Here is a 116,720-nt window from a genome sequence, read left to right as displayed (position 1 = left end):
AACTGGGCACTCTGCACAGGACAAGCATCTGAAGCCATGGGTCGCCAGCACCTTTGGTTCCAGGCTACCCAAGGAGAATAAAATTGCCTGTGGTGCTGCCTCCCACCTGTTGGCCTGCTACGATGATATCTTGTAGAGACTGGCACCTGTACTAAGAGTGCGTGCCTGGACTGGGACCTCATAGGGCGTGGCTATGTGTGGCATATTTTTTAACTTTGCTTGCTAAATAAAGCTTATCAGGTAACTAATACTTTCTCATTGAGGCTTATGGGGACTTGTTGAGACAAGGCCTCACTATGTAGACCAGGCTGACTGAACTCACAGACATGCTACCATGCCCACCCTGATAAGAGTTTTGGGATTTGTTTCCACAATTTTTAATGTAAAGTAATGCATTTTGGACTCGGGCTGGTGTGCAGTCTTGCAAATCAAAACATGGGATTTACTGAGAGTTTCAGTTCTGCTCAGTTCTATAGAGATAATCCATCTGCAGGATTTCAGAGGTTTAAATGATCCCCTGGGCCCAGCAAGATGCGGGGGGGGGGGGGGGGGGTCAGATAAAAGTCCCTGCAGCCAATCCTGATGCCCTGAGCTCAATCTCTGGACCCTACCACATAGTGAAGAGAGCTTAACTCTGGCTTCCACACATGTGCCATGGTGTGTGCATGCCCTTACACCTCCCAAAAAACGTTCAAGGGACCCCCTGTTGCTGTAGCTTCTGATGCAGAGCTTGGTATTCTGAAGAAATGGCTTGATGGCTCGGAGTTTAAAAAGCACTGTCTGCTCTTCCAAAAGGTTCTGGCTCGGAGTTTAAAAAGCACTGTCTGCTCTTCCAAAAGGTTCTGAATTCAATTCCAATGGCTCACAACCATCTATACTGAGATCTGGTGCCCTCATCCGGCAGGCAGACACACATACAGGCAGAACATTGTATACATAATATATAAATAAATTGTTAAAAAAGGAAAGAAGTGGCTTGCTAGACTCCTCCCTTGCTGGGCGTGGTGGCGCACACCTTTAATCCCAGCACATGGGAGGCAGAGGCAAGTGGATCACTGTGAGTTCGAGGCCAGCCTGGTCTACAAAGCAAGTTCAGGACAGCCAAGGCTACACAGAGAAACCCTGTCTTAAAAAAAAAAAAAAAAAAAAAAAAAAAAAGACCCCTGCCTTTCCTCTTCATTCTGTAGAGACAGCTGCCCCAAAAGCTTCTTGGGAATTGTTATCGCTAGGAGTCTCTCTAGCACAGGTGATGTTAGTTTAGTTTTGCTAAAAGTTTCAGAATCCTTGTTAGAAACAGGTGTGTAGAGCCCGTGAGACGGCTCAGTGGGTAGAGGTGCTTGCTGCATAAGCCTGCTGGCTTGAGTTGAATACCCAGGACCCATGTAAAGGTGGAAGGAAGAACTAACTCCACAGATTGTTCTCCACCCTCCATGTACGTGCCGCGACATGTGCCCACAGACACTATGCCCTAACACACAATAATAATTACAAGAAAACTTAAATTCACATGTCTAGGTGTGTGGGTCTCTGCCGAGGCCAGAGGCATCAAAGCCTTTTGGAGCTGGAGTTTCAGGGGGTTGTGAGTTGACTGGTTGTGGATGTTGGGAATTTGAACTCAGGTCCTCTTCAGGATCATAGCGCTCCCAATTGCTGAGCCATCTCTCCATCCCCATATAAATAAAGTTGGGGTTTTTTGTTGTTGTTGTTGGTTTTGGTTTTTTTCCGAGACAGGGTTTTCTGTGTAGCCTTGGCTATCCGGGAGTCGCTTTGTAGACCAGGCTGGCGTCAAACCCACAGCGATCCGCCTGCCTCTGCCTCCCCAGTACTGGGATTAAAAGCGTGTGTCACCTCTCCCGGCTATAAATAAAGTTTTTAAATGGAAGAGATATGTAGAAATTGACTCTGAAGAACCTTTCACAACCATCTCTTAGGTTTGGGCAGTAATGGAACATCATTTTTATTTCTGTCGTCCCCTAGTGTTCAGTTTTGGTATTCCTGTGTAAGCCTAAACTCTGAACCGTCCTTTGTGTGGAATCTTGTGCAGCTGTTTCTCTTGTATAATCTCCCCCTTTTTGTTTCGAGACAGGATCTCTATGTATTCTTAGATGGCCTGGGACTTCCAATGTAGATCAAACTGGCCTGGAATTCATAGTGATCTTCCTGTCTCTTTCTCCGGAGTGCTGGGATTGAAGGTCCTGTTTATAATTCCCATTTTTTTTTTCCTTTTTTTTTTTTTCTTTTTTTTGGGGGGGGGGGTGGTTTTTGGAGACAGGGATTTTCTTTGTAGCCTTGGTTGTCCTGGACTCCCTTTGTAGACCAGGCTGGCCTCGAACTCACAGCGATCTGCCTGCCTCTGCCTCCCGAGTGCTTGGATTACAGGGGTGCACCACAACGCCTGGCTTCTATAATTCCCATTTCTTATCACTGTAATTGAAAAGCCGGGTGAATCTGGGTATGGTGGTACAGGATGTCATCCTAGTTACTCCAGAGGCTGAGGCAGAAGGAGCATAAATTCAAACTAGTCTTGGAAACCTACTGAGATCCTATCTTTAAAAGTAAAGTGTGGCCAGGCATGGTGGTGCACGCCTTTAATCCCAGCACTCAGGAGGCAGAGGCAGGTGGACTGCTGTGAGTTCAAGGCCAGCCTGGTCTACAAAGCGAGCCTAGGACAGCCAAGGCTACACAGAGAAACCCTGTCTTGAAAAACCAAAAAATAAAAATAAAAAATAAAATAAAAGTAAAGTAAAATGTGTGTGTTGGGGGTGGGTGGGTTGAGAGATGGCTCAGTGGTTAAGAGTACTGACTACTTTTCCAGAGGACCTGGCTTCAATTCCCAGCATCAACATGGCAGCTTACAATTGTCTGTAACTCTAAGATCTGACACCCTCGTACAGACATACACGCAGCCAAAATAGCAATGCACATAAAAATAAAAGTAAATAACTTATTAAAAATAAAATGTGGGGGGACTGGAGAGATGGCTCAGTGGTTAAGAGCACTGCCTGCTCTTCCAAAGGACCGGCGTTCAATTCCCAGCAACCACATGGCAGCTCAGAACTGTCTTTAACTCCAAGATCTGACACCCCTACACCAATGCACATAAATTAAAAGAAAAAAAAAAGAAAAATTAAGGGCCCAGTAGTGAGAGACCATGTCTTAAGAAATAAGGTGGTAGGAGAGTGTGCTGGAGAGATGGCTCAGTGGTTAAGAACATGTCTCTCTTCCAGAAGGGCCCAGGTTCAATTCCTAGCACCCATGTGGGAGCTCACAACCATCTCTAACGCCAATCCTAAGAGAAATCCAACACTTTGTTCTGGCCTCTGAAGGCACAAAGCCCACATGTAGTACACAGACACGTATGCAGACGAAACACCAGTGTACATGAACTAAATCATTTTAAGCTGGGCACCACCTGTAATCTCAACACTCTGGGAAGCAGAGGCAGGTGGATCTCCTGTGAGTTCGAGGCCAGTCTGGTTTACAGAGTTCAGAATAGCCAAGGTTACACAGAGAAACTGTGTCTCAAAAAAAAACAAAGGTTTTTTTGGGTTTTTTTTGGGGGGTTTTTTTGTTCTGGTTTTTTTAAATTAAAGTGGCCAGGTATGGTGGCTCACGCCCAGCACTCAGAAAACAGAGGCACTCTGAATTCTAGGCCAGGCTGGCCTACAGAGTGAGTTCCAGGACAGTCAGGGCTATACAGAGAAACCCTGTATCACACACACACACACACACACACACACACACACACACACACACACACACCAGTAAATAAATAAATAAGTAAGGGGGAGCGTGATAGAGACCCCAAATTGACCTGTAGATTCAGCACACACCGACTAGGATTGTAGCTCAATGGTGGATCGCTTGGATCACTTGCCTAGTGTAAGCAAGGCCCTGGGTTCTAGCACTAGTATTGGGAGTGGAAGGGAAAGGACCAGAGGCACAAACCGGGAGTAAATGAAGGAGAAAAGCAAGTTGCAGCATAAAACAGCACTAATCCTTTAAAACGCACATGTGCAACACATGCCCGTGTGATACTGAACTACGGCACTCAAATCTCCATCAGTTTCACCTGAGACACTGAGCTTCATTCTAGGCAAATACCCCAGCCCGTGTCAGTACACTTGAACTAAAAGGAAAACCCTAACCTGAACTAAAAGGAAAACCCTAACCTGTTTACTTATTAACTGTCTGCGTCAACAGTGTCTCTGCAACAAGGAAACCAGCAAAACCCCCAAACCAAAGGAGTAATTATCTCCTTTAAAGTGCGAAAACTGAGGCTCTCAGGGCTTTAAAGACTGCTTAAGGCCGGGCGTGGTGCTGCACGCCTTTAATTCCAGCACTCGGGAGGCAGAGGCAGGTGGATCACTGTGAGTTCGAGGCCAGCCTGGTCTACAAAGTGAGTCCAGGACAGCCAAGGCTACACAGAGAAACCCTGCCTCGAAAAAAACAACAAAACAAGAATGCTTAAGCTGGGTGGACTGGCACAGCATTATAAGGCAGGCACAGGTGGGTCCCTGAATTGGAGGCTAGCCTGGTCTACATAATGAATTCCAGGCCAGCCAGGTTGACATAATGAGACCCTGTCTCAAACAAAACAAAACAGGAAAAAACCAACTATTTGTGGTGGCAAGACACAACTAAATAAATGTAAACAAATGAAACTCACCAATTAAAAACACGCCTCATAAAAAAAATAAGTAAAGAGGAAAAGGATCTCAGTTTGGACCCCCAGGACCCACGTAAAGGTCGTGTGTGGTAGTTTGTTCCTACAACCCCAGCACTGTAGGGGCAGAGACATATGGACTCTGGGGACTCACTGCCTGGGCAGTGTCTGTCTCAGACAGTGATGTCAGCCTGTGGCTTCCACACGTGTGTACATAGCCAAGTGCATATGTACGCATGCATGTTCAGGGAGTGAGCACATGTGCACACACAGTGCGTGCGTGCGTGTGTGTGTGTGTGTGTGTGTGTATGTGTGTGTGTGTATAGATCAGACTGGCCTGTAACTCACAGAGACCCTCCGGCCTTTGTGTTGTTTTTAAAAACAAAATCCCAGTCATTGAATTTTACCAATGAAGACTCAGGAGCCAGATGGTGGGGTGAAAGTCTACTAGCTCAGAGAGGCAGAGAAAGCACCCAGCTGACCTTCCTACTCAGCTCATGTCCCAGAAGGAAAAGCCCTGTCTGCTTCTCCATGTCATCTTTAAAAACCTTCAAACTGAATGTTCCTCCTTTTTACTTCCCTGTCTCTCTATCTGTCCTCTGGACTTCCTCTCACTCTCTGTGTTTTTTCCCATGTTCACTGTCTGTCAACTGGTTGCTTGCTCAATTTCTTGACCTTTATTTCATCCTGTTTCCAGAAAACTGAGCCACACCACAATTACCTATCTACAATGAACCAGAAGTTCTTGTGTTAAAGGTGTGTGCTAGGGCTGAGCCACACCACAACAAGAAACCGGGGGGGGGGGGGTGTGGTTTCCCAGTTTCCAGTCTCGGGGTTCACAATGGAATCAAATATCCTGCAACACCGCTGCTTCCCAAGCGCTGGGATTAAAGGTGTGAGCCACCACACCTGACCCACTTCAAACTACACTTGACCTTTGCTTAACGGTTGTTCACTCATTACATACTTAGGAACGGCCTGCAAAGTGCTCTGTCGTTTATAGGGCTGAAGAATGTGGATAGGGCATGAAGAGATAGCTCAGCGCTTACAAGCATGTGGTGTTCTTGCAGAGGACCTCAGTTCTGTTCTCAGCACCTTCATCTGGTGGCTCACAACTACCTGTAACTCCAGCTTTGGACGATCTAATGACCTCTCCTCTCCTGGCCTCTGCAGGCAGAGACACAGTTGCATATCCCCCCAACATGATGAGAAACAAAAATAAATCTATTTTTCAAAAAGTAGTTGGACATGAGCCAGGTGGCGGTGGCACACGCCTTTAATCCCAGCACTCAGGAGGCAGAGGTAGGTGGATCGCTGTGAGTTCGAGGCCAGCCTGGTCTACAGAGCAAGTCCAGGACAGCCAAAGCTACACAGAGAAACCCTGTCTCAAAGAAGAAAAAAAAAAAAACAATAAAAAATAGTAGTTGGACAACCGGGCAGTGATGGCACGCACCTTTAATCCCAGCATTGGAGAAGCAGAGATGGCCTGATCTTCGGCCTGGTGTTCAGAACAGGTTCCAGGGCAGCCAAGACTACAAAGAAGACACCTTGTGTCAAAAAAATGTAGACAGACAGACACTTCCCCCTACCCTTGTTGTCCAGATAATCAGGTGAAGCTCTTTTCTTTGTCTATCAGCAAGAGGGCTTAGAAACTGCTATCCCCTCCGGCCTCCCCACTGTATAATAGTGTTTAACAGGAGCATTGTATAGCAGTGTTTAACAGGAACAGAAACTCATGCAGGCAAACTCCAGCACCGAGAACAGCATGAAGAAATAATGTGTGCTCTTTCTGAGATTTGTTGAAGTGAAAAGCATCTTGACTGTGCTAGATTTCAAGAGAAGCCGATGAGATAAGCCTGTGTTGCAAAAACCCGTGGGCCCAGTGGGAAGTGACACGAGTGTGTGAAGTCAGCCCCTGGCATGCCTAGAGTGAAGAGTGTTGTTCTCAGGAAAAGCCTTCTCAAGGGGAGCAAAGGGATGGGTTCACAAATGCTATTGGAGGCTTCCTAGGAAGGTGCTATTTGTCACGGCCAGGTTTTCTGAGATTCACTGTCTTCTCACTAGCCTGGGAACACCCATCCCTGTCTACATAAGCACCCCTCCATTTGTTTCTCAAAAAAACAGACTTTGTTTTCAGCTTTCTGAGACAGTCTGGGGGGTAGCCCAGGCTAGCCTTGAATGCACTAGGTAGCTGAGAATGGCCCTACGTGTCTGCACCTTATGTCGCTACTTCCCAAGGGACTGGGATCACAGGAATGTCCCACCACATCTGGTTTACACAGTAGCTAGGGTCGGAAACCAAGGCTTTGTGCATGCCAGGCTCTGTCAACTGGGTTACATCCCCTTCCCCGCCCCCGACCCCGCAGCCTCAAGATGGGCATTTTCACAACTCTCCCCCAATTCACCTGAAGCCTAGATCTTAACATGAAACCCGCTTGTCCCAACACCATCTCTCAGCTTATCAGCCTGTCAGGCAGCAGTCAGACGTGAGCCAGGGGGACAGTCAGCATAATAGGAACCCAGAGTTAGGAAATGGGGCCCAAGTTGTGCTGTCCGATAAGAGGGTCACAGAGGGCTTCTTTGAAAGAGTGCCACTGCATTTGCGACCTGAATGAAGAGACATAGACATGTCTGGAGATCGTGGGAGATGTAGCCAGTGGTAAAGTGCTGGCCTAGCAAATGGGCCCTAAATTTAATCCCCAGAACCAAAATGTTAAAAGGGGGAACGGGGGTGGGAAGGCAGGCCAGGGGAGAAACAGAAAAAAACAAATCTGGAAGAGTACAATCTCCATTAGAGAAAATAGAAAATGTTAAAAATCTGGGGCGAGGAGCTAAGGAGATTGCTCGGGACTTAAAGCACTTGCTTTATTGGTTTGAGGACTAAAGTTCAGGGTCCCAGCAACTCAGGCAAATGCGTGATGGGCGAGGCAGCACACCTGTCATTCCAGTCTGGGAAGGGGAAAGCAGAAGATCCCCCACACCAAGCTGCCTAGCCAAGACTAGATGCATCTGCGAGCTCTGGGTTTGATTGAGAGAACCTGCCTCAGTGAATAAAGCAGGAAAAACAGCTGGGTATGATTCCTGCTATCAACCTCCGACCTCCGCATGCATGAGCACATGTGCGCACGCGCATCTACACACATGCAAAAAAACAGCACACGCACGCCACCCATGCCCTCACACCCACACACAAAAATTGGGGAACTAAAGTGGACCTAATGTGGGGGTGGGGGAACAACAGGTAGAGGACGTGGGAACAAAGACCCGAACTGCAAGCTTTTGACGGTAAGGCTGCGAGAAAGGTCTCTGAGTAGAGTTAACATACACTTTATTACCAAGATAGCCTTGCAAACCTTAATTGTAATTTGGACCCCATCTGCCGTTAACCTAGGTCACCTAGGAGGCTGTAGAGGAAAATAGTAGTGAGACCAGGCAGGGAAAGGGACGAAGGTGGCTAAACCACAGTATATGTTTAGAAGGGACGCACTAAAAGAACTCAAATCTTATCTCGCCAGCTGTTGGGTGGCGTTTTAGACTTGAACTCAGTAAGACTTGAGTCCTAAGGGACCACAAATGACAGCAAAGCCATCCCAAGCCTGGAAGACTCAGACATCCTAGCATTAGTCCCTAGCGTCATCATTAGTAGGCGCGCCTCTCTGGGGAGAGCATTTTCTCCCAGTGTATTGAATCCTTGTCTTTTTTTTTTTTTTTTAATATTTATTTATTTAATGTATATGAGTGCTCTACCTGCGTGTATACCTGCAGTCCGAAGAGGGCCTCAGATCCCTACATAGATGGTTGTGAGCCACCATGTGATTGCTGGGAATTGAACTCAGAACCTTTGGAAGAGCAGCCAGTGCTCTTAACCCCTGAGCCATCTCTCCACCAGAATCCTTATCTATTAAACAGAAATGAGCACATTGGAATTGACTTCACACCTCTGACTTCCAGCTCAGCGGACCGGGAAGAACCCACCTCCACCCCCACCCCAAAGACAGAGGCACCCAGGTCAATGCGCGTGCTCCGGACTCGGGACGGTGGGCGCATGCGCAAGCCTTTTTACTTAGGCGTGCGCCTGCGCGCAGCTGGGGTCCAGTCCGCCCGCGGAGTCAGGAGGGCACGCGGGGCTTAGGGCGGCGCGGTAGGCGGCGCACCATGCCGGGGATGGTGCTGTTTGGCCGGCGCTGGGCCCTAGCCAGCGACGACCTAGTGTTCCCCGGGTTCTTTGAGCTGTTCCTACGTGTGTTGTGGTAAGTGAGGCCGCCGCGCAGACGAGGAGGGCGCGCTGTCGCTGAAGAAGGCGACCAAAGTCGCGTCTCCTGGGTGCTTTACCCAGCAGCCTCGCCCCCCAGCACCGCTCAGCCTGCACCTTAGCACTTTAGAAGGTGCAGTCTCTGTGTGTGCATTTGACAGGTGTCCCGGACCTTCCGTGCCACAGGGCACGAGCGCTAGGGCGCGGCGCCGATGCCCTGGAGCATCAGAAAGCCGTAGCCTCCAGGTCTCTCCTTCTTAGAGAACTTTGGAATCACTGGCTTCCCGTCTTTTTGCTGGGCAGGTAGCAAAGTACCTGTCTCTGCAGAACAAAAATGTGGGAAGTTACAAGTACGGAGCAGTTCACAAAAAAACAAAAAACAGTATAATAGGGTGGTTTTGAAAAACGGAGCTACGCTCAGAGGGAAACGCCGCTTGTGCGTGACAGCTCCTGGCCTGCCTGGCAACGAGGTATAGCGTTCTTAGGGAAAACATTCTCAAGAGGGCAAGGAATTGGAGCACCAAAAAACTCTTTCTAGAAACTCTCCTTCTCGGGGCAGGGTTTTGCCTTTATCTCCTGACACGGGGCCCTGGCGTTTGCAGGCCTGACAGAAGTTGTTATATCTAAGTTGGGACGGAGGGTGTAACTCATTTTGACAGAGTGCTCACCTAGCATGCAGAAGGCCTCTAGTGACACGTTTGAGAATTCTGGGATTTGGGTTTCTTTTTAAATACACAGATATAGTATAGGAACGTGCTTTTGTTTTTAATCCCACATGTAGGGATATGCTTACTTGGTTTGAATTACAGTTGGCTACAATATGTGTTAATCGAATGTTGCTGGACCACACAATACAAATCCTATAAATAATTCAGCAGTTACTTTGTTTGTTGCTGACATGATTGTAAGGAGTGATGGATACTTTCCCCAAAGACTAGCTCACTTATGCTTTGGTTTTCAACAGTCTGCTACATCTCTTGCTTGCCTCAAACTCCACTCTGCAGTGTGGGGATAACCTTGAACTTCTCAGCCTCCTGCCTCTACCTCCCCAGGGCTGGGATTACGGCTGTGCACGCTTAGTTTATATAGCATTGGGGATCGAACCTAAGGGCTCCTGTGTGCCAGGTGAGCATTCTGCTGACCCAGCTTCCTCTCCAGCCCCGTTTAGTTTTGAAGTGGGGGCTCCTCATGCATCTTAGGGTGGCCTCGAACTCATATATAGCCCAGGCTCGGGCTGGCCTCTAATAGATGCTCTTTCTGCCTCTCGTGTGCAGGGATTACAGGCAAGCCCGGGTACATGGCTTCCACCAGATATAGAATAAAGACAGAAAGCCACCCCTGTGTCAACCATCTGGCTCCGGGTAGCCTTTTTAGTGACAAAGTTATATTCCACGTCGGACCTTAACCTTGTTCTGGGGAACAGAACTCCCCTTTCGTCTTCATAGCAAGTTTTATGAAGCCACTTTCCCTCCTTGTCTGCAGGTGGTTTGCCAGCCTGATCCTGTACCTCATGCACAGAAGGAAGCTGGACTGTCCTGGAGGAGTCCTGCTCAGCACTTACTTGATCGTGCTCCTCGTTCTCCTGGCAGTTATTGTGTGTACCGTGCTGGCCATCGTGTATGTCAGCATGAGAGGTAAAGAGAGCCGTGTTTGCTGTGGGAACCCAGCTTTGATCTTAACAGCCGTCCTGCAACACCATTTGCGTACTGTACAGCTCGCCCACTTAGAGTGTATTCAGTGGTGGTTTTTTTTCCTTCTAAAACGTGTGTGTGTGTGTGTGTGTGTGTGTCAGTAGGGATTGAATCCAAGGCCTCATGCATATGAGGCAGATTTCTTCCAACAGAGCCAGAGCCCCAGGTCTCTTCTTTGTGAGTGAAGCCTTGCACTATTGCTTGTGACTGGCATAGGGATACGTGCAGGGATTTCAGGCATGCACCGTCAGATCCAGCATGGGGCCTTGGCAAGAAATAAAGGAAGAACCCTGGATCGGTAGAAAAATAGACAAAGAGCCTAAACAGTAAAGGAAGAGGTTTTTTTGTTTGTTTTGTTTTGTTTTGTTTTGTTTTTTGGTAAAAATTTCAGCCTCAACCATGCACAGAAAATATTAAAATATGCATTTCATTGCATTGTGAAGGTGGAATGAATGAACAGCCTGGTCTGTAGGTGGGGATCAGGCAAACCTTTGGAGAGGCCAGTGTGATAACCTGCATGCATTAATCGGTGTATATTTGCGCACACACACAGGAGGGCTTGTGATCTTCCCTGTAGTATGGTTTGTGGCAAGAAAAACCAAATGATTCTTTTTCAGAGTCATAGGTATTTGTGGTGTAGTTGGGAACAGTTTTGCTTTTGTTGTAGTGTTTTCTTTGCTTTTTCAGGATATTACTGTGTAGCCCAGGCTGGCCCAAAATGCACAGGGATTTTTTTTTTTTTCCTCTCTCAGCTTCCCCAGCTAGGGCTAGGATCACAGGTTTGTACCCCACATTCATCCCTGTAGTTGATTTAAGAACTCCCCCATGAAACCCTACTTTTGCTGCTATATGGGGTGGGGGTCAGAGTGGGTGGTCTGCATTCAAGGCCACTGTGTTTTAGCAGAACTTTTTCCATATGAGGCCTGTTATCTGCCATATCTGGGTAGGGCCCTTTATCTCTCAGTTTGTGGGTTAAGGGCTCATAGCTCAACAACTTCTTCTTTTTCTCCTTTTCCTCCTCCTCCTTCTATTTTGAGACAGGGTTTCTCTGTGTAGCCTTGGCTGTCCTGGATTCACTTTGTAGACCAGGCTGGCCTCGAACTCACAGGATCCACCTGCCTCTGCCTCCCAAGTGCTGAGATTAAAGGCGTGCGCCACCACGCACGGCGTCATAGCTTAACTTCTGTGTCAGGGAAGATGGCTGCAGTGGCTAAGGTGTCTGTCATTCATAAATCTGTGGCATAGACTTTCTCTTGCTTGCTCTTATGAATGTCGTACCTGATGAGGGACCTTAGGTCACTTTAGGAAGTCTTTGTTGATGACAGCCCAATGCAGCGGTGTCTCTGAAGGTTAGGGTCATCAAATTAGGATTGAGGAAAAAAATAAATATGGAAATAAGTGGGTTTTTTTTTTTTTAAGCCAGGCATGGTGGTGCATACCTTTAGTCCCAGCACTCCAGAGGTAGAGGCAGGCAGACCTCTGTGAGTTCAAACTCAGCATGGTCTACATAGTGAAACCGTGTCTTTAAAAAAAAAAAAAATGTTTTTCTAAGGTCTGAACCAGATGAGGCCTCAAGGAGAGGGACTCATGAGGTCCCCTCCTCTAGCTCAGGGACAGTTCATGGGTGCTGAGGGGAGGGGGAGGGTCATTTTTCTTCAGTGATGTAGCCACTGGTCAGTTGCCCATGTTCCAGGGAATAACTCCCTACCCATACTCAGGCACCCTGAATTACAAACAAGCAAAATAAAAGAAAGGATATGAAAGTAGGAGGGGACTTCTCAGGAAGAGGGGGTTCCTGAGGGAGTGGGAGGGCCAGGGAGGGGTCACAGCCAAAATGTACCGTGTACATTACATGAAATTACCAAGGAATTTAAAACAGTGTTTTTTTTCTAGGTAGATGCAGCTTTTTTCAGTATCTCATTGATTCTCTGAAACTTAATTAGACATACCCCATCTGCATTCCTTGTCAAAGCTTCTGGGTGCAGAGTTGCAATCACAGATGCTGCCAGTGTGTTAGAATGTGTCCTGTTACATAGAACCCTACCTGCAGTGGAGGTCTGTCGCTGGTTTGCTCGGTCTTGGCCACTGTTACAGAGTAACAGGCTCCTCTTGTTCCTCAGTCTGAGGGTACTGTATTATCAGTTAGGCAGGGGAGAGGCACTCACTGCCTGCCAAGCCTGGTGACCCAGGTTTGGTCCCACATGGTGAAGGAGGGGACTAGCTCCTGCAAGTCTCCCCTGACCTCTTGTTTTGTGCCATGTCACACATGTGCTCATACACAATAAATAAATGTAAAAAAAAAAATTTTTTTTTTTTTTTTTTTTTTTTTTTGGTTTTTCGAGACAGGGTTTCTCTGTATAGCCTTGGCTCTCCTGGACTTGCTTTGTAGGCCAGGCTGGCCTCAAATTTACAGAGATCCACCTGCCTCCGCCTCCTGAGTGCTGGGATTACAGGTATGCGCCACCACACCAAGCTCTGTAAATAAATTAAAAATTAATTACCATATAAATGCCTTCCAGGAGGCTTGATAGTGCCTAATTAAAAAAAAAATTTTTTTTTTAATCCTTTTTGTTCATTTGAAGTAGGGTCTCTCCACGGAACCCCAGTTGGCATGAGACTTGCTAGGTAGTCCATGGCACCCTTGAATTTACAGAGATCTTCCAAGTGCTGGGATTCCCACACAGCAGACACATACACACAGTTAAAAATTAAAAATGAATTTTTAGTGCTGGATACGTGGAGGGCAGAGGTCAAGATCAACTATCTTCAATCCCTCCCCACCTTATGTTTTGAGACCCTGTCTCAGTGAACCTACCCCTCATTAATTCAGCCAGGCTGGTTGACCAGTTGGCTCCATCGATCCACCCAGCAGCTACTCCCATCACAGTTGCAGACACACCCCAGCCCTCTCTCTCAGCCTCCTTGTGGGTGCTAGGCATCTGAACTCAGGTCCTCATCCTTTTACGACAGGCACATCATCAGCTGAGCCATCTCTCTAGCCCCTCCCGGTAGCCAGAGAACAGCTCCGCATCTTACAACATGCTTCCCCCTCCCCCACCCCTCCTCCCCCCAGGCCCCCCCCCGCAAGACATGGTCTCTCTGTGTGTAGCCTTGGTTGGTCTGGACTCTCTTTGTAGACCAGGCCGGCCTTGAACTCACAGAGATCCTCCTGCCTCTGCCTCCCGAGTGCTGGGATTAAAGGCGTGCGCCACCACGCCCGGCTCAGCTCCACATCTTAGGAGACTCGTGAGCAGTTGGTTCTTTTCTGTGTTTCAGGAACCATTTGTAACCCTGGACCTCGGAAGTCTATGCCTAAGCTGCTTTATATCCGCCTGGCGCTCTTCGTGCCAGAGATGGTCTGGGCTTCTCTGGGGGCCGCCTGGGTGGCAAAAGGAATCCAATGTGACAAGACAGTTGTGATTGGCATCATGGCTACCGTCATTGTCAGGTGAGGTGCTCCTCCTCCTCCTAGCTTCTCCCCAGGTACGTTTGTGGGCAGTACAGCACCATGATGTCGTGTGAACGTTTCTGACCTAGAGTAACTCATGAAGACTTAGATGGGTTTTGGTCTGTCAGAAACAACTCATCTTCCAGCTTCTGTCTGTGAGTGTTGACTTTCTCCTCAGTCCTCATTTTCTGCAAGTTCCCTCTTTCATAAGAGGGGCTAGAGAGACGGCTCAGCACTTAAGAGCTCTTATCAACTACTGTGAGAATGGAGTTCAGTTCCTAGCACCCATGTGAAAAACTAGGCCTCCCATGTACACCTTTAACCCCAGCTCCAAGGATGGTGGTGACAGGAGCATCACTGAGGTATACTGCCTCCCAGCCTAGCCTGGAAAACATGAGCTCCAGATTCAGTGAGAGAGAGAGACCTGCCTTAGAGGAAGACTTGGAAATTGATCAAGGAGAACACCTTCTGTCATGTACTTATATACTCAACAGCAACTCATGGAGACATAAAATAAGTAGATTGATTAATTCTTTAACAACAGTGCTTAAGAGCACTTGCTGCTCTTATGAAGAACCTGACTTTGGAGGCCAGGTGTGGTGGTGCATGCCTTTAATCCCAGCACTGGGGAGGCAGAGGCCGGTGGATTGCTGTGAGTTCAAGGCCAGCCTGGTCTACAGAGTGAGTCTAGGACAGTCAAGGCTACACAGAGAAACCCTGTCTCGAAAAATCAAAACAAACAAACAAAACACCTGACTTTGGTTTCCAGCACCCACATCAGAAGGCTGCAACTCCAGCTCCAGGGGATCTGGTGCCCTCTTCTGGTTTTCAAAAGCACCTACACTCATGGGCACATACACACACACATATACACACACACACTATAAAATAAATCTTACCAAAAAGAGAGAGAGAGAAAAACCAATGGCCAAAGGAAGGGTGGAGGCTGAAGGTGAGGTTAGAACTGGTGCCAGGGATTGAGACAGTGTATAATAGTCTAATAAGGCTTATAATAAGGTTTTTATATCTTTTGTAGTAAAGATTTTTGATATTTTTTAAACATTCATTTGCTCATTTGTGTGAGGAGGTGTGTTTATACACTGTGGCACATGTGGAGGTCAAAGGACAACTTGTGGGAGTCCGTTCTCCCCTTCAACCATGTGGGTCCCAGGTATTGAGGTTGGGTTACTGAGCTTGCACAGTAGATGCCCTTACCCACCAAGCCATCCCACTTCCCAAGATCTTAACACCAGTCTAGTTTTGTCCCTTTGTGTCACGAGTAAAGAAACGGAAGCTGGTGCTGGAGTTGCCATCCCTGAGGCCCACAGGCAGGGACAGCAGAATTTGCATCTTACCAGCAGGATTGTAGTGGAGAACACGCAGGGCCTTGTGCACCACGGGCAGTGTAGAAACAGTGAAGGCTGAGAGTGTGGTGCACAGCAGCATCAGGACCTCAGTTCAGATCCCCTCACTTTGGGTGCTGGATGTCAAGAGCCTGGCCAATCACTGGACTCTACGCTCAGTAAGAGCCCTGTCTTAGTAAGGTGGAGAGCAATCAAAGAACACCCCCTGATGTTGACCTCTGGCCTCTACACACACGTGCACGTTACGTACCCGCATGCGCACATATGTACACCGCACACTAATAGAAACAGTTAGATGGCGGAGCACCTCCCGGAGTGTTCCATAAAGTGGACATTCTTATTGTTTTACTACGAAGAACCCCAGAGCGCTGAGGAGTAGCTAGGTCATAGTCAGGGGGTCCTGGAGAACTAGTTCCAGTGACTTCTATGTCCAGGCTACAATGCTGCCTACCGCGCAAGTCCTCGGTTCCTTTGTGGGCTTTAATCTCTGGTCTTCGTGGGACTTGGGTTAGCTATAGATTCATGATGAAACTTTTTTCCTTATATTGTGTGTGTGTGTGTGTGTGTGTGTATGACATGGCACACGTTAGAAGTCAGAGGATAACTTGGAGATCAAATTCAGGTCCTCAGGCTTGGTCAAAAGCACTTTAACTCCTGAGCCATCTCACTGACCCTCATAAAGAACTTTCTAGAAGAAAATCGCTTGCCACAGTATGACCTCCCCTTCAGGAGTACAGAACCTGGGCTTAGCCTGTGTGTTCGTAGTGGGCTCAGGCCAGCAGCCCTTCTCGGTCAGCAAAGCTTTCCCATGCTTTACTTTTTGCAGTTGGATTGTCATTGCTGCCACCATGGTCACCATCCTCGTTGTCTTTGACCCGCTGGGTGGGAGAATGGCTCTGCGTCCCCAAGGCTTCCCCGATCACCTGGATGTTCCCAGCTCGAGCCAGTTATTGACCGGCTTGAAGACGGCTGCGAAGAGCTTGTGGGAGACTAGGGTGAGGTTGTGCTGCTGCTGCATGGGCCCGGATGACAACGCCAGAACCGCCTTCTCCAGCGCAGCCGACCTTTTCTCCACCTGCTTCTCCGTAAGCTGAAGGGCTCTGCCCTGGTCTCCTTCTGCTTCTGTAAATGTTCCTGTGGGGGGAGGAGGAGCACAGAGCCACTGTAAAATGGCCTTACGACCTGGACCCCCTTGGGTGCGGGGTTCGGGGGACGAGGGACAGCTCCTGGGAGGGGCTTGGCAGACCGACGTTGACTGCAAGGATGGCCAGGTTGTTTGTTTTGCTTTATTGAGACAGGGTCTCCTGTAACCCAGGCTGGCCTGAGACAGACTTGATAGCCAAGGGTGACCTTTAGTTTCTGATCCCCTTCATATGCCCCCTCAGTGCTGGGGTTACAGGTGTGCCCACCATGCCCAGTTTACTTGGTGCTAATGACAGAACCTGAGGCTTCGTGCATCTAGGCACGAGCTGTACTAGCTGAGCCTCATCCCGGTCCTCAGCTCCCTTCTCAAAGGCTAGTGTGTCCTTTTCACTAACGCTGGTCCATTACAGTCCAGCCAGCACATCGTTTTTTAAGGAACTAAAATCGCCTTAGGAAAGAGTCTGCCAGTTGTCTTTTTATATCTCCTGTCTGGCTCAGTCAGCAGAGAGACATGTATAAACAATGCCCTGCATCCAGGCACGCATCAGAAACGGAGTTCTCAGGCCAGCAAAATGTCCAGCAGGTAAAGGCACTTGATTGATGACCTGAGTTCAAGTCCCCAGGACCCACGTAAGTGAAAGGAGAGGACCAACCCCTGTAAGTTGTCCTCTGACTCTACATACACACATAAACATACCAAGACACGTAAAGAATAACGTAAAGAAATATTTCTCGCTACTCACCATGACTAGTGACTCAAGTACAAAGCGTGTCATGGTTGTAGGCGGAGCTGCTCCAGGACTTGGACACAACTCTTCTTTCCCCGCTGTCTGTCTGTCTGTCTGTGTCTATGTGTCTGTCTGTGTAATGATGTGTGGGAACTACTCTTATTCTTGGTATGGAAACCAAGTAAAAGAGAAGAGTCCTTTCGACGCCCTCGGTACTTTCTGCCTCTCTCTCTTGCATTTCTGGTTGTGAGCCTAGCTGTTAACGGCTGAGCCATCTCTCTAGCCCTCTCTCTTGCTTCTCTGTAGTGTCTGACTGACTTTGAACTGTTGAGAGCTAGTGTCAGTACGGTATACTGCAGTGGCCTTTATGTGGGGATCTAAGAAGTGTGCCTGTGTCCCCGACCCGCGGGTTCAGTTATTCGTGGAGTGGCGAGGAGGGTCGCGACCTGTGAATAAAGAATGGGCGAAAGAAAGTCACGAGCCCACGAAAACGTTGCTTATCGAGGGCCGTTTATTGTAAGGGGGTATCCAGATTTATAGTAAGCTTCTGAGAGGGCAGGGGTGGGAAGGAATGCAGTGGAAAGTTACAAAATCTTCTGGGCCAGGCCCAAGGACAGCAGGTGTGGAGTGGGGCGATTATACAGAAGTCTCAATACACCAAATGTTCTCTTTCTCAAGGTCAGGCTGGATCTTTGTGGTAGCCAGGCAGAATAATTATCTCAAGTATGCAGACAGCTGTGGCTTTCAGCCAGCAGGGCCTCTCAGCCACTGGGGCAGGTCAGGCAAGGTCCTATGGCTCCTGACATGCCTGAAAATCTTTCTTTCATTTTTACTTACTTATTTACTTGTTTATTTTGTTTATTTGTTTTTTTTGAGACAGGGTTTCTCTGTGTAGCCTTGGCTGTCCTGGACTCACTTTGTAGACCAGGCTGGCCTCGAACTCACAGCAATCTGCCTGTCTCTGCCTCCCGAGTGCTGGGATTAAAGGCGTGTGCCACCACGCCCGGATTACTTATTTATTTATAGTTTTTTTGAGACAGAGTTTCTCTGTGCAGCCCTGGCTGTCTTGGAACACTCCCTGTAGACCAGGCTGGCCTCGAACTCAGGGATCCACCTGCCTCTGCCTCCCGAGTGCTGGGAGTAAAGGTGTGTGGCACCACTGCCGGCCTTAAACTTCTTTTTACTTTTATTACTTGCATCTGTGTGAGTGTATGCTTAACAGGCACACAGGCTTAACAGGCACACAGGTGCCCGAGGAGGCAGAAAGGGATGTCAGGTCCCTTGGAGCTGAAGTTACAAGGAGCTGTGAGACTGCCTGATAGAGGCACTAGGAACTGAACCCCAATCCTCTGCAAGAGAAACAAGCACTCTTAACCACTGAGCCATCTTTCCAGGCATCCTCCTAAATCTTACAGAGCATTTCAACCCAGTCTCCCGGTATCTAGGAGAAGAGGTACCCAGTCACTACCATGTTTACTTGGGGGGGGGGTGCGGGGTCTCATTAGCTGGGAATGACCTGAATTCCTGGTCCTCCTGCTGTCGTGTCCTGAGTGCAGAGATTACAGGTGTGCTGTACAGGCAGGTTTTGTGCAGGGCGGGAGACAGAACCCAAGGGGCCATGCATCAAACACCCTCTTTGTCCGCCAGAGGCCCAGTGGACCATCTGTGATTTTTCCTGTGGGATAGAAGTGCCTGCTACTACTGGTGGGGAATTCTGCTTGGTTTCTTTTCTTCCCAATTACATCGGTTTTGTGTATGTGGATGGGTACATGGCATGTGTGGAGGTGAATGTTGGTTCTCTCCTTCACCCCAGGGTGTTCTGGGCATAAAACTTAGGTCCTCAGGCTTGGCAGCAAGTGCCTTTGACTGAGTCATTCATCTGTGGCCTCCTGACTCATCCTTCCTTCCTTTTTCTAAAAAAAAAAAAAAAAAAAAAAAAAAAAAAGATTTAATTTATTTATTATGTATAAAGCACTCTGCAGGCCAGAAGAGGGCATCAGATCACATTACAGATGGTTGTGAGCCGCCATGTGGTTGCTAGGACTTGAACTCAGGACCTCTGGAAGAGCAGCTAGTGCTCTTAACCTCTGAGCCATCTCTCCAGCCCCCTTCCTTCTTTTTTTTTTTTTTTTTTGACACAAAGACTCATTGTATAGCTCAGGCTGGCCCTGAACTTGCAATCCCCATGCCTCTGGGTCTTACAATTCTGGGCATTTGCCACCAGGCCCAGCTGGTGGAGGATTTCTGGCTTCCGTACTTGTCCACACGAGAAGTCTCACTAGTGTTTTACTGGTTTCTGATTTCTTTGCTGGCACAGTGTACCCCATAGTGTTCAACCTTGTGAATCCGCCACTGAGTATGGAGCAATGCAAGCATCACATCGGCCTAAGAAATGAGAATGCTGGGCATGGGGCACACCCAGACCTTTAATCTTTAATCCCAGCACTCCTATGGCACGATGGTCGCTCCCAGGCTAGCCAGCCTGGAGAACATAGTTCAGCAGCTGTAAAAAGAGAGGCCCTCTTCAAAGCAAGTTGGGAGGAGAGTGCCAACCCATAAGGGTTGTCCTTTTGCACACACACAATTTCTTTTTTCTTTTTTTCTTTTTCTTTCGTTCTTTTTTTTTTTTTTTTTTTGTTTTTCAAGACAAGGTTTCTCTGTGTAGCCTTGACTGTCCTGGATTCGCTTTGTAGACCAGACCGGCCTCGAACCCACAGCGATCCACCTGCCTTTGCCTCCCGAGTGCTGGGATTAAAGGCGTGCACCACGATGCTATTTATTTATTTTTCACACACAGTTTCTTTAAACAGAAATAGGTAAGTCACTTAAAATGAAATTTCAATAAAATGATCAAGTTAGTAGATTTGTCTGAGGACAAGGTACGCGAAAATACTAACATCTAGAAGAAATCCTACGAAGGAAAACGCTCTTTAAGGTATGTGGTTAAAAGTACTTCCTGTTCTTCCAGAGGACGTGCATTCAGTTACCACCATCCACACGTGCCTGTAACAAGCTAGGCAGTTGTGATGCACACCTTTAATCCCAGCATTTGGGAGGCAGAGGCAGAGGCAGGCAGAACTCTATGAGTTCGAGGCCAGCCTGGTCTACAGAGTGAGTTCCAGGACAGCCAGGGCTACACAGAGAGACCCTGTCTCAGAAAAAAGAAACAAGAAAAAAAAACATGTCTGGATTCCAGCTCCAGAGGCTCCACCACCACCTTCTAGCCTCTGAGGGCTCCCACACTTGTACACACGCATGCCATATACTTACACTTCTAGCCTCTGAGGGCTCCCACGCTTGCACACATGCATGCCGTATATTTACACTTCTAGTCTCTGAGGGCTCCCACGCTTGCACACACGCATGCCTTATACTTACAATTCTAGCCTCTGAGGGCTCCCACACTTGCACACATGCATGGCATATACTTACGCTTGGGAGGCGGAGGCAGGAGGATCTGGAATACTAGGTCATCTTTAACTACATAGTGAGCTGAAGGCCACCTAACCTGTGCGAGACTGCCTCACACAAACAAAAGGTCACAAACACCTCTTTCCGTGTAATGTGCCTCTGTACTTGCACATCTGCCTTTGAACTCTAGTCAACTGAATGCTGAGGGGTTTCCCCAGGCAGCGTGATGGGTTTTACAGCAAGCCATTGTGCTTTTCCTCCCAGGACACAGACCTGGTGCCCAGTGATATTGCAGCCGGCTTCACCCTTCTCTACCAGCAACAGGACAGCATCAGCAGCAGCCTGGAGCCACAGGAGGTCGTCACCCAACTTCCAGGGCGGCCTCAGGTAATGACAGAACCCACCTCTGCCGCCCATGCTTCTGTGTAGGTCTTCAGAGTCCTACGGCTAAAGGGCTAAGCTGGACACAGGGCACGCAGGAGGGTGAAGCAGAGAGCCGTAGCCCAGGATGATCTCGCTAGCCTTTGGGCTGAAGGCCAGCGTCCTCGCCCACTTCTATCTTGTTGTCCAGGTTGCACTGTAGGAAAGTCAGTGTTAGGTTCTGCCCTGGGGGTGGGGGGAGGCGAGTCACCCCAGAGTGTGTTTTCAATGTCGACTAGGAAGCGAAGCACTTCAAGCTTTGCCTGAGGGAGAATTTTGTGCCATAGGTCTTTATGCTTCCCAAAGAGAAAGTGGTGCCAGGCTTGGCAGTGCACACCTGCTGATCCAGCAGCAGTGGGGGTAGGGTGGGGGTGGGGGCAGTGGCAGGAGGATTGTGAGTCCCAGGCCACCCCAGGCTGCACAGTAGAGGGGACAAAACTAACACTTTTCTCTCTTTCTTCTTCCTTCCCTCTTTTCTGTCATCCCTTTTTGCATTGCTAGAGACCAGAGTCCTGTACATAACTAGGTAGACTGTACTACCACTGCCCCGTGGCCCCTGGCCCTCAAGAAAAATAACACAGGGAGAAAGCCATAGACTGTGTGCATCCGTCTGCATGGCGGCTGGCATTGACTGCACCCGTGTTGCTGGGGTAGAAAAGCTATGCAGTCCTCCAGGGATTATTACTGTGAGAAGATATGAGGTCAAAGGTAGCTGATGAGAAAAAGCATTTGTTTGGGACTTAAAAGTTCTGGCAGGCTAGAACCCATGACAGTCAGCAGCGGGCAGGCGGGCAGGCAGGCATTGTGGACCAGTGGGCAGGCAGGTAGCCATGGCAGGCAGGCAGACAGGCAGGTAGGTAGGCATAGTGGGCGGTGAGCAGGCAGGCATGGCAGGCATAGCGGGAGGGTAGGCAGGCAGGTAGGTAGGCATGGTGGGCTGGCAAGCAGGCAGACATGGCGCTGGAGTAGTAGCTGAGAGCTCGCATCTTAAGACACACCTATGAGGAAGAGCAAGCTCCTGGGAATAGTGTGAGCTTTTGAAACTTCAAAGCGCTGACCCAGTGACATAACCTCCAGGTGCTCACAGCACCCTGGTAGGAAGCCATGAAAGCCTCTAGGCAGGAAGTTCCTGCAGGAGTGAAAAAAACCCACCAGGCATCCCTCACACTGCTGGTGGAATCCATTGCTGACTGCTTAAAAACCAGCTTTTTGGAAGCTAGTGGACCTAAGAGTTTAAGGCCAGCTTGGTGTATATAGGATGTTCCAAGCCAGGTAGAGATAAGTACTGAGACTTTGTCTCAAAAAAATGAAAGTCCTAGGTATGGTAGCATATGCCTTTGGTCCCAGCACTCAGGAGGTAGAGGTGGTAGACTGAGTTCGAGACCAGCCTAGTCTACATAGCAAGTTCCAGAACAGGACAGCCAGAGGTACACAGACCCATTAAAACACACACACACACACACACACACAGAGTTTTTTTCCTACAAGAGGCTGGAAAGATGGCTTAGCTGTTTAAAAACTTGCCACACAGGTGGGAGGGCCAGAGTATGGGTCCCTGGGACCCATGGAAATGCTGGATGGGAGTACTGGCCTGTCTGAATTTCTAGCCTTGGAAGGTGAGGACAGGGGTGGGGTATCCTTGAGGCAAGCTGCCCAAGCCACTGAGCTCTGGGTTTGAGTCAAAGATCCTGCCACAGTGAAGAAGGCGGAACAGTGAAGATTCTGTGTGAACCGTGGCCTCCACATGCACATGGATGCACACACCAGGGCCTACACCCGTGTGAACACGCATGTGCCCAGGCACACCGCAATGCACATGGAGAGAAAAGGAGTCTTGAGATTCCAGGAGGAACGAAAAATCAGGAGGAGGCAGAAGCTGGAGCCCAGGTGTAAGGTCTTAGGGTGGCAGCGGGTAAAGTGCACACTTCTTTAGCATGGGGACCTGAGTTCAGAGTCCCAGAACTCAGTCAAAGCAGGACGTGCTGTCGAGCGCATCTGTAATCCCAAGGTCCTAGAGCAGGATGGAAGCTGGAGACAGGGCAGACACTTCTAGAGGCTGGAAGACCAGCTAGCTGGGGTATCCAGCAAACACTGTTTTTCCAACAAGGTAGAAGGCGGGGACAGGCCCCTGAGGCTCCCCCTGGAGTGCATGCACACAGCTCTTTGTTTTGTTGTCACAAAAGGGCTCTTTCCCTTCTCTCTCCCAGGAAGCGGACTTGGATGCGGAAGTTGAAAACTGCCAACACTTCATGAGGTTCGCAGCAGCTGCCTATGGATGGCCCCTCTACATCTACAGAAACCCATTCACAGGGCTGTGCAGTATTGGCGGCGACTGGTAGGTCAGCACGGTGTGGTCCTTTCATGGGACTTGTTTTTTCTCTAAAAGGAAAAAAATACTATACTTGAAAGCATACAGGAGTAGAACAGGCTAGGCGTGGTGGCGCACGCCTTTAATCCCAGCACTCGGGAGGCAGAGGCAGGTGGATCACTGTGAGTTCGAGGCCAGCCTGGTCTACAAAGTGAGTTCAGGACAGCCAGGGCTACATAGAGAAACCCTGTCTCGAAAAACCAAAAAATAAAAAAATAAAAAATAAAAAGAATAGAACAAAGAAATTATAAGTCATTTATCTAGAATCTATCTAGAGCTGTGACTCAATGTATCCTGAGTCCTCTAGTGTCTGTGCTTTACCTCTGATTATTTTTTCCTGAGACAAACTTACTACTTAGCCTTTGGCTGGCCTGAAAGAAACTTAATATGTAGTCCAGGCTGGCCTCGAACTTACCAAGATGACTGCTTCTGCCTCTCAAGTTCTGGCATTAAAGGTGTAGGCTGCCACACCTGGCACTTGCAACTTTTAAAAGAGCTATTTGTAATTGTATTTATTTATTTATTTATTTATTTTATGTGTATGTGTATGTGTGGGTGTGGATATGGAAAATAGAAGAGAGCATTTTCTCAAAACAAGGTTAGTTACATCTATGTCACATTAAAGAATGAAAAGAAAGGGTTGGGGATTTAGCTCAGTGGTAGAGCGCTTGCTCAGCAAGCACAAGGCCCTAGGTTCAGTCCTCAGCTCTGAGGGGAAAAAAAAAGACAAAAGTTTTGAGCCAGGCATGGTGGCACATGCCTTTAATCCCAGCACTCAGGAGGCAGAGGCAGGTGGATGGCTGTGAGTTTGAGGCCAGCCTGGTCTACAAGTGAGTCTAGGACAGCCAAGACTACACAGAGAAACCCTGTCTTGAAAAACCAAAAAAAAAAAAGAAAAGAAAACATTTCCCTTTGAATAGTTTGCCAGGAGTTAACCCAAATTTGAATTGTCCTCTCGCCTCCCTGTGTCTTCTCTCTGTCTGTAGCTGTAGTCTGTGGCCACTCTGTTGTGTGTCTGCTCTTTGTCTGTCTGTCCCTAACAAGGAGCTCTGCTTTATTTATTGAACAGCACAGAAAACATGGTGTAGGGAAGGAACAAGGCATACTTTTCTACAGAAATCTTAAGCTGAGCTTGTCAAGGGAAGAAGTCACTGACCCAGGACAGCACTCAAAACCACACACAGATGTTCCATCAACCTGTGCATGCGTGTCATTTCCAGCATTCACGTGAGAGTCATCGCTTAAGGTCACGCTCAGCCTGTTGGCTGTCTCAGCAGATGATTACCACAGCACACACACATACATACATACGTCATTCTGGGCCAGGGCATGGAAGTGTAAATAGTTTAAGAATGGAGTTGTGCAGGCTGGGTGGTGGTGGCACACGCCTTTAATTCCGGCACCCAGGAGACAGAGGCAAATAGATCGCTATGAGTTCAAGCCCAGCCCGGTCTACAAAGCGATTCCAGGACAGCTAAGGCTAACACAGAGAGACACTAGAGAGACCCTGTCTCGAAAAACCAAAACCAAACCAAAACCAAAACAAAAAAACAAAAGAGAACAGGCAGGTTAAATGTAAGCAGGCCAAGTACACATTAGGACAGCAGGTTGAGGGCATGGTTTTAAATGATCTCAGGACATATTAACTTGATTGCAAGGTCTGAAAAATGTTCAATGTCTAAAGATGAGGGATTTTCAGGAAAGTTATTATCACACACCATGTGGGTCCTGGGACTCAAACTCAGACCATCAGGCTTGGTGGTAGGTGTCTTCCCTGCTCCGCCATCTTGCCAGCACGTGCTTGCTTCTTTATCTGTTAACAGCCTGCCTGAAATTTCCTCATGACATTCATTGTAGTAAGATTATAAAAATTAGGAATTTTATCATTGATTATTAACTTGTAACTTGTGTTTGAATTCTTTCTGTTGTCCCAATCATATATAGATGAGAGTGGTGTATGTCACCAGAGGAGGAAGTCACTGTCCTGCTGTACGTCTCTCCACTTTATTGTCGTGGGATAGGGTCTCTCATTGAACCTGGAGCTAAGCTGGTGGTCAATAGCCCCAACCATCCTCCTGTGTCCACCCCATCACCTCACAGTGCAGGGTTACAGGCACACTCATGGCCACGCCTGGCATATTACATGCTTCCTGTGGATTTGAACTCTGGTCCTCTGCTTGTCCAGCAAGGGCTCTTTACCCACTAAACCACCTACCAGCCCCCCCTTTTTCCTGATAGAACTCAGGGCCTGGTGCATGCTAGGAAAGCTCCTAGCCTTAAACTGAGTCCTCGGCCACCAGGTCCAGCCGTGGCCTCCCTCTGTTCTTGCATAAGTCAATCATGACTCGAGTGGGTGGAAACTTGCTGTTTTCTCAAGTCACCGTTTCTTCCTCTGCACAGAACGTTTTTGTCTGCCCGCTCCTCGGTATCGGTTCCAACATGCGCTTCTTGCTTCATTCACAGCTGCCGTTCATTGCTGTTGTTTCTATAATTAGTATTTGGTGTCCACATGCCCCCACCTCACTGTGTGGGCTGCTTCCTGTGTCCTTCTGATAGGTCCCTGTCACTCTCTGAGCACGTCCCTAGTTACTTGGCACTTCTGAGACGGGCTCTCGTGCAGCCAAGGATAACCTTAAACTCCTAATCCTTCTGCCTCCACCCCCCAAGCGCTAGGATTACAGGGATGTGCCTCCACACATGGCCACATCTCTAATGGAAATTTTCTGAATTTCATTTATCATTAACATGTGCCTATGATGCGTGTGGGTGTATGCATGGCACAGCACACGCGTGTGGAGGTCAGATGACAGTGTTTGGGAGTTGGTTCTCCCTCTCACCACGGGTTCTAGGGATGTCCTCACACAGTCTCTCAGCAGGAGCCTTTACCCACTGAACCATCTTGGCTTTGATGGATGGGGTTGCAGCCTCAGCCTATGCTTGCCCTGGAGAGGCCTCTGCTGTTCACCCTGCAAGGTGAAAATGCTAATTAGACACCAGGGTCTAAGAGTTAGGTTCATCTGACCCTTCTGGGGTGCTGCAGCCTGCAGGACATTCTGATGGACAGAGTTTTACAATTCAAGGGGGGGGACCCCAAATTACATTTTTATTTATTTGTTCATTTGTTTGTGTGCATGTGTGAGTATGTGTGCATGGATGATGTCGAAGCAGAAGACAACTTTCAGGGATTTGTTCTCTCCTACCATGTAGAGCCGGTGCCAGAGATCACACTCTCTGGTCAGTAGGCTTGACACAGCAGGTCCTTTACCTGCTCAGCCAGTTCCAGGCCCCAGCCACAGAAGTTTTACATGACCTCTTCCATGTGGTGTTTCTGTCAATTTTCACCCTCCGCAAGCTCTCGAACCCAGCCGCAGGGTGGCTTCTCGTGTTTGTTCCCCACTGCTTCCCCTTCCGGCATCCCCATAGCTACCTCATTCCGGTAATGGGGCTGGAGAGATGGCTCAGTTGGTAAGGTGCTTCCTATTCAAGCATGAGGACTTGAGTTGAGCATCCACAAAGAAAAGCTTGTTCAGACTCCATCTGCTGCCCCACGGATTCCTGTCTCAAAGGAATTAGCACATAGCATCAGAGTTGGAAATCCCATGCCGTGCATGTGTGAGTACACACACACAGACACAATGAATGAGTGAGTGAGTGAATGGATGAATGAATGAGCGAATGAATGAATGAGTGAGTGAATGAATGTCCAGAATGCAGTAGCTTAATGAAAAAACATTTGCCCCGATTTTGTCTTAGATGAAAAACGGTTTTGTCTTAGGCAGCCCTCTCCTCCTGAGTTTTCTAGATAAATCCTCCAGTGGGGATGACTGTGCCCCGGTGAGAGCCTCAGACTGCCACGGTCACCTCCTTGCCTTTCCTTTAGTTGCAGAGTCACAGAGACAGAGTTGGATGCAGTTGAAGGTGACCAGCACAACTGCCACTTTGCCTCCATCCTGAAGACGACAGGGCTGCAGTACAGGGACTTCATTCACATAAGCTTTCACGACAAGGTATGGTCTCAAACAGGGTGCCTGTAGATGTCCTGCGAGGGCTAGTGGCCGTGCGTGTGTGCATACATGCCTGTGCGTGTGCGTGTGTGTGTACACATGCATCTGTACACGTGGGGCCTGGGGATTGAACTCAAGTTATCAGGCTTAGCAGTGAGTGTCTTGACTTACTGAGTCATCGGCCTAATTCCCAGCCTTCTTTTTACTTTTTATTTTCAAGATAATCTCACTAAGTTGCCCATGAGGTCCCGGAGCTTAGTCTGTGACCCAGGCTTGAAATCATTGTCCTTGGGCCTCAGCCTCAGCTTCTTAAATAGCTGGAATCAAACCACAGGGCCCGGAATGGATTATTCTTCATAGAACGCATGCATGCATGCAAGCATGCGCTCACGCACTCGCCCACCCTCTCACCCACCCACCAGCTTTAAGGTCTGGTCGGTCTTGCTCAGTGGCCCTCTAACCTTCTGTGATCTGCGGCCCTCAGAATCTCTTGGCAAAACTTTTAAGAAGACTTCCGCAGTTGGGTTGGTGAGATGGCTCAGTGGGTAAAGGTGTCTGCCTCCAAGCCTGAGGACCAGAGTTCAATCCCGGGGACCCACACAATAGGAGAGAACGTGCTCCCTCAAGTTGTCTTCTAATTTTTTCACACATGCCATGGCACACACACATACACATGCCCTCTGCACCTCACTCCTGAAGTTGTCAAGTGTGGTGGTGTACACCTGCAATCCCAGCACGTCGGAGGCTGAGGCAGGAGGCTAGACAGCCTGGGTCAGAGAAACCCGGGTTTCTGTGTAGTTGACGGTGTTCTGGGTCCCTGTAACAGGCCCTGTGCTGGTTTCTCTTCCAGGTGTATGAGCTGCCCTTCATAGTGGTTCTGGATCACAGGAAGGAGGCTGTTGTGGTCGCCGTGAGAGGGACCATGTCTCTCCAGGTACTGCTGGTGCGCTTGACAGGCTCAGACCTGGGTGCTGGGTGGGAGCAGAGAGTAAGGCACAGATGGGGTGCTCGGAGCAGGGGAAAGCCTCCATTAGGAGCAGGGAAGCCCCGTGTGAGGAAACCGAGGGGGACGCATTGGAGCCAGGAAGCAAGCGTGGGTCGTGAAACTGCCTTGATGAAAGATGGGGAGGTGGTTCCCACTGAACTAGCAGCTGTTGGCAGCAGCGAGGGATGCCTGCTTGGTTTGCCCCCTTCTGACCCTCGGATATGCCCGCCCTCTAAGTCCTGCACCCAGAGCCGGACCGGACAGCAAGAGCAGTCTTCTATCAGAAGACACACTGAGCCATGTATGGTGGTACACTCCTGTAATCCCAGCACTCCAGAGTCCGAGGCAGGAGGATTGCAAGTTTGAGTCCTCCTTGGGGTGCATAGTAAGACTGAGTTTTAAAAAGGGGGTGGGGGCAGCTGGGGAGATGACTCCGGCAAACCAGTTTGAGGGCAAGGCTAGGGACCTGCATACAATCCCCAGAACCCTCATAAAAGCCAGAGGCTGTAGTACGTCTGTGGTCCCAGCTGTCCTGCAGTAAAATGAGAGATGAAAATGGGGGTCCCTCTGGAATCCCAGGGCCAGATAGCCCGGAAGTACATCGACCAGCAAGAGACCTTGCCTCAAACAAGGTGGAGACGGAGGCTGACCCAACCGCTATACCTGGGCCATGGCATACGCACATCCATACACATGATCGTGCACACGCACAATGCACCAAATTTATTAAAAAGGACAGTCACATATTATAAGTTACTTTTGGGGTTCTCTCTGGGCCCTCCCTCCCTCCAGTCCCCATGTGCTGGCTCTTTTCAGGGTGCAGTGAACCCCCTAGTTCCCCTCCAGTCCACTCCCGCCTCCACATATTCAGCTCTTCCCTCTTGTGCATCTGCTTTCTGGTTTCTTCCTTGCCGCCACCCCCCACGCCCCCACCCCCACCCGACCCCCTACCCCGACTCTCACTCTCACTTCCTGGTTCTTCTTTGCTTACTCAGAAAGGGCCAGAGTTACTGCTGAGCAGGCAGAACAGGCCTATCCTCACTGATACTTTGAAGACTGAAACAGAAACTTTCAAGTTCAGGGCTAGCCTGAGCAGCTTAGACCCTATATCGAAATAAAACAGGGCTGGGGACATGGCTCAGCCTTAGGTGAGCACTGGCTCTTGTAGATATGAGTTCGATTCCCAGTACCTACACAGCCGCTCATAGCCATCCACATCCAGGGGTTTAGCACTCTTTTCTGGTCTCTATGGGTATTGGGCTTGCATGTGTTGCACAGACATAACATGTCAACAAAGCACCCATACACATAAAATAATAATATAAAAAAGGGGCTGGAGAGGTCAGACATCATGGTGTCACAACTTTAATTCCAGCCCTTGGGAGTCAGAGGCAGGCAGGTCTCTGAGAGTTAGGGGCTAGCCTAGTCTATACTTCCAAGACTACGTAGTGAGGCCTGGTGTAAGAAGAGAGGCCTGGGCGTATAGCAGAGGGCACCATCCTACACCGAGCCGACCGTGAGGAAGGGCCTGGGTTCAGTCTGGCGTCTAAGCCATCTTAGATCTCCCAGCCTCGGGCCCTCTGGCTCTGTCCTCCCCTCCCAGTCTTTGTTTGACCATTAGTCCCCTGCAGCGAGAGAAGGGTTTCCTGTCATCTCTGCCCCATCTAGGCTCTCATCATCCTAGGCAACCCGTTTTCTGTCCAGACAGGCCCTTCCTTTGTAGCTCCCACGTGTCCCCAGATGCTGGAATTACAAGCATGTTCCCAACACAACCTGCCCCCATCTGATTGGTATGCTGTGCCCTTACCTTCTCCCCCCTAGAAACCTCCAGTACCCACGGCTTTCCACACAGTGATTATTTCTTGTCAGCCTGGCGGATGCTCCGTGACCTGCCTGGCCACCTTTTCCTACTTCCACTCTGAACACAGCACTAAGTGTGTCGGGTGTCCTCAGTGGGTGGCCTGGGGGGCTTCTTGTGTAAGGGTGAGCAGGACATGGCGGCATATGCCAGGATGGGAGGCAGAGGCAGGAGGAATTCAAAGCTAGCCTGGGCTACGTGGTGAGACGCCCCCCATCACAAACAAAAACCAAAATGTCATGGAGCCCAGCCCCAGGTGCTCACTCTGCATTCCTTCAGGTCCTCTCCTGTCAGCGTCTTTGTTATTGTTGAGTGAGCCACACTGAGTGTGAGCTTCTGAGGGCAGGAACAGGGCTTTGTTCAGAGCCCCAAAACACACATGCCCCAGACAGGGAAGATCGCAGTGCTGCAGGAGAGTGGTGTTTCTAGATGCCCCAGGTCCCTCCCACCACCACCACTCCTGCCTGGCACCCAGCCAGCCTCCCGCCTGTCCTGTGTTCTCTGCAGGAGGCTGGTGACATTTTCCCTCAGCAGTCTGCACTGTCTACTAGCCTCTAGACCAGTGGCTCTCAGCCTTCCGGATGCTGTGACCCCTGAGTACAGTTCCTCATGTGCTGACCCTCACCTACAAAGTCCTTTTCCTTGCTGCTTCCTAACTGTCACTTTGCCACTGTTGAGTTGTAATGTAGATATCTGTGTTTTCTGCTGGTCTTAGGCCACCTCTGTGAAAGGGCTGTTTGAACCCCCCGGGGGTCATCACTCACAGGTTGAGAACAACTTCTCTAGGTATCCTGGGAGCAAGAGGCCAGGCCCTCAGCCCCCGCGCATGTGGCCTGCGCCTGCTCTGCAGCTCCACAGGCTGGCTGACCTCGCTGTGTCCACACTCACAGGACATCCTAACAGACCTGTCCGCAGAGAGTGAGAACCTGGAGCTGGACGTTGAGATGCAGGGCTGTGTGGCCCACAAGGTGCGTTGGCTTTGAGAAGGGCCATTTCTAAGAGGGGGAGTGTGGCTGAAGCCAGGAAGGGCTGACTCTCAGAGGCAGCATGCGAAGTGGCTGTTGTTCTCTCTCTCTCTCTCTCTCTCTCACATACACACACTCTTTCTCTCTCACACACACACACACTCTCTCTCACACACACTCTCACACTCTCTCGCACACACACACACACTCTCTCACACACACACTCACACTCTCACACATACACACTCACACACACACTCACACACTCTCTCTCATACACACACACACACTCACACTCTCTCTCTCTTCTCCACCCCCCCAACCCCCCATCGTTTGTAACCCAGGCTGGCCTAAAACTCAATTTTTAGCTAAAGATCACTTAGAGCTTTCTGATCCTCCTGCCTCTACTGTCTGAATGCTGGGATTACAAGTTAGGGATCAAACCTAGGGCTTCGTGCATGCCGAGGTCCTGTCAGCTGAGCTATAGCGCCAGGCATTTTCCCCTCTAGTTAAAGTTTGATATCTTAGCAGAAAAATGCTCAGAGCAGCTCAGAGTGGAGGCCCCAGCCTCGTGGGCGGCATGGGCTGGACAGATACTCCCCACAAGTTCTCTGTGGATGTGGCCACCACAGCCTAGTTCTCTGTTTCTCTCTTCCTGTTCTTGGGTGGGATGGGGGTGGGGCAGAGTTCCTCCTGGGAGGAGGAAAACCCCACCTCAAATAGATGTGTGTGTGTGAAATGACTTTTAAATGTTGGTAAAAATAAGTATAATAACTCCAGACCATTATGAGATTTTCTTTCAACGATGAGGAGATAGATGTGTGGATGGGTGGATGGATGATGGATGGATGGATGGGTGCATGGATGGATGGATGGGTGCATGGATGGGTGATGGATGGATGTATGGGTGCATGGATGGGTGATGGATGGATGGATGGGTGCATGGATGGGTGATGGATGGATGTATGGGTGCATGGATGGGTGATGGATGGATGGATGGGTGCATGGATGGGTGATGGATGGATGGATGGGTGCATGGATGGGTGATGGATGGATGGATGGGTGCATGGATGGGTGATGGATGGATGGATGGGTGCATGGATGGGTGATGGATGGATGGATGGGTGCATGGATGGGTGATGGATGGATGGATGGGTGCATGGATGGGTGATGGATGGATGGATGGGTGATGGATGGATGGATGGGTGATGGATGGATGGATGGGTGCATGGATGGGTGATGGATGGATGGATGGGTGCATGGATGGGTGATGGATGGATGGGTGCATGGATGGGTGATGGATGGATGGGTGCATGGATGGGTGATGGATGGATGGGTGCATGGATGGGTGATGGATGGATGTATGGGTGCATGGATGGGTGATGGATGGATGGATGGGTGCATGGATGGGTGATGGATGGATGGATGGGTGCATGGATGGGTGATGGATGGATGGATGGGTGCATGGATGGGTGATGGATGGATGGGTGCATGGATGGGTGATGGATGGATGGATGGGTGCATGGATGGGTGATGGATGGATGGATGGGTGCATGGATGGGTGATGGATGGATGGATGGGTGCATGGATGGGTGATGGATGGATGTATGGGTGCATGGATGGGTGATGGATGGATGGATGGGTGCATGGATGGGTGATGGATGGATGGATGGGTGCATGGATGGGTGATGGATGGATGGATGGGTGCATGGATGGGTGATGGATGGATGGGTGCATGGATGGGTGATGGATGGATGGATGGGTGATGGATGGATGGATGGGTGCATGGATGGGTGATGGATGGATGGGTGATGGATGGATGGGTGCATGGATGGGTGATGGATGGATGGGTGCATGGATGGGTGATGGATGGATGGGTGATGGATGGATGTATGGGTGCATGGATGGGTGATGGATGGATGGATGGGTGCATGGATGGGTGATGGATGGATGGATGGGTGATGGATGGATGGGTGCATGGATGGGTGATGGATGGATGGATGGGTGCATGGATGGGTGATGGATGGATGGATGGGTGATGGATGGATGGGTGCATGGATGGGTGATGGATGGATGGATGGGTGCATGGATGGGTGATGGTTGGATGGGTGATGGATGAATGAGTGATGGATGGATGGGTGGGTGATGGATGGGTAGATAGATGATGGATGGATGGATGGTGGATGGATGGATAACATTTATCATTTTAACCATTTGTGAGGGTTCAGTTCAGTGGCATCATGTGTTTGTACAATGTTGTGTGCCCATCTATTACCTCATATTGGCTCTGCACTTATTAAACACTAATGCCTGACCCCCAGCTCTGGTCACCTTTTTCTACTCTCTCTCCTTATGAGGTTGCTTCTTCTAGTATTTGTCTGTGTGTGTGTGTGTGTGTGTCTGTGTGTCTGTGTGTGTGTTCCTTTGTATGTGCAGGTTCGTGTGTGTGTGTGTGTGTGTGTGTGTGTGTGTGTGTGTGTGCTTCCAAAGGTCAGAGGTTGAAGTTGGATGTCTATTTCAATTGCTTTCCACATTATTTTTTGAGATAGGGTGTCTAACTAAACTAGATTGGGCATTTAAATCAGTTTGTTTGAATGGGGCCAGGGAAATGGCTCTGTGGGGAAGCTTGACAGGCAAGCTGAACAGCTCTGTTAGCAATTGTTTCTGATCACCGAGAATTACTAAAGCAGGCCTAGGGGTGTGGTTCACTCAGGAGAGTGTTTGCTTTGCTTGCATGAAGCTCTGGGTTCAGTGCCTAGCACCTGGGTGTGGTCACACCTGTAATCCCAATGCTGAGGAGGCGGAGGCAGGAGGATCAGACACTCAGCGTCATCCTCAGCTACATGTAGTGAGTTGGAGGCTGCCTTGGGCTATATAAGCAGGTCTCCCACTAATTAGTAACTAAATGAGAAATGAGAAAATCCTCTTTTTCTCACTCTGCCTGTCTTTTATAACTCATTCCAAACTTGCTGTGGTTCTCAAAATAGTATCTTTTAAAAAATATTTTTGCTTTTGCTTACACACATGTGCCTGCTAGTTTATATGGATACTGTGTGTTTGCAATGGCCATAGAGGCCACAGAGGGCGTCAGATCCCTTGGAATTGGAGCTACAGGCAGTTGTGACCCACCTGTTGCCAGAGTTGGGAATCGAACCTGGTTTCTCTACAAGAGCAACAAATGCTTTTAACCACTGAGCCACCTCTCCAGCCCTCAAAGACGTTTCTTACATTCTTCCCTCTCTGTTGAAACTGCCAACAAAGTATTGAATGGACACAACCAGGCTTTAACACAGTGTGTCTCAGCCTTCCTCACACTGCAACCCTTCAATACAATTCCTCGTGTTGTGGTGACCCCCAACCAGAAAATCTGACTGTCCTGGACTCGCTTTGTAGACCAGGCTGGCCTTGAACTCACAGTGATCCGCCTGCCCCTGCCTCCCAAGTGCTGGGATTAAAGGCGTGCGGCCACCATGCCCGGCTCAGAAAATCCTTTTCATATGCTATTTCCCAACTGTAATTGTGCTGCTGTTAATGAGCCGTAATGTGAATGTGTGGTGTGCAAGCTGGACAGTGGTAGCACACCCATTTAATCATAGCACTCGGGCAGAGGCGTGCGGGTCTCTGAATTCAAGGCCAGCCTGATCTACATAGCAAGCTCCAGGACAGCTAAGGCTACACAGAGAACACCTTGTCTCAAAAGCTCCTCTGAAAAATAAGATTTTGGTGTCTTGATGCTTGTTTTTGAGACAGGATTTCTCTGTGTAGTCCTGGCTATTCTAGACTCACTTTGTAGACCAGGCTGGCCTCGAACTCACAGCAATCCGCCTGCCTCTGCCTCCCTGAGTGTTGGGATTGCAGGCATGCCCTGGCACAGAAAATCTGATATGTAGTCCCAAAAAGGAGCTGTGAGCCACAGGTTGAGAACTGCTGCAAAGTTGAGCCGTGTGATCCTCTGGGACAGCTCTCACGTTCTGCTGCACACCCATCAACCTGGGTGGTGGAGCATGCATCGCAGCATTTACTTTTCCAACACAAGAGTAAGCGGCCAAGCCAGAGCCCCTGGATTACTGTTTGGGGGTCTTTCATCGCGACACAGCCTGTGTGTCCCATGCTTGAAGTATTCTCTTCCTCTGTCAGCTGTAGCTGGAAAGCGCAAAGCACCAATATACAGCTGTCTCAACTTTCTCTGCTTTCCTTGGTGTGAAAGTGGGTTTACCTCTACAACTCAAAACTGTGTGTTTTTAATGTGTGTGTGTGTGTGTGTGTGTGTGTGTGTGTGTGTGTGTGTGTGTGTGTAGGGTTGAGGGTGCATGCATGGCACAACATGCACTTCAGAGAGTAACTTACAGACTCGGTTCTCTCCTTCCACCATTTGGGTCCCAAGAATAGAATTCACTTTGTCCGTGGTGGCGCACTCCTTCAATCCCAGCACTCAGGAGGCAGAGGCAGGTGGATCACTGTGAGTTCGAGGCCAGCCTGGTCTGGTCTACAAAGCGAGTCCAGGACAGCCAAGGCTACACAGAGAAACTGTCTCGAAAAACAAAAACAAAACAAAACAAAAAAGAAAAAAATTCACCTTGTCAGGCTCAGCAGCAGGAACTTTGATCCACTGTCCTAGGGTGGCCGACCTTAAATGGTGTGTTTGAATATCTTTATAAGAAGATCATCCAGGTGTGGCGGCACAGGCACTTGGGAGGCTGAGGCAGGAGGATCAAAAGTGCAAGGCCTGGGGCTGGGAGGCTGGCTCAGTGTGAAGAGTTTGCCACGCAAGCATCAGGACCTGAGTTTGGATTCCCAGCACCCATGTGAGAAGCTGGGCATGTCACCCCAGGCGTGGTGGGGGTTGCTGGAGAGTGGAGCCGGGCAGATCCCAGAGGCTCGCCAGCCAGCCAGTGCCGCAGAACCAGCAGGTTGGCAGATCCCAGGGGCTCACCGGCTGCCCCTGTCTCAGAATCTAAGGCGGGGAGCACTAGAGGAAGTTACCCAGAGTTGATCTCTAGCCACCACACATGCTCACACAAGCGACTGAACCCACACATCTGCATGCACACCACACATGCACAAAGAGCGCCAGACCTGGCTGGGTTACACAGCAAAGTGAGAGCCAGACTAGGCAGCTTAGAGACCATCTCAAAAAAAAATTTTCTTTTAAGAGGACATATTTATGTGTTTGTGTATGTGTGTATATGCCTTTGGAGGCCAGAAAGGAAGCAGGGCAACAGATCCCTTGAAGCTGGACCTTAGGGCGCCTGCCTGTGAGCTGCCTAAAATGGGTGCTAAGAACCAAACCCTGGTCCACTGATAGAAGCACTTCATCATTGATCCATTTCTCCAGCCCATAAAAATAACTTCTAAAGGGTCCGGTAGATTGCTTGCCCAGCATACACAAGGGCCCCAGGTTCCATCCTTGGTCCTTATCTGATTCATGCAGTCATATGTGGTGTGGCTGTGGACTCGTATGCAGAACCACATAGATGTGTCTGCTGCATAGATGGCTGTCCAGGCACCACCTGCTCACTTAGATACATACCAGCACCCACATCGGCAGCCAGCCTCTGGGCCACAGGCCAGTAGTGCATCAGTTGACGCCACTGTACCTGTATCTTCAGGGAATCGCTCAAGCGGCCAGATACATTTACCGCAGACTGGTCAACGACGGGATTCTGAGCCAAGCCTTCAGTGTCGCTCCGGTGAGACTGTCCACGGTCTGTGTTCTGTTCCTGTCGCATTCCACCTGCCTTCTTCCGGGCCTCAACTCCCTCTGCCCCCTGTCTCGTAGGAGTACCGGCTTGTTCTGGTGGGGCACAGCCTGGGAGGCGGAGCTGCGTCCCTGTTGGCCATCATGCTCCGGAGGGCCTACCCACAAGTCCGCGCCTATGCCTTCTCCCCGCCCAGGGGGCTGCTGAGGTAAGGCGTGGGTCTCCTGCAGGACAAGTCAAACAGCTGAAGTGGGGGTTGGGGTCGGGCTGGGGAGAGGTAGCATCTGCCTGTCATCCCAGCACTAGAGAAGCTGGGGTGGGAGGGTTACGAGGTTACAGTTCTCTTTGGGTTTGCAGTAGGTTAGACCACCCGGCACTGCATGGAACTCTGTATCAAAAAGGGAAAGAAATACTTTGTAGTTGGGCTTGGCTTGGTGCATGCAGCACTTGAGAGGCAGAGGCAGGAGGATCTCTGTGAGTAACTTGAGTTCAAAGCAGCCTAGTCTACAGTGTGTTCCAGGACAGCCAGAGCTACACAGAGAAACCCTGTCTTGGAAAAAAGAAACAAGGAAAAAAAAAAAAAAAAAAAAGAAAGTTATGTGGTTAAAGATATGTAAATGTAAATGGCAGTGCGTGCCTGTGTGCGATGCAAGCCCTCAGGCAGAGGCCCAGCAGTGGAGCCTTAGCAGTGCAGTCTGGCAGATGGATTTAATTTCCTAAATAGCCAGGCTAACCCAGAACTTGATAGGGAGCTGAGAGAGACATTGAACTGATCCCCACACCTCGGCCTCCATAGTTGCTGGAATTTAAATCCTGGTCAATAGGCTGGGCGTGGTGGCGCGTGCCTTTAATCCCAGCACTCAGGAGGCAGAGGCAGAGGCAGAGGCAGAGGCAGAGGCAGAGGCAGAGGCAGAGGCAGAGGCAGGCGGATCGCTGTGAGTTCAAAGCCAGCCCGGTCTACAAAGTGAGTCCAAGGACAGCCAAGGCTACACAGAGAAACCCTGTTTCAAAAAACAAAAAACAAAACCAAACAAAAATCCTGGTAAATAATAGAGTTCTAAGTTTTGGGTTTTTGTTTTTGTTTTTGTTTTAATTTATTTATTTATTATTTATATAATGTTGTATCTGCGTGTACAAGTGGACACCAGAAGAGGGCACCAGATCTCATTCTAGATGGTTGTGAAGAGCAGCCAGTGCTCTTAACCTCTGAGCCATCTCTCCAGCCCTCCACCTCCTTTTTTTTTTTTGGTTTTTTGAGACAGGGTTTTTCTGTGTTGCCTTGGCTGTCCTGGACTCACTTTTGTAGACGAGGCTGGCCTCGAACTCACAGAGATCCACCAGGCCTCTGCCTCCTAAGTGCTAGGATTAAAGGCGTGCGTCACCACCGCCTGGCTAAGTTTTGGTTCTTTAAAAGGTCTTTTTACAGTTACATGTGTGTGTGCCCATGTGCGCAGGGACCTATAGAGGACAGAGACATTAGGATTTCCTGGGGCTCCAGTTGTAGGCAGTTGTGAGCCACCCAACCTGGGTGCGGGGAACCGAGCTCAGGTCCTCTAGAAGAGCAGCATGTTCTCATGACTGTTGAGGCATCTCTCCAGTCTCTGGGGTTGTTTTTTTTTCTTTTTTTTTTTAAGATGTTTTATTTTAGGACTAGGGATGTAGCTTAGTGGTAGAGCACTTGTCTACTATGTGTGAGGCCCTGGGTTCAATTCCCAATTCCACTTAATTTATACATCTGTATGAGTGTCTGCCACGACTGTGCGGGTGTCCATGTAGGCCAGAAGAGGGCATCCATTCCCAGGCAGCTGGAGCTACTGTGGGTGGTTGTGAGCCACCCAGAGTGGTTGCTGGGTCCTCTGCAAGAGCAATAAACACTCTGGACCACTGTGCATCTCTCTAGCCTCAAACTTTCCTTAGTTTCAGTTGCATTTCTTTGTACCAGTGTGCACAGGTGCATATGTGGGTGTGTTTGTGTGCTGGTGTGCCAAGGGTGCAGGATAATTTGGAGGGGTCGGTTCTCTTATCCCAGGGATTGAACTCAGATCACCTGGCTTGGCAGCAATTTTTTTTTTTAACCTGCTGATCTTTTTGTAATGGATTAAGCAGGAGGCAGAGAATTCCCATTTACTCTGCGCCCTCCCCATGAGCCTCCCCTGCTGCCTGCCACCTGCCCCAGCCCCAGCTCTTAATGACACATCATGGCACCTAGTCAATCATGTATATAGTGTTCACCTGAATGATCTGCATTCCATGGCCTTGAACAAACAGGACATTTATCTTCAGGAGTTTGAAAACGATTTTTCCTCGCTGACGAACATGTTGAGCATGTTCACTAGACTATGCTATGTAAACTTTTGCCACAACAAAGACTAAAATTAGCTGGATGCGGTGGCACACACCTGTAATCCTAGCACTCAGGGAGGCAGAGGTAGGTGGATCTCCTGAGTGGGAGGCCAGCGTGTTCTACAGAGTAAGTCCAAAAACCTTGGCTTGAAAAACCAAAAATGGGTCAGGCGGTGGTGGTGCACACCTTTAATCCCAGCTCTTGGGAGCCAGAGGCAGGTGGATCTTTGTGAGTTCAAGGCCAACCTGTCTACAGAGCAAGTTCCAGGACACCCAGAGCTGTTACTCAGAGAAACCCTGTCTTGAAAAAAAAAAAAAAAAAAAAAAAAAAAAAAGAAAGCAAGAAAGAGGGAAAACAAAAAATGAATTAATGGATGAAAGAAAAAGAAAAGATAAAAAACAACCCAAAATATTATATATCCATCAGAAAATTTGACTTTTGTTTTTAAGACGGGTCCTTACTATGGAGGCCTTGCTGGCCCCGAGCTCACCGACATCAGCCTGCCTCTGCCTCCTGGGTGCTGGGACTAAAGATGTACACCTTCATACCCGGCAAAAGAGCTTCCCCTTTGTTCATGAAAAGTCTGAAGATTATCGGGAGTACCACTCCCAAAATGGAGAAGAAAAAGTATAGTTTGTAAACTTCATCTAGTCAGCTTCAACCATGTGTCAATATAAAGCTGTTTATATGTCTCCCTTACCTCCCATGTAATGTACACACACAAGCACACATGCGCATAAGCTAGCTTTGAAGTGAGTCTGAGATGTACCTTTTCATCTGTAAGAAATATAAAGAGAGAGAGGGTTTGGGGGGTTTTTTTGCTGTTGCTTTGTTTTGGTTTTGTTTTTTGTTTTGGTTTTTCGAGAGTTTCTCTGTGTAGCCTTGACTTTCCTGGACTTGCTTTGTAGACCAGGCTAGCCTTGAACTGACAGCAGTCCATCTGCCTCTTCCTCCCTAGGTGCTGGGATTAAAGGTATGCACCACCACTGCCCGGCGAGAGGGGTTTTTTAGTTGTTGGTTTTGTTTTTGATTGGTTGACTGGTTTTGGTTTTTCGAGACAGGGTCTCTCTGTGTAGCCCTGGGTATCCTGGACCTCCCTCTATAGACCAGGCTGGCTTCAGACTCGTAGACCTGCCCACCTCTGTCTTTCGAGTGCTGAGAGTAAACGTGTGTGCCACCACTGCCTAGCTCAAAACAGAGAGGTTTTAAATATAATTTATTTTTTTTTTATGTTCATTGGTCTGGTGAGGGTGTTGGATCCCCGGGAACTGCCGGCTGGGTGCTGGGTGCATGTCCTCTGGAAGAGCAGCCATGCTCTTGACTGCTAAGCCATCCCTCTAGCCCCAAGACAGAGACTTGAACTCTTTAAATAATTTCTGGGTTTCTAATAACAGATACATTTTTCCAATTGATCCCTAAACGGTTCCCAGTTTGTCTGCATTGAGGCTCTAAGTGCCATTTCTCACAGTGGATACGGAAGATTTGCCTTACAACTCTCTTCATGGGTTTTGTTTTTGTTTTTCCCCATAACACCTTTCAAAACAAAGTATTACAGGCTGGAGAGATGGCTGAGAGGTTAAGAGCACTGACTGCTCTCCCAAAGGGCCTGAGTTCAATTCCCAGCAACCAAATGGTGGCTCACAACCATCTATAATGAGATCTGGTTCCCTCTTCTGGCCTGCAGGCACACATGCAGGCAGAACACTACATAAATAATAAATAAATAAATAAATCTTAAAAAAAAAAAAAGTATTACCAGTGTATGGGTGCAGGTATAGGTGTGCAAATTGTGGCATGCATATGAAAGTCAGAAAACAACTTTCCGGAGCCAGTCCTCTCCTTCCGCAGTGTTACCAGACAAAGCCTCCTGTTCATGCTGCATTGTGTGGTCCAGGCTAGCCAGCCAGCTTCAGGTCTGTCAGGTCTCTGCCTTTCACTTCACAGCAGGCGCCTGCCACCCACCATCCAGCTTTCCCTTTATTTCTAGAAGAAACCAGGGCATTTCTTGAGAAGAGTTTGTGTCTCACCCTGGCTTTGGCTCTCCTTTCCTTGTGTCAGTGAATGTGTGTCTTGTCGTGACCTGCACAACACTCACCTAGAAGAAACAACAGCGGTTTACAGAAAGGCTGGGATCAAGTGGGCATGTGCCCTGATGGAGCCGCACCGACAGCCCCGAAGCACAGGACATTTATTGTATAAGCTGAATGAGAAGGCAGGCTTAAGCCGGGCATGATGGCGCACGCCTTTAATCCCAGCACTTGAGAGGCAGAGGCGGGCGGATCTCTGTGAGTTCGAGGCCAGCCTGGTCTACAAAGAGAGTCCAGGACAGGTAGAGCTACACAGAGAAACCCTGTCTCGAAAAACAAAAAACAAAAACAATTATTTTTAAAAAAGAGAGAAGGCTGGTTTACTAGATACAGCAGTGTATGTGTGTGTGTGTGTGTGTGTGTGTATGGATGTGTGTGTGTGTGGATGTGTGTGTGTGTGTGTGTGTGTGGATGTGTGTGTGTGGATGTGTGTGTGAGTGGGCTTGTGTGGGTGTGGTGTGTGTGTGTTTGGAATTCTGTAGGGTCTCTGTGGAGGAGCAGTCGTCCAGGAAGAGGGAGCTGTGGCTGATGTTTTTCTACACAGTCAGCATTCCCATCCATGTGGGTGGGTCTGAGACATTGGGGTTAACCTGCTCCCCACACTGTGTCCCACCCACATGGTTGGTTTTACCCAGGAAATGGTAAGGGGACAGAGAGATGGCTCAGGATAAGAGCTCCTGCCTCTGCATCGTGAGGACCTGTGTTTAGGCCAAGCATGCGGAGCAGGCAGTTCTCAACCACCCTAACTCCAGCTCTGGGGATCTGACGCCCCCTTCTGGCCTCTGTGGGCACCTACACACGTGTGCACATACACACACACACACACACACACACACACACACACACACACACACACACACACACACACACACAAATCTTACAAAATTAGAAGAAAATAGCAGTAATCACTGAGTATTAGATCAGATTCAGAGTGGATGGTTTGAGCCCCGTATACTTCCTACTGGCCACACTCACAGCCAAACTGTCACCTCGTCACTCCATAGTGTCAGCAGTGAGAGTCATTGACTTGATAGATTTTTATCAGAGGCTGAGAAATGGGAAGTGGGCCTCTGTTCCTTCTGCACTGGTTAGCTGAAAATGACCTATAAAGAACTTGTCGAGCCAGGCACAGTGGTGCACGCCTTTAATCCCAGCACTCGGGAGGCAGAGGCAGGCGGATTGCTGTGAGTTCGAGGCCAGCCTGGTCTACAAAGTGAGTCCAGGACAGCCAAGGCTACACAGAGAAACCCTGTCTCGAAATGCCCCCCCAAAAAGGGTTTGTCACATATCAGCTTGTGCTGAGGTATAACTCATAAGAGAAATAGAAGAGATGCAGAAATATTATGGGTTTTGAGGTTGTTTTTTTTGTTTTGTTTGTTTTTTTTGTTGTTGTTGTTGTTGTTTTTTGTCGTCGTCGGTGGTGGTGGTTTGGTTTTGAGATGGGATTTTACCACGTAGCCCAGCTTGGCTTGAATCTCATTGTGTAGCCCAGGCTAGCCTTGATCTTTCCACCACAGCTTCACAAGTGCTGGTACTGTAGGTGTGCCCTGGATTAGAACCCTGCTCAGTTTGGAAACTACGCTAGGAGCTTGATTTGGGGGATTGACTTTGTTGTTACTTAACTTTGTTTTCTAATTTAGCATACAGAACATCAACATAGTTCCAAAGACAATTTCATAAAACCCACATTCACACTATTTTCTCATTCACTCAAAAAAAAAAAAAAAAAGTCCTTTCACACCAGAAGTAGGCATTTCTTAGGTGATTTTCACCTTTATATTTTGTTTACAATTTACTTTTTAGGGATTTATAGGTAGGTTTTTAACTATATGTAGCCCAGGCTAGCCCCAATTTTTTTCTCTCCCCCCCCTTTTTCTTTCAAAACAGGGTTTCTCTATGTAGCCTTGGCTGCCTGGACTCACTTTGTAGACCAGGCTGGCCTGGAACACACAGTGATCCACCTGCCTCTGCCTCCCGAGTGCAGGGATTAAAGGCGTGTGCCACCACGCCTAGCTACCCCCAATTTTCAACCCCTCTCCCTCTACCACCTAAGTGCTAGATTGGAGCCCGGGCTGTCCTTGAATTCATTCTAGCCCTGGTAGGTCAGTGGTCTTGCCTCACTTTTCTGACTGGCTGGGTTGACAGGCCTGTGCCACCACACTGGACCAGCCTGTTCTTGCAGGTGGCTAGCCTCGTGCCTCTGCCTGCTCATACATTGCCAGGGCACCTTGGCAGATTGTGTCTTCTGAGCCTGCTTGGTCACCGGGATCATGTGATGGTTTAGCTCTATAGTCACTTTCTGACTGACTCCTTGTGGCTTTGACGCTGCCCTGGAGTCCTCATGTCCCTTCTCTCCTGTGGGGGATCTGGAGTGGTGACAGCAGCATCTGTCCCAGCAGCTGTTCCACTCTCTGTCTGAAGCCTCCTGCAGCAGCGGAACCTGGCCTAACTTGTCTCTTGTTTGAAATTCCAGCAAATCCCTTTACGAACACTCCAAGGACTTCGTTGTGTCACTTATCCTTGGGATAGATGTGATCCCCAGGTTGGTGTGCTCCGAGGTTGGCCCCTGGGGTCAGTCAGGGCTCTTGGCCTGAATCCTGGGTCCTGAGCGCAGTCTGCTGTTTACTGAACAGGTTAAGCGTGGCCAACATGGAGGATCTGAAGCGAAGGATCCTGCGAGTGATTGCTAACTGCAATAAGCCGAAGGTAACCACCCGGCCGGCCAGGGCTAGATGTGCAGGAGGGGCCTGGCAGAGCACACTGCCTCTCCACACCTCCCCACCCCACCCCACACCCCCCCCCCCCGCCCTTCCCAGCGCGCTCAGGCTGCTTCCAGGCTTAGAGAGAAAGGCTGACACATACAGCTTCTAAGAGGTTCTAGGGGGCCGGCAAGATGGCTGGGGGTGGGATGGGGGGAGGCGCTTGCTGCCAAACTGTCTGGCCGGCATTGAGTCCTTGTGGTGGGGGAGGCCCTCCCGTCAGTCTCACACATACAACTATCTAAGTAAATGTGATAGGAACATTTTAATGGTAGAGGCTTGGGTGTGTAGCTCAGCGGTAAAGCACTTCCCTAGCGTCCACGAGGCTCAAGATTCAAACCCACACACTCAGGGAAAGAGAGGAAGTCTATTAACCAGTAGAAGCTGATGGCCATGAGGCGGGGCTGTGGTGTTGGCCTACAATCCCAGTCCCTGGGAGACTGAGGTAGGGCTGCCAAAAATGTGTGGCCAGGAGGAGGAAGAAGCCAAGGAGGGGGCGGGCGGAGGCTGGAGCTCAGTGGTAGAACAGTTGCCTAGCATGCATGAGGCCCTAGTTTTGTTGCCTTTGGGGTAGTTTAGAAAAGGAAGGGAAGGCCAGTGAGACAAGGCGGCTACGTGAGCCACGTGATTCCAGGCCTTGGAACCCAGGGGGTGGAGGAGCCAACTCCCAGTCTGTGCTCTGAAACATCCACCAATACATACATACATACACACACACACACACACACACACACACACACACACACACACACACACACAGCTCAGAAACATGCCAAATAAACACGAGTAAAACAATATTCTTTAAATACACACACACACACACAAAGCTCAGAAACATGCGAAATAAACACGAGTAAAACAATATTCTTTAAATACACACACACAATGGTAGTTTTGACAATATTAAAAAAATATCTGCTGACCTGTGGTTTCACTGGCACAATGGGACTGTAGATGCCTTTACTTTCTTGCCCTTTTAATTGATTTATTTCATGTGTATTGGTGGTTTTTTTCTGCATGTTTGTTGGTGTGAGCTTGCCGAATCCTCTGGAACTGGAGTTACAGACAGGTGTGAGCTGCCATGTGGGTGCCTGGAATTGAATCTAGGTCCTCTGGAAGAACTGCCAGTGCTCTTAACTGCTGAACCATCTCTCCAACCCCCACCCTTTTTCTTTTTAATTTTGTTGCCAAACAGAAAATGTAATATTCACATCTTACCAGACACCTCATTTTTTTTTCCTGGGGTTTTTTGAGACAGGGTTTCTCTGTGTAGCCCTGGCTGTTCTGGAACTCACTTTATAGACCAGGCTGGCCTTAAACTCACAGAGAGATCTGCTTGCCTCTGCCTCTCAAGTGCTGGGATTAAAGGTGTGCACCATCATACTGGACTGGCCTTTCCCCCCCTCCTACCCCCTTCAGAGCTAGGGTCTCAGGGAGCCTAGACTGGCTTTTTTTTTTTTTTAAAGCTAGGGTCTCAGGTAGCCTGGGCTGGCCTCAAACCTTCTGTGTAGCTGCTGACCATGAACTTCTACTCTTTCTGCGTCTACCTCCCAAGTGCTGAATTAGAGGTGTTGCATCACCATACCTGGCTTTACATGAGTATGAAATCCAAGGCTTTGCTTCTATTTTTTTTTTTTTCCCCAGAAAGTAGCACCTGTCTCCTGGGGTGTAGCTAGCTCAATGGTAGAGCATAGTATTAGCATGTATAGGGCTTAGCTCTGGGGTCAATCTCTAGTATGTATGTGTGTGTACGCAAATATACATATATGTGCATATATGCACATATACATATGTATATATACATACACACACATATTTATATATGTATACTTCAGGATACTTGTATTTGCATTTTGGCTACTGCTCTGAGTATGATGGCTTCATGGTGCCACAAGCCCCTCATGATCCACAGCTGTGGTGGACAGACTGAGCCCTAAGGGCTGCCTCCCAGCGCAAGACCAACCTGGTCCTTGGGTCTCACCTTTCAGTACAAGATCTTGCTGCATGGCTGTTGGTATGGCCTGTTCGGAGGAAGCCCTGATAACTGCCCAACTGAACTGGATGAAGGCTGCCAGGGAGCCCTGACTCAGCCTCTTCTTGGGGAGCAGAGTCTGCTGACACGATCCTCCCCGGGCTACAGTTCCAGTGACTCCCCAACAGATTCTCCCACCAAGTACCCACCGCTGTACCCACCTGGCAGGATCATCCACCTGGAAGAGGAGGCTGGTTCAAGGTGAGTGTGGTGACACGTGGGCCTGACGTGCCTGTCCACCAAGGGTGCCCAGAAGCACTAGCAGATGTTCTCGTTTGTTCCAGGTTTGGCTGCTGTTCCGCTGCACACTACAGGGCGAGGTGGGCACATGAAGCAGAATTCAGCAGGATCCTGTTAGGCCCGAAGATGCTGACTGACCACCTGCCGACCATTGTAACTCAGGCCCTGGACAGAGTGGTGGCTGACAGAACAGCCTGTGTCTCCTGCCCAGGGCATGGTGGCTCTAACGTGGATTAACCAGCTCTGCTAGACACTGCCCAGCACAATGGACCTGCGCTTTGATCTTTCTTGGACTGAATGTGAGTGGCTTCTGTGAGGCTGGTGTGGTGGTGTCCGTCAACAGTCATCTGATGGGGCCCAGCAGAATGGGCATCAATATGACCATACTATTTCTAGAATCTTTTTTGTTGGTTTTGTTTTGTTCCCTTAAACCACAGTATTAATAGGGTCTGGAGTTGGCAACATGCAGAGGCATTGGGACTTCTAGGACAGCTTGTGGAGCAAGCCTCCCATGGCCGTCCGAGAACTCTCAGTGGGTCTGCAGCATCCGGCTCTGTTTACATGAGTCTGAACTTAAGACAACAGATGTGCACTTTATATTCTTTACCTGCATTCTTCACGGGGTACCAAGGGCAGCAGAGCTTCCTCTGAGCCCAGCACTGCAGCTCCTCATTCATACAGAAACTGACTGTTTAACTTTCATGTATGAGTAATTCTCACATTCTAGCTCTGGAGCCAGCTGGTGAGCTCAGAGGGACTTTTAGAAATAAAGTAGTTAATACACCACCAATGGCTGCACGAGAAGGTCTGTATTACAGGGGGAATGGGACTAGCTAATAGCCCATCAGCCTCTTTATGCTGGACTACAAGAGCATGCACTGCGGTACCCCGCTGGTCGTAAGTCTTTGTCTTTCTACTGTAAACCAAGTTGTCTTGTCACTCTGGCTACTGAGAACCGCACACATTCCCACTAGAGTCCACCAAGCACAGAACACAGCATCCAGCAACCAACAGAAAGGCCAAGTGTTGATGGTGACTTGAGCCTGCTATTCCTAACACCCAGGCAGGAGGATCAGGAATTAAGGTCACACTCATAGCTGACCCAGGCCATCTTGTGCTACCGGAGATGCTGTCTCCAAACAAAACTCCAACAGAGGGCTAGTTTAGACCAAAGGGAAGCAGGGCGTGGTGGTGCACACCTTTAGTCCCAGCACTCGGGAGGCAAAGGCAGGCAGATCAATATAAGTTTGAGGCCAGCCTGGTCTACAAAATGGCTCTAGAATAGCCAAGGCTACACGGAAAAACCCTGTCTTGGGGAAAGAAAAAAAAAGGGAAACCTGCCAAGACTAAGGGCATATGCCAGATACACACCTTTAATCTTAACATTCCAGAGCAGAGGCAGACCATTCTCTGAGTTCAAGGCCAGCCACGATGAGCCCAGAAATAACCAGCCTGGAGTTTCTAAAATGAAGAGTCCTCAGACACGCAGCTTTGTCAGGTTAAGTATTCCATGTAGTCGTATGGGGTATAAGATTTGGCAGCCAAGATTCCTGCAAAACTTAACAAAGTAAGATTGATGAGATCTTAAAATGCGCTATTTTTAACAAGGTTTGAGACAGCTTGGCTAGTGTGTCGTGCAAGTGTGAGGGCCTGAGTTCACACTCTGCTGGAGAAGGGTTGACCAGAGGCACCCAGGGTCATACTGGCTTGCCAGTGACCTCCCGGTTCAGTGAGATGTCGTTAAGACAGGTACTTGAAGTCTTCAGATGCACAGGGCACCTTAAGCACTATCCTAAGGGCACCAGAGGTGCAGAAGAGGGCGAGTTCTGTTACCACCAGCTTGACACTGTTTGGAGACAAGACAGTGTTGGGCTGCCACTGGAGAGGCAGCAGCCTGCAAACTGGCTGAACACTGCAGTGAAGGTGGACATCTGAATCTAGACCAGGGAGAACAGTGGTGGTGCACAGTTAGTCGCACCCAGGAGGCAGGGGAAGGCAAGTTCCAGGACAGCCAGGGCTACACAGACAGGCAAGATTGGGGGCCTAGAGTGCTGGCTCAGCAGTTAAAAGCACTTGTTCTTGCAGGGGACCCAGGTCTGGTTCCCAGCACCCACACGGCAGCTCATGACCATCTGTATCTTCAGTCCCAGGGGATGCAAAGTCCTTTTCTGATGTCTGTAGGCACTGCATACTAACAGTACACAAACATACATTTGGGCAAAATGGAAGTCAAAACAACACAGTCCTCCTCCTGGAATGGGTCAGGCAGGGCTGATACTCTACTTGTAGTCTTTACTTGCTGTTGCTTGTTTTAAAATTGTTCATTTAACTCTGGTTAAAAGTTTGGACCTGGGCATGGTAGCACACCTTGAAGCCCAGCACTAGAGAGGCAGAGGCAGCAGGCTCTCCATGAAGTAGAGGCAGCTAACACTACATAGTGAGACTGTCTCAAGAAGGAAGACCGACAGGTAGGTAGGCTTGGGGCCAGGAAAGTGGCTTAGTGGGTAAAGGAACCAGCTGCCAAGCCTGACAGCCTGAGTTCAATCCCTGGGGGAAAGAGCACTGACTCCCCAAAGTTGTCCTCTGACCATCGTGCTGTGCCACGTGCATATCCGTAAGTAATACCATTTTTAAAGATTCAAAGTACAAGTCACCGAAACTGGTCCCAAAGCAATGGAGACGTGGTTCATCCTGCCAAGCCCACAGGTACATGCTCATGCAACACCCCCTCCCCCACTGTGGGCATCTTCCCACAGCACCTCACCTACCCCTTTCCCTGAAGCTAGCATGCACTCCCTCCTCCCTTCAGTGTGAAGAGCACATCTCCCCCCCACTGTGGGCATCTTCCCACAGCACCTCACCTACCCCTTTCCCTGAAGCTAGCATGCACTCCCTCCTCCCTTCAGTGTGAAGAGCACATCTCCCCCCCACTGTGGGCATCTTCCCACAGCACCTCACCTACCCCTTTCCCTGAAGCTAGCATGCACTCCCTCCTCCCTTCAGTGTGAAGAGCACATCTCCAACAGCCCAAGGTTTTAAAGTGAGACAAACACACTCAGACTTTGTGAAGTTCCAAAAACACAAGCATGACCAGATGTATGATTCAAGGATTTATTAAGTCATACATGCAAAACATATGCTAACTGCATTAGCAAAAGATCAATGTAAAAACACTCCACAATTCTGCAACTGTCAATTGAAAAGAGTTTGTCCTAGTGGTTGAAAGGCTCGACACTGTTCTTGCCAGTGAGTTAGGCTGTAGAGAACAGCGTTAGCACTAGCAGTTGACAGAACCTCACACACCCAAAGGAACATGTCTAGGCAGAGCCACGACGGGAAGCGTGTGTCCACGTGGGTGAGGTCTAGAGGGGCAGCATTAGTCACGTGACATTGTTGGTACTCTGGCAAGACAGTGATGTTTAGAAGGTTCATAGTTTAAGAATATCTAAAATAGTTTAAAAACTGTAAAGCTGCAACACATGATTTTTACACCTAGTTACTAGAAAACTAAGGAAAGCACTTATTAGCATTGAATAAAGTAAGGTGAAAACAGGAATGCACTTCTTCTAATCTACCAAAAAAAAAAAATCTTCAAATGCATTATCAGAAAGATCTTATAGTACAGGTCAGACATATTGCTCATTAAGAAGGGGATCCTAAAGAAAAGCACTTGCTAAGTTAGCAACTGTGGGATGGCCAGTTTAAATATGGATTCAACGCCCCATCTGGGAAGGGACGGCAGTGTGGGGTGAAGGAAAAGCTCAAGAGAGACACCGGTAAGACCGGCCATTTCTCATCTACTGTGTTTGACAGAAATTAACCGTTAAAAATCTTTACCCGTGACACTTTTATTCAGTTGAATTACTCCATGTACAATGTAGTGTAATCTCTACTTCATATTAGTCAAAATACTGTCTTTATCCTTTGATCATGTCGTGTTTCCAACTCCACCCAGCACACCCACGACTAGGAACAGAATACTTCATTAGAGGCCACACGGGAACCAGAGTTCTGTTCAAAGTCTCTGCAAAAGCTAGTCAACTGGTATTTTAGAAAACTCACTATGAAATCAAAGAGCTGAGCTGTTACACTCATTCCTTGTGACATACAGTACAAAGTTATATAATGAACATGGGCTGATAAGTTACAGGTGCGTTACATGGCAACGTGTCATTAAGGAGGCTGTGCTGCGTCACACGGTCTGGAAACTAGGGGAGGGTCTGCCCGACTCCAGAAGCTGCAGTCTTCTTAACGACAGAAGTCTCTCGACAGTTTAGCGCTTATGTGTTCTCAGCACAACACAACTTAGTTCAGAAGGTATTTTGGCAACTCTTAATCTGAGCAAGAATAGGGGGTTTTGAAAAATAAGGCTTTAAGAAGGCTTGTCATTTTAGGGCTGAATTTTAATAGACCGTAAGTTGGAATTCTTACATTTAAAACAGAACCTTAAAATTATTGACTGGTTCATTGGTTCAAAATGGTTTTATGGAAAAATTAATCTGTAACAAAAACTTGGCATCAAATGCGAAGGCTCCACCGTTTTTGAGCAAAGCGTACAAAGGTTCCAGGGACAGGACCAAGAACGAGGGGCTCAGACATTTACAACAGCAGGCATTTTCTCTTCCTCTTCTTGACAGGAGGTGGACAGAGAACTGCTCGGATAGCTTCATCAAACACTGTCTTGAGGCCCCGCTGTGTGAGTGCTGAGCACTCCAGGTATTTGACAGCACCTAGAAAAGACAGCCACAGGGAATGACAGACACCCCACAGAGCAATGACACTCCACTGCACTTACTGTTAGCACAGTCCCCTGGTGAGCCGGTGTGAGGTGGCTCAGCAGCCAACGCCCCACCAACACTAAGGCCAGTGAAGGCCTGGCTTGGCTGATTGCCCAAAGCAAAGAGACTCCCAAGCCGGAGGAACTTCCCTCTCGGGCAACTCCAGATACTCGCACCCAGAATCACAACGCAGACACAAAGAATGTGGGTTGCGTACCGATCTCTTTGGCCATGGCTAGCCCCTGCGGGTAGGTGATGGGAGTCAGCTTCTTCTCCTTCAGCTTCTCAATCGTGTCCTTGTCATCCCTAAGATCAAGCTTCGTCCCCACTAGGATGATGGGAGTGTTGGGACAGTGGTGTCGCACTTCAGGATACCACTAGATGTGAAGAAAGAAACATGGCCGTGCCTCTCTCCTGTACAGACTTCCTCCACCCACCTTGCCAAAGCTCCAGCCACAGCTGGCCCACAGAGCTTCCCTGCCTTCTCAAGCCTCAAAGAACCATGCACCCTGGCTAGCAAGAGCCTCAAGACAGAAGACAACATGACAGACAACCAGCGAGGACCAGGAGAAAGGAGGGCAGAATGGAAAGTACCCCAAAAGGAAACCAGTTGTTTTTAGGAAAACAAGTCTATAAGATCACGCAGAAAACTCACCATCAACTCAGGGATGAAAATACCTAAGCTCCATTACCCCCATCATGGTCCCTACCTCTACACCAAAAGGGTCCTTCCATTCTTTTTACTAAGTTGTACAAAATGCTAGAGCAGAAAGAAATGGTCACTAGACCAAGTCTCAAGTGCTTGTCACTGTAGTGAGAAGAGCTTGCTTCCCAAAGAAAGTAAGCTGGAACCCCACACCCTGAAGCCGCCGTAGACTTAACAATGGCCACTCCTCAGTACAGTAACTAAAGCCAAGCTAAACCACCCAAAGTTCCCAGCAGATGGCATTCGCTTCACTTTCTAACACTTCTGTCTGGGAGTGACGTTATGCAAGAGTCTTTCCATAAGTTCCACTTACCTTTGCACGGACATTTTCAAATGATGCGGGACTCACAAGGGAAAAGCAAATTAAGAACACGTCCTACAGAAAGGAAACACAGGCAACATGAAGACGACAACCTCAACTCCTGGAGCGCTCTGCCTAAGGCTGCTACCTGCAACTAGGCAGGCCCTAGCTGCCTCACTTACCACACACCATTACCAAGCCTGCCAAGCAGGCTTCTTACACATTTCCCTGTGAGAAAGGGAAAGCGGAAGCAGAAACCGCTGGAAGCCGTTTGAGGCTAGGGAAGGATCAAATCACATTCCCAGGAGGCAGCTTTCTAGTCATGCCCAACTGGGAACCTAATTATCTGTTATCAACACAGAAACTCCTCTGAAAAGCATAGTCTCTCTCCAGCTTATGACTGCAGTGGATTTAAACACATCATCTAACAAGACAGGCTTTTCATTAAGCTCTCCACATGCACATTAAGTGCAAACCGTCTTACATCATCACTAGCGTCAATCAGCCAGCTTGTCACTGTCCCTGGCACAAAATGGAGTTCAAGGATTTGCTCCCCAGCCCTCCAGCCAGGGAGGGAACTAAATTGGACACCTCCCAGCAGACAAGCACCAACCACGCCAGCACTGTCACAGCTTCCCAAGCACAGCCAAGGGCCTCTGGGAAACCTGCACCCAGGGCAGCAATGGCCCCAAAGAATGCAAAGGAAAAGCAGTGCAAGAGTGCTTACTTGAAGAGAAACTGCTGGTTAAATATAAAATATCTGAGTTTTTCTTCCTATCTGGTATTGCACATAAAGTAAAAATCAGATATTCCACATATAAAATAATGCCCAAGAGTTTCTAAAAATGCTAGGCTTATCAAGGCACAGCCCTAGAAAAGGCAATTATACTATTTTGTGAAATGTGTACAGTTCCCAAGCTAGCACCTTAAACTATCCAGCTGGTATCTCGTACCTGAAAAGGAAAGAAACATCCCACACGACAGCTTTTTATAAATAACATTGTTTTTCAATGCTGGCGCATGCACAAGCCTATCAGAGAATCACCAGGGCCTCCCAGCATCCAAGTTGATTCCAAACCCTCTCAAAGCACAGTTGGGTTAGCTCACCAGCACTGCACAGCCACCCCACAGGCCAGAGGACACCAGAGTCAGAGGAAAGGCCCTGAGAGGGCAGTTAGTCTGGCCCAGCACATAACCACCCACATGAGCACCAGGTGGACCCTCCACACCTGCACCTCCAACCATCCCAGAGAGGGGCTTCCGGACACCCCTCCTTTCACTTGGGAGGAGGGAAGCAAGCAGTTCATCCAGCACTTTAATCAGTGAGCAGTCACACTCCAGTGAAAGCTTATGTCATCAAGTGAGACCTCTCCTTGAGTGAATCAGATGGAGGACACTCAAGGGGCCTGAGGTCAACAGTATTCCTGGGAAGACTGAGATGAGAGAAGAGACAAAGATTGAGGCTAGTCGACTGAAGTCTTACATACGGCAATCGGCTTGTCTTTGCCCCTGGAGGTTCTATCTTTACCACATGTGTCTCCAACCTAGTAATGCAGGAGAACTTTGCTTGAGTTCAGTACAAACTAAGAAATACAAAAATCAATATAACCTGTTAGTTTTCATCAGAAGTCTGTCTCAGCCCTCCTGAGGAATCCAAAGATGTACAATTCATCTTAGAAAGCAAGAGCCACAAAATCATGACTCCATGAAGCCTGGAGCTAAGGGGCTGTCCCGGGCAGCGCAACAAGGAAGTCCAGGGAACAGTGGGCCTGCCACCAAGGCACGCCCACTGTGGCAGCGCTGGCCAGAACTGAACACACCCCACAGAGTTCAAAGTGTTCAGAAAGTGTCCCTTCACATAACAAAGCCTGTCAGTGGCACCCATTAGTAACAAGGTCTTCAAAGAACTCTACAGAAACCACCCAAAGGAAGCCTCAAAGACAGGCGAGGCACTGCCTGTAGGCACCTCGAAGCTTTCCAGAGCAGAGAGCCATGCTGGCCCTAAGCATCCTCCCCAGCTCTGGGAGTGAGGTGTGGATTCTGGCTGAAGTGGCCAGTGAAATGAACAGTGTTATTAGTCAAACTAAGGTTCCTTTGTAAGTTGAAAGGCCACCACTCAGTGGCAACTTTGTAAGTGACAACCTACTCCATTTCCATTGTAATACACTCCATTTGTTTCTATGCTCAGTATAAACTGACAGGCTTACTTTCCCAATATGGAACCCCAGAAATTCTAATAAAAGACAAGCAAGGGAACTGTTTTAACTTCACCTCAAGCTTGTATTTACAATTCAAAGAGTAACAATGTCCAAACTCCAGGTTTCATCTATGGGCTATTTCTGAAGGACTTGACACAGGGAACTCCACCAAAAACAAAACACTGTTTTACACTGTGACAGTCATCGGGATAGTCAGGAAACAGCTGGAGCACCCTCTAGCTTCATCCACTCTTCCTGCCTTAGCTCTCCAGCATCTTCCAGAGGAAGCAGAGGCTCGATGCCATAGTTCCACTCCTAACGGACCCCATCAGCCTCCTCCTCTCTTGTTCCCTTTCTGGCCCCTCCACTTAGCCTAAATACAGCTTCATTAAGTTAGTCGGCTTTGGGTGCTTTTTTTCTACCCTCAGTACCTTCCGACCTTGCTTTCCTGATACCAGGGCACAAGGAAGGGTGCTGCTGCTGCTGTCTCTGCTCCTCCTTATCCTTGTGACAGAACTGTCTCTCTTTTCTCAGGGGTCACTGACCCATCTTTCCTGGAGACCGGGACACTACTGCCTTCAGATCACCAGGACACTTATTAGTCAAGTGCTTGCTGGGCAGGCAGGGATCCCTGTGGTATGCCCCAAGTCCCAGTAAGAGACCCTGTCTTAAAATTTAAAAAAAAAAAAAGGTGTCTCTTAAGAAACAGCACCTGAAGTTGACCTCTGTCACAGATATGCACAGAAACATACATCAACTACAACTCGAGTGGTCACACTTGTCACACCTCTGTCACTGGTACCGTCCCCAGTATGAGCCAGATTTTAGATTGAGACAGGGCAGAGCAAGGGGTAGCTGAAATCTCACCACCACAGAAGTATGGTGACTTTTATTATACACTCTCCTAAACAATTTATATCTTTATTTCAGGTTCACACTTGGATTTTTTTTTGTTTTTGTTTTTCGAGACAGGGTTTTCTCTGTGTAGCCTTGGCCATCCTGGACTCACTTTGTAGACCAGGCTGACCTCGAACTCACAGCGATCTGCCTGCCTCTGCCTCCCAAGTGCTGGGATTAAAGGCGTGCGCCACCACGCCCGGCTCACACTTGGATTTTTTTTTTAATTCGTTCTAATATAAGGATTCCACACACAGGCAACAGGACCAAGGCTTATACATACAACAGAGAAAGGCAGAATTTAAAAGAACTGGACAGGCGTTCCCAAGAAAATACAACCTGGAAAAAAGGCAGACGGCTTCATTTCAGTAAAGGTGTTCCTGTAAATTCTAACAAGTGCCCAGGCCCCCGTGTGACTATGCTGATGAAATGCAACCACAAGGAAATAAAGCCTAAAAGATCATTTCCTGAACCAAGGTCACTTCAAGAGGCATAGAATATAAGCAACTGCCTTTTCATCTGTAGCAGCTTTGGGCCTACTGCATCTCACCCACCTTCTAGGCGGGGTGCCCTAAAATACAAGGTTGAGAGAGCACTCAGCAAGAGCCAAGTCCTGCACACCCCATCACATAATATGGTCCCCAGTGGGCTTCCCTCATGGCCAAGAGGGATATACCCTATTCTGGCTCGTTGCAAGCAGTTTCTAGCAACCCCTGGCTGGAAGACCCAACATCTCACAGTCATCTTAACAATGGAAACCCTTTGAAAGTCAAATCTGGGGCTGGAGAGATGGCTCAGAGGTTAAGAGCACTGTCTGGTTTTCCAGAGGTCCTCAGTTCAATTCCCTGCAACCACATGGTGGCTCACAGCCATCTATAATGAGATCTGATGCTCTCTTCTAGCCTGCAGGTGTACACACAGATAGAGCACTGTAAACAAAATAAATCGTAAAAAAAGAAAAGAAAATCTGCACCCAGCAGTGGTGGCGCAGGACTTTAATTCCAGCACTTGGAACGGGGAGGCAGACAGATCTGAGTTTGAGGGCAGCCTGGCCTACAACCTGAGCAAGTTCTAAGACAGCCAGGACTATACAGAGAAACCCTGTCCAAAACCCAAACCAAAAAGCAAAGCTGTAGCCAGCTGTGAGTGCTCAACTGTAATAGCAGGAGGAGCTAGAGAGATGACGGCTTTGCTCTGTAATTAGAAGGGTCCTCTTGCATGGTTAGGACCCAGGGCTGGTTCCGAGCACCACAAGGCAGTCCACAAAGTTCCTAGGGACTCATCTAGCCCCTGTAGACACCAGACATGTTCATGATACATGTACATACACACAAAACCAAATCTTTAAAAAGAAACAAAAGCCATAATCTCTGCATTCAGAAAGATGAGGCCCAAACCAAAACACTGTGAGTTGCAGGCCACCCTAGGCTACACATGCTGCTCAAGACCCTGTCTCAAAATAACAACAATGGCCACAGGAAGTCTTAAACAAAAACAAAAATATCTCTCACTTGGCCCTGCAGAAGACTATCTGATCACAGGATTTCTTCTGTTTTTGTTGTTTGTTTGTTTGTTTGCTTGCTTTGTTGACTCTTTTGACTCAGGGTTTCTCTATGTAACCCTATCTGTCCTGTAGATCATGCTAGCCTTGAACTCAGAGATCTGCCTGCTGGGGTTAAAGGTATTCGCCACCACCGCTGGGCTCTAACCATAGTTTTTTGGGGGTTTTGTTGTTGTTGTTTTTGGTTTTTTGAGACAGGGTTTCTCTGTGTAACCTTGGCTGTCCTGGACTCACTTTGTAGACCAAGCTGGCCTCGAACTCAAACTGATCTGCCTGCCTCTGCCTCCTGGTGCTGAGATTAAAGGCGTGCGCCACCACAACCAAATTAATCAATGTGGCCCAAAGCAAGGCAGATTTGTGAGCGCTGGCATTTGAGCATAACTCCCACATCTCAGAAGTCTTAGCAGGCAAGTCTGCAGCTGCCATTGGTGTGCTCTCCCCTCTGCCCCTAAGGACCTCCACCCTACCACCCACACTGGAACGTGCTGTGATACCAAGAATCTTGTCTTCCTCCTTCCTTTTTTGCTCAGTCCTTAAATGAGGGAACCATCCACCTGCTAGACACAGGTAAGACATAACCAGTTTACAATACCCACCTGAGTCTGGCCTCACAGTTACGGCTTAGTCAATCTGGGAAGAACTCACCTCACTTATCTGTGACACTCAGCAATCTGACTCCTGCCAAGTTACCTTTGACTTGCTAAGAATGACTCCAGTAGACAGAACGGCCTCACCCCACTCTGTACCCACTGAGTCACAACAGGGTGTCTCTCATTTCTCAGAAATGATACCACACCCTCCCAGACACATCCAGGGCTGGATATATACCAATTGCTGCTGTGTTTTAAAATCTGGGATTATTCAGCATCCACTAGTCACAGAGCATCTCTGAAACACTGAGGACTACAGTAATCTTGTGACTGTGGCTGATTTTAAATACTTAATCACAGTTCGTTTTTAACACTAGATTAACTGGAAAAAAAAACACCATTCAGTTCAAAACTTCATATATATATATATATATTAGATTTATTTATTGTGTATACCGGGTTCTGCCTGCATGCACATCTGCAGGTCAGGAGAGGGCATCAGATCACATTACAGATGGTTGTGAGCCACCATGTGAGTGCTAGGAATTGAACTCAGGACCTCTGGAAGAGCAGGTGGCACGCTTAACCACTGAGCCATCTCTCTAGCCCCAATATTTTTTAATCTTTATTTAGCACTGTTACTAAAATTTGAAATTTGGCTACAACCAATTAACAAAAACCTACAGTTCAAAGAGACAGTATCTGTAACATTTCCTCTAACTGCAGAGAAAAGACATCTTCTGACATGTAAAACCATCACTAACCAAACAGGAAGTTCATTTTAAAGCCCAAGCAGTGCAGACTGGAACTGATTCCTGGCACTCCAAAGGGTTATGTAGCTGACCAGCCAGTCAAGGTGGAAAGCCTGCCTTTCTCTAAGCTGCCCCCCCAACCCAAGCCAGACAATGAGCAGCACTAACGAGAGCACAAGTAATGCTCATCCAAGCAAAACCTAAGCAGAGGAGCCTCGGCCCATCAAATCAGTAAGGAGGAGAAATGGCACTAGAGGGCATGGACTGTGCTAGAACTGGTGTGCACACAACATGTATTATTGTGTTGTGTTTTCACTATGTAGACAGGCTGGCCTTGAACTCACAGATTTCCACCTGCCTTTGTCTCCAAGTCCTGAGATTATAGGCTTGAACCAGCACACCCGGCCTGAGATGTATTAACTTGTCTTATGGTAGTGACAAGCAGAGGCCAGAGATGAAGAAACTGCCTGGAACACACAGCAAGGTCAAAGTGCAGGATCTGAACCCAAGGCATTTGCTCTGCTGCCTGTCACAACATTTAAGGTTGGTCACTTTAGTACCAAATTTGTTCTAAGAGATATTCTTGCTTCCTTACTTCTCCCTGCTGCTATGGAGAAAGGCAAGTGTGCTACCTGAGTAACAGCCCTGGTGTGACTCTGTCTAAAATGAAGAACACAGTTAAGATAAGCAAATGACATACATATGACAACTGCTTTGCATCAGACACTGTTTACCAAGTACCCACTGATCTTGCCAAGTACTGCTCTGCTTAGCTTTAGTAAATAATTACTTGGCTGCCTCATACAGAAACAAAACTAATCTAAAAAATGCTTTCCTATCTGTATACAAAGGTCTATCTTACAAAGCTGAAATCTCAATCTACACTAAAGACTTATTACTGAAGCCAAGAACTGTGTGCTTTATGAAAAGAAAAATAAATATTAAGCCCTAAGATAAGTTACTAATTCAGTTTAAAGAAAGCATTAACCTTTTTTTTAAAAGACAGGGTCTCACACAGTCCAGGCTGGAACTATGTAACCAAGGATGCCCTTGATCATCTTGCCTTCATTTCTGATGACAGGCACAAGCCACCGTCTCCAGTGTTTATGTGTAGCGGGATGTAACTCAAGACTGTGAATGGCAGGCAATCCTTCTTCCAGCTGAGCAATATCTCCAGCTCAAGAAGCTCTACCATTAACTGCTTAATTTGGATTTTTGAGAGGAGGTCTCAAATTATAGGCCATCCCGACCCCAAATTTGTAGCAATGTTGCCTGTGTGTCCCAAGTGCTAGATGAAGGTATGAGCCGCCATGCTCAACCCAACTGCAAAACCAGCCCGGCGTGGTGGCGCATGCCTTTTTATCCCAGAAGCAGAGGATCGCTGTGAGTTCAAGGCCAGCCTGGTCTACGAAGTGAGCCCAGGACAGCCAAGGCTACATAGAGAAACCCTATCTCGAAAAACAAAACAAAACAAACAAAAAGCCAAAAACAAATATAGTGCAAAACCATCCCCAAACAAACCGGATTTCAAAGTAATTGCTCTTAAGAACAATGTTGTAAAACCAAAAGACAGTGTTTGTTGTATGTGGTTACCTTGAAACTAAATAAAAGAATGCAAATAAAAAAGGCTGAACAGTGTTCAAAAGCCCAAATTCTGGCTTGCATCAAAGAAGGTATTTACCTTAACTTACTGTTATCACGGGCCCCAGCACAGAACACAAGCATGAGCACTGGACACTGAGTCATTATACACAGTAAAACCCAGTAAAAGTCAAATGTGAGTGAGCCTTACTGTTTGCGGGTAGGAGAGGGGACGCAATCTGTCATAATCTTCTTGTCCAGCTGTGTCCCATAGGCCCAGATTCACTGGTTTCCCATCTACCATAACATTGGCAGAATAGTTGTCAAAGCTGTAGAATGGGACAAGAAAAGGTTAGTCACAGACATGGGGACTAAGTCACAGACCCACAGCTTCCCAAAGGAGGTCCGCTACAAAGGAAGAGAGTGGCCTTGAAGGCTGCTAGGCCAGGAAACATCCCTGAAGCATGAGAAGCGCCTGGAGGGAGGAGGACACAGGGAACCAACCAAACCCTCCAGAGAGATGATAAGCAAAGGACAGGCAACTAACTCACAAGGAAACAAGTGCGGAAATCAAAATGAACTGCCTTTAATAAACAGAAAGGGTTTCCTCTACATGAAAAAGACAACTCAGAAAGAGTCCCTCTTCCAAATTCCAATTGTCAAGTTTCTCGTGTACTTGCTCACTTTCAATGAGTGTCCTAAGTTAAGTTATACATCCAAAGTCACCTACACCAGAGGCCAAAGTGAGGAGGTGCAAGAAAAATAGCTGGATTTTAGAAGCCGCCAGGTTTTCAGAGTGAGTACACCTGACCATATATATGTGCAAATTAGCCTGAAATTACTATTACAAATTAGTTAACTACAGTAGAAAAGCCTACTAACTAATGAGAGAGGAAAAGTCCTTATTTAAAGCACTGTAATCTCAGCACGAGGCAGGAGGATGACTAAGAGTTCAACATCAGCTTCAGCTACAGAGCAAAACCTTGTCTCAAATCAACAGCAGCGATAACAAAATGCTCCTGGTTATCACTGATTATTCAAAAACAATGGCCTGTATATATGGATAGCACACGCGTGTCTGGTGCCATGGAATTTACAAGAGGGCAGCATAGCCCTGACCCTGGAGCTGCCGTGTGGGTGCTGGGAAGCAAACCTAGACGGATCCTCTGAAACAACAGCCAGTGCTCTGAGTCACTGAGCCATTTCCCAGCCCCAGGACAAATGTCTTGCTACATCAGCCTCAAGGCAAAGGGGACTTGCTTTTATTATTTGTAGTGCTTTAAAAAATAGGGGCTCTTAGTATAAAAGCAATGTTTAAGCTAATGTGATTTACAGACTATAAAAGCAGCCTTTATAAAGATAGTGGTGGGCATGGTGGTGTGCACTGAGAGGCAGGACAATCAAGAGCTCAAAGCCTGCCTAGGCTTTCCAGTTAAACCCCAGGGGCCTGCCCGAGGTCTGTGATGATGCCGTTGAGCTCCCCACCCCCATGAGCTTCCAACTCAATTGGACAACCAATACAAAATTAGCAGACCAGAATCCAACCCAGCCCCACCTGCACCCTAGTTTCAACTCTATAGACCTGTGGCAGTGACGCGGAAGTAACTGATGGTTTACCAGAAAGGCCAACTAAACCTAAACTTAAACCTAAAGCCACACTCCAGCTGCCAGAGCCAAGTTATCAAAACCCTTGCCTGCTGTGTCAAGCCCTTTATATCTCTAGCCTATGCACTTCATGGTGTGATTCTCTTGTTTCCTAAACGTCTAGGAATCAATCAGGCAACTGTATATTCCCTCATATGAGAAAATCATACATTAAACTGGCTCACTTTTGTGAAGCTCTAAATACCCAACAATTAGATTTCAGTTGATGTTTCAGAGTAAAATAAAACGCAACACAGGCAAGTTGGCTCCCACCTGTGGAAGATACTCACACAGTGGGGATGTACTCTCCAGGAAATGCATTAGTCGTGTAACTGATCAGCAGGCAGGTTTTACCAACAGCTCTGAAAGGAGAGAAAAGGGCTGGTTAGTCAATGTGGACACAAGCCTGGCTTCCACTATTCTGCTACAATAATCTAGAAAAGGCCAGGAAACACCTATACCACACCCATAAGAGTAAACAAAGGAGTTTCTGTTACATTTAACACTCAGTACACTTTTTTTTTTTATCTTAAAAAAGAAAAAAACAAAAACCGAGTTGGGCGTGGTGGTGTCAGAAAGGCAGATTCAGCAATTCCCCTTTCTGTTTAGGTGTGTGGCATCAGGACCAGCAGTCACCAAGTATATGCTAAGTAAAAACTCAGAAGCAATTAGCATAAAGTCTCTTCTAGAACACTTTGATTCAAGGTTGATTAATACGGGAAGACGGCTGCCTTTGCAACCTGCACTGTTATTTAGCGAGGACTGACTGCTTCTAAGGGCACAGCTCTCAAACTCCCATGCCCCGCCCCCCTAGAGCCTGTCCCCAACAGAGCACAGCCTGGTAAGCAGCCACAGCACTCTCACCCTTAGAAGCTGTGAAAGGAGCTAATACCATCTATCCTAAGCACGTTAACGAAGGGCACAGGGACGGAGCAAAACTTCTCAAACAGCTACAAAGACAGAGTGAAAGAGGAATGTGCAGAAATAAGTACATTAAGGGGACAGATGATTGATTGCAGAAGTTAGGGTACTGTTCAAAAAGCTCCCAAACACTTGAAATACGGTTTTGGGAATATTACTAAAAATAAACACTGTTGCACCATTTGCAAATAAGTAAGTAAGTAAATAAAGAAATAAAATCTCTGCGTTTCTTTGCCCCAGTCCTAACTGACTTGAGGGGCATCTCGCAGGCTCAGTTAAAGCAGTTCTCTGTAATGAGCCCTCCTGCTGTCTTCTGCTGGTTTACCCAGGTTAAGCTGATCCACTAGTATTGACTTGTAAGATTTTGCTGTTCAGCACAGTCCACCGTAGACTGGGACTCACTATCCAGAAGGCAAGCTCTGTATTTCCCTGCCACTCTTTAGGGCTAGGAGCTCCACAAGGGCAGGGGCTCAACCACGCAGTCCTGCCAATACTTGTCTGACTTAAAACAGTACAAAGGGCTTAATGAAGCTGAACTCCCCACCCTAAAGATCTCCCTGTCAAACATTACATCATGGCAGGTAACTTCCAATCCCTAGCGGCTTTCTAGACAGAAATGACTCATTAGACATTATCTTATGAAAGGCTTAGAACGTCAACACAAACCTGTGTGAGCAAGAGTCTAAGATCTGTAGAGGTCCAGATCTGAGGTTCAGACCAGCTAGTTTACCTGTAGCAGCTTCTGGCACATTTGAACTTCCTTTTCTGTCTCAGTTTTCTTGCTGGTAAGCAAATGCACTCAACTATAGTGAACTCACAGCAACGAAGGAAGGAAGGGAGATGCTGAGATGCTCTGCACGAAGCAAGACTCAAGGGATACCTGAGTGGAGGCTCTCTCCAGGAGTCCCGGGTCAGTGCAGGCTACACAGTGAGCTCCACTCTAGCTAGGGCTACTTATTAAGAATCTACTTCAAACAAACCAACAAAACATACAGGATGGTGGAAAGGGGTGGAGGACAAAGAGAAAATAACAGGGGTGAGGATGATCAAAGTACACTCCATACATACACGGCTATGTCAGTGAAAGCCCTTGGTACAATTAATGTATGTAATAATTAAAACAGTAAACTCTCAGCTGGGGCTGTGGTAGAAATGCCTTCTACTACACACAAACCCTGTATTCAATCCGCAGCACTTCATCTTCCTCCTACCACCATGCTCCCCAGCATGCTAGGTAAGCCTTCTACCAGACCTGCACCCCAGTTAGAGACATCGTCTTTGAAAGGTCCAACTGGGAAGGTCCTGGCAAGATCTGTTGGGAATTGTGTTGCTATTGTTTGTAAGAATGTGCATGTGCACACCATACATGTCCTAGCTTGCAAGGGATGAAGGAAAAACTAAAGGCAGCATTTCTCAACCTGTGGGTCATGACTCCTTGGTGAGATGTCAAACGACCCTTTCACTAGGGTCACCCAAAACAACTGGAAAACATGCTTACATTACGAGTTGGTTCTGTTTGTTTGTTTTGGTTTTTTGAGACAGGGTTTCTCTGTGTAGCCCTGGCTGTCCTGGACTCACTTTGTAGACCAGGCTGGCCTCGAACTCACAGGGATCTGCCTGCCTCTGCCTCCCGAGTGCTGGGATTAAAGGCGTGCGCCACCACACTCAGCCCTACATTACGATTTGTAACAGTAGCAAAATGACAGTTATGAAGTAGCAATGAAAATAATGCTATGGTTGAGGTCACCACATGAGAAACTGTATTAGAAGGCCACAGCTTTAGGAAGGCTGAGAACCACTGCTTTAAAGGAACCCGTTGCAAATCAAGTAATTAGTGAATTAATTAAAATCTCTCAATTTCACCCAGTCCCTAACAGATTTGAGAGGCATCCTGGAGGCTCAGGTTAAACAGTTCTCTGCAATGGGCCCAGCTCCCTGCTGTCTTCTGCTGATACACAAATGTCAGGATACTCACACCATGTGCAGCCCAGGGATCCAACTCAGTTGTCAGGTTGTCAGCAAGTAACTCCACCTACTAAACTGGTCTCACTACATGGCCCTAATGGTCTTGAACTCACTATATAGACCAGACTGACTCTGAATTTGTGTCCATTATAATCCTGTGACCCATTCACTTCTGCCTGCTCAGTGCTGGGGTTACAGCTGTAAGCCACACCTGGCTGAAATGTACTTATTAATCATTATTGACTACAATTTATGATCTATAAAAACTTAACTACAGTGGCACATGCCTTTAATCCCAGCACTCAGGAGGCAGAGGCAGGTGGATCACTGTGAGTTCAAGGCCAGTCTGGTCTACAGAGTGAGTCCAGGACAGCCAGGGCTACCAGAGAAACCTGTCTCAAACCAAAACCAAAAACAAACAAACAAACAAAAAACCCTTAACTATAGCGCTGATGATGCAGCTCTGTTGGCCTAGCATGCACCAAATGCTAGGTTTGATCTCCAACACCAAATAAAACCAGGCAGGGGGGCATATGTCTGTAATCCCAGTACCCAGGAGTTCACAAAGCAGGGAAGATCAAAGTTCAAGGTCACAGCAAGTAAGCTCTGTATGAGCCTGTTTCTGTGGACTTTTACTAAATTCTTAACTTAAAAATGGATTAAAATAAATAGAAAGTTATTACACTTCTCTTAGTATATTTACTCATTGCTCGTAAACTCATGGCATAAATCAACTTTAGAAGCCAAAGTCAACATCTGAACTACAGGAAGTAACATCAAGAATAAGTCCACATGGGGAATGGAAGCCATATTTGGTCAGAGCCATGACTAACAAGCTGCAGGATTTTTGGAACTTTCTAAATTTGTATGTTTAAATGCTCAGTTCAACCTCATTTTTTAATCTTTAAACTCTAGAAAATGAGTTTGGAGTTGGGCGGTGGTGGCGCACACCTTTAATCCCAGCACCTGGGAGACAGTGGCAGGTGGATCTCTGTGAGTTCGAGGCCAGCCTGGTCTACAGAGTGAGTTCCAGGACAGCCAGAGCTGTTACACAGAGAAACCCTGTCTCAAAAAACCAAAACCAAACAAACAAACAAAACTCTAAAGAAACAAAAAAGATAGAAAGAAAATGAGCTTGGGTCTACTGAAAAATGCTCCTGTCCACTCTACAAATATAAAATGGACAGGCTCTTCCTCTAGTGCATGACATTACTAATTTTTTTAGCCTATCTGCCCTTCCTGCCATGTCCTGCAGAAAGGCCCAAGAACGGAGCCTACTAGTGATTTCCGTTCCTACTGAAGCCTTCATTTTCCTGTTAAGAGAACTTTGTACTTAATGGCCCTTCTGCTTTCACCAGCTTTATTATTCTTTTCTGAAACCGACAAACCAAACCTTAAAAACAAATCAATATCCTAGAAGCACTGACAATTTTCTCACATTAAAAAACATACATAGAAGCTAGAGGTGGTGGTCCACACCTTTAGTCCCAGCATTTGGAAGGCAGAGGCAAGCAGATCTCAGTTTGAGGCCAGCCTGCTCTACATAGTGGGTTCCAGGACAGCCAGGGTTACACAGAAAAACCCTGTCTCAAAAGACAAAATAGCTAGATAAGCAGACAGATAGATGATGGCTCTGTATGTAAGAGCTCTTCTGGAGTTTGATTCCCAGCATCCACATCAGAGAGTTCCCAACACCTCTGTCTTTTGCAGGAATCTACTTATGTGCATACATACACAAGACAGTCTTATACACACATAAAAAATTGTAAGGTGTGTAAAAAAAATTGGGCATGTAATCTCAGCACTTGGAAGCCTTTTGTTTGTTTGGTTGGTTTTTTTTGTTTTTTTTTTTTTTTTGTTTTTCAAGACAGGATTTCTCTGTGTATCTTTGGCTGTCCTGGACTCCCTTTGTAAACCAGGCTGGTCTCAAACTCAGAGCAATCCGCCTGCCTCTGCCTCTCAAGCGCTAGGATTAAAGGTGTGTGCCACCACGTCCGGCATCACTTGGAAGTCTTTAAAAAAGGGTTTCTTCACGTTTGAGTCCTGCACAACAAAACCCTGTCCCCAGAGAAAAGAGATCCCATCATCCCTGGCACAGTAGTGGAGTTTGGCTAGTATATACAATCCCCTGAATTCCATGCCCAGCACCAAACAATGGGATGTAGATCTAAAATGAATAAAAACTTTGTACATGACCTTGTAAGATAAAATGTCCCTAAGCTTGAAAAAACCGGACTCATCCAATAAGTGTAAAGCAATACAGTCAGGCAATACTGTCTAAAAGCACACAGATCTGACAAAAGCCAATCCTAAGGGCAGGGCATGGTGATGCCTACCTGTCCAGGGTGCAAGTCTAGCCTTGGGTACACAGGGAAATTGGAACTAATCTGGGCTAATGAGATCCTGTCTCAAAAAATATCGCGGGGGCTGGAGAGATGGCTGGGGTTGGTTAAGAGAGCTTGTGGCTTGTCTAGAAGACTCAAGTTTATTTCCCAGCTGCAACATCAGGTTGCACACAACACAAGCACCTGAACTCTGGCTTCAGACTATTCAATGGCCTCTGTGTCACCCACATACATGGCATCCACTCATAAAAATTTAAAGCAATCTCCAGGCATGATGGCGCACACCTTTAATCCCAGCACTCAGGAGGCAGAGGCAGGTGGATCTCTGTGCGTTCAAGGCCAGCCTGGTCTACAAAGCGAGTCCAGGACAGCCAAGGATACACAGAGAAACCCTGTCTCAAAAAACAAACAAACAACAAAGTAATTAATGAAATGAGGAATAATTGAGAAAGACCTCTCCTACCTGAGTAACTGAAAGACCTTGAACTAAAATCCTCAATTTCTCTGAGAAATTTCTCTGTAACAGTATTTCATCCACAAATATGTTTGAAGAACCAGACTATGTTCATAAAAATTTATGAATCAGTAAGAATAGTTCTGTACCATGAAAAGACAAACCACAATTCAAAACTCTCACATTTATGAGCAAGGAACACCATAACCAATGTGCATAGTCATTACCACCATTAGAGACTCCAAAATATTAACACTGCATTAAGTTTCTCAAACACCACAGGCTGACTATGCTGCACATAACAAAGCTTCAAGGAGGATTTATTCTAGACCACTCCTCACTTCTAGAATCTTCAAATCACTATAGAGTAGCAAATGACGTCCAGCAAAGATTAAGAGCACTGGTTGTTTTGAAGGACTTAGGTCAATTCCCAACACCTATATGGTGGCTCACAACAGCATGTAACTCCAACTCCAGGGGATCCAAATCATTCTTCTGGCTTCTGAGGGTACTAGGAACTTGGTGCACAAACATACATGCAGGCAAAACACCCATGCATGTCAGATGATGATTAATAATGACAGTAGTAGTAGTGTCATCAATATCTAAATTTGGAAGCCAGAGCAGAATTCAAGTATTGGGGTAACAGGTCAACATAAGCACAGAAGTCTGCATCAAGAAAAAAACAAAGCAGAGCATGGTGGTGCACGCCTTTAATCTCAGCACTCAGGAGGCAGAGGCAGGTGGATTGCTGTGAGTTTGAGGCCAGCCTGGTCTACAAAGCGAGTCCAGGGCAGCCAAGGCTACACAGGGACACCCTGTCTCGAAAAACAAAAACAAAACAAAACCATAAGAAAGAAAAGAAAAAACAAAAAACTCAGGCTAGATATGGTGGCAGCACTTGGCTGGGGCAGAGGCAAGCTAACCACTGTGAGTTTGAGGCCAGTCTGGTCTACAAAGCAAGTCCAGGACAGTCAAGGCTACACAAAGAAACCCTGTCTGGAAAAACCAAAAACAAACAAACAAGCCAAAACCCAAAAACTCACACAAATTCATGGGTCAGGCCATCACTGTTTTAAGAAAACAGAGTAAAATGTGTCCATTCCTGTAAGGATGACATCATAGGAAGCAGAACTAACAAAATTCTTGGATAGCAATGTCTAAGTTAGACATTGTACTGAACAGACTACAAACCCAACCCTATACGCAGACAAGAAGAAAACTTCAAGACATTCACTTGTTAGGTTTCTGGTCAGCCAAAACTAAACTAATACTGTTAACCACCACTGAGTTAGCCAGGAATGGTGGTGCATGCCTACAACCGCAGAACTCTGGGTGTTGAGTTCAAGGCCAGCCTGGTCTGCAAAGTGAGTCCAGGACAGCCAGGGCTACACAGAGAAACCCTGTCTCGAAAAAAAGAAAACAAAACAGCAGCAACAAAACAAAACAAAAAAAAAACGCTGAGTTAGTTGTGATGGCATATCTCTGGGATCCCAGCACTCAATAAAGGCAAGAGAACACAGTTAGAGCCAGGGTTCTATAACTTCAGAACAAAGAAAGGTGTGTGTGTGTGTGTGTGTGTGTGTGTGTGTGTTTGTTTTAAATCACTCATATTTTGTATCCACTGTCAATAACTACTGAACAGGGACTAACCCATTAGAAGAATACAGGCCGACTAATCTACCATGGCGGTAATGGAGTTTTTAACTGTAATTCCTCAGAAGAACTTTTAGATAAAGTTCCCAATTTGTACAACTTCAACCAACTGTCATCACTTGGTTTTTAGACCTATAAAATGTATTAACTCTATGTGGTATTAGGTTTAACAGCTTTAAATTTTTTGGAATAAAAGACATTCCAGCTATACCTCAGGCATATAGTTTATTTGATGAAAAGCAAAAAAAAAAATATTATTGGCATGAAAAGCTATGTTCCCACACTTCTAAAGTGGTGGTTCTCAACCTTCCTAATCCTGCAGCCCTTTAATCCAGTTCCTCATGTAATGGTGACCCCTCAATCATGAAAGTATTTTAGTTGCTACTTCATAACTGTAATTTTGCTACTGTTATGAACTGTAAGGCAAGCATCTGATGTGCAGGGTATGTGATATTCCATCCCAAGGGGGTCACGACCTCCAGCTCAGTCAGGAGCCAATGTTCTAAACCAGTGTTTGCTTATACACTGTCCTCAAGAGTGTAAATTTCAATCTTTTGGTAAATGTACACTTCCCTTCTGTCACAAAGCTCCAACAATATCAATGTCAAATACAATATGAAAAGGCACAGCACCCAGGTGTGGTGGCACACGCCTTTAATCCCAGCACTCAGGAGGCAGAGGCAGGCGGATCTCTGAGTTTGAGGCCAGCCTGGTCTACACAGTGAGAGCCAGGACAGCCAAGGCTACACAGAGAAAGCTTGTCTCAAAAAACAAAAACAAACAAATAAAAGGTACAGAAAAGCTGGATGTGGTGGCACACACCTGTAATCCCAGCACTCGGGAGGCAGAGGCAGGCAGATGACTGTGAGTTCAAGGCCAGCCTGATCTACAAAGTGAGTCCAGGACAGCCAAGGCTACACCCAGAAATACTGTCTCGAAAAACAAACAAAAAATGCACAGAAAGGGTTCTGAAGAAATACTCAATGGTTAGGAGCACTGGCTCTTCTTGCCGAGAACTCAGGTTCAATTCCCACATGGTGACTCCTAACCATCTGTAACTTTAGTTCCAGGGGACTCAACGGCCCCCCCTTCTGGTCATCTTGGACACCAGACACAATGTGATCTAGATATACACGCAGGCACGCTTACTCATTCAGTATTTTTTTCTCTTAAGCACAGTTAGATGTGGTGATGCACACCTTTAATCCCAGTATTCAGGAGCCAGGAACAGGCAGATCTCTGTGAACTCCAGGCCAGCCAGAGAGGTGCATGGGAGACTTTGGTTTTTGTTTTTAAGGAAAAAAAAAATATACTGGGGCAGAAAGATGGGTCAGCAGGTAAAGGCAAACCTGACTACCTGAGTTCAAACCCCAGGACCCACACGATGGAAGAAGAGAGCCAACTCCTTCAGGTTGTCCTGTGACCTTCACAAGCCTGCCATGAAAATGTGCCTTCCACATACACAAATAAATCAATATAAAAATAATTAAGTTTTTTTTTTTTTTTTAAAGAAGACTGAAAATTTCAGGACAGGAATTTTTATGTCTAACATTCTTCACAGACTCTCATAGTAAAAAACAAACAAAAAAAGAAAAACAGAAACCCACAGTAGCAATGATAACCAGCACTTACTAAGCACAAATAAGGACCGGGCACTTAGGAGCCGCTAACTATTCAGCATCTTGCTCAATTCTCTGCCCGGCCCCCCCACCCCCACCCCAAGGCACCCTCCTTGAGGTTAGAGTGACAATGCTGAGGGTTACTCCAAAAGTCAACAAAGTAATGGGGGGCTAGAGAGACCTGGGTCCAATTCTCAGCACCCACCTAGTGGCTCACCACTATCAGTAACTCCAGTTTCAGGGGCATCCTCTGCTGGCACAAACATATGGCACAGACATCCATGAAAAACATCCATGCACATTAAAAAACAAAACAAAACAAACTTAAAAAGTAGTGGGAATCCAAAGGAAGTATCCAGATCCCCACAGTAGGCATTCTACAAGTATTCTACTAGGGTTTTTTTTTTTTTTTTTTTTTTTTTTTGGTTTTTCGAGACAGGGTTTCTCTGTGTAGCCTTGGCCATCCTGGACTCACTTTGTAGACCAGGCTGGCCTCGAACTCACAGCGATCCGCCTGCCTCTGCCTCCCGAGTGCTGGGATTAAAGGCGTGCGCCACCACACCCAGCTTGGTTTTTTTTTTTTTTTTAAAGCTAGTAACAGGGGATGTATCTCAGTTGTCCAGCACTAGCCGGGAAGCATAAGGCCCTAAGCTCCAGTTCCAGCAAAAAAATAAAAAAATAAAAGGGGGGGGGCGGCCAGAGCTACAATATAATGTTAGTATCAGATAAACTCAGTCCTAGCACACCTGTTGCATGTGTATTTCAATCTAAGGAATCTTCAAACACTATGGATTTGCACTGCATTAGCAGCAGTCAACCTCTTTTATAAAAAGTAATTTTTGAAAGACATCTTTCAATGTATTTTGATCATATTCATCCCCTACCTCCTCCCAACTTCACCCAAGCCCTTAAAAAGCTCACCTAGTCCAACTGGGTGTTGCCCATACACTCTGGAGTGTGGAGCCAACCACTGGAGCTAGGTGGATCTGCCAAGGGCCACACCCATAAAGAAAACCGATTCTCCCACCCCCATGAGCCATCAAGGGTCCATTTCTGCTTGGCCTAGGCCCTCTACGCCCTGGGCTAGGATATTGTACAGCTGCGGTTGTGGTTCCAAGTGTAGTCCAGAAAATACTGTTTCCTCGAGTGTCCCTGACCTCTAGGTCTTAAAAGTCACTCTTCTTCCTCAATGATCCCTAAGCTGTGGGAGGGAAAATAGACGGTGACATAGCAATTTAGCTTATTAAAAAACTAGCAGTGAGGTGGTACTCCCCATTCCAAAGTACTGATGCAACAGTTTTAACTTTTAAAGGAAATTCAGGTAACTTTCAAACGTTCCCCAGACAAGGTGCTTGCTTTAGTTCTTTCACAATAGGTTGAGAGAGAGAGAGAGAAGAGAAGAGAAGAGAAGAGAAGAGAAGAGAAGAGAAGAGAAGAGAAGAGAAAAAAAGAAAGCCAGTCTTCAGTTAAAGCAGGCCTGGCGGCTCACACCTGTAAGCCCAACACTTCCAAGGCTGTGACAGGGCAACAATCAATAGAGGCCCAAGACAGTCAGAAATACACAGAAAGACCCTGGCTCCGAACCAGAACTAAACTGCTTTCATTATCAAACTAACTGTCCCAAGAGACAAAGTACGGCTTTCTTTTAGCAGGTGAAGGGGAAAGCAGCATACACGTTCCTACTCGATGGACTCCCAACGTATAGTTAAACACACTGAACCGTGTTCCTAAGACTTCCTGTCTCTGAAACAAACCCTCAGACTGACGTGTTAGCAAAATAATCAAGTCGTCGGACCGTTTGGTTCAATTAGTTACAGGGACCATCCCAAACGTCTAGAACGGACTTATGTAAATATTCTGAACAACCCATCATAAACCCGGAGGCTGCGATTCAGGAAAATCGGTACTCGCTGCAGGCGTGGAAGATATTAACCAAGTTTGCGGTGCGTTGTACTTAACTTAAAAAGGTACCAGTTGCATTCTGCGTCTGAGGAAACTGGTAGCAAATCTCCAAGCTTCCTCCTTAACGCGAACCTACACACAAGCAACGCTGAGACGCGCGATTCTGCTCCGATTACACTGAGATTCTTGTTTCTACCCAAAGGGGGGGAAAAACTGCATAAAACCAGTCTTGTCTGCCTCAAGGGCCTGAAACCATCACGGACAGTCATGTAAAGAATGGCCTCAAGTCACAGGGAGCTGGATCTGCTAAGTCCGTATCTAACGCCGTCAGAGAAGGCTATTTTTTTTTTTTCTTAATGACCACACTACGTTCAATGCACAATCTTCATCACACTCCTTCAGCTAGCATCCCAGCAACTTTCTCGGCGCAAAGCGTGAAAAAAAAAAATAAAATCAAGATTTTTATAAACACCCTTTAAAGTCGAAACAACCGAGTCCGTTCCTAAGTTCCAGGTCACCCAAGTGACCGGTGCAAAAACACACGCATCGAATAGGTCCGACTTGGAGGCCGTTACCTATCCCAGTTCTCGGAGGATTGCGGGGGCGGGGGGGTTGTACCCTGAGTTAATTCTCTTTCTCAAAAAGAAGTATAAGGGAAAAAAATTTTTTAAAGGAAAATTCTTCAAACCAGCCTCGGTCTACGAGCCAACGAAGAGCAGGGCGACGGGCGGCGTCCGGCCCGGGAAGAAAAGCAGGAGGGTGGAGTTCACTTTTCCCTCCGGCCGGCTCGCCCAGGCCCTCCCCCAACCAGAAGCCGGAACCAGGCCCGGGAGGGTGGGAGGCCCGCGCCCCCCTAGAAAGCCGGGCGCGAGCTCTACGCCAGCCCGAGGCTTTTCGGGCCTGCGGTGGGGGGCCCGAGTGCCGCCCGCCCCCGATGTCGCCGCGTCAGACACCCGCTCCGTAGCCCCCAGCATGGTCGTGCACTCACCCGTCTCCCACCACCACACACTTGATGGCCTGCATTTGGGCCGCTCCGTGGGCCGCGGCGGCGGCGGCGGCCGGTCACTGAAGCGGGAAGCGGCGGGCTCGGGAAGCGCGGGGCGGGCGGGTGCGAGGCTGCGGGCGGCGGGGCGCCGAGTGCCGGGACCGCTGTCCACGCCGCCTGACCCTCAGCGGACTGGAAGGCGAAGCACAGCAGCAGCCACCACCCAAAGCTGAGGAAAACTGCAGAGAAACAGGAAATGGCCGCTCCACTCACATCCGGCCTCCCATCCCCCTCGGTGCCGTCGACGCAGCTCCCAGGCTCCGGGCGGGGCCGCTCCCGCCCGCGCCGTTCCTGGGTTCCACGGGCTTTCGGGAACGCTCGGGAAAGCTCGGAAGTAGTCGGCTCCGGCCGGCGAAGGCGCCTCCGAGAGCCGCGGGGCGGGGCGTCCGCCATCTTGGCATGCTAACGCGGCCCGGGCGTGACCAAGATTAGGAAGGTCTGTGGATCCTCGGGTTACCTGTTCGGGTCTCTGGTAGGGCCCCGTCCTCTCTCACCCACTCCTGCTCACTGCGTGGGGGAGATTCTTGAGACGCCTTGCTTGGTGGTAACAACAATATGCTGTGGCATAAGGACCTTCTGGAAAAGTATATATAGCTTGTGCTGACCCCAAAAGAAACTGCTGAGGATGTAACCCAGTTAGAATGCTTGCCGGCCTGTACAGCTAGGGGTTCTACACCTAGCCCTAGGTTTGATGCCCACCAGGGCGCGAAACAGATGCGGTAGTGCACACCTGGAATCCCAGCTCTCCACAGGTGGTAACCTGAGCTACCATGAGACGCTCTCAAGGGGGAGCAGGGAGCACTAAATAAACATGCAAGAAAAACCATGTGTATACAATTAAAATAAATTAACAAAGAAAATAAAGGGCTGGAAGGCCGGGCGTGGTGGCGGATGGATTTGAGTTGGAAGCCAGCCTGGTTTACAAAGTGAGTCCGGGACAGCCAGGGCTGTTACACAGAGAAACCTGTCTTGAAAAATAAAAATTAAAAATTAAAAAAAGGGGGGTGGTTGGAAGAATTTTGTTTAAGGTTGCTGATATAACAGGATAAGAATATAATATAATTTATTCACAAATAAGGTAGCCTATTAGAAGATAGGCGCATAAAAGATATTTTTGGTGTGTGTATGTATTGTCTGTATGTGTGTGTGTGCATGTTTTCATGTGTGGACATGTATATGAGAGTGTTCATGCTTGTGCATGCACAAGTGTTCAGAGGACCAAGGTTGACACTGAGAGTATTCTCAGGATCTTTGAACGCAAAACTAGCCCATTTCAGTTACTCTAGGCAATCGGCTTGCCCTGGAGATCCCGTCTTTACCTCCCGTGCACTGAAATTACAGATGAGTCACCATGCCCTCCTAGTCTACACAAAGGTTCTGGATTGGAACTCTGGTCCTCACATACTGTTCCTCAGACTTGCCTGGCAAGTTCCCTACTCCCTGAGCTTAAGAGCAAACTGCTGTTGCGAAAGACTGGAGTTTGGTTCCCAGCACCCACACCACATGGTTGACAGCCACCTGTAATTCAGCTGCAGGGCCATCCAACACCTTTGGCCCTCCTTAGACACCTGCATTATTACATGTGTGCACGTGACAGCCGGGGGCTACACAGAGAAACCCTGTCTTGGATGAGGGCTGGGGGGGAGGGCCTATCATCCTATAAATAAATAAATAAGGAATACATCCATGGAACTCTTCCAAGGGAGTTTCCCAGACCTGAAGGATAAGCCATTTACAGGGGAGGAAAGTTGACCCACTGTACAGTACATATTTGTAAAACTTGAGAACAGGTAGCCAGGCATGGTGGCGCACGCCTTTAATCCCAGCACTCCGGAGGCAGAGGCAGGCGTATGGCTGTGAGTTCGAGGCCAGCCTGGTCTGCAAAGTGAGTCTAGGACAGCCAAGGCTACACAGAGAAACACGGTGGCTCACAACTATTTGTACTGTAACAGCAGTTCTATGGGATCCAACACCCACCTCCGACCTCCATGGGCACCAGGAACTCACATGGTATGCATGCATACATATATGCAAGTAAAACACTTAAAATAATAAGATAAATGAATATTTTAAACATTTAACTCACACACACACACACACACACACACATACACAAAGATAAGGCTTGGTGTGGTGGCTCAATGGTGTTTGCTGCCAAGCTCAACGATCTGAGTTTGATAACTGAAATCCACACAGTCAGGGAGAACTAACTCCCACAAGTTGTCCTCTGATTTCTACACATGTCTTCGAATACACACACACACACACACACATACACACACACACACACACACACACACTACAATAACGTTAAAACAAAGTGCATGGTCCTTAAGAAATGGCACATGAGGTTGACCTCTGACCTCCATGGGCACACCTATACCCATGCACTCACATATGTACACTCACAGACATATGCCTACACCAACACACATACACATAAAGGAGATTAATTTTGAGTGGGCACATGGCTAGAAATAAGACGAAGCAAGTGTTAAGTGGAATGTCTATTGCATATTTCAAGTGGATGCGTCTCATCCACTTCATTGTGCATTCAAAACTAATTTTTAAACTGGGCCCGGTAATTCAAACCTTTAATCCTAGCACTTTGGGGGCAGAGACAGGTAGATTTCTGTGAGTTCAGGGTCAACCTGGTCTATGTATCAAGTTCCAGACCACTCAAGGCTACACAGTGAGACCCTGGCTCAAAAAGCCAAAAATGTGTATATGTGTGTGTGTGTTCACAGACACACACGTGCCATGATGCATGAGTGGCTCCACCACTGAATTATTCCCCAGCCCCTCACTGGGGGATTCTAGGCAGGGGCTCTACCACTGAGCCACACCCCAGCCCCTCACTGGGGGATTCTAGGCAGGGGCTCTACCACTGAGCCACACCCCAGCCCTTCACTGGGGGATTCTAGACAGGTGCTCTACCACTGAGCCACACCCCAGCCCCTCACTGGGGGATTCTAGGCAGGGGCTCTACCACTGAGCCACACCCCAGCCCCTCACTGGGGGATTCTAGGCAGGGGCTCTACCACTGAGCCACACCCCAGCCCCTCACTGGGGGATTCTAGGCAGGTGCTCTACCACTGAGCCACACCCCAGCCCCTCACTGGGGGATTCTAGGCAGGGGCTCTACCACTGAGCCACCCCCCAGCCCCTCACTGGGGGATTCTAGGCAGGGGCTCTACCACTGAGCCACACCCCAGCCCCTCACTGGGGGATTCTAGGCAGGTGCTCTACCACTGAGCCACACCCCAGCCCCTCACTGGGGGATTCTAGGCAGGTGCTCTACCACTGAGCCACACCCCAGCCCCTCACTGGGGGATTCTAGGCAGGTGCTCTACCACTGAGCCACACCCCAGCCCCTCACTGGGGGATTCTAGGCAGGTGCTCTACCACTGAGCCACACCCCAGCCCCTCACTGGGGGATTCTAGGCAGGGGCTCTACCACTGAGCCACACCCCAGCCCCTCACTGGGGGATTCTAGGCAGGGGCTCTACCACTGAGCCACACCCCAGCCCCTCACTGGGGGATTCTAGGCAGGGGCTCTACCACTGAGCCACACCCCAGCCCCTCACTGGGGGATTCTAGGCAGGGGCTCTACCACTGAGCCACACCCCAGCCCCTCACTGGGGGATTCTAGGCAGGGGCTCTACCACTGAGCCACACCCCAGCCCCTCACTGGGGGATTCTAGGCAGGGGCTCTACCACTGAGCCACACCCCAGCCCCTCACTGGGGGATTCTAGGCAGGGGCTCTACCACTGAGCCACACCCCAGCCCCTCACTGGGGGATTCTAGGCAGGTGCTCTACCACTGAGCCACACCCCAGCCCCTCACTGTGGGATTCTAGGGAGGGGCTCTCCCACTGAGCCACAGCCCAGCCCCTCACTGGGGGATTCTAGGCAGGGGCTCTACCACTGAGACACACCCCAGCCCCTCACTGGGGGATTCTAGGCAGGGGCTCTCCCACTGAGCCACACCCCAGCCCCTCACTGGGGGATTCTAGGCAGGGGCTCTACCACTGAGCCACACCCCAGCCCCTCACTGGGGGATTCTAGGCAGGGGCTCTACCACTGAGCCACACCCCAGCCCCTCATTGGGGGATTCTAGGCAGGGGCTCTACCACTGAGCCATACCCCAGCCCCTCACTGGGGGATTCTAGGCAGGTGCTCTACCACTGAGTCACACCCCAGCCCCTCACTGGGGGATTCTAGGCAGGTGGTCTATTGCAGAGCCAACTCCAGCCTTTAAAATTCAGTTTTTCTATTTTAGTTGCCTCAGCTGGGTGTGGTAGCACATGCCTTTAATCTCAGCACTCAGGAGGGCAGAGGCAGGCAGATTGCTGGGAGTTGAAGGCCTGCCTGATCTACAAAGCAAGTCCAGGACAGCCAAGGCTATACAGAGAAACCCTGTCCTGAAAAAACAAACCAAAACAACAATAAAATTTAGTTGACATACTTCAAAAGTTCAGTGCTGAAGGGTGTAGTGGAACATACCTTCAATCCCAGCGCTCGAGAGGCAGAAGCAAATGGATCTCTATGAGTTCGAGGCCATCCTGGATAGCCAGGGCTGCAAAAGACCCTGTCTCAAGAAACAGTTGGGAAAGGTTCTCTTTTTCCTCTGTCTCTCTGTCTCTGTCTCTGTCTCTCTCTCTCTCTCTCTCTCCCTCCTTTCCCCTCCCCCTCCCTCCCTCCTCCACCTTTTCTCTCTTCTCCCCCCTCTCTTTGTAGCCCTGGCTGTCTTGGAACTTGCTCTGTAGACCAGGCTGGCCTTGAACTCAGAGACCACCTGCCTTCACCTCCCAAGTGCTGGGATTAAAGGCATATGCCTCCATACCCAGCCCTAGGTTTTCTTTCTTCTTTTCTTTTTAATTTTATTTATTTATTCTTATTTTATGTACATTGGTGTTTTAACTGCATTTATGTCTGTGTGAGGGTGCCAGATCACCTGAAATAAAAGTTACAGACAGTTGTGAGCTGCCATGTGGGTGCTGGGAATTGAGCCCAGGTCCTCTGCAAGAGCAGTCAGTGCCCTTAACTACTGAGCCATTTTTTTCCAGCCCCAGAAAAGATTTCCTTAAACAAAAATGTTAATTATATATATTTTTGTGTGCTTACACACTCTGTGCACACATACACAAATAAATGTTTACAAAATCTAAAAAATAAAGAAGACCTCAAAGACTAGACTTGGGACGCAAAGGATCTTATTTGGGTGGAATTGACATTACAAATCCTGGTTCCTTCAGCCAGAGGTTCCTGCACCACTCAAGAAAAAAATGTTCAGTCCTGACGAGGAGGAAGGAGGATCTTGCTTGTCCAGCCCCTTGCTCAGCCACTGGAGAAAGACCCAGTGACTCACATGGCCAAAAAACAATGGCGTGGAGGAAGTCCTGTGGAAGAACAGGAAGCTGTGGCTGGGCAGGAAAAACCAGAAGATATGGGGACTGGGAGATGGCTCAGTTGGTCGAGTGCTGACAGTACCGACAAGCGGGCCTGGGTTCTATCCCCTGCACCCACGTTAAAACACCTGTAGTCCCCATGGTGGAGATGCAGAGACAGGAGGATCCCCGGTGTTGTTCAGCCAGTCCAGTTAAACCACCCAGCTCCAGGTGGAGGGAGGGGTCTTGTCTTAAATATAAGTGGGGGCCTGGGTGGTGGTGGTTGTGGCAGCAGCAGCCCTTGCCTTTAATCCCAGGACTTGGCAGGCAGATCTCTGTGAGTTCGAGGCCAGCCTGGTCTACAAAGGGAGTCCGTGTTTCAAAAAACCAAAATAATAACAACAACAGCCAAGGCTATACAGAGAAACTTTGTCTCAAAAAAAAAAAAAAAAAAAAACCCACAAAAAATTTAATAATAATAAAATGCCCCATTCCATGTAAAAGTTAGAGCCCCTCCGGAATATCCCCTTCTTGTGTCCTGCAAGACCAGTAGGGGCAGCCTCCATCACTTCCCGGCCTGTGTTGACAATAGTTTGGTCATAGAGAAAGCAAGTCAAGGGTCAAGTGTGATAGAGACCCGTGTGAACATTGTGAAGACATGCATCTCCTCTTGATAGCCCATAGTTGTGCAGTGTCTCATGATGAGAGTGGACTGGGTGAATGGTTGAATGTAAGATTCTTTTTTTTGGGGGGGAGGGGTTGTTTTTTGAGACAAAGGTTTCTAAGATTCTTTTTTTGTTTGTTTGATTTTGGTTTTGGTTTTTCGAGACAGGGTTTCTCTGTGTAGCCTTGGCCGTCCTGGACTCACTTTGTAGACCAGGCTAGCCTTGAACTCACAGCAACCCACCTGCCTCTGCCTCCTGAGTGCTGGGATGAAAGGGAATGTAAGATTCTTAACCTTCAAATCTCCGTATGTGGAGCCGGGTGTGGTGGCGCACGCCTTTAATCCCAGCACTCGGGAGACAGAGGCAGGTGGATCGCTGTGAGTTCGAGGCCAGCCTGGTCTACATAGTGAGTCCAGGATGGTCAAGGCTACACAGAGAAACCCTGTCTTGAAAAACAAACAAACAAAATCTCCGTATGTGGACTCTGTGTTGCTGTTAGTTTAATGGCATGGCCTAACAAATATTTATTATTAGGCTTATAGTTACTATGGAAGTATTTTCCCGTTATCAATCAGTAAAAGACACAGACCCCCCTGCTGTATTCTTTTTAGAATGACCTTCACCTGGGGCTATCTTTTACCTCCTGTGCACCCCCCCCCCACATGCCATGACATCTATTTCTAATAATTTCTACTGGGCTACTCACCCCATCCACAATTCCATAAATACTTGCTAATGTTCTCCATCCCCGCCATCCATGCCAATAGGGCTTTGCACTCTCTCCATCTAGCCCATTTCATCTGGTCCGTCTCTTCCTCCTCTGGTACCTGTCTGTTCCCTCCTCTGGTACCTGTCTGTTCCCTCCTCTGGTACCTGTCTGTTCCCTCCTCTAATACCTGTCTGCTTCTCCTTCCCAAGATCCTTCTCTCCCAAAGCCTGCGAACTTTGGCCACACTTACCCTGTAAGTTCCAGGCCAGCCTGGTCTACAAAGCAAGTCCAGGACAGCCAAGGCTACACAGAAAAACTCTGTCTCGAAAAAACAAACAAACAAACAAAAACCAAAAAAGATTTATTTATTATTTATACAGTATCCCACTGCATGTGAGCCAGCACACCAGAAGAGGGCACCAGATCTCATTCTAGATGCTTTTGAAGCACTGTGTGGTTGCTGGGAATTGAACTCGGGACCTTTGGAAGATCAGCCAGTGCTCTTAACCTCTGAGCCACCTCTCCAGCCCAGGTTTAGGCCTTTTAATCAGCCAGTCAGGAATAACTTCTTAGGCAAGGTTAAACAACAATACTTGGGGTATGTGACAGTTTGCTCATAAACAGTAAGAATCTCGGGGGCTGGAGAGATGGCTCAGAGGTTAAGAGCACTCACTGACTACTCTTCCAAAGGTCCTGAGTTCAATGCCTAGCAACCACATGGTGGCTCACAACCATCTATAATGAGATCTGGTGCCCTCTTCTGGCATGCAGGTGTACATGCAGGCAGAGCACTGTATACATAATAAATAAATAAATCTACAAACAAACAAACAAAAGAGCCCCGGACCCTACTCTAACAAGTCTGCCATCAGCAGGAGCCCACAGGAGGAGGTAGTAAAAGAAAAGGTAGGGCAAACCCCAGTAGGCTGGGACTCGAGTCTCCGCAGATGTGTGAGGCCCCCTTCTTCTGAGATCGGAGGCAAGCTGGTTGACGTTGGAATCTTCAGAATTCTAAGGAAGCAAGGTCCTGTTGTGTAAAAAGGAGGGCTGTTTTGAGGCGATGGTGTAACGGGCTTGAGGTGAGAAAGGTGAATCTGGTGAGGGAAAGCATTCAGCTTAGTAGCAGTAGGGATGACCCGGGAGGGGCCCATCCATCTTGGAGAAAGAGGAGTGTGATTGTGATGGCGAGGAGAGAGGAGGACCAGGTCCCTGACATTAACTGGGGGGGGGGGGGGAGCTTGCAAAGGTGTAAAGATGGTATGACAAGGGGGTAAGAAGGTTGTCTAGGAGAGGTGACAGCAGAGACATAAGGCCAGGAAGCAGAATTGGCCATCTACACGAGTTCAAAGGGGGAAATAGAAAGAGGTTTCTTTGGGAGGGCCCTCAGACGCTTGAAAGAGCGTGATAAGAATGTTTCTGAGACAGGCATGGTGCCGCAAGCCTTTAATCCCCCCATTCGGGAGGCTGAGGCAGGCGGATCTCTGTGAGTTCGAGCACAACCTGGTCTACAAAGGGAGTTCAGGAAAGCCAAGGCTACACAGAGAAACCCTGTCTCTCGTAAAACCAGAGAGAGAGAGAGAGAGAGAGAGAGAGAGAGGAGAAGAGAGACACGGACGTGGTAGCACATGCCTTTAATCCCAGCACTGGGGATTAAAGCCCCAAATGTTGTGCCCAGATCACAAGAGCCACAAAAGACCACCAGGACTTGATACTGATGCAAACACAAGAGGACCTTTAATTTTCAACTTGAGCTGGGCTCTGACCATCACCAACATAGTGATATCCAGAAAGACTCCAGAACTCTGAGCTGAGGGTAAATTTATAGGTTCCTATCCCTCCTAGCATGCCCATAGCAGGGGAGTTCCAGCCTAGCAAGCATTCCATGGATCAGCCTAACTGTTAAATCAAACATTTAGTGGCCACATACATTAATACATTTTTAAAAAAGATTTATTTTTTTTATTTTTTATTTTATTATTATTATTATTATTATTTTTTTTTTGGTTTTTCGAGACAGGGTCTCTCTGTGTAGCCTTGGCCATCCTGGACTCACTTTGTAGACCAGGCTGGCCTCGAACTCACAGCGATTCGCCTGCCTCTGCCTCCCGAGTGCAGGGATTAAAGGCGTGCGCCACCACGCCCGGCTGATTTATTTATTTATTTTTATTATGCGGTATTCTGCCAGCATGTGTGCCTGCAGGCCAGAAGAGGACACCAGATCTCATTACAGATAGTTGTGAGCCACCATGTGGTTGCTGGGAATTGAACTCAGGACCTTTGAAAGAAGAGGTAGTGCTCTTAACCTCTGAGCCATCTCTGCAGCCCACATTAATACACTTAAGAGCTGGGCGTGGGGGTACACACCTTTAATCCCAGCATTTGGGAGACAGAAGCAGGAGGATCACTGTAAGTTCGAGGCCAGCCTGATCTACAAAGTGAGTCCTGGACAGCCAAGGCTACACAGAGAAACCCTGTCTCAAAGAACAAAAACAAAACCAAAAACCAACCAAACAAATACACTTAAGATAGTTCACCCCACCATGAATCCCTGAAGCTCACCGACCAACTTAATAGAAGCATAGCTAATTGAGTCTTCTCTATCTGGCCGTTATTGGCTGTTGCTTATATAACCTTGGAGAGAAGCCTTGTGAATGCTGTAACTTTCTACCTTCCTGGGCCTTGTAAATCACAGGGATTTCCTGAGCATGTAAATTGCATACATTTCCTGAGCCTTGTAAGTTGTATAAATTCCCCAAGCCTTGCACATTACATGAGTTTCTCTCCCTGTTCCTGGAGGGAGTGCTTCAATTCAGAGGAAATAACAACAGAACTCTAAGGCTGTCCTGGAACTCTAAACAATCCTCCTGCCTCAGCCTCCCAAATGCTGGGATTACAGGTGATAACCACCATATCCAGCTTCAGAAAAAGCTGTTGACCCACGCCTTGGATCATGTGTGCCCGTTCTTTCCTCCTGCATCTTGCTCTTCGGGTTAACCAAATGTGAATGTAAAAAAAATACTTCAGTAGTGCCTGAGAGATGGCTCCAAATGTTGGCTGCTCTTGCAGAGGACATTGGTTCAGTTCCCAGCACCCATATGGTGGCTTACAACTATCTGTAACTATAGTTCCAGGGGATCTGTGTGATGGCTAAAGAAATTTCATTTTATGCCAAGTAGCCATCTTGGTACACACTACCTGTTTCTCTCTGACTTCAGTCCCTAGAAGGTAACTTCCCAGTATCCCTAACTCAATGACCCCCACCCAAAAGTGTATAGCTGTGACTATCTACTTCTTGCTTATACAAATACTTAGAGTTTTATTTTTTGGGGGGGGCGTCACTTAACTTGGCAGAACAGACCCGTTTTCGCTTGCTTGTTCATACTGAAGGTCACCTTGAGCTTTTCTCCTTTTAAAATCTTTCCCTTACCCCCCTTCTCAAGAAAAATCTCAAATTTGGCTCAGAGATTGTTCATCCTGCAAGCAGCTAATCAATAAATCTTTAATTATAATTGGATCGACTCTATGGTCTTTTCCCAGGGGTTACAAACTCCATAACTTCGGGCACCCTTCTCTAGGCTCCACAAGTACCAGGCATAAGCATGATGTATACCAGGCAGAGGCAGGCGCATCACTGTAAGGTCGAGGCCAGCTTGGTCTACAAACTAAGTCCAGGACAGCCAAAGCTACACAGAGAAACCTTGTCTTGAAAAACAAAACAAAACAAAACAAACAAAACAAACAAAAGTCATGCATGATCCTGGTCATAGTCATAGACACTTGTAATCCCAGTACTGCAGTACTGGTGACACTTGTAACCCTAGTAGGCGTGAGAGCAAATAAATAAATAAATAATAAAAATTACAAAAAAAAAAAGGAAAAAAAATTCCTGTGGAGCCTGTTGGCCCGTCAGCCCAGCCCAGCCAGTGGTAAGCTCCAGGTTCAGTGAGGTGGGGAGTATCTGAGGAAGACACTAGACATCAGACTCTGACCTCCATGCACACGCACGTGTGCCCCCTCTCCAACACACATGCACACAGCACATACGGCATGCACAAAACCTAAAAAAGTCATAAACTGCTTCGTACAGGCATAAAATATTACGAAACTAAGTTGTTTTGTTTGCTGCAGTATTTGAGATTGAATCCACTGCCTCACTAAAGCGAGGCTGCCATATAAAGTTGCTAGTGTTGTTGTTGTTTGTTTTTGGTTTTTTAAGACAGTTTCTCTTGGTTGTCCAGGACTTGCTTTGTAGATCAGGCTGGGCTCAAACTCACAGTGATCCACCTGCCTCTGCCTCACACACACACACACACACACACACACACACACACCGTGAGCCTGTGGAGGTCAGAGGATAACTTGTAGGACTCCTCTTCTTCCACCATGTGGAGCCTAGGCATTGAACTAAGGTCACTGGGCTTGGCTGCAAGTGTCTTTACCTGCTGAATCATTTTACTGTCTCAAGGAAAGGAATTTCATATACAACTAATCATTAACCATTATTAGTCATGCACTGAATTCATAAATTCACTGAACTTACAATCTAAGGACTCAAGGGCTCTGGGTATAAAAGCCTTCTGTGTGCTTGGGACCATGCCCAGTGCTGCAAACCTGATCTCATCCATTTCTCACTAATACCTGGAGGCGGGACAGGGTGGGGCGAGTCCACATCCTCTTTTTCTGGAAGCAGGTCATGGTAGCGTGGAGAGGTTGCTGAAAACGGAACCCTGTTTCTCCGGGCCGGCTCTCTTCCAAGGTTCAGTCCATGAGCAGCGGGGGAGAGTGTATGTGAAGCAGAGGGCTCTCGTTGATCAGTTTGTTAATGAGTTTCCCTCTGAGCCTCTTCTTGTAACATTGTACCTGCACCAAAACACTTTTCACACTGACATTTCTAATTCCCCCTTCTCTCTCTCTCTCTGTCTCTCTCTCATACACACACACACATACACACACACACACACACAGACACAGATTAATGTAACCTAGGTTATTTTATTTTATTTTATTTTATTTTGAGACAACGTTTCTCTGTGTAGCTTTGCCTGTCCTGGGCTCGCTTTGTAGAACAGGCTGGCCTCGAGCTCACATAGACCAACCTGCCTCTGCCACTAGGATTACAGGTGTGTGCCACCACCTGGTTTCCTTTTCTTTCTTTCTTTCTTTCTTTCTTTTCTTTTCTTCCCTCCCCTTTCCTCCCCTCCCCTCACTTTTTTCTTTTCTTTTCTCTCTTTCTTTCTTTTTTTTCTTTTCTTCCCTCCCCTCCCCTCCCCTCCCCCTCACTTTTTTCTTTTCTTTTCTCTCTTTCTTTCTTTTTTTTTTTTTCGAGACAGGGTCTTTTTGTATTAGCCTTGGCTGTCCTGGAGTCGCTTTGTAGACCAGGCTGGCCTCGAACTCACATCAATCCACTTGCCTCTGCCTCCCAAGTGCTGGGGTTAAAGGTGTGAGCCACCACCGCCTGGCTTTCTTTTTCTTTCTTCTTTTCTCTCCTCTCCTCTCTTCTCTCTTCCTTTCCTTTCCCTTCCCTTCCCTTCTTTTTTCTCTCTTCTCTTCTTTTCTTTTCTTTTTTTTTTTCTTTTCTCCTTTCCTTTCTTTTTACCAAGATGGTGCCTTGTCAGGCAGCCCAGGCCAGCTTTGAATTCATTTTGTTCCTGCCTGAGCCTCTTGAGTGCTGGATTTAAGTAACAGGCTGGCGCCGCCTCTGTTGTTATTCTCGACTTCACCATTAGAGGGCGCCGGGACGCAACGCAGCGACTCTAGTCTCCCACGCACGCGCACTTCACCTGCCAGGAAAGCCGTCTGAGGGGCGGGGCGGAGGGCGGAGCCTGATGCCTGCGCAGGCGCAGGCCGGCTTTGTGACGTCAGGCCGCGCGGCCAGGCTAGGGATCCAGGTGGTAGCTCGCGGAGGCGCTTCCCGAGAGTGACGCGCCGACTCAGCTCCCCCGCGGCCCGCCCTCCCGCCGGCCTCGCCGCGGTCTCCCTTGCTCCCTGTGAGCGCTGAGCACTGAGCAGCGGCCCGGGGAGGAGGCCCTGGACGACGCGGCGCGGAGAGGGAGGGCGGGCGGGCAGTGGGAAGCCGCGGGTCTCTATATGGCGACGGCTCTGTCGGGTCTGGCTGTCCGGCTGTCGCGCTCGGCCGCCGCCCGCTCCTATGGGGTCTTCTGCAAGGGGCTGACCCGCACGCTGCTTATCTTCTTTGACTTGGCTTGGCGGCTGCGCATCAACTTTCCCTACCTCTACATCGTGGCTTCCATGATGCTCAACGTGCGCCTGCAGGTAGGTGAGCCGCGCCCTCGGCATCCCTGGGTCGCGCGGCCCTGCCCACCTGGCTCGCCGGCATGCAGGTGCTGGGGGTTCCTGCCATCAGACGGAGGCTGAGTGTGGACCAAACCAAGCATCGTGCATTTCCCCCCTCGTAACCCCATTCTGCATAGACGATGCTTCAAAGGGCAGGTCCCACATCTGGGGGTGGGGTCCAAGGAAGGATGACAGGAAGGTCCCTTAGGACGCTTTGTCCTTAAAAATGACAAATTGTCCTGGCGACCCTGTAGCAGCGAGTTCCTTTGTGATTTTTGCTTCCCAAAACTTCGCGAAGGTTTATTATATTATCCTTGTACCTTTAGACCGAAAGTGAATGGTGTTTTCACCACTGTTTCCGATTCCGATTTATTCTGGCCAGGGGTTAGAAATGGCGATGAGGATGAAGATGAGAGAACGAGATAAAACAAATTCTGAGGCCTGAAACAATTTAGACGTGGGATAACCGCATGCCTGCCTCACCATTCTGGAGGCCGCGATTGCTGGAAATGACTGACATTTCCCTGTCTCTTGAATTACAAAATGCCTTTTTCTAGCAGAGAGGGCTTGCCAATTTGAGTGTTCTGCCTCAAAAAGTAAGAAAGGCTGGGTAGTGAGCTTCCCTTGGATTCTGTTTACACCTTGGAGCGGGGCTCTGTTGGAGGAAGGACTCGGCTCCACCCCTGGGAAGCGTATAATCTTGACAGTATTGGTGGGTTTTTTTGTTTTTTTGTTTGCTTGTTTTTGTTTTTTGTGGTTTTGGAGATGGACCCGGTGGGATCTTTGCATTTCCTATAGGCAAGGGCTCGCCCCTGCCCCAGACTTACTGTACACACGTCGTTCCCTGGTGTACAGAGGAGCCAGTTCTGAGTAGCATACCTAGTTTTTCTGCAGTTGGGTCAAAATAAAGTGTAATAGTCTTGGTGTGTGTGAAAATGGCCTCCGACGCAGGTGGTTACAGACCACGTGAAATTTGAAACCAAGTGTGTAGATCAAAACTGGTGAAAGTGAGTTAAGAAAAACCAATTTTAGGGTCCAAATCGGGATGCTTTTACTTTTCTTTGGGGGTAGGGGTGGCATGTCAGGTGTGTACCATTCCACCTGGTTACGAGGTGCTGCTGGGATCAGCCTTGGGGCTTCCTCCTTGCTAGGCAAGCACTCTAACAAGGGATCTGTACCTCTGCTCCCAAATTAAGATACTTTTGCGTGAACAAGGGCTTGTGGCATCTTAAATGATAGCAGGTCTTGGGGCAGAACCAGCAAACTTTTACAGCAGGTGCCACAAATAAGCAGAGTGTTGGGTGTTGGGAACTGAGATAAACAAGGAAGCCTGTGTTCTTGCTGATCACCAACCTGTAGAAACAAGGCCCCGTGTTCCTGCCAGATCTGGTAACCTTCTGTGAGAGAAATGAGGCATCCTGATTTTTAGACACCAAGTTAGCTCAGAGTTTTCAAGCAAAACAAGCAAAAAACCCAACAACAACAACAACACCTTTGGGGATAAAACAAATACGTTTGCAGTACATGTTTGACCTATCCAGTTCCCACTTTGGAAACTTGGCATCTAGAGTTACATATGATTCATACTTAGTTAGCAAATGACATGAAAAACTACAAGAGATTACTACAAAATATGTCTTGAGGAGCGCGGTGGCTCAAGCATTTAATCCCAGCAGAGGCAGGCGGATCTCTGTGAGTTCGAGGCCAGCCTAAGTCTACAAATTAAGTCCAAAACAACCAGGGCTATACAGAGAAATGCTGTCTCAAAAAGGAAAAAAAAAAAAGCCCCCCCCCCAATGTGTCTCAAATTGCTGTGTTTTGTAACATTAAAAACAACAACAACAGGCTAGGATGTGGCTCGGGTGGTAGACTGCTTGCCTAGTCTGCACAGAATCCGAGGTCTAGTCCCCAGTGCCGCATAAACTGCATGTGGTGCTCCATGCCTGGAATCCTAGCATTGGGGCGGTAGAGGCAGGACAGTCAGGCCTAGGATCATTTTTGACTATGTGTCCAGACCCTGTGTAAATAAACGAAACCTAACAGAACTTCCTCATGTATTCATTTGTTATCTGTACCCTTCCTTAGTCTAAGCTACTCCATTTGCTAGCCTGGACTTTTATGTATTCTCCATCTGTTTCCCACTGGTCAGTTAGAGGTGTCACATACACATCTTACACACACACACACACACACACACACACACACACACACACACACAGGATGCATCTATCTGTGAGTGTCTGCATCCTCTGAAGCAGTTGCCAACGTCTGGCTCCCGTTCTCTGCAAAAGCAGCAAGCATCTCTAACAGCCGAGCCGTCTCTCTGGCTCCCTAGAGAAGTCTTCTAAACATATATGTCATGTCCCGGCATCCTTAAACGTGGCCACAGCGAGGACGTGCTTATCTTTAGCACGTATGGATGTGGCTTCCACTAACCCCTCACCCAGCTCGCACCTCGATGACTGAGTTAGGCCTTATCAGGGTCTCCTCTTTACTCCCTTCTCCCGGGGTACCGGGCATGTCTTCCCTTGCAGGGACGATCTTACAGTTTAGTTCTTTCAGAGGGAACCTTTGTAGTCTTGCACCGGTTTCCTTTGCTGCAGGAGTTTGTTTTATAAGCGATACCCAGTGGCAGATTCCATGCCTGGTGTTTCCTAATTGCGTATCTGTTTGTAGGACAGTGAGATCATCTCTGGAAAGGTGAGTCAGATCCATATTTCATAATAATGGGGAGCGCGCACTGTACTGATGAAAGGCAAGTGCGTTTGAGGGGCGGGAAACGGATCTGTAACGTGTGGAGTGAGCAGTGAATGCAAGCCTATCCATAGCGCGTAGCAAGGGCAGTTCCATGGGTTCCAGAGCAAGTCATGATTTGGGTCCAGCCAGCTTTAGAGAAAGAAGCTGAGGGGAGCCAGACACAGGCTGGGTCAAGTGGGCCCAGGTAATGCGCTTTCACCAAGTGCTTTGGGAATGTCTTTTTTGTTTTCTTCTGAGACAGGGTCTTGCTGTGCAACCGTGGCTGGCTCGAAACACTGTAGAATTCCTTATGTAGACCAGGCTGGCCATAATTCAAAGAGACCTGCTTGCCTCTTCCTCATGGCCCATTTACCACTGCCCAGCTAGAAGAGGATTTTGTTTGTTTGTTTGTTTGTTTTTCGAGACAGGATTTCTCTGTGTAGCCTTGGCTGTCCTGGACTCACTTTGTAGACCAGGCTGGCCTCGAACTCACAGCGATCCACCTGGCTCTGCCTCCTGAGTGTTGGGACTAAAGGTGTGTGCCACCCCGCCCGGCTTAGAAGAGGATTTCTAAGACCCCTGTAAGGGTTTTAGGCTTGATCTTGGACCTGGCCAAATGCAGCCTTTTCATGCTGGGGGAGGGAGGTGTTTTGGGTTACAATGCCATACCTGCAATCAATCAATCTCTCTCAGACTCTCTCTCTCTCTCATCACTACTGCACAGCTTCATACTTGAAACCTTTACATCTGCTGCTTTAAGCTCCCCTGAAGGCTTCAGGGCTTTTGTTCTTCGTGAGAAATCACTAACTGAACCTAACTTTAGGGTTTAATTATTCTGACCTTTGGGCAAAGGAAAGCGCAATAAGAAGTAGTCTGACTAAAGGGGACGCTTGAGCAGCTCACAGCCCTTTTCCCTTCAGCATACTGTTCCCTTCCTCCATTATGGGGGAACTGGAATGTGTTTAAAAGATTGGGCCCTACAGAACTTGTTTTCTCCTGTATTTAAATCTCTTGTTCAGGGGCTGGAGGGATGGCTCAGTGGCTAAGAGCACTCTGCTCTTCCAGAGGTCCTGAGTTCAATTCCCAGCAAGCACATGGTGGCTCACAACCATCTATAATGGGGTTTGATGCCCTCTTCTGTCATACATGCAAATAGAACACTTAAATAAATAAATAATAAATATTAAAAAAAAAATAAATCTCTTGTTCATACGGCATTTGGGGTCTCCCTTACCCCTTTGGCAGTCCTGGGTATGGAATCCAAGGCCTCGTGCACACTAAACCTGGGTGTTCTTGCAGAGGACCTGGGTTCCTTTCCCAACACCCACAAGATGGCTCACAACCATATGTAACTCCAGTTCCGGGTCTGTAGGCACCAGGCGAACATTCATACACACAGAACAAATCTTTAACAAAAATTTTTATTTTTAATTTTTGTGTATGGATGCTTTGTCTGCATTTATGTGCACCGTGCTTGCCCCCGGTGCCTGTGGAGGCCGGAAGAGGGGATCAGATCCCTCGGAACTGGATTTGCAGGCAGTTGTGGACTGCCATGTGATTGCTGGGAATTGAACCCCAGTCCTCTGAAAGAGCAGCCCTTGCTCATATCTGCTGAGTCATCACTCCAGCCCACAAATAAATAAATCTTTAAAAACAAACCAGTTTGTGGCCAGTGAGATGGTTAAAGGTGCTTGCCACCAACTTTGGCAGCCTGAGTTGGAGCCCCAAGACCCACATGATCAAGGAATGAATGACTCCTGAGAGGATTGTCCCATGACAGAAGTGACTCCACACACAAACACTTGTATCCTCCCATTCCTCCCTCCCTCCTGCTTTCACCCTTTTCCCCTCCCCTAGGTCTATGACCGAGGGGGGGTAACAAAAAGTTTTTAAAAAGTACTGTTTGCAAACAAATCGTGTGTGTGTGTGTGTGTGTGTGTGTGTGTGTGTGTGTGTGTGTGTGTGTGTGTGTGTGTGTGTTCCCAGCTACTTGGGAAACTGAGACAGGAAGATCACTTGAGTCCAGAAGAGTTGGGGGGCGCGCACGTGCGCGCACACACACACACACACACACACACACACACAGAGAGAGGTCAACCTTGGGTGTCTGTTCTCAAGTGCAAGCCTCTTAATACTTTTGAGACAGGGTCTCTCATTGGCTTTAAGCTCACTAATTGGACTAGATTGGCTGGCCAGGGAGCCCGAGGGATCCTCCTGTCTCCAGCAGTTCTCCATGTCTAGCTCCGCGCACGCTGGGATGCTAAGCACATGACAGCTCACACAGCTTTTTTCTGTGAACTCTGGGGGCTGGAGCTCAGCTCTCACGCTTGCGTGGCAAGTGCTTCACTGACTGAAGTGCCTCCTCAGCCAGTTTGTGGTCAGTGTGGGCAACACAGTGACAAGATCCCTGTCCCAAAATAGAAAAAGGATCGGAGAGACTGCTCTTGGAGAGGAGTGGAGGTTCCTATCCAACACTGATGCTTACACTCAGTAGGCCAGGACAGCTTGTAATTCCTGCTCCAGGGGACCTGTTGAGTTCGTCTGGCCTCTGAGGGCACTGTACTCACAAGAACATCCCCTTCCCACCTTAAAAATAAAATCCCCCCAACCCTCCTGCTGGATGTGGTGGCGCATACCTTTAATCCTAGCACTCTGGAGGCCTGAGGCAGGTGGATTGATGTGAGTTCGAGGTCAGCCTGGTCTACAAAGCAAGTCCAGGACAGCTAAGGCTACATTGTCTTAAAAAAACAAAAAATAAAATAATAAATAAATAAAACAAACCCTCCCCCAAATAAAGCCAGGCAATCTTTAATTCCAACACTTGACAGGCAGAGGCAGGTAGACCTCTGAGTTCTAGATCAGCCAGGGCTACAAACAAAAAAGAAAAGGAAAAAAGTGCTGCTTTTAAGTAAGCCTCAGTCTTCTGAGGTTTTAGCTTCTCAGTTTTTCACACAGCATGGGAATACAGATGGTGGGAAGTGAGAATCTATACCAGTCACCCATAGTAAAAGCTATGTGGGTGGGCCCTAGTAGCACACACCTGGAATCCCCGTACATGGGAGGTGGAAACTGGAGGATCAGGAGTTCGAAGCCAGCCTGGGCTACACGAGACCTTGCCCCTCTCCAACCAAGAGTTAAAAATTAAAAATATCTAGTAGTTAAAAACAAAACGAAACTGAGTGTTGATGGCACACACCTTTGGTGGGTGGCTCTCTTGAGTTATCCCATGAGAAGCATGGAGCAAATGTCTTAGCCCCAGGTGACCCAAAAAGAAGGCCAGAAAAGGACGAAGAAAAGACGGTGAGAATCACAGACCTTGTTTTGCCTGCTGCTGCTTTCTCCCTTCTGCCCTATGCTCAGCAACCCTTCTATGCTCTTAACCACTCCGCTCCTTGTCTCCCTCTTCCTCCCCTTCCCTCTCCGAGTCCCCCCTCCCCCCCCCCCCACTCCCCTTTTGTTGAGACAGGGTTTCTCCCCTGGCTGTCCTGGAACTGGCTCTGTAGACCAGGCTGGCCTTGAACTCAAGAGATCTGCCTGCCTCTGCCTTGACTTAAAGGCATGTGCCACTACCCACCCAGTTCCTTTCCTCTGCTTTAGTTTTGGGGATTGGACCCACAGCCTCTTGTCCACTGAGCTACATCCCTGGCTCCTTGCTCCAATCTCCTCTTTCTGTTATATCTTAATTGTTCTGTGTGCATGTGTGCCTGAGTGTGTCCATGTGCCCACAGGATGTCATATGGCTGTGTGGATGTCAGTGCACTACTTGCAGGAGTGTCTTGTCTCCTACCATGTGGGTCCTGGGGCTTGAACTCAAAAGACATCAGGCACGATAGCAAAGCACATTTCCCCACTGAGCTTTCTCACAGGCCACAGCTGCTCTTTCTCCTCTCTCTTCATGGGCTTTAGGGCCCTCTCACCACTTGGACATCTTTTCCCCCTTGTGTTTAATAAGTCTTTGCTTTACCAAGCATTGTGCTACAGCCTGGAATCCAGCATAGAGAGATGCTAAGCGAGAAAAAATTCATAATGAACATGAACCCGCATCTCAAAAGGCCAAAAAATAAAAAATAAGAAAGTATCATACTAGTTAAGTGTATAATTCAGGGAAGTTAATACCTTTCCGTATCGGGTGCTGTCACCTCCCCATTCTCAGAGCTGCTACTTCACATGGAAGTCTCCCTCTTCCGAGGGGGGAGGGAAGCTGGCTGGCATCCGAATAAATCAGAGGACCTCACTGATAAGCGGACACTTTAGTAAAACCTTGGTAGAGGTGTTGCCTCATTCATGGCTGGGTATGAGGATTACAGACCGTGGACAGAGGGCAGAGCTGTCACCAGGACCCACACCTGGGGTGAGCCTGGAACAACAGGAAGCTGGAGGCTGGGGTAGTGAGCCAGGAGGAGCGTGGTAGATTTGTGCAGAACGCATTGGAACAGCTCCCTTTTTGCTTTTTCTTGGTAATTTAGAGGGGCGGGGGAGTGTGTGTGTGTGTGTGTGTGTGTGTTGGTTAGAGGTTGTTTTGTCTGAATCAGCTCTCTCTATAACGTTGGTCCTGGGGATCAAATTTGGGTCATCAGGTTTGGCAAGAAAGTGCCTTTACTTGCTGAGCCATCTCACTTGGCCCAGCACCTACATTCTTTCTTTCTTTCTTTCTTTTTTTTTTTTTAATGTGTGTGTGTGTGTGTGTGTTGATGCAGGTGCCTGTGGAGGCCACAAGTAGGATGTTGGATCCTCTGGAGCTGGAGTTACAGTGTGGGTGCTGGAACCTGAACTTGGATCCTTTCCAGGAGCAGCAAATGCTCCTGTCCTCAGAGCCATCTATTTCTCCAGCCTCTTTCCTGTACTCTGGACTTGCTTAGTTGTTTTGAGACAGCCTCACCAGCCTGACCTAAAACTCATCTTAACAGCTTCGGCTACTGGGATTTCAAGCCCTTTGCCCTGTCCTCCTAAGTCCTGGGGTCACAGGCTAGTGCCGTCACGGGAGCCTCCTTGACCCGTGGGGTCACAGGCTAGTGCCATCATGGCAGCCCCCTTGACCTGTGGGGTCACAGGCTGGTGCCATCACAGCAGCCCCCTTGACCTGTTTCAGAACGATATGTTTCTGAACGAGTTTTAGAAATAACTGTGTGTGGTTCAGGCAGATTTTACAGTATATGGATCTGGGGCTGCGGAAAAGGTGAGACCCGACACCAGAGGTTGTCCTTGACCTTCACATGTGCGCTCACGCATGTGCCCATCACACATATAACGACTGTTTTAAAGTATGTGAACTCATTCTATTTATTCTAACGTTAGAAGACATTTATCATATTTAAGGTGATGGGGACACACAAGTGTAAAACTGCTTACTGCTTTCTTCTGGGCCTGCACTTAGCATGTGCTGGGCTCTGGGCTCCAGCCCCAACCTGTCTGTTCTTGGAGAGGGAAGACCCAGTTTCTTCCCCTCCTGTTAGTATTGCAAGGATGCAATAAAATTGAGTAAGCATGAACTCCTTCTACCTGCACAAGAATGAATGCAGAGGAGCTGGGACTGTAGCTCAGCAGGGGTGAGGCCCTGGTTTAACAGCGTGGGCTCGGGGCTGAAATGACCACCCACAGAGTGGAAGAAAGCATTTCTTGGCAAGTGAATTTGGTAAAGGGTTAATATCCTGAATAGAGAAAGATTTCTTACAATTAAAAAGAAATAGAATGAAAATTGAGCAGCCCAATCCAGTTATTGGCAAAGTGCTGGAATAGAGATTTAGCTAAGAAGGCACACAGATGTCCTTGAGAAGATCCTGGGCTCTGAGAGAAAGCAGATTTCAGGAGCAGTGGGAGGCCACGTTACACCTGTTAGGATGGCTGGTGTTACGGCAGAGGGTGGGGGGAAGGGTTGCAGAAATAGATGTTGGTATAGGTATGTGCCCTCAGTACTTGTGTGCTGCTGGTGGGGGTGTAAAATGCTTGGCTGTCATGAGAGCCTGGTGGTTCTTCACACAGTGGACCGTGGACTTAACGCACAGTCTAGTAAGTCTAAGAGGTTTGAAAACGGTTTAAAGTCCAGTGCTCCAGTCTTAGTAAACAGTGCCCCAAAGGCGGCAGCAGCAAGACTGTGGACAGGGGAGTGGATAAATATTGCCCTGGGAATGTGGCCTGGCTGGAAGAGACCTTGTCTACATGCCCTGAGCCCTGGGTCTCATCCCGAGGCAAGGTGTGCTAGGCCTGTAGTCCCAGTACACAAGAAGTGGACTCAGGAGCATCAGGAGTTCAAGGTCATCTTCAGCTATATAGTCACTTGAGGTCAGCCTCACTTTTTTTTTTTTTTCCAAGACAGGGTTTCTCTGTGTAGCCTTGGCTGTCCTGGACTCACTTTGTAGACCAGGCTGGCCTCGAACTCACAGCGATCCGCCTGCCTCTGCCTCCCGAGTGCTGGGATTAAAGGCGTGCGCCACCACGCCCAGCTCCAGCCTGCCTATTTGAGACCCTGCCTTCACCATAGATAGACAGATGATTTATAGATAGATAGATTTTAAAAGAAAGGATAAGTTAAAGACACAGTCCTGAGAACCCTGTAGACCTTTCCCTGCCTTCTCTACTATGAGCATACTACTTGGATGGCCTCAGTTTCTTCCACCCTGTGCTTTTCCACTGCTGGATCCCTCTTTGAATCTATTAATAGTTGCCACTTCTGCAGATCATCTTCAGTTGGCTGCTGCACCTTTGGGCTGTTGTCACTATCTGACAATGAATAATGCTGCTGTGGGCATCTTTGTACACATTTGTATGTGTGTGGTTGTGTGGAGCATGTACATGAGTGTGGGTGCATGTACCCAAGCGCACACTGAGATAGCTTCTCACTGAACCGGAAGCTCACTGTCTCAGCAAGCCTTGCTGACCAGCCACCGCTGGGGATTTTGTCCCGGAAGTCCTGGGGTGACAGGTGCTCATGTGGCCACACCTACCGTTTTGGGGGTGTGTTTGTTTTAAGTGTGAGGGATTTGAACTTGGGTTCCCATGCTAGCACAGGAAGTGCTGTTACCCCCTGAGCAATCTTCCCAGCCCTGCTTTGTTTATTGAGACAGGGTTTTCTGACCTCCACTCTGACTTTATACCCAGGCTGTCTTGGAACTTAGCCATGTATTTTTACACAGGTCTTGAACCCAAGATGGTTCTTTTGCCTCAAGCCCCTGAGGCACTAGTCACCCATACCTAGCTGTTACTTGAAGTTTTAAAAAGTCTGTTCCATTAATTACTTTTTCTAAAAGTTTTGTTTGTTTATTATGTATACAGTGCTCTGTCTGCATGTATACCTGCAGGCCAGAAGAGGGCATCAGATCACATTATAGATGGTTGTGAGCCATCATGTGGCTTGCTGGGAATTGAACTCAGGACCTCTGGAAGAGCAATCTGTGCTCTTAACCTCGGAGCCGTTTCTCCATCCCCAATTAAAGAATTTTTTTTTAGCATGTTATATTTTGGCTTTGAGAGAGGGGAGGTTTGAGACAGGAGCTCATTGTATGGTCTAGGATGGCCTTGAAATAGAATTTTTCTTGCCTCATCCTCCCAAGAGCTGGATTCAAAGTATACCATGGTACTCACCCTGAAAATCATTTTAAAGGTTTATTTCTATTTTATGTGTATGTGAGTGCCCACAGTTATGTCTGTGCCCCACATTGCATCCCTGGTCCTCAAAGGCCAGAAGAGGGTGCAGATTCACGGTAACTGGAGTAACAGGTGGTTGTAAGCAGCCATGTGGGTGCTGAGTTCAAACACCAGTCTTCTGCCAGAGCAGCAAGGGGTGAACCCTCTGTCCAGTCCCCTGAAGTTTATTTTGTGGAGTCAAAGACAGGGTTTCTCTGTGTTATCTTGGCTCTCCTGGACTCGCTTTGTAGACCAGGCTGCCCTCGAACTCATAGTGATCCACCTGCCTCTGCCTCCCAAGTGCTGGGATTACAGGTGTGTGCCATCACACCCAGTACTTAACAATCTTTCTTGATATTTGATGTTTGTTATCACTAGAAAATCCTTACCAACCCCAAGGATATGAGGGATTCACATATATTCTGGTGCTGTTACTTTATATGCTTTTGAGATAGAATCTTACCATGTAGTCCATGCTGGCCTCACACTGGGGAGCCTCCTCCGTACCTGGATTACAGTCATGTACACCATACTTGTAACTTGGTGTGTGTGTGTGTGTGTGTGTGTGTGTGTGTGTGTGTGTGTGTGTGTGTTTGAATCAAATCAAAGGCGTAGCCAGCTGTGGTGGTGCACACTAGCACTTGGGAAGCAGAGGCAGGCTGATTTCATTGAGTTCAAGCGTAGCCTTGTCTACCTACATAGTAAATTCTAGGCATAGTAAGACCCTGGTCTCAAAAACAAAACAACCAAATCAACTAAGAGGTCTGTGCGTACAGTACAGGCTAAAGGGCTCTCCCATTGGGCTTTCCTCCTGTCCCTCCGTATTGATTTTGAACCCTAAGCTGGCCCTCGGACACTAAATAATTGAGGATGACCTTGAACTTCTGCTCCTCCTTTCTCTGCTCTGTGAGTGCTGAGAGGACAGTCGTGCGCCACCACACCAGGTTCACTTTAACTTTCAGAGGCCAAGGGCAACCTCCAACGTCTTTCCTTAGGTGCTGTTCATCTTGTTTCCTAAGACAGTCTAGTCTCTGTCACTGGCCTGGAACTTGCTCAGTAGGCTAAGCTGACTGCCCAGCAAAACTCTTGGACTTGCCTGCCTCCACCGTCCTACTGCTTCCTCTTGGATTATAGGACTGGAATTGAGGTCTTTCTAGCCCTTATTTTCATTTTAATTAAAAAATTTTATTTGTGGGTGTATGTCCACAGCAGCCAGAAGAGGATATTGGCTCCCTCAATGCTGGACTTTTAGGCAGTTGCGAGTTGCCTTTCTTGGCTGCTGGGGACTGAACTTGCTGCCCCACTGAGATGCCCTTCTCTGTTGTGGTTTCTTTTCTGCCTTCGCTTTACCAAACATCCCAGCAGCCTATCATTTATTCCCCGAGACACTGGGCTGCTGCCACTGCCGCTGCCTGTGGGATGCTGGCTGGAGAGGCTGCTCTCTGCTTTCTCACGCTGAGCCCACAGCCCCACTGGAGGAAGGACACCAGGTTGCCCAGCTCCCCAAGAGCTGGGTGTATAGCTTCTCTATTGAATGTGCTTTTGAGCAGATGTGTGGCCAGGAGACAAGGCGTGGCTGTGGGACACAGATGCTTGCCTAGTCAGTGGAAGAAACTCAGTGATGTATCCTTTCTGTGGTCATGAGTCAGCTTCCCTTAGAAGGGTGGTGGTGTCTTTCCTCATCCTCCGTAGTGTGGGCCCAGCCAGGGCCCAGCCGTACCACAGTCCACTTACCCACGCTCCACACCTGCGGGCAGGCTAATCTTAGAGTGTGTGCTGGAGCCATCAGCACCCAGGATCCTGCTCCCTGGCCCATTGTCCTGCCCTTAGGACTAGCCTTCCTAGCTTGCTTTGGAAAGTATCGGGGGCAGGATATTTTTAGGTTACAAAGCAGTGGTAGTCTGGATTGTCAGGTGCCTGAGGCCATTAATAGCCTGGGTTAGGGAAGGTGAGGAGACAGGCATCCGGCAGGACGGCAGCTGCCTAACTGGGTCAGGCCTATTGTCATCTGGCAGGTTGGCCGCCTCATACAGGGCAAGGGCTTGTGTGATGCCTTCTCCTGACTGCCATGCGGATCTTGGACGTACCTGGGAGCCTTTGCTCCCACTGCTCTGTTATGTTCTCTTAGCATCTTCACATGGCGAAGGGAGTGGATATTGAGGGGCTGACTCCCCCAGTGTTGCATTTTACTTTTCCCTTGAACTTGGAAATAAACCCTCCTCTGTCAGTGTTTTGCTGGGCAGGTTTGTTTGCTGTAACTTACCAGTGTTGCTTCTTTTGTGGACTTCACATGGATGGGTGTTGGGGGCGCTATAAGACCTGGCCCAAAGGGGTTAATTGTGTTTTTATATAAACACAGAGCAGAGTAAGGAGGATCTTGTTTGTTTGCTTGTTTGTTTGTTTTTACTTTTTTAAATTTATTCTTGTTTTTTTGTTTTTTTTTTTGTTTTTTTTTTTTTGAGACAGGGTTTCTCTGTGTAGCCTTGACTGTCCTGGACTCAAACTCACAGCAATCTACCTGCCTCTGCCTCCCAAGTGCTGGGATTAAAGGCGTGCGCCACCACACCTGGCTTGTTTGTTTGTTTGGGTTTTTGTTGTTGTTGTTGTTTTATATATGCTTTATTCACATATTTGCCTGTTTGAGTCAGGGTATTATGTAGCTCAGGCTTGTTACAGTATTTTGTATCCGTTCAGCCTACAAAGCAAATAACTGACACAAAGCAAATAACTGAAACGTACTTTAAACCAGGCAGAGTCTGAACTGATTCTAATCTACTCGTAAACTAAACAAACTACTCTAAACCTTATAACATACATATATTCTAAACACTTGCCGCTATGACCCCTGGGCCAGTCTACATCCAGTTCCCACCGTCCTCCAACCGTCAAAAAACCTCTTCCCACTTCAGCAGTCAAACTTTTCTCCTCCCTTCCAGGAAGTCCCGCCTTCCACTTCCTGTCCTTCTGCCCAGCTGATTGGCTAAACAGCTCTTTATTGACGATTGATACATTCATTTAGTATTCTTCCACAATGGCTGGCTTCAGACCTTCACTGGCGGTCCTCCTGGCTTCCACCTCTGTGCTGTAAGCCCATGCTGGTCTGGAGTTCGTTACAGAGCTGGGCTGACCTATGACAGTGGTCAGTGCTCCCACTCTCTGGCTTCTGTTCACTCTGTGTTTGTGGATACTTCATGTGTGTGAATGTTTTAACAATCTTCTGTCACAGATTTTCATTTGATTATCTTTTCCAGGTTCATATTGAGATCCACTGAAGGCCACCCCTGACTGATAGGCATCACCCGGCTCGCTGCATCAGAGGGCGCAAAACATGAGGGGCGGAAGAGGGGCCTTGGGTGTTTGCCTGACCAATGTAAGGCAGTCACAAGGAGGTGACCTGGACAGACTATCATGCGGCCTTAAGAAAAGAAGTCAGAAGGGGAGCCCCAGCCCATCAGCCGTGCCTTTCTGGACAGACCAGCCTGCAGCAAATACCGATGGAAAATCACAGGCCACGGTGGCAGCATCTTTGGAAGTGACACATGACCAGAGCAAGGCCAACCTCACACTTCACAGTGGCTACAAAGTGCTTCAGTATCTGAAGGGGTCAACGGGAAGAGAGTCGCCTCCAGTGGCCCCTGTAAGCAAGGCTGTGGCTCTGTTCTCTGCTCCTTCGGAAGAGCATCTAGCTGGGGTGTCCTTTGGCATTGTGGAGGCACTGGGAAGTGACTGGCCAGGAAGAGGGCCCAGAGCCACAGACAGCCGTGCACAGTACCCCAAAGGAGAGTCCTGGGTGTCAGGATGGCCAGGCCATCCAAAACTGAGAGAAATGGGATTCCTGAAAGGTGAACCGCTAAGCGCTATCCCCGAGGGGCTGGGCACCGGGTTGGAACTGCCTTACCCATATTCTGAGCTGTGCCAGCTGCCATGTGCTTATGCCCAGTACGAAGCTCTGCCAGAAGAAGAGACGAGATGTGTGTCCCTTGACCATGTAAACCCCGTGTTTTCAGAGCAAACAGTAGGGTCCGAGAATGCGCTTGCAAGTATTTCAGATGATCTGCAGGTAGTCCTGGGGTCACTGGCTGTGCAGTCCTCCAGGGTAGCAAGTCTCAGCTGCCATAGTTAAGGTGCAAGCAGAACAATAAAAATAGCAGAGTAATTTTAAAGGTTGTCTTACACTTTCTTTTGCATTAAGTCTGGCACATGCTGCAGCCATTCGGTTCCTGCTCCGATTCCTGTGGCCAGACACCTTGCCAGTTGATGCAGAGGGACATCTTTTGAGCGTGTTTTTAATCGTTTCAGAAAGACACTCAGAACTGGGAAATAATTAACTGTCTCTTGGGTATGCAGCTTATAATGTCCACTCCTTAAATGACCTTTATAAAAATTAACAAAGTACAAAGAGAGAGTTACTTTGGGGGGAAAAAGTCTTCATTTAAAAGAGATCACAAGTTCTGGATCTGTGAAAAGGAAAATACTTCATTTGTGATCTCTGTTTTGTCAGCAGATAAATCTTAAACTCTCCTGTGATTTAAAATTATCCTAAATTTAATACTGCAACTTCTCCAAAGTGCCTCCATTGAAAAACTGCAATTCATACAGAAGGTGAGGAGCCTGCGAGAAAGGACATTTGCTGGCTGGTCTCAGAGACTATAAAACGCAGAACTGGTAAGACTGGACGTGGCCAGAGCGAGGCTCACAGGAGGTGCAGAGGACAGCTCCCGTCAGACAGCCAGAGGTGAGCGGCGACAGGCGGCATCTGGGATGCTTGCCTTGAGAGTGGCTCTCCGCAATGAAGACCTCTGCGCCCAATGGCTCTCCTCTGATCAGTCATCCGGAAGGACGCGTTCGCTTTAAGATCTTTTTCTCTGAAGTGACTCTCCCTTTGTGGCTTGTTGATAAGTTTAATAAAGGTCATGTAGAGAGTGGACGTCTTTAAGCCTCCTACCCAAGGGATAGTTAAAAACAGCCATGGGGGTGGGGGCTGACTGTATATGTCATTTATATTGTGTGCTAAATTACTATATGCCATGGGCTATTTTAGTGTTTTGGGAAAATAATAAAATCTGTCCTTTAGCATAATAAATGTTTTATTTTGTGTGTGCGCTTATATTCTCGTCTTTTTGTTAATGTCGTCATCTTCCTGATGTTTAATCATCTTTAGCACTGGGTGGAAGATGTTGCTGTTGAGCTCAAGGATCAGCTTGAAGAAAGTCGACACAAAGATGGATTGGAATTTTCCCCGTCTTCCTCCTTCCCCTTCCCCTCTTCCTCCCTTCCTCCTCCTTCCCTTCCCCTCTTCCTCCCTTCCTCCTCCTTCCCTTCCCCCTTCCTCCTTTCCTCCTCCTTCCCCTCCCCCCTTCCTTGAGCTCTTGAGCCCCTTTTCTCTCTCTCCAGATTCTGAATTAATGCTTTGAGGCCAAGTATGGTACCAGACACCCAGCACTCAGGAGGCTGAGGCCTGAATTCCAGGTCAGCCTGTGCCGTTTCATGAGTTCAAACACAGCCTGGTCTATGAATTCAGTTCTAGACCAACCTGGAATCCAAAGCAAGACTGTCCCAGGAGACAGAAAGGGGGCTAGGGAAGCAGCAGCATGCTTTCTGTGCAAGCCTGGACTGAGTTTGATTCCTAGAGCCCATGACAGCCGCCCATCATGCTGCGATTGTTACAGTACCAGGAGGGGGGTTGAGTCCCAGGAACTTGGCCAGCAGGTCTAGCCTAATTGGTAAAGTGCAGACTAGTGAAAGAGCCTGTCTGAAAAAAGGTGGGTGGCTGTGGGAGAGAGGGACACCTCAGGCTGATCTGGCCTACACACACCTGCCTGAGCATCGTCCCCACCTGAGCCTCCAGGTGTGCAGGGTCCTTGCCAAGCAATCATCTCCGGTTGGGTGAGGTGGCACACACGTGACCCTGGCACTTAGGGTTTTTTGTTGTTGTTTTTAAGACAGGGTTTCTCTGTGTAGCCTTGGCTGTCCTGAACTTGCTTTGTAGACCAGGCTGGCCTTGAACTCACAGTGATCGCCTGCTTCTGCCTCCCAAATGCTGGGATTAAAGGCGTGCGCCACCATGCCCAGCGACCCTGGAACTTGGAAGGCAGAGATGCGGAAGTGTCTAGAGGTTAGGGCTAGCCTGGGCTAGATGATAGACTCCAAACACCAAGAAAGCTGGACATAGTGCCTCACAGCTGTAATCCCAGCATTCAGAAGCAGAACAAAGGAACAAAACCAGGCATATGGCTTCAAAGAAGGCCTTTTATAAACATTTGAGAGAAATAGTACAGAAATACGGTTCTTCAGAACCCATAATCCTAGCACTCCTGAAGCAGAAGGGTTGGTTGCTTTTGTGGTTTTGAGTTTGAGGCCAGCCTGAGCTGTATACAATGTTCTATATGTATACAATTATGTATACAATGTTCTGCCTGCCATGTGTGCCTGCCCACCAGAAGAGGGCATCAGATCACATTATAGATAGTTATGAGCCACCATGTATGTGGTTGCTGGGAATTTGAACTTGGGGCCTCTGGAGGAGCAGACAGTGCTCTTAACCTCTGAGCCATCTCTCCAGTCCTGTAGCCCAGGCATGGCTTAAACTCACTGTTGGCTGAGGACCTAGAACCCCAGGTGCTGGGGTGAGAGCACTGTGTTTTATACAAGTATATTCCAAACTCTGTATTGTAACTGGAAAAGTTAAAGTTGGGGGTCGTCTTATATACCGGAAAAAATGGTAGCTGTGGATGACCTGCAACTCCACCTCTTCCTCTGGAGTGCCACAACTACAGGCCTGGACCATTACACCTGTGTTGGCCTTGGGGATGAACACAAGGCCTCCAGCATGCCAGGCAAGAAATCAGTTCCTAGGCTTCTGTGTTGCTCCACATCCCCTACAGCTGCTGCCCTCAAGAACCAAACAATACATTTATTTTGCTTTTAGCAGCTATGCCTAGTAGAAAATGTCGGGCTTGTTATTCACATCTGGAGATCATGATTTCCTTTCTTGAAAACAATTGGCACGAATGACGAGGTCTTGAAGTCATTAGGTGGTTGCAAGGCTGTGGAGGGTAAAAAGTAAGTTAAAAAACGCACATGGGTAAATTGGCCTGGTGAGAGGGCTCAGTGGTTAAGTCGCTCACCGCCAAGCCTGACAGCCTGAGTTCACATGTGGAAGGTGAGAATTAGTTCCTAAAAATTGTCCTCTGGCCTCCCTGCACAAATAGTAAGTGAATAAATAAATACAGTTAATCTGGAGAATCCTACAGAACAATTCTGTTATGTCTGAGTAGTCAGTCTATATTTGTGCCTATACGTAAAACCAAGTCGCATAACGATCTATTATTGGCCGGGCGTGGTGGCAAACTCACTTGTAATCCCAGCACTCGGGGAGGGAGAGGCATGGGGATCGCTGTGAGTTCGAGGCCATCCTGCTCTACAAAGAGTCCAGGATAGCCAGGATTACGCGGAGGAACCCTGTCTTCAAAACAATGATTTTGTTGTTTTAAATGAAAATTCCAAATTGTTCTATTTTACCAGGAGCCATGTGTTAGAGTGAAAAACCTGTTAGCTCAGAGAGGCAGAGAAAGCACCAGCTGCCCTTCCTACTCAGCCCATGTCCTGATGGAAAAGGCCAAAAAACCCAAGGCCAAAGGCTTGCTAGCCCAAAAAGCCAAAAGGCCAAGGAGGTGAGGAGCTAGAGCCAAAGAGTGTTGCTTCTACATGCTGGTTTTTTTTTTTTTTTTTTTTTTAATATAGTTAAAAAAAAAAAAAAAGATTTATTATGTATACAGAGCTCTGCCTGCATGTGTATCTGCGCACCAGAAGAGGGAACCAGATCACATTATAGATTTTTGTGAGCCATCATGAGGTTGCTGGAAATTGAACTCAGGACTTTTGGAAGAGCAACCAGTGCTCTTAACCTCTGAGCCATCTCTCCAGCCCTACACGCTGTCTTAAATACCCCTCAACTCAGCCGGGTGGTGGTGGTGGTGCACACCTTTAATCCCAGCACTCGGGAGGCAGAGGCAGTTGGATCTCAGTGAGTTCGAGGCCAACCTGGTCTACAAAGTGAGTCCAAAACAGCGAAGGCTACACAGAGAAACCCTGTCTTGTGGGAGGGGGGAACCCTCAACTCAAAGACTCAAAAGACTCTCTTAACTCTTTAGCTCCTGTCAGCTGGTTTCTTGCTCTGTCTCTTGATCTAGGGTTAATTGTATTAAATCCTGTGTACAGAAAGCTCTTCAAATAAAGGTGTGTACTAGAGCTGTCTGAACCATACCTTAATCACCTGTCTACAATAAACAAAGTTCTTGGGTTAAAGGTGTGTTAGGGCTCAACCATGCTAAACAAAAGACAGGTTTTTACAGTCACAATCTCTGGGATCAAATATCCTGCAACATTATTTAATACAAGTATTCCTTTTTAAGAAATTATTAAATATTTCTTGTGTGCATGAGTGAGCGGGTGTGTGCTACAGTGCTAGTGTGGAGGTCACTATAATTATGTGTGTGTATATGTTATCAAAACTCATCAGTTAAGAGGCGTCTAATTTTCATTTGTACTTCAAACTCAACCCTTCATTAAAGAGCTATTTGTACAATTAAAAAAAAAAGAAACCTGAGGAGGAATGAGAGGCAGAGACGGGTGGATTTCTGAGTTTGAAGCCAATTTAGTTTATATAGTTCGAGGCTAGCCAAGACTACATAGTAACCCAGTCTCAAAAAAAAAAAAAAAAAAAAAAGTTTTCTTAAAAGTTCTTTCATTACAGATGTGTGTACATGCACATGGCCTTGCACAGAGGTAGAGTCCATGGGACAACTTACGGGAGTCACTTCTCTCAGACATACGGGGTCCAGGGATTGAACCGGGCTTGGTGGTGGCAAGCCCGTGCTGACAGGGGAACTCTGTCTCAAACCAGGTGTAGTGGCGCACGCCTTTAATCCCAGCACTCTAGAGGCAGAGGCAGGTGCATTTTTGTGAGTTTGAGGCCAGTCTGGTCTACAAAGAATCCAAGAAACTCTGTCTCAAAAAACCAAAAAGAAAAGAAAAGAAAGAAAGAAAGAAATCCTGTCTTGAAAAACAACAACAAACACGTTAGGAATTGGGTTCAATCCATAGCAACACACAAGTTGTTTGGGGGGCGGGAGCATGCCTCAGTGCTTTCATTCCCCCAGCATCACATAAAAAGATTTCAGTAGAAAACTCTAACCTAAAGGTGAACTGCAAAGCAGCAGTGGTGGTGATGCCACTGAAGGCAGCGTGAACCTTCAGCATCCTTGCGTGCAAGGATCAGACCTGCCAGAAGAGGGAGCCCCATGTCCATCTAGGCAAATAAGCTGCTTCCGAGAAGCCTTCACATTTTCTTCAATGGTTAGTTTCTTGAGGTCTTTGTCTCCCTGTTTCTATCTTTTTCCTTTCCTTCCTCCCTTCTCCCCACTCTCCAACTAAACTCCACATTTTGTTCATAGTATGTGAAGTTATATATATAATGATATAAATAAATAAATACACACACACACACACACACATTTATGGTGAAACACAATTTCTTTTTTGAAACAAGCTTTTTTTGTTTTTTTGAGTCAGGGTTTCTCTGTGTAGCCTTGGCTGTCATAGACTTTCTTTGCAGGCCCAGCTAGCCTCGAACTCACAGAAACCCGCCTGCCTCTGCCTTCTTGGGTGCTGGGACTGCAGGCATGCATCACGGTGCCTGGCTGAGACAAACTCTGACTGACCTGGAACTCTTGGCAACTCTGCTTCACCCACCTGGGTGCTGGGATTACAAACATACATCACTATGTCTGGCCTTTTTTTTTTTTTTTAAAAAGAGGATTTTGAAGCCCGGAGTGGTGGCTCAGGCCTTTAATCCCAGCACTCGGGAGGCAGAGGCAGGCAGATCTCTGTGATTTCGAAGCCAGTCTACAGAGTGAGTTCCAGGACAGCCAGGGCTACACACCCCGTGTCTGGGGGGGTGAGAGAAGAGGATTTTGAAGTATGTAATTTTGGAGGTCAGAGGATAAACCTGTGGGAGTCAGTTCTCTCTTTGCACCATGCAACTTTCAGGGACCGGCTGCAGGTCTTTACGCTTGCAAACAGTGTTGTTGTTTTTTGTTTTTTGTTTTTTTTTTTTACCTGTTGAACCGTCTCACCAGCCCCATGTCCAGCTTTTAATTCACATTCGATCAGTTTTCCATTTGCATTCTTTTCATACGGCGGGATACGATCCTTAAAGCCGCGCGGCACATAACACACATCAACTTGTGTCCGCTTGCGTCTGTTGCTGGAGTGTGAGCCGGGGCCCTGTGCGCGGGCCAGTCAAACAGCCGACTCGGGCACACCTGCAACCCCAGTGTGCACAGATACCTGAGAAGATGATGAAGCACTAGAGTTCACATAGTCTTGCTTATTTGCTCAAACACAAGGAAGTGGATTACAGATAAACCTGGCCAGAAGTTAATGTATTTTGTATAACAAGTGAAGCAATGAAATAGACTCATGGTTCTGAGAGATTATTCTGAATTCAGTACCTCAGGCCACTGAGTTGGCTCGGCCATCTTGACCTCATCTGTGTATTCTCTTGTTTTAAGAAATTCTTATTTTTAGGCCGGGCGTGATGGTTGCACACCTTTAATCCCAGCACTTGGGAAGCAGAGGCTAGCAGATCGCTGTGAGTTTGAGACCAGCATGGTTTACAAAGCGAGTCCAGGACAGCCAGGGCTACACAGAGAAACCCTGTCTCAAAAAACAATAACAAAAAGACCAACATATATTTTTACAAACTGTGTGTGTATTATATGTGTACAGGTACCCAGGGAGCCAGATCCCCTGGAATGGAATACACACACATACACACACACATACACACACACACATACACACACACACACATACACACACACACATACACACACACATACACACACACATACACACACACATACACACACACATACACATACACACACATACACATACACACACACATACACACACACATACACACACACACACATACACACACATACACACACACACACATCTTTGTGTATATATTATATATTAACATTAATAGAAAAGACTGAAAATTACCAAATTAGAACAAAAATAACATTTGAAGTAACTCATCAAGAATTTATAGCAGACAAGAAAGAATCATAACGTGTTTGTTTTTATTTTTTAAGGTTTTAATTTTATTTTATGTGTATGAATGTTTTGCCTGTATATATGTTAGTGTCCTACATGTCTACATGTGTGCAGTGCCCACAGAGATGAGAACATTGGATCCCGTAGAATGGGATATATATGACGTGTGTGTGTGTGTGTGTGTGTGTGTGTGTGTGTGTGAAGTGAAGATGGCAGCAGAGACCAGACATGTCGGGTCCACCTGTAGCTGGAGTTTTAGGTCATCATGGGTCACTCGATGCAAGTGGTGGGAACTCCAGCCCCCCGCGGAGAGGCAGGCATTACTCTTAGCTGCTGAGCCATCACTATGGCCCCTAATAAAATATCCTAAGTTCTAGGAATATGCCACCAAGTTTGACAAACTGAGTCTGATCCTCAGTACCCGCATGGTGGAATCCCCAAAGTTGTGCTCTGACTTCCACTTGACGATTGTGGCCCAGACACATGTGCACCCCAAAATAATAGACAAGCGTAAAAGGTTGTGGGCTGCTGCTTTAATTCCAGTGAATTACCGTGAATCCCTGTGGGGTTTTGTCCGAGGTCTGTCAAGGAAAAATGCTTAATGAAAAACTGGGGTAATCAAGTGTGTATAAATAGCTTGCAAGCTATTTAGCATCTTAGGGATGCTTTGAGCACCACTTAGGACTTGTTCAAATAAAGCAGTTTGCTGGGATAAACTCCAGGCTTTCTCTTTGTTAAATATTTCTGTTTTAGCCTGTTACGGAACAATTGCCAGGGTAGCTATTTCCTGTCTTCTGCTTGAGTCCCTCATGTGATATTCAAAACTCCTCTGATGTGTTCCAAGATCTCAGAAACCAGAAGGAATTTATTCTAGAAATCTTTATCTTTGCGTTATACTGCTCAAAGCTCTACAAGAAAACATTTAAATTTTAATCACATTTATTTAACATGTGTGCACAAGAGCCACGGGGAAGATACAGAAGTCAGAAAACGTTTCCAGGCTGTGGGGCGTGGTGGCACATACTTTTGATCCCAGCACTTGGGAGGCAGAGGCAGGCGGATCTCTGAGTATGAGGCCAGCCTGATCTACAGAGTGAGTTCCAGGATAGCCAAGGCTGCACAGAGAAAGCCTGTCTTGAAAAACTAAAAAACAAAACAGAAAAGCCCAGACTTGAAGGAGTAGCTTCTCTTTCACCAAGTGGGCCCTGGGACTTGAACTCAGATCATAAGCCTTGCCTAAAATTACATTAACCCTCTGAGCTATCATGCTGCCCCCCAAAATTTCTTTTCAGATAAGATCTTCTGGATCCCAGGCTGTCCTGGGATCCTCCTGCCTCAGCCTCCCGAGTACTGATTACATCCCTGTCTTCACAAGGTCGTTAATAATTATTTTCTTTTTGACCTAGGGTCTCAGGTGACACAGGCTGACCTCAACATCATGCTATAGCTGAGAATGACTTTAAACTTTTGTTATTCTTGTTTCTGCCCCCCCACTCCCAGTGTTGGGGGTACAGCTGTGGCACCTCCATGGGGTGTTTATGCAGTACTGGGGATGGAACCCAGTACTCCCGTCAAACTGGGCAAGCACTCTAGCACCCGAGTCACACACCCTGCCCTTTGTGTGTGGATTTCTTCCGGTCAAGGATGGAAAGTGTTCATCAGCACAGTGCTGGGTACCTAGTACATGCTCCGAGTGACATTCTCTCTGCCTTGATTTTACATTAGTTTGAGTATTTCAAAATCTATAGTCTTGAATCCTAAGCAGCTTCTTCTGCAGTATTAAATGTTCTCAAAGTATCTTATTCCTTTTGAAACATTTCTTTCTTTTCTTTTTTCACATTGTATTATTTTTTAAAGTATGCGTATGTGGCTGTGCATGTCAACGTAGATGCCTGTGAAGGCCAGAAGAGGGCGCTGGATCCCTGGTGCTGGAGTCACAGGCTGTTGTGAGCTGTCCAACGTGCTGGCAACCAAACTTAGGTTCTCTGTAAGAGCTCCAAGTCCTGGGCTGGAGAGATGGCTTAGCGGTTAAGAGCACTGTGCTGCTCTTCCAGAGGTCCTGAGTTCAGGTCCTAGCAACCACATGGTGGCTCATAACCATCTATAATGTGATCTGATGCTCTTTTCTGGCCGGCAGGCACACATGCAGACAGAACAGTCATATACATTAAATAAATAAGTAAAAGAGCACTAAGTTCCTTAACTACTGAGCCATCTCTCCAGCCCCATCTGTCTTCTTCCTTAGCTCCTGCATTCCACCTCATCCGGTGCATGCTGGACTAGGGCTCTACCACTGAGCCATGTCCATGGCTCCTCACTGGGATACCCTGGAATATTCTAGGCCTGGGCTCCCAGCATCGAAAACACCATTTTTCATTCTGCTACAGCCCAAATGTGCAACTTCCGGCAGCAGAGCCAGCTACCCTCATCACACTCCAGATGAAATCCATATTCAGGTTTCAAACTTGACCTTGGCATTGGTTCTGGGACTGTTCATCAAATTTGGGATGATTCATGAGAACATCCTGTACTGTCCCCCACGAGAGCTGCTGGAGACTCAGACTCTGAGAGCTGATGCCCAAGGCAGGGAGGCAGGACTTGAAAGTGTCTGTCCCAGTGGAACTGCAAGGCTTCTTAAGGCGCCGTTGGGCGTCTTCCAGCTCCAGGCAGGACTTGGCCTCCCCTCTTGTTGCCTCCAATATTACCTCTTTTTCCCATAAATAGGATTTGGAACATTCCCCATGTGACATAATGCATCTTATAGTCAGAGGCAGGAAGTGAGTGTTTTCCGGCTGGGCCTGAGCGGTCCCCTGGAGGTGGAGCTGGGCAGGGAAAGGTTTTCCTTTTCATTCCCACTCTGCTGTAGGACACTAGGGCCCTGCTTAGAAGATGGTTAACGTGTCTCTTCATTCTCTTTCGTTTCTTTTTTACTGTGTGTGTGTGTGTGTGTGTGTGTGTGTGTGTGTGTGTGTCCCATGCAAATGTGTATGGAGGACGGAAGACATTATCTTCCTTAATCACTCTTCACTTTTTTTTCTTTATTTTGGTTTTTTAAGACAAGGGGTCTTGGGATGGAGAGATGGCTCAGAGGTTAAGAGCACTGGCTGCTCTTCCAGAGGTCCTGAGTTCAATTCCCAGTAACCACATGGTGGCTCACAACCATCTATAAAGACATCTGGCGCCCTCTTCTGGTGTGCAAGTGTACATGCAGGCAGAGCACTGTATATATAATAAATAAATAAAATTTTTTTCCCCAAGACAGGGTTTCTCTGTGTTAGCCTTGGCTGTCCTGAACTCACTCTGGAGCGCAGGCTGGCCTTGAAATCACAAAGCTCCATCTGCCTCTGCCTTCTGAGTGCTGGAACCAAAGGCATGCACCACTGCCGTCCAGCCACTCTCCACATATTTGAGGCGGGAGTCTCTCACTGAACTGGAGCTTACTGATTCTGCTAGGCTGTCTGGCCAGTGAGTCCAGGGTTACGGGTGTGCAAAGCCATGCCCAGCTTTCATGTGCATGCTGGGGATGTAAGCTTAAGTCCTTATGCTTGCGTAGCAAGGACTTTACTGGGCCATCTCCCCAGCTCCCTTTAGAAGGACTTTTTAGTAAGCCTAGAAGCTATGTATATACATATATATATGTATATATATATGTGTGTGTATACACACATACATAAGATTTACTTTCAAGTATGTGTATGTATGTGTAATCAGTCAGGGTTCTTTAAAGGAACAGAACTCATGCAATGAGTGTGTGTGTGTGTGTGTGTGTGTGTGTTGGAAAGGCCAAGGACCCAGACATTATTCTGTCCACAAGGATTCCTAAAGAGTGGCTGCTCTTCATTCTATGCTGGAATCTTGGAGGAGGCGGCTCTAATACCAGCAAAGGAACACCTCAGCAGCAGGGCAGATGAACTTGCCAATGGGAGTGAAGGGCAAACAGGCAAAAGCAAAAGTTTCCTTCTCGCCTGTCCTCTGTTGTGGGCGGCCATTAGAAGGTGAACCCAGATTTAGGGCAATCTTCTCACACATGATCCAATCAATAAACTCCCCCATGGAAATGGCCAGCGACTCAGGTTTTAGTTGATCCCAGATATAGTCAACTGATGTGTATGGGAACATGCCACTGAGTGCAGATGCCCATGGAAGCCAGAGGCTTTGGGTCCTCCGGAACTGGAGTTGCAGGCGGTTGTGAGCTGCCCAATGTGGGTGCGGGGAATGGAACTTGGGTCCTCTGCGAGAGCAGTGCTCTGTTTAACTGCTAAGCCATCTCTCTAGCCCCAATATGTTCTCTCTTATTGTTTTGAAAGCTCAGATAGCTCAGGCTGGCCTCGAACTCTGCATAGCCAAGATTGGCATCGATCCTACTACCTTTAGTCCTTAAGTGCTGGAATTGCAGGCTTGTGTCACAATGCTGTCCCTGGCACCAAATCTGTTCTCCTAAAGCATGTTAGGTTTGCCTGGGCTAGGAGCATGGTCATGGACACTGGTCATCACAGTATTAGAATTGATGATACATGCTGGGCGTGGTGGCACACACCTTTAATCCCAGCACTCAGGAGGCAGAGGCAGTTAGATTACTGTGAGTTTGAGGCCAGCCTGGTCTATAAAGTGAGTCCAGGACAGCCAAGGCTACACAGAGAAAAAAAAAAAGATGATGCAGGAGATGTGAGTTCAAGGTCATCTTGGGACACATAGCAAGATCCTACCCCCTACGCCCACAAAAAGGAAGAAGATGTTAACATTACTAGACTTGGATGCTTCGGGGTGTGTCCACTTTATAAACAAAGTCAGCACAAATATTATAATGGTGCTTCCCATCTGCTTGGACCCTGTCCTGGGCTCTGCAAGGCTCCCATAAACAGTGAGGTCACCCGTCATTAGGGACACATCAGTTTCCTTCAGACGATGAGAGCAAAAGTGGGGCATGGTGGCTCACCCCCTATAACCCCAGAATTTGGGAGACTACATGGTGAGTGATGAGGCAGCCTGGGTTACAGTGAGACCCTGCCTCAATCTCGAACATGTTTTCAAAACACAAGATTAGGGCAGGCAGCAGCCTTTGGCCGGCTGGTCTCGCGTATGAGTGAGAACCGTACAGCCAAAGCCAAACAGACGGGTCAGGTCTTGGAATATCCTACAGTAGTCATTTTGATTTTTCCAGGGAATGTTTTTCTTTCATTCAGCAGCATGCCAGGCTCTAAAGATAAACAGATGAAGGAAACAGGAGTTCATCTCACGCATCTGCAGGCTCGGAAGGAAATCAGTTGTTAATGTACAGCTGTGTGGAAGGCCTGAGACTGTTCTCGGGGCTGGGAGGGATCCAGAAGATGCTGGGAGAGGCTCTCACAGGCTTGCTAGCTGTGTGTGGAGCTTCATGGGTGGAGGCTTCTGTCATACTAGCCCCGTTTTAGGTCTGGATTACCGCTTCGCAAGTGTCTTGCTTGTTTTAGGTGCTGGGAATTGAACTTGAGGAGATGCATGCTAGCTGTCTTTGCCTCTTCCTTCTTTCCTTTCTTCTGTTTTTTTTTTTTTTTTTTTTTTTTTTTTGAGACATGGTTTCTCTGTGTAATAACCCTGGCTATCCTGGAACTTTCTTTGTAGACCAGGCTGGACTCTGGTCAACCTGCCTCTGCCTCCAGAGCGCTGGGATTAAAGACGTGCACCGCCATGCCTGGCCTTTTCCTTTCTTTTTTTAAAAAAGGTTGGTTTGTAATGTGTATGAGTGTTTGCCTGGATGGATGGATGTGTGTCATGTGTGTGCCTGGACTCCATGGAGGCCAGAAGTGGGCGTTAGATCCTATAGCACTGGCGTACTAGACATTTGTGGCTGCCTCAGAGGTGCTGGGAACCAAACCTGAGTCCTCTGTAGGAGCGGCCCGTGCTAACTGCTGCTCTCTCTAGCCTGTGCTAGCTGCTGCTCTCTCTAGCCTGTGCTAGCTGCTGCTCTCTCTAGCCCGTGCTAACTGCTGCTCTCTCTAGTCTGTGCTAGCTGCTGCTCTCTCTAGCCTGTGCTTGCTGCTGCTCTCTCTAGCCTGTGCTAGCTGCTGCTCTCTCTAGCCCATGCTAACTGCTGCTCTCTCTAGCCTGTGCTAGCTGCTGCTCTCTCTAGCCTGTGCTAGCTGCTGCTCTCTCTAGCCCGTGCTAACTGCTGTTCTCTCTAGCCTGTGCTAACTGCTGCTCTCTCTAGCCTGTGCTAGCTGCTGCTCTCTCTCCAGCCCATTTCTTCTTCTTTCTTCTCTTTATTTTCTATGTTTGGATATTTTGCCTTCATATATATCTGTGTACTACATGCATATCCAGTGCCCTAGGAGGCCAGACAAGGCCACGGAATCTCTAGTATAACTGGATTTAACAAGTAGTTTTGAGACATCATGTGGGTGCCGGCAATTAAACATGGTGCTCTGGAAGGTCATCCAGGCCTCCTAACCTCAGAGCCGTCTCTCCAGCCCCAGTTTCTTTCTTGGTGCTATGATAAAATACTCTGACAAAGGAAATATTTTAGGTCATGATTCAAGGTTGGTCCCTTACGGTGGGGTAAACAGTTCACCAGGGCTTGAAGCAGCCGGCCACTTTAACATTCTCTGCTGTTTGGGGCTTTGTTTTTCGGGGCAGGGTTTCTCCGCCACTGCCTGGTACCAATTAACATTATTAAGACAGTCATCCAGTGGAATGCCCAGAGCTCTGTCTCCCAGGCTGTCCCAGATGCTGTCAAGCTGATGATCATCACTCACCTTCACACTCAGTGTTCTGTGGCCGAGCCACACTCTAAACACTTAATGGTGGATTCTAGACAAGGGCTGAGCTATAACTTAAACTCTTTTTAAAAAGTGTGTGTGTGTGTGCTGGGCGTGGCTGCCCATGCCTTTAATCCCAGCACTTGGGAAGCAGAGGCAGGCGGATCGCTGGGAGTTCGAGACCAGCCTGGTCTACAAAGCGAGTCCAGGACAGCCAAGGCCACACAGAGAGACTCTGTCTAGAAACGCCCCCCCCCCAAAAAAAATCAAGAAAAAAAAAAGTGTGTGCACATGTGCATGCACACAAGACAGAGAGAGAGAGAAAGTGAAAGAAGATGCTCTTTCTGTTACTGTTATTGTTGTTGTTGTTGTTATTGGTTTTTCGAGACAGGGTCCCTCTATGTAACCTTGGCTGTCCTGGAACTCTCTTTTTAGACCAGGCTGGCCTCAAACTCAGAGATCCTCCTGCCTCTGCCTGCCGAGTGCTGGGATTAAAGGCGTGGGCTACCACACCCTGTAGTTTTTGTTTTTGACTTTTGTTTGTTTTGAGACAGGGTTTCTCTGTGTAGCCTTGGCTGTCCTGGAACTCTCTTTGTAGACCAGGCTGGCCTCAAACTCACAGAGATCTGCCTGCCTGTTCCTCCCTGAGTGCTGGGATTACAGGCGTGTATCACTGTGCCCATCTGTGTGTGCAGGTGCCCTTATGCCTTGGTGCATGTGTGGAGGTCGGAGGACAACCTTGGGTATCGGTCTTCACCATCCACCTTGTTGGAGCCAGGGTATTCTCTCTTGTCCACTGCCTGTGGGTCTCAGCACTCTGGAGGCTCAGGCAGGAAAACTGCTGTAACTTCAAGGCCAGTCTGGACAATAGAGCTCGAGAACTGTGTCTCAACACACAAACACGGGGGACTAGAGAGATGGCTCACTGGTTAAGAGTATGTTCTATCTTGAGGATTGGAGTTAAGATCTGAGCACCCACATCAGCTGAGTCACATCACCTGAAAACTCCAGTTCCAAAGATCTGATGTCCCATTTTGGCCTCCTGGGGCACCCATACATACCCATGCACATATACTTACAGAGATACATACACGTAAAATGAACCAAGGTCTGGGCTGGCATAATGAATACGTAGCAAGCATGTGACAGTGGATTCACTCCCAAGTATGGAGACACACACATACACACATCTCACACATACACACATCTCACACATACACACATCTCACACACACACACATCTCACACATACACACATCTCACACACACACATATCTCACACATACACACATCTCACACACACACACATATCTCACACATACACACACAATGTGAAAAACACTGAGACTAATGAGAGTCTAGTTTTATTAACTTAGCAACAAAATAATGTTTTATTATTACACTCTTCCTTCCTTTCTCTTTCTCTTTCTTCTTTCCCTTTCCTTTGTTTTTGTTTAGAATCTCACTATATATCCCTGACTGTTCTGGAACTTTCTATATAGACCAGGCTGGCCTGAAAGTCACAGTGATCTGCTTTTCTCTGCTTCTTGCTGGGATTAAAAATGTACAACATATCTATTCCCCCGCACCCACACCCGAAACGGGCTCTCCTGTAGCCCAGGTTTGCCTAAAACTAACTATATGGCTGAGGATGACCTTTAACTCTTTCTGTTTGTTTTTCAAGACAGGGTTTCTCTGTGTAGTCCTTGGCTGTCCTGGACTTGATTGATGGCCTCAAAGTCACAGAGATCCTCCTGCCTCTGCCTCCCGAGTGCTGGGACCACAGTCATATGCCGCTGGGACTGACGAGCTTGAACTCTTGATCCTCCTGCCTTCGTCTCCCGAGTGCTAGAATAATCCACCATTTTATGTGGTACTGGGGCTTGAACCCAGGACTTCATGCACACTAGGCAAGCACTCTGGTAATGGAACCACACCCAATTCTCATGCCGTTTCCAGAAGTACTGTTTTACTTCGCTCATATTCGCTGGTACTGTTACCCTTCCTGAACCCTTTCCCTTGCCCAACTGGTCCCCTTTCTTTTCTCTAAATAAGGCCTCTTG

At 47.9% G+C, this 116,720-nt stretch overlaps 4 protein-coding genes across 5 annotated transcripts; 3 read left to right on the top strand and 1 right to left on the bottom strand.

The window, feature by feature from the left end:
• The first annotated feature begins 8,745 nt into the window (after positions 1 to 8,745).
• On the top strand, positions 8,746 to 46,816 carry Daglb (diacylglycerol lipase beta). The gene is made up of 15 exons (XM_051161085.1): positions 8,746 to 8,916; positions 10,401 to 10,552; positions 13,886 to 14,057; positions 16,248 to 16,506; positions 20,968 to 21,090; positions 23,331 to 23,458; positions 27,372 to 27,498; positions 28,346 to 28,429; positions 31,229 to 31,306; positions 36,913 to 36,993; positions 37,083 to 37,210; positions 43,907 to 43,975; positions 44,067 to 44,139; positions 46,181 to 46,425; positions 46,509 to 46,816. The coding sequence occupies exons 1-15, from the start codon at positions 8,822 to 8,824 to the stop codon at positions 46,699 to 46,701; spliced, it is 2,007 nt and encodes a 668-aa protein (XP_051017042.1). The 5' UTR covers positions 8,746 to 8,821; the 3' UTR covers positions 46,702 to 46,816.
• A 2,745-nt stretch (positions 46,817 to 49,561) lies between these two features.
• Rac1 (Rac family small GTPase 1) lies at positions 49,562 to 73,605 on the bottom strand. Of its 2 annotated transcripts, XM_051161081.1 has the most exons (7): positions 73,323 to 73,605; positions 61,763 to 61,834; positions 60,040 to 60,157; positions 53,737 to 53,793; positions 52,262 to 52,324; positions 51,460 to 51,619; positions 49,562 to 51,194 (listed from the first exon to the last, which is right to left on the bottom strand). In XM_051161081.1, the coding sequence occupies exons 1-7, from the start codon at positions 73,355 to 73,357 to the stop codon at positions 51,064 to 51,066; spliced, it is 636 nt and encodes a 211-aa protein (XP_051017038.1). In that variant the 5' UTR covers positions 73,358 to 73,605; the 3' UTR covers positions 49,562 to 51,063. The 2 variants fall into 2 exon arrangements, with proteins under 2 accessions (XP_051017038.1, XP_051017039.1); XM_051161082.1 differs by lacking the exon at positions 53,737 to 53,793 and having other exon boundaries at positions 73,323 to 73,595.
• Positions 73,606 to 86,209: 12,604 nt separating this feature from the next.
• On the top strand, positions 86,210 to 100,193 carry LOC127202473 (small integral membrane protein 10-like protein 2A). Its single transcript, XM_051161083.1, has 2 exons — positions 86,210 to 86,416; positions 100,045 to 100,193. Exons 1-2 carry the CDS (start codon positions 86,231 to 86,233, stop codon positions 100,063 to 100,065), a joined length of 207 nt encoding a protein of 68 aa, XP_051017040.1. The 5' UTR covers positions 86,210 to 86,230; the 3' UTR covers positions 100,066 to 100,193.
• Positions 100,122 to 101,900, top strand: Fam220a (family with sequence similarity 220 member A). The gene is given in 2 exon segments (XM_051161078.1): positions 100,122 to 100,829; positions 100,832 to 101,900. Coding segments are annotated over 2 exon segments (789 nt in total). The 3' UTR covers positions 100,913 to 101,900.
• The last annotated feature ends 14,820 nt before the right edge of the window (positions 101,901 to 116,720 follow it).

The sequence above is a fragment of the Acomys russatus genome, chromosome 19 (assembly GCF_903995435.1).
Source record: "Acomys russatus chromosome 19, mAcoRus1.1, whole genome shotgun sequence".
NCBI classification, from domain to species: Eukaryota; Metazoa; Chordata; class Mammalia; order Rodentia; family Muridae; genus Acomys; species Acomys russatus.
Note: the sequence above shows the minus strand (reverse complement) of the source record. Positions and strands in the feature narration are given on the sequence as shown.

What these genes read in the sequence shown, in the direction of transcription:
- LOC127202473 (XM_051161083.1), top strand. Translation starts at nt 86,231, where the DNA reads ATGGCGACGGCTCTGTCGGGTCTGGCTGTCCGGCTGTCGCGCTCGGCC. An exon ending in TGCTCAACGTGCGCCTGCAG is followed by an intron (nt 86,417 to 100,044) that starts GTAGGTGAGCCG and finishes TATCTTTTCCAG; the next exon opens with GTTCATATTGAGATCCACTG.
- Rac1 (XM_051161081.1), bottom strand. Translation starts at nt 73,357, where the DNA reads ATGCAGGCCATCAAGTGTGTGGTGGTGGGAGACGG. An exon ending in TGTGTGGTGGTGGGAGACGG is followed by an intron (nt 61,835 to 73,322) that starts GTGAGTGCACGA and finishes CTCTCCTTTCAG; the next exon opens with AGCTGTTGGTAAAACCTGCC. An exon ending in GGAGAGTACATCCCCACTGT is followed by an intron (nt 60,158 to 61,762) that starts GTGAGTATCTTC and finishes CCCATTCTACAG; the next exon opens with CTTTGACAACTATTCTGCCA.
- Daglb (XM_051161085.1), top strand. Translation starts at nt 8,822, where the DNA reads ATGCCGGGGATGGTGCTGTTTGGCCGGCGCTGGGCCCTAGCCAGCGAC. An exon ending in AACTTCCAGGGCGGCCTCAG is followed by an intron (nt 21,091 to 23,330) that starts GTAATGACAGAA and finishes TCTCTCTCCCAG; the next exon opens with GAAGCGGACTTGGATGCGGA. An exon ending in CTAACTGCAATAAGCCGAAG is followed by an intron (nt 44,140 to 46,180) that starts GTAACCACCCGG and finishes CTCACCTTTCAG; the next exon opens with TACAAGATCTTGCTGCATGG.